The sequence below is a fragment of the Pecten maximus genome, chromosome 4 (genome assembly GCF_902652985.1).
Source record: "Pecten maximus chromosome 4, xPecMax1.1, whole genome shotgun sequence".
In the NCBI taxonomy this organism is placed as follows: domain Eukaryota; kingdom Metazoa; phylum Mollusca; class Bivalvia; order Pectinida; family Pectinidae; genus Pecten; species Pecten maximus.
Genome location: NC_047018.1, coordinates 10,844,790 through 10,987,587, shown reverse-complemented (window position 1 = coordinate 10,987,587; position 142,798 = coordinate 10,844,790). Strand labels below are relative to the sequence as shown.

At 36.3% G+C, this 142,798-nt stretch overlaps 1 protein-coding gene across 6 annotated transcripts; it reads right to left on the bottom strand.

The window, feature by feature from the left end:
• Nucleotides 1–57,325: 57,325 nt before the first annotated feature.
• LOC117325217 (regulator of G-protein signaling 17-like) lies at nucleotides 57,326–133,822 on the bottom strand. Of its 6 annotated transcripts, none has more exons than XR_004532218.1 (8): nucleotides 133,530–133,822; nucleotides 108,958–109,050; nucleotides 80,439–80,620; nucleotides 72,380–72,475; nucleotides 71,130–71,191; nucleotides 66,712–66,878; nucleotides 64,996–66,501; nucleotides 57,326–64,901 (listed from the first exon to the last, which is right to left on the bottom strand). XR_004532218.1 is itself a non-coding variant. In XM_033881303.1 (7 exons), the coding sequence occupies exons 2-7, from the start codon at nucleotides 109,009–109,011 to the stop codon at nucleotides 66,331–66,333; spliced, it is 732 nt and encodes a 243-aa protein (XP_033737194.1). In that variant the 5' UTR covers nucleotides 109,012–109,050; nucleotides 133,530–133,822; the 3' UTR covers nucleotides 57,326–66,330. The 6 variants fall into 6 exon arrangements, 4 of the variants coding, with proteins under 4 accessions (XP_033737194.1, XP_033737195.1, XP_033737196.1 ...); XR_004532219.1 differs by having other exon boundaries at nucleotides 65,043–66,501; XM_033881303.1 differs by having other exon boundaries at nucleotides 57,326–66,501.
• Nucleotides 133,823–142,798: the final 8,976 nt, after the last annotated feature.

The window sequence follows — 142,798 nt, the reverse complement described above, 5'->3', positions numbered from 1 at the left end:
CACTAGTGTTACTGCCGTAGTGAGGTGACGTGGCGGTCCGAATCACTAGTGTTACTGCCGTAGTGAGTTAACGTGGCGGTCCGAATCACTAGTGTTACTGCCGTAGTGAGGTGACGTGGCGGTCCGAATCACTAGTGTTACTGCCGTAGTGAGGTAACGTGGCGGTCCGAATCACTAGTGTTACTGCCGTAGTGAGGTAACGTGGCGGTCCGAATCACTAGTGTTACTGCCGTAGTGAGGTAACGTGGCGGTCCGAATCACTAGTGTTACTGCCGTAGTGAGTTAACGTGGCGGTCCGAATCACTAGTGTTACTGCCGTAGTGAGGTAACGTGGCGGTCCGAATCACTAGTGTTACTGCCGTAGTGAGGTAACGTGGCGGTCCGAATCACTAGTGTTACTGCCGTAGTGAGGTAACGTGGCGGTCCGAATCATTAGTGTTACTGCCGTAGTGAGTTAACGTGGCGGTCCGAATCACTAGTGTTACTGCCGTAGTGAGGTAACGTGGCGGTCCGAATCACTAGTGTTACTGCCGTAGTGAGGTGACGTGGCGGTCCGAATCATTAGTGTTACTGCCGTAGTGAGGTGACGTGGCGGTCCGAATCACTAGTGTTACTGCCGTAGTAAGGTGACGTGGCGGTCCGAATCACTAGTGTTACTGCCGTAGTGAGGTGACATGGCGATCCGAATCACTAGTGTTACATGTACTGCCGTAGTGAGTTAACGTGGCGGTCCGAATCACTAGTGTTACTGCCGTAGTGAGGTGACGTGGCGGTCCGAATCACTAGTATTACTGCCGTAGTGAGTTAACGTGGCGGTCCGAGTCATTAGTGTTACTGCCGTAGTGAGGTAACGTGGCGGTCCGAATCACTAGTGTTACTGCCGTAGTGAGGTAACGTGGCGGTCCAAATCACTAGTGTTACTGCCGTAGTGAGGTAACGTGGCGGTCCGAATCACTAGTGTTACTGCCGTAGTAAGATAAGGTGGCGGTCCGAATCACTAGTGTTACTGCCGTAGTGAGTTAACGTGGCGGTCCGAGTCACTAGTGTTACTGCCGTAGTGAGGTGACGTGGCGGTCCGAATCATTAGTGTTACTGCCGTAGTGAGGTGACGTGGCGGTCCGAATCACTAGTGTTTCTGTCCGTAGTGAGGTAACGTGGCGGTCCGAATCACTAGTGTTACTGCCGTAGTGAGGTAACGTGGCGGTCCAAATCACTAGTGTTACTGCCGTAGTGAGTTAACGCGGCGGTCCGAGTCACTAGTGTTACTGCCAGTAGTGAGGTGACGTGGCGGTCCGAATCACTAGTGTTACTGCCGTAGTGAGGTAACGTGGCGGTCCGAATCACTAGTGTTACTGCCGTAGTGAGGTAACGTGGCGGTCCGAATCACTAGTGTTACTGCCGTAGTGAGATAAAATGGTGGTCCGAATCACTAGTGTTACTGCCGTAGTGAGGTAACGTGGCGGTCCGAATCACTAGTGTTACTGCCGTAGTGAGGTGACGTGGCGGTCCGAATCACTAGTGTTACTGCCGTAGTGAGGTGACGTGGCGGTCCGAATCACTAGTGTTACTGCCGTAGTGAGGTAACGTGGCGGTCCGAATCACTAGTGTTACTGCCGTAGTGAGGTGACGTGGCGGTCCGAATCACTAGTGTTACTGCCGTAGTGAGGTAACGTGGCGGTCCGAATCACTAGTGTTACTGCCGTAGTGAGGTAACGTGGCGGTCCGAATCACTAGTGTTACTGCCGTAGTGAGGTGACGTGGCGGTCCGAGTCACTAGTGTTACTGCCGTAGTAAGGTAACGCCGCGGTCCGAGTCACTAGTGTTACTGCCGTAGTGAGGTAACGAGGCGGTCCGAATCACTAGTGTTACTGCCGTAGTGAGGTGACGTGGCGGTCCCAATCACTAGTGTTACTGCCGTAGTGAGGTAACGTGGCGGTCCAAATCACTAGTGTTACTGCCGTAGTGAGGTGACGTGGCGGTCCGAATCACTAGTGTTACTGCCGTAGTGAGGTGACGTGGCGGTCCGAATCACTAGTGTTACTGCCGTAGTGAGTTAACGTGGCGGTCCGAATCACTAGTGTTTCTGTCGTAGTGAGGTGACGTGGCGGTCCGAATCATTAGTGTTACTGCCGTAGTGAGGTGACGTGGCGGTCCGAATCACTATTGTTACTGCCGTAGTGAGGTAACGTGGCGGTCCGAGTCACTAGTGTTACTGCCGTAGTGAGTTAACGTGGCGGTCCGAGTCACTAGTGTTACTGCCGTAGTGAGGTAACGTGGCGGTCCAAATCACTAGTGTTACTGCCGTAGTGAGGTGACGTGGCGGTCCGAGTCACTAGTGTTACTGCCGTAGTGAGGTAACGCCGCGGTCCGAGTCACTAGTGTTACTGCCGTAGTGAGGTAACGAGGCGGTCCGAATCACTAGTGTTACTGCCGTAGTGAGGTGACGTGGCGGTCCGAATCACTAGTACTAGTGTTACTGCCGTAGTGAGGTGACGTGGCGGTCCGAGTCACTAGTGTTACTGTCGTAGTGAGTTAACGTGGCGGTCCGAATCACTAGTGTTTCTGTCGTTGTGAGGTGACGTGGCGGTCCGAATCACTAGTGTTACTGCCGTAGTGAGTTAACGTGGCGGTCCGAATCACTAGTGTTTCTGTCGTAGTGAGGTGACGTGGCTGTCCGAATCACTAGTGTTACTGCCGTAGTGAGGTAACGTGCCGGTCCGAATCATTAGTGTTACTGCCGTAGTGAGGTAACGTGGCGGTCCGAATCACTAGTGTTACTGTCGTAGTGAGGTGACGTGGCGGTCCGAATCACTAGTGTTACTGCCGTAGTGAGGTAACGTGGCGGTCCGAATCATTAGTGTAACTGCCGTAGTGAGTTAACGTGGCGGTCCGAATCACTAGTGTTACTGCCGTAGTGAGGTGACGTGGCGGTCCGAGTCACTAGTGTTACTGCCGTAGTGAGGTGACGTGGCGGTCCGAATCATTAGTGTTACTGCCGTAGTGAGTTAACGTGGCGGTCCGAATCACTAGTGTTACTGTCGTAGTGAGGTGACGTGGCGGTCCGAATCATTAGTGTTACTGCCGTAGTGAGGTAACATTGTGGTCCTAGTCGAGCGGTACCGTCGCAGTTTCCTAACACTGCGGCCTGGGTCACGAGCGTTACCGCCGTAGTAAACTAGGACTTTGGCTAGAGTCAAGAACGCTTCCGCTGTAGTAAACTACATATAGAACCACGGCCCGAATCGTAAACGTTATCGCCGTAGTAAACGTGAACCACGGACCCGAATCGCAAGCGTTACCGCTGTAGTAAAGTACATGTAGTACTGTGGTCCGAATTACGAGCGTTGCCGCCGTTGTAAATTCAGTTAGACATACGTGTAGTCTTATTTCATCACTACAGCGTGTTGGATAACTGTTCAACAAGGCATGTGGCATGCTTGCTATGTAATGATGTAGAGGCAAATGGAAGGATCAAAGTATACTCGATGAGGCATATGAAGTCAGAAATTACACAAATCACTCGCAGTTTTATTCGATGTAGTTGAGTGTAGCTAGATAAAATGTTGATATCAACAGGTAAGGAAAGGTATCCCCTTAAACCCGAATAGCTAAATCCCCATTACACTTATTCATGTTGCCACTACGTCCGACCAAATCCTGTAAAAATGAAGGATGTACAATTAAAAATGTAGTGTAAACGTAGTAAGAACGCAATAGGTACAGACATGAGGGGCGTGGACGAACTTTGGACATGTTAAAAAAGGTTACTTGGACATGGTGGAATCAGGACAAAAACCTAATAAGGTCGACGCAGTAAGGACGACATTGGCGTATTGATGACGTAGTCAAATTAGGTTGTCTTTCGACGTTTATGACACGCCCACAGCTGGTTCTCATTGGTTCTATGACAGTGTATATACTCAACGGGTTCTTTATATATTCAAAACGCACTTTTCTTGATGATGAGAGGAAAAGAGAATAGAAGACGATATTGTCTTTTAAATTCACCCTTGATTTTTCGTTGAAAGAAGACAAACATTTGGTCATTATGATCGACTGATGACAGAAAATAGCAACAAGTGAAAACATACTGATTTGTTAGGGGACGAACACAGTGTGAACTTTGAAGACGTGTAGTACACGTGCGGTTCGCGCGCAGAAAGATATGTTTGGTCGTAGAAAGAACGAAGTAAGAATGCATTACGCGCGGCGCATGCTTGATCATGAAAAGGAATTAGTGGAGACGTGTTGACGCAGTAAGAACGCGGTAGGGACGTACTGAGGACGTAATATGAACGTGAAAACTGCATAATTATCCATTATGACCACATCCCCGCTGCGTTTCTCGAAGTTTTCAAGACACAGTACACTCTTTATATCCTTTATCTGAGTCACGGAATCCTGATTAAGGTTAATATGTAGATAAGTTAACACTAAGGTTATCTACATGCTGCCATATGGAAAAGATGCATTCACTAAAATAAACAACGCAAATAATAGTCACTTTGTGAACACTTTACCATTTTAAACCCGGTTGTACTGGTCCACTGTTGACATTTCTATTGAATCACAAAACAATTGGCCTTGTCCTGCTCTAGAAGGTGGCACACATATAAATTTAACAGCTAAATAATTATATCTGGAGGTACATTATTTAGACGTTTTAGTATATATTAGCGAGAACGTGCCCGATACTAATGACCTTGGTCTTACGGACAACATTAAAATAAAAACCTTCTCTGTATTTTTATTAGGTACTACTGTAGTTCTTTCAACATGTGGATCGTAACAGAAAACCCTATATACGTAATGTCAAATTGATAATTAAACCCCGCACCTCCTTAAGAATGCAGTGTCAGCGATAATAATAAAGTGTCGTTATCGGGGGAATGGTATAGCAGTATCAATATTACGTAGGCCTGATCACAAACCCGCGGTAAGTTACGTATTAATGTTTTATACCAACAATAAACACAATCATAGCAACTTCGACTGAAATACCAAAACAGTATTTCCTCGAAAACATTGATACCACTTTCCGACCTATATTGTCATGGTGATTGAAATAGTTTATCATTACACGGATTATAATGCAGCTTACTATTAATACGATCCTATTTCATGTTAATTTTCATAGAGTGATAAGGTTTGGTTGGTATAAAACGCAGAAGAAACCATAATAAGAAGCGAAGAATAATGTGAAAACAAATTGATTTAGCAGGATACATGATACATGAATACGTTCTTTAGGAAATTCATGATGTGTGTATACTAACATATATGCCTGCTTCAAGGCAGTACTTCAATTATTAAACATTTTGATATAGAAGTGTAACCTAATTTGTACAACAGGTTCGGGTGGAGGATTTTCCCCTGTCAGGGTACTAGGCAGAAGCTAAATTTAACCTTGGCAATTTTGTTTTATAAATACATTGCAGCGTTGTGAGCAGGATCATAAATATGCAGAACTTTCCCATAAGGTGCATAATACAATGTACATGTACATGTATGTTTGAAATTTCAGAACGGAACTTTATAAACATGTTTAAAAACTGTATTTTGCAAGCTAAATAAAACAAAACTACCAACATAGTCAGCTTTTGCCGATATACAATGTATGTCAAATGATCGTGAATATAATTATTACGTACTATGTAACATGAAATGTGTGTTGTATATAAATGTTAAGCGCATGTTTAACCCCGAAGGTCAAGTCGATCAAACGCTTCTTTGTGTTTATTGATAATTCATGGACAAACATTATGCAATACAGTAAATACTACACCATAAAAATGATCTAAATTGAAGAATGGTAATAGACATTGTGTTTACTTACTACCATCATTATGAAACGTGAGGAAATAACATTTTCGCTCCATTTCACTTACATGTATAACAAGCAAAGTATTCTAACGGCCGTCTTTATAGGAGAATAATGTGAAATTTAAGACACGAATAAAAGAGCTACTACACTAAAATAATCTCCCAGATTGTTTGTTTCGACATGTAGTTTCTTAAAATCACCAAACATGGGTAGATGCTAACAGTTTCGTGTATAGAGTTACTTTGTGGTAAGAAGTAGCATGGAGTAATTCTAAGTCACGCAAATAACCAAACCTGACAGGAGCATTTATTTGAACGTATTTGACATTATGTAAGTATATACGTTTATTTTTGTTTAGATTTTGAAATGCAAATAATGTTTATGAATAATAAATACTACTCAGATATGGCATAAAGGGAGGTATTTCAATAAATAAAGATGCCCCTATGTCATACTTTCTAATATCTAATCATAGCGAGAAGGACACTTTTAAGACAAATTGTTAAACTAGGAGTTTGGGGCCTTTCTCATAAATATGCATAGTTTACCCTAAACCCAGCAGTTGAACATTTTCCAAAAAAAACAGTCTTTTTGTAATGCCTAGAAATCTTGATAATGCTTAAAAAGAACATTTACAACCGCCATTTGCATTTTTAGGTCGAAATGGAATCAGTGTTTAGGTCAAATCTGGCCAAACCAAGGTTCCTATTGTGTGCTTTGGACACTTGTGAGATAAACAGCATAGCTATTTTGTGCAATATATGTGATACAAATGAGCTAGTCAACATCAAGGTCCATGGTATGCCATGATACATACAAAAAGATGATTAAGTTACTTCTGGTAAATTGCACGATAGTAGAATGTATAGGCTTGTGAAATATCACTGTTTTTACAGGGTTTGCTGTTTAGATACCCCTTAAGCATTAACAATGAATACACATTTACAATGATTACACATTTACAATGATTACACATTTACAATGATTACACATTAACAATGAATACACATTTACAATGAATACACATTTACAATGATTACACATTTACAATGATTACACATTTACAATGAATACACATTTACAGTGAATACACATTTACAATGATTACACATTTACAATGATTACACATTTACAATGAATACACATTTACAATGCTTACACATTTACAATGATTACACATTTACAATGAATACACATTTACAGTGAATACACATTTACAATGATTACACATTTACAATGATTACACATTTACAATGAATACACATTTACAATGATTACACATTTACAATGATTACACATTTACAGTGAATACACATTTACAATGAATACACATTTGCAGTGAAAATACATTTACAGTGATTACACATTTACAATGAATACACATTTACAATGATTATACATTTACAATGAATACACATTTACAATGATTACACATTTGCAATGATTACACATTTACAATGAATACACATTTGCAATGAATACACATATGCAATGAAAATACATTCAGCAGAATAAAGCTATCAATAAAATTGATTATCCTTAATATAAAATACATGCATACACATACACATACACATACACATACACATACACATATACATACACATACACATACACATACACATATACATACCTGAACAACGGGTGTCAACGATCAATCATTAATTCTATTTTATAACCAATTTTACACAGTTACATAAACGAAACCATCATATAAATTGAAACTTAAAAAAAATAACCAGGACTAAATATAAACAAAAATATAGGTTTGCATGGAGAATCCTGAAAAAATAGAAGAGGGAAAAACCATGTTCAGGAAGAATAATCTCTTTTGCTTCATAACTTCAGGAAATTGTAAGGTCTGTGTTACCAGTTCCGATCAGTCCTTCAATGTAACCAGCTTCGTATCAAAAACAACATTAGTCAGCCAACAGAGGATCCTAGGTTGTTCCCATGAGTATGCAAATAGTATGTTGGACGATCTGGTCACCACACTCAAAATAGATGTTGTCAATCAAATTCCAATCTCAATCATTCTAGCGATTTCATTATCGCTGTATTTTATTAGCCCTACTCGTATGTTTAACGAAATATGCTTCTGTATAGTTCACCACTATGCACTGATATCATCGCTTGTCTTTCGTGGAAAGGAACGCTCTCGTTACAAGAGCACAAACACGATCGTTAAGTTTGACATGGGGAATGGTAGTGTAAAACAAACGTTTCGATGAAGGAAACATTTTTATTATTACCATTAGGGAAAGGTACTTTAAAGAAATTACTAAAATTCGACTGTCAGCTCATGATTTAAATGTAGAAAAAGGTCGTTATCAAAATATCCAGATATCCATACAATTATTTAACGGGCAAAATACCACAGAATTAGAAAAATTGGCCAAATACATAAAAGTGGCAAATGTCAAAAGAGCTTCTTTCACATAGTTATGCTCTCCGAGTACATTGTCTCTGGCACGAATTTATGTTTTTTGTGTGTTTTGTCTGATGTTGGCAATGTTATGTAAAATTTGTATATTACAATGTATGTACATGTATATGATACTGATGAGTCGGAAGACTCAAAGTCAATAAAGAACTTGTAACTATTATAGCGGATGTTCTAGATAAATTAAGAGATACAGTGTATTTGAGTTTTTCTAAATCTAAATTTCATTAATTTCACTTCTGTTGTAAACAACATCCAAATAGGACTCGACCCTGACTTAATTTTACTAAGGATGATAGAAAGAAGATGTACGTAACCGCAAAAGTAAATAAAGCCAAATTATTTTAGTATATAGTGTATGCCATGAAATATCTGAATAACTTTGAAACAGGAAAGCCACTTCCAATGAACTGTTATTGTTGGGTAGTAATAGATGCGACGGTGGTTAGGTATCAATGTATATACACTATTTTAGATACTCCAATTAGTCGCGCATATCTGATATGGTGTTAAATCAGTATTCATATATTTCTCTTAAACCTGCAGATAGTCACATAGACGAGAGTGCTACATGCAGCCACGGAAGAGAACCTCACGGCCGAATCATACATGCTACCCTGAAGTATCGTATAATGGAACACAAACGCGAGCTATGGGCGTACCAATGTAGTAAATGTAGACACGGCAGTTCCATACTCGTCACTAGGGGTTTATTGTGTCGTTTGACGAGTCCTTGAAAGGTTATTATCGATCTGTTTGGTACCTACAGATACCTACAACACCTCCATTCCAAGAACAGACCTCGATAATGGTATACATCTTCTTGATACGAAGTTTACAATTAAAGAATGTTTATTATAGTCGTATATTTTGTTTGTAATTTTAGTTAATTTGCTATGAATTCACCTCAATGCGGAGTGTGGTGTGTGTGTACAATTACATGAACAGTATATCTTCTTGTTTCATCATGTACTTCACACGCTTCGCTAAACAGAGTCCTTTATTTTCTTCATAAAAGAACGATTTGTTCGAAAAAAAAATACCGGAGACATTCCCTTTCTGCTTTAATGTCAACCCTACATTTTCTTACCGCATTTAATAAGGATTTGTATATTTACATCGCTGTAAATTACATTTAAAATATTTACAAACATTTGACAATTTTCTTCCAGGACTACTTAAACAAAGGATGTTTTCACGAATATTGCTTGACCTGAAATAGCAGTCAAAAGAGAGTTCGTATGTATTTCACAGGAGATGGTAACGGAGTCTATATTCAGAAACATATTCTTGTTCGTGTCTTCTCACGATTATAGCACTTTTAGTTGTCGGTATAAGTGGGGAAATGGTCAACTGTCATCAAGAGAAGTATGATCTGTTGTAATTAAGTGTTTTAGGTGTGGATCGTGCGTATGATCAAATCCTAGTACAGCGACCTAACCGACTTACTTTGGACGATATCTCAGCATGCAATTATGATCTATATTGTTACGATGCAGCGAAGCATGCGCACTACAGACACTACACGACAGGGGTGAACAGAATGCTTCATAGTAAAGTCTGTCGCTAGGAATTGAAGCATATTGAGGCACCAATGGTACTCGAGCGTCCGATTCTTTTCCTTATTCATTTTTTTATAGCCATGACCAACATTATGTTATTCTGATCACGCTCCTCGTTAACAGTTCATAGAGCCCATACGGCATTGCTGGCCTTTCATCGTTGAAGAGGCACATGACTAGTTTGTTTCTCCTTTTTTCATTTCAATATGATAATTCTGCTTGAATGGAGAACTTGCCCGGGAATTAATAACCTGTTCCTTTTCAATCTGGCTATGGGTTGTTTTACTGTCCCGAAGTCCACTTATTATAGCAATAATATTCTTCATAGCGAATGCCAATTAAGTTCCCTGTATATGTAAATAAATGGTACCCATGTTGTTTGAATTTTGATGAACACCGGTTAGTTTGAGCGCTTACCTATGGACATTTTCGTCCACTCTACGCAGGCCTGTTAAAGAAACATATTTTTTAGAGAGAATATCATGATCACATTTGGAAATATTCTATTTCCATGCGCGATATGAAGTCAGACGTGTTCGATGATTCGTCTTTTTGTGTTTGCTCACGAAAACTCGAGAGATGTTTTTAAAAAATCCCACATGTAATGAAAATTCATTTAGATCCTACATACACATGCATTTATATGGGAATGACATGATTATATTTCCTGTGAAACGAGAGAGAGAGTACCGCCATTCCGTTTTACTCCCCATTTTGCACTTCAAACGCTTCGCTAAATATACTGTATCCTTTATTTTCTTGATAAAAGCGCGATTTGTTCGGAATAATTTACCGTGTACCAAATGTAGACGGTGCATTTAAACATTAAACTGTTTTCCGTATAGCATATGTCATGGCTTATAATAAGTTAAAGCGCTGTCGTCTTTTGAATGTGCTTGTCTTTAAATGTAGTAAAACATAGGGAATAATTGTCATTGTTACTTAGGAGGCATGTCTGCTGAATTAGAAAACTGGGCAATGCGTTCGCCATGGAAAACATGCATACAACACATGTACGTCCAGTTATTTGTTGAAATAGGAGTGACTGTTATATATTATGTTGTATGAGAACCAACAGGCTTGTGTGATATTGCTGGTCGACTACATAGGGACACGATAGATCTTCCTCCAGATGTGTCGTGGCGTCACGGTGACAATGGCTGCTTCCTTTCAGACGACACTGAAGAGATACTGTCGCAGGGACATTCCGACAATCTCTGCCTATAGCGGACAGTGTGTGTGGACGGTACTTACACTGTAAACATATCCTTCAAGTTTACTTTCCGAGTACAGATGCAAAATAGACGTTCGTACGTTTTATCGTGTATTTAAGCGTCCAAATCAAGGGAATTGTCTAATTCATTACGTAATTACGTAAGTTATCATAATTCAAAGGAAGAGAGTATAAAACTTGAATTATATTTCCAACTCAAAATCGATTAAACTTAAAAAAGAAAAGAATCAAAATCAATGAAGGCATCTCTTATTTAGAAAATAAAATTGGAGTAATATCATCTTCCAGGTGAAGCCTTGTCAGTTTTCAAATTCATAGGACATGCCTCAGCAGTATGACGTAATAAACACACGATGTCATTTATGATATCGACAATAATTCCCAGTGTGGTCGTACAGCACATGCAATATCAATCCAATAGAAGAAAAGGTTTCATCTGATTAACGATCAAGTCCTTTTACATTAGCTGTTTTCCACGTCTGTATGTCAAAGTTCTCCATTCCCGTCCCGGAAAGGGAACGTGCTAAGGGCTTTTCCACCGATTCAACATTCAAGTTTCTCTTTGTGACATATCCTATTTAATTTTTCGTCAGTAATTTTAGCTTAAAATTATAAGAATATTTTTGTTAGGATATCTTACAAACGTATACACATATACCATGAAGATATATATGTAAACATGTATATCGTGTGGGAATACACATGTTTATCGTGTGGGTATGCAAATGAATATCGTGTACACATACACATGTATACAGTGTGAATCGTGTGGGTATACACATGTATACAGTGTGAATCGTGTGGGTATACACATATACATTTTTTATATCGTGTGGGTATACACATGTATATCGTGTGGGTATACACATGTACATTTTATATCGTGTGGGTATACACATGTATATCGTGTGGGTATACACATGTATATCGTATGGGTATACACATGTATATCGTGTGGGTATACACATGTATATCGTATGGGTATACACATGTATATCGTGGGGGTATACACATGTATATCGTGTGGGTATACACATGTATATCGTGTGGGTATACATATGTATGTCGTGTGGGTATACACATGTATATCGTATGGGTATACACATGTATATCGTGTGGGTATACACATGTATGTCGTGTGGGTATACACATGTATATCGTGTGGGTATATACATGTATATCGTGTGGGTATACATATGTATACATAGTGTGGGTATACACATGCATATCGTGTGGGTATACACATGTATATCGTGTGGGTATACACATGTATATATCGTGTGGGTATACACATGTATGTCGTGTGGGTATACACATGTATGTCGTGTGGGTATACACATGTATATCGTGTGGGTATACACGTGTATATCGTGTGGGTATACACGTGTATATCGTGTGGGTATACACATGTATATCGTGTGGGTATACACATGTATATCGTATGGGTATACACATGTATGTCGTGTGGGTATACACATGTATGTCGTGTGGGTATACACATGTATATCGTGTGGGTATACACATGTATATCGTGTGGGTATACACATGTATATCGTGTGGGTATACACGTGTATATCGTGTGGGTATACACGTGTATATCGTGTGGGTATACATATGTATATCGTGTGGGTATACACATGTACACATAGTGTGGGTATACATATGTATACATAGTGTGGGTATACACATGTATATCGTGTGGGTATACACATGTATATCGTGTGGGTATACACATGTATATCGTGTGGGTATACACGTGTATATCGTGTGGGTATACACATGTATATCGTGTGGGTATACACATGTATATCGTGTGGGTATACATATGTATACATAGTGTGGGTATACACATGTATATCGTGTGGGTATACACATGTATATCGTATGGGTATACACATGTATGTCGTGTGGGTATACACATGTATGTCGTGTGGGTATACACATGTATATCGTGTGGGTATACACATGTATATCGTGTGGGTATACACATGTATATCGTGTGGGTATACACGTGTATATCGTGTGGGTATACATATGTATATCGTGTGGGTATACACATGTACACATAGTGTGGGTATACATATGTATACATAGTGTGGGTATACACATGTATATCGTATGGGTATACACATGTATGTCGTGTGGGTATACACATGTATATCGTATGGGTATACACATGTATATCGTGTGGGTATACACATGTATATCGTGTGGGTATACACATGTATATCGTATGGGTATACACATGTTTATCGTGTGGGTATACATATGTATATCGTGTGGGTATACATATGTATATCGTGTGGGTATACACATGTATACAGTGTGGGTATAAACATGAATATCGTGTGGGTATACACATGTATACAGTGTGGGTATACACATGTATACAGTGTGGGTATACACATGTATATCGTGTGGGTATACACATGTATACAGTGTGGGTATACACATGTATATCGTGTGGGTATACACATGTATATCGTATGGGTATACACATGTATATCGTATGGGTATACACATTGTCGTGTGGGTATACACATGTATATCGTGTGGGTATACATATGTATACATAGTGTGGGTATACACATGTATATCGTGTGGGTATACACATGTATATCGTGTGGGTATACATATGTATACATAGTGTGGGTATACACATGTATATCGTGTGGGTATACACATGTATATCGTGTGGGTATACATAGTGTGGGTATACACATGTATATCGTATGGGTATACACATGTATGTCGTGTGGGTATACACATGTATATCGTGTGGGTATACACATGTATATCGTGTGGGTATACACATGTATATCGTGTGGGTATACACGTGTATATCGTGTGGGTATACACATGTATGTCGTGTGGGTATACACATGTATATCGTGTGGGTATACACATGTATATCGTGTGGGTATACACATGTATATCGTGTGGGTATACACATGTATATCGTGTGGGTATACACATGTATGTCGTGTGGGTATACACATGTATATCGTGTGGGTATACACATGTATATCGTGTGGGTATACACATGTATATCGTGTGGGTATACACATGTATGTCGTGTGGGTATACACATGTATATCGTGTGGGTATACACATGTATATCGTGTGGGTATACACATGTATATCGTGTGGGTATACACATGTATATCGTGTGGGTATACACATGTATATCGTGTGGGTATACACATGTATATCGTGTGGGTATACACATGTATATATCGTGTGGGTATACACATGTATATCGTGTGGGTATACACATTGTCGTGTGGGTATACACATGTATATCGTGTGGGTATACACATGTATATCGTGTGGGTATACACATGTATATCGTGTGGGTATACACATGTATGTCGTGTGGGTATACACATGTATATCGTGTGGGTATACACATGTATATCGTGTGGGTATATACATGTGTATATCGTGTGGGTATACACATGTATATCGTGTGGGTATACACATGTATATCGTGTGGGTATACATATGTATATCGTGTGGGTATACACATGTATATCGTGTGGGTATACATATGTATACAGTGTGGATATACACATGTATATCGTATGGGTATAAACATGTATGTCGTGTGGGTATAAACATGTATACATAGTGTGGGTATACATATGTATACATAGTGTGGGTATACACATGTATGTCGTGTGGGTATATACATGTATGTCGTGTGGGTATACACATGTATGTCGTGTGGGTATACACATGTATATAGTGTGAGTATACATATGTATATAGTGTGGGTATACACATGTATATCATGTATTTTATGCAAATTATACTTTGAGTATTCTTTGTCCTTGTGAAATATGAGTTCCGCAAAAAAAAATCTTTTATTTGTATAGCGGAAGTTGCCGATGATGTAGAAGACCCTCTCGCTGCGGAACACGTGGTCTTATCATCATTGTACGTTTCCATAGTTCTCCATGCATATCTGTATTTCAGTCGTAGTTGCCTTCGTTTGATTGAACATTATATACACATCTTAAAACGAGGAGAAGGTCGAATGTATTATTATAAAGGAAGGGAATGATGATCGAACATAAAGTTGGAGAAGTCTAAGAGTAATCCTACAACGCCACACATGAAAAGTAACGACATCCTATTTTGACGTAATTACATTTTTATTGATGATGCTTAAGTTATTGATGAATCCCAGGGTATACACTCCATTTTTATCAAAAGCTTTTCCTTTCTTCCTTTTTGGAAAAAATGTCATTAAACTAGCTTAGACAGAACATTTGGGTCTTATCTGCGTTTGCCCATTCCATAACTCATTACTTCAATACTTCACACAATGTTTTAATCGCTAGCCTGTTCCTCCGCTTCACCAGTTATGTCCCTCGAAGAATTCCCAATTCACCCTTACAGCAACTCCATGTGATATGAATTGCACGTTTCCATTTATGTAGGATTAGCGACGTTTTGAGGATAATAAAGCTAGACTGATTTCACGTCATTATCCCTTATCGTGAGTTAAATGAAAAGGGAAGAACACCTATCATTGTGGCCCTGGGCAATAACAGCTTTAGCTTGGTCTTAAGCCTCCTCGTTCTTTTCATAAGTCGTGTTTACGTCCTGTACTGAAAGTTCATCAATATTGAAGTTGTTTGTAAAAACAGACATGTACACTGTACATCATATAATCAAATCCTAACAATAATGTTAAATCTAAAATGACAATCTATATCTGAACGTTTAAAAAAATGAAAAAATAAAGAAAATAAAAACTGGACTTGTATATATACGAAATTTGTTTTCTAATTACGGTCAATTACCGGGATACTGTACAATAATGACACCCGACCGGGATACTGTACAATTATAACATCAGGACGTGGATACTGTACAATAATAACATCAGGACGTGGATACTGTACAATAACAACATCAGGACCGGGATACTGTACAATAACAACATCAGGACGTGGATACTGTACAGTGTCAACATCAGGACCTGGATACTGTACAATAACAACATCAGGACGTGGATACTGTACAATAACAACATCAGGACCGGGATACTGTACAATAACAACATCAGGACCGGGATATTGTATAAATAACAACATCAGGACCTCGATACTGTACAATAACAACATCAGGACGTGGATACTGTACAATAACAACATCAGGACGGGGATACTGTACAATAACAACATCAGGACCGGGATACTGTACAATAACAACATCAGGACCGGGATACTGTACAATAACAACATCAGGGCCGGGATACTGTACAATAACAACATTAGGACCGATATACTGTACAATAACAACATCAGGACGGGATACTGTACAATAACGCCATCAGGACCGGGATACTGTACAATAATAACATCAGGACCGGGATACTGTACAATAATAACATCAGGACCGGGATACTGTACAATAACGCCATCAGGACCGATATACTGTACAATAATAACATCAGGACCGGGATACTGTACAATAATAACATCAGGACCGGGATACTGTACAATAACAACATCAGGACATGGATACAGTATAATAACAACATCAGGACCGGGATACTGTACAATAACAACATCAGGACCGGGATACTGTACAATAACAACATCAGGACCGGGAGACTGTACAATACCAACATCAGGACCGGGATACTGTACAATAACAACATCAGGACCGGGATACTGTACAATAATAACATCAGGACCGGGATACTGTACAATAATAACATCAGGATGGGGATACTGTACAAAACCAACATCAGGACCGGGATACTGTACAATACTAACATCAGGACTGGGATACTGTACAATAACAACATCGGGACCGGGATACTGTACACTACCAACATCAGGACTGGGATACTGTACAATAACAACATCAGGACCGGGATACTGTACAATAATAGCATCAGGACCTCGATACTGTACAATAACAACATCAGGACCTGGATACTGTACAATAATAACATCAGGACCGGGATACTGTACAATAACAACATCAGGACGGGATACTGTACAATACCAACATCAGGACCGGGATACTGTACAATACTAACATCAGGACCGGGATACTGTACAATAATAACATCAGGACATGGATACAGTATAATAACAACATCAGGACCTGGATACTGTACAATAATAACATCAGGACCGGGATACTGTACAATAACAACATCAGGACATGGATACAGTATAATAACAACATCAGGACCTGGATACTGTACAATAATAACATCAGGACCGGGATACTGTACAATAACAACATCAGGACCGGGATACTGTACAATAACAACATCAGGACCGGGATACTGTACAATAACAACATCAGGACCGGGATACTGTACAATAACTACATCAGGACCTCGATACTGTACAATAACAACATCAGGACCGGGATACTGTACAATAACAACATCAGGACGGGGATACTGTACAATAACACCATCAGGACCAGGATAATGTACAATAACAACATCGGGACCGGGATACTGTACAATAACAACATCAGGACATGGATACAGTATAATAACAACATCAGGACCGGGATACTGTACAATAACAACATCAGGACATGGATACAGTATAATAACAACATCAGGACCGGGATACTGTACAATAACAACATCAGGACCGGGATACTGTATAATAATAACATCAGGGCCGGGATACTATGCAATGTCAACTTCAGGACCGGGATACTGTACAATAACAACATCAGGACCGGGATACTGTACAATAATAACACTCAGGACCAGAATACTGTACATTAACATGATAAGGACATGGATATATATATATTTTCTACTCCCGTTCTTTTTAAATAAACACGATCTATTTAATATTTATGTACATATATCCAATGTTGTCACGGTCTCCTAAATATTCAAAACATAAAATAACTTCCTTTTTTATAATTGTTGTAGATGGAACTTCATTTTGTTTGTCTTGTTGTTATGATGGTAGCGAAGACCGTGCCAAGAACAATATGAAAACCTTCCCGCAGAAACGGCTGTTCTTTCTCCAATGTCACTCCCAGCTAAAAACATAAGAGATCGGGTTTTTTTTATGATGGGGTGCTTTAAAAGATGAAAAAATGATCATTTTGTAAATACAAGGAATAGAATGTATTGGTTTAACATACACTGTATTGGATATGTCCAGAAGCCAATACTTTATAACCTCATAAAGGTTGTAAAAAATCATTCTTTAAGTGTTCTCTAAAATACGATATCATGGTGAGCGTATTTTGACCACTTCACCATAAACTAATGCATAATCAAACTCAAATGCCACATTACATATGAAATAAAATGTGAATTAAGTATGTCACACTTTCTTCAGAAAAAGTCATAACAGATTGTCTATCATACTTAGTCCGGTAATAAGGGAAGTGCGCGCTGGAATCTGTATATAAACGAATATGAAGGAATTTGATGATGTCGGTGTAGATCAATATCAATTGTACGACGTCGAATATGCTGGGATTTAATCACCTGGTAGTTAAATGATAGAGAATGTAATGGAAGTCAACGCTGATAGCTGAACACATTTTCAATATCCAATAAATACAGATCTGATTACAAGTCGAATGACAAAGTACGTGATATCAGATCCGAGACATTATTTGAAATAACGTAATTGTTATAACTATGTAACTTTTATATTTGATGTGACCATTAAATGGCTTGGTTCCGGATAATGCTAGTCTGTTGTGTATGTGTTTGATCAGCACTGAGAATTAAGAAGTTTCGCGCAAGCGAGACCTGATAATCAGTTTTTCTTGTGGTTTTTCCGGAAAAAAAAAGTTCGCACCACAAAGCAAGAGTGATGGTGTCGTGTTGTGATTTCTCTGCCTAATTCCCCAACGCATCCCTCGAATGTAACATAATTGTAACAGTCATGTTTATAAACATCGGGAACGTATATACTGCTCTAGAGATGATATGAAGAACACTACATCGTGTAGGCTATATCCCCAAATTGGCAAGACATGGTATTTCTATTTGCCATCCCGGTTATCTTATAATTGTTAACCGAATTCATATTGTGATTATACCGATATAAAGAAACCTCTATACAAATATAATCCAGGTAACCCTGACAGTCGCCAATAAATGGACCATACAATGATATAATCATCACAAAAATATAACCAGTTTAATTGAACCATTTTTTTAACAATACAAAAACCCATACTTATTAAGAAATGAAAGGATCTTTACGATCTTGTATGCAGAACGAATACATATGCTAAAAGTGTTATACCATCTACACTGAAAGATTATAATGAACTTGCAGCAAGGTTCGATCTAACCAATACCACATCACATCAATATCACAGTATATCAATTCAAGCAACTTTTAAGAAAATCTGTAGGTGACGCTATGCCAGACTCGTATTAAAAAAACACACTATTTTTTACTAATGCAGGTGATAGAAACTCCGATATTTTGATCTGTCAACTGAGAATTCCTCAAGCAATCTTAATTTTGATCTTTATAGAGACCATCTTATTGAATCGCCAGCCCGTATAGCTGTGATGATAATACCAATGAAACAGTTCACCACTTCTTTATGGTCGGTAACAAATATGGCATTCCATGTCAAACTTTAAAAGATAAGTTGTTTGATGTACTTTTATCTGGGTGTGATGATTGTGATCAACAAACCAATATATTATATTTGAATGTAGTTTTGAGTTTGAATATAAGTACAAACAAAGTAAGAGGAAGTGTTCCAGAAAATAAAAGTACAAAGAAAGTAGGAGGACACGAAATCATGATTATTTACAGTTTCCGGTAACAATTCGGATTGAAAATGGCAGCCCAGTAAATACAAAAATGGCATGTACATGTAACTGAGAAACATTCTTCGTACTTTATATTTGTTCCGCTTGATACAAACATGACGTATTTTAACAACTATTGCCGCCATGTTTTCAATGATGTAGCAGATCGTTTTGTGTCCTTAGCATGTGGATTATCAACACAGTGGCGTAGGAAGTCGTCAAAAAGTGGGGGGGGGGGGGGGGGGGGGGGGGGGCAAAATTTTTTTTAACCTTAAATTTTACACACTAAACAAATCGTATGCCATCTCCGCAAAATTAGCCAATAATTATCATTTCAACATCCCATGATAGTTTTGATAATTGATGTAGTACAAAATAAGTTATTTACGCAAATCAGAATATATATATTAAATATAGCAAAACATTAATCACCAGGCACGCCCAGTGCGGGGGGTCCTGTAATTTAGTAATAATGCGAGCGCCGTAGGCGCGAGACGATTTTTTTTTTGCGGGGTCCGAGGGGCCGCCCAGCGGGTCCAGGGCAGCGCCCTGATATGGGGTCAAGGGGGTCTAAGCCCTCCGCGGAAAATGAATATAGTACATTTCCAATAATTCGGGATCAGGCGCGGATCCAGGAGTTTTCGAAAGGGGGGTCCAGTAATTAAGTGATCATGCGAGCGCCGTAGGCGCGAGTTGATTTTTTTTCCTTTTTGCGAGAGGTCTAGGGGCCGCCCAGCGGGTCCCAGGGTGGCGAAGCCCCCCTGTAGATCTGCAATCGAAAGGGGGGCCAGTAATTTAGTGATAAAGCGAGCGCCGTAGGCGCGAACCGATTTTTTTTTTGTATTTCCTCGTACCTGTCGGTAATAAGCATCACTCTATTCACGTTAAAACCGCGCATTCTTCTTCATGTTGTGTTTCTGTCTTTTTTCTCATTATAAACTCAATTAACTTCACAAATTATCATCAACTTATTGAATCTATGTGATGAAGTTGAGCAAAATTTCTTATAAAGATATAAATATTGACTTACCAGGCTGTTGCACAGGTCTGAGGATTGATATACTAGTATAAAAGTCGGAATGTTCCGGATGTACAAGATAAAGTTTTTATCGTTGCCTTCAAGAAAACATTATCGGTTCGGAAATATACAGATATTTATCGAAATGAATATATAAATTCGCGTTTTATCCCCATTTTTTTAGATTTTGGATGTAAAAAAGTGGGGGGGCAAAAAGATATGTTTGCCCCCCCACTGAAAAAAGTGGGGGGGCAATTGCCCCCCTGCCCCCCCCCCCCCGCTTCCTACGCCACTGCAACATGTTATGAATTAGTGATTAAGCTGTTGAAATGAAATATATAATAGCTAGCCTGTAAATACACACCAGTTGCCTACAAGTCTAGACCTATAAAAACTGATGTTATTTGTCTCTTTCTTTCCACCCTGAAATCAAGGCGGAGCATGCGTAGTGTCAAATAGAGTTCGGTCGCTAAAGGTCGTTTGGCGTCAAAACTAAAAAAAAAAAACAGCCAGAGTCCTTTAGCTATCTCAAGTACTAACTCCTCAACACTTGGGTTCACTACAGTGGAGCCTTAAGTTAGTGACGTCGCTCTGTGCATGGTTTCTGTTTTTTGATAGCATTACATACTATTGTTTCGCGGATAAATTGTCTGATTTCTACCTCAGGCGAGCACGTAAATGAACGGTGTCTGCTATATTTAGCAGTTTAAATATTTACGACAGAAAACTAGATTGAAGACTTAAGTTTTGTTTTATGATACCAAATTTGAGTCTGTTTCCAGTCTTTAAGTCTAAAATCTGAAACATAAGATTGATTAAATGAACTCGGAGCCTGAAAATAAACTCAAAGTGCTAAAGAACGAAAAACTTTGTCGTTTATCATTCTTTTTCTATTTATGATATAGGATCTTAAATGAGTTTTCATGCGCTATTTTATGAGTCCAAGATTTTTTTTTATTGTTATCATTATCATCAATGTTATTTTAAGAGCCTTTGTGAGCAAAAATTTAATCTTTCCAAATGAAAAATAAAATTAAGATGTTTCTTGTTACATCAGTTAGAAAACTTGACTTTAAATGCGGAGGGGTGAATCTAACGAATGCAGCCATTTTTTTGTTTGCGTCATTTTCAATTCATGAGGAATGGCGCTGGTAGTATACATGTACATGACGTGAATAAGGAATGGTGATGTTAGTATACATAAAGGGGAAATAAGGAATGGCGCTGGTGGTATACATAACGGGGAAATAAGGAATGGCGCTGGTGGTATACATAACGGGGAAATAAGGAATGGCGCTGGTGGTATACATAACGGGGAAATAAGGAATGGCGCTGGTGGTATACATAACGGGGAAATAAGGAATGGCGCTGGTGGTATACATAACGGGGAAATAAGGAATGGCGCTGGTGGTATACATAACGGGGAAATAAGGAATGGCGCTGGTGGTATACATAACGGGGAAATAAGGAATGGCGCTGGTGGTATACATAACAGAAACAAGGAATGGTGATGGTAGTATACATAACGGAAATAAGGAATGGCGCTGGTGGTATACATAACGGGGAAATAAGGAATGGCGCTGGTGGTATACATAACAGAAGCAAGGAATGGTGATGGTGGTATACATAACGGAAATAAGGAATGGTGATGGTAGTATACATGACGTAAATAAGGAATGGTGATGGTAGTATACATAACGGAAATAAGGAATGGCGCTGGTGGTATACATAACAGAAATAAGGAATGGCGCTGGTAGTATACATGACGTAAATAAGGAATGGTGATGGTAGTATACATAACGGAAATAAGGAATTGCGCTGGTGGTATACATAACAGAAATAAGGAATGGCGCTGGTAGTATACATGACGTAAATAAGGAATTGCGCTGGTGGTATACATAACAGAAATAAGGAATGGCGCTGGTAGTATACATGACGTAAATAAGGAATGGTGATGGTAGTATACATGACGTAAATAAGGAATTGCGCTGGTGGTATACTTAACAGAAATAAGGAATGGTGATTGTAGTATACATGACGTAAATAAGGAATGGTGATTGTAGTATACATAACGGGGAAATAAGGAATGGTGATTGTAGTATACATGACGTAAATAAGGAATGGTGATGGTAGTATACATAACGTAAATAAGGAATGGCGCTGGTGGTATACATAACAGAAATAAGGAATGGCGCTGGTGGTATACATAACAGAAATAAGGAATGGCGCTGGTGGTATACATAACGTAAATAAGGAATGGTGATGGTAGTATACATAACGTAAATAAGGAATGGCGCTGGTGGTATACATAACAGAAATAAGGAATGGCGCTGGTGGTATACTTAACAGAAATAAGGAATGGCGCTGGTGGTATACATAACAGAAATAAGGAATGGCGCTGGTGGTATACTTAACAGAAATAAGGAATGGTGATGGTGGTATACATAACGTAAATAAGGAATGGTGATGGTAGTATACATAACGTAAATAAGGAATGGCGCTGGTAGTATACATAAAAGAGAATAAGGAATGGCGCTGGTAGTATATACATAACGGGGAAATACGATATTTTGATGAATATATGGGTTTATCTCAAGAGCGCCGTTCAAGACTGATGGAAAGCGTTTTTGAGTATTCTATATATCATGAGCTACAGTCCTGAAGTACGCGATGCTACGGTATCTCTCTCTTAATAGCAATACGAATAGTACTTAGACGTTTGGAGAAAGGCTTTCCTCAACTTGCCGAACCGGAAATAAAACGTTTCTATTAAAGGTTTTAGTAAATTTAATTTAAACATAATAATTTCTACGAATGGATAAGTACAAGTTGATTCAACATTATCAAAGCCCTTCCTCCAACACAGATATCAACTTTACAATAAATGGAGTGTCTAGTAACATGATTTTAACATTTATTATTGATGGTATTAATATTTTGTTCACCATTCCATGAAGGAGTCCGATTCTCGAGGCATCGCTTTTCTAATCTCCTAAAGGTGACATATGCTATTTTTTTTTAACAATATCTAGGTTATTCTGGGAACGTAGCGTATAGAATACAGGAAACGTGAATTTGTACAGGAAGGTCTGAATCTAGGTATTATAAAGTCATGACTGTTTTTCATGGGATATTTGACATTTTCATTTATTCTATTAGGTAGAATTCTATTTAGGTAAACCGGGGTAAACCATTTGCATTGTGTACAGTAACTGCAGTCTCCTTTTTTTCTGATCTCAAAATCAAAATAAAGGGCATCAATGCTATCATAGGGTGGATTCTCAGAGATAGTGCGGGTGGTTTTACGTGGACATTCATTCTAGCCGATTATCTAACTTTCGTAAAGTTGTATGCGGGTCCGTCCCATTACTGTTAATTAGTAATTAGTAATATCTGTTTTTGGTTTAAAACAATTAATTACAATTGGCATTTTCTTCATTTGTAAATAGTGCTCGTTGTTATGAACAGTCAATAATCATCACTTTATATTCAACCGGTACAATATACATAGTTACCATTTTAAAAACTCTCTTTTTCTTCATTTAAAAATGGATTATTTTGAAATGTATGGTAAATACAGATAAAACCTTCCTCTAGACATTGTCTGAATTGTGATTTTAAAAAGATTATCACAAACTGACCAAGACATTTCCTCCAAAACAATCTCACAGAGAACCATACTTTTGCTATGCGGCAGTACAGAAGTTGAATGTAAGCACATCTGGAAGTATGTGTCCAATGTATCAACCATCCCTTACAAGTCACTATAACTGATCAAACTAGGTCAGCTATCTGTAGTTAATATATGGAATGATCTTTCAAGATACAAAGAGTCAATCATGTAAAAATATAGCGACGAGACGAATCAATGTTAAATTATTTTCATGCATCATGATGATGGGCAGTGTCCGAAAATAAAACATTTCTGGGATGATAGGCCGGAACTCCAAGTTTTACAACCGTATCAACAGGAAGATTCCTAAGAACAGACAAAGGGCAGACGTCGCACAACAGAGACGCGCTGGGACAGCGTTAATTATCTTGTTTTAAGAACATCTTTTTATTGCGAGATAATTTGTTTGTTAGGTTTCTGAGGCTATTTACCGGCCATATTACCGGCAGTGTTTACGTACTCTATACCAATTAATGTAATTACTGACGTCATCGTGCACCTTGTGTCCAAGGACATTACGTTATCATTACCTAGCATACTATCTTTTTTATATCTGTTATATAGCACCTGGACACCACCATCAAGGACTGCATGAAGTACAGGTGTATTCTGGAAAGTGGGTAGCCTGCTCATTATGTCGATTTGATCTTTATAACAGATAGACGTGGATAAAAAACATATATTAAAAATTTGACATGTCATGAAGATATCGTAACGCTTCAAGACCTCGATTCTGGTTCATATTAATTCATTTGTGACGTTTTTACTAGTTTCATGATTCTATTATTTTCTTTATTCCACATTCTTAGTTTTTACTAGTTTTCATGATTCTATTATTTTCTTTATTCTACATATTTCTTTTAGATTATATATACATTTTTCTGCATCGACATTTCTTTTGGCGTTTCCGTTGTTTAGGCTGATGCTGTGTTATTTAAGATTTTTTGTACAGTTATGACTACATTCACTTTTAACAGCCATATACTATATAGAGGATATCTAACAGTGTCTTCAGTAATACCAATATTTCACGAGTGTGGCTTATATTTTGATATTTTTCACCAGTGCGTACTTAAAATGTAATAAATACAGATGAATACTCGTTTGTAGACTTTTAGTGAATTAATTTGCTTTTTTTTTCATTAGTATTTTGCGTAAAATATAAAATTTTCGAAGAGTTCACATTTTCATTTTGAACCGTCTTGGTTTTCTTTTCAATATACAGATTTTCAATAATTTGTTGTACCTAGACACAGACAGGGAGGTACCGATAATGTTTCAGATACAGACAGGGAAATTGAGCGAAAAAAAAATTGGGAACCCATCTTTAAACGCGACGTGCAAACTAGCGAAAGACAAAACGTCCGTCAGCAGACCCCTCCGCTCAACAATACAAATGACACGAGGTGAACATCACCTTGATATAATCAGTATAGTTACAGTGACTGCTATGGAGTCCTAAAGTCTTAAAAGAGAACTATTAAGGCTGTTGCCAGCGAATAATTTCAAGTGGATCATTTACTTGATTAAATACAGTTTATAGCATCCGATCGCCCTACCATCAGTCATGTGTAAATTTTATTTTAATGGGGTGAAATTGATACCAGTGACACAATGTGGTATTTTATCTATAACCTTTATTACAAATCAATCATTGAATCAATTTCGATACGAAATTACCTGTCGATAGTCACTGAATAATTTATTTGTTTCATTTAACCGAAGAGCATAGATGACATACACTCTGAGTTCCGAACAATACTTTAAATATATCACAATAGCAGTTACATGTAATATTCACTCATCCATATTTATGGGTTTTAATTTCAGTGAATCATATTAATCTACTGAGTAGCATACTGATGCAAGAAGTCTTTAATCAGGATACTGAATAACCGTTAACGTTTTTGGATTAAATGTCATTATTCAACAACAGTTGTCATCGTCCTGTGTCGCTATTATCTCTGTAATGTATTCTGTCATTGTAGTTCTAATCTCGTTTGAAATACCTAGCCTAATGATGAAATTAACTCAATATTGAGGAAATGCATTTTAACATTTCTGTTAACGTCATTTCATTGCTTGTCAATCAATGTTCAAGTGGTCAACTGGGTTGCATTAATCACTAATCAATAGACGATCATTACAAATGACTTTAATCTCTGTAAGGAAGTCTTTTAAACATGAACAATAATTCAAGTTCGAATGAAATTTGCATTCTCATTATTGGATATTTTGATTATAAATGAAAATGTCATCAAACCTTACTGAATACTGACGTAGATGAAATGACCAAAATCAAGAGGTCTCTGCTGATGAGAATGATTTAAATGTTAATTACATGTTATATTAGCATATTAAACACACATACTAACCCTATGTTTACGTGTATTGTCATTACTCGTATGTATCGGCTATCATTTGTACTGGCTCATCCCCCGAAAGGTCGGAATAGCGGACGCTGAACCGTTGATGATAATATATATATATATGTCACTTAAGATTCTTGTAAATAACACATCCATTAATATTCTAGAAGCCTTTAAATCACTTCTTTAGTGCTCAGACGTCTTAATTTTAGCTAATATGGGTATTTTTATTAATTGAAATGCCTACCTATATGCCATATTTGTGTACTATAATTTACAGTTGCCATTTGTATTTAATGCTCTCATAAGGTCAAATCCTGTCAAACAATTGTCCCTACTACCTGTTTTAGACACTTGTGAGCATAACGGCATGGTTATTCTCACATACGTCACAGGGTTATCCGGCGGTTGCTAGGGAAAAGATAAATCGATCTTACACAGGGTGGGTAGAGACAGCCGACTCGCACTATATGACGCTGCTCACAATAACGTTAACCAAGTCGTAATGATGACGTCATAACTTTTGACGCACATTCCAAGGACCATTGAAGATGGCGCGATGACAAACTTGCGTTTGGTTGTAAGTATGTGAGAAAAATAATGAATCATGGATCTGTTCCGCGAACAAGGATACCTCAACCCTCGTGTAAGAGTTTGGCTGGCTAGCACTCGGCCAGCCTCGTGCTGACTGGCCAAACTCTTACATTCGGGTTGATATATCCCTGTCCACGGAACAGACCCATGATAGATTCTATTATTCTCTACTATATACTTACATGATTTACATGATCTAACTCTGTTCCCCTGAAACTTGTATTTTACGCAGGCCGCTTCAAAAAATACGTGTCAACAGCAAGACCCATGGTTAGCCATGGTACATACTAACCATTGACCAAGTTACTTCTGCTCCATTTTACCAGAGTAATGATTTATAGAATTGTATAATATCACTAGACTTACTATTTATATGAACTGTTATTCCTGCGTGATTTTGTCATTATTATATGAACCTGATATAGTCATTTCGACTGAGAAAGCAGTCCTAGAATGATATAACTCTATTGAGTTCATGACTAATGTATACATCGAGAACAAACATCCTAAGATAAATATCGGCGACGCTTTTGAGCTACGCTGTGTCTCGCCACATATAGAATATCAATCATTTAGCATTGCAGATTAAAAATTTAATGCCTTTGTATTCCACGAGCTAATTCATATTCCAAAACTAATGTTTCTTACAGTCTCTAAACTTTTCTCAGACTTATACACATCTGAGACTTATCATTACTGGTTATCCAGTCAGCGTGACGTATCATTACTGGTAATCCTGTCAGCGTGTCTTATCATTACTGGTAATCCTGTCAGCGTGTCTTATCATTACTGGTAATCCTGTCAGCGTGACTCATTACTGGCAATCCAACCAGCATGTCTTATTATTACCGGTAAACTTGCTAGCGTGGCTTATCATTACCGGTTAACCTTATGTGTAAGTCTGCCAGCTTATGTTGTCATAATTGGTAAACCTGACGATGTTTTTCTGTGTGCCCAGTACTAGTCCTCAATCTGTTACACGGGAGCGATGAGGTTATGTGAGATACACCTCAGCTAAGTTCCTTGGACTAATACACGTGTTGCTCACAGACACAAATAATTTCTTAATCAATCAAACATGCTAGTTTTAGTTCATTCGTGTTCCAGTAGCCGAACACTCCCTGGACTTGCTGTTAGCGTAGACGTGGTGCTCCAGTACCTGTCATGGCACACGCAAATTCATCATCTACGTTATCAATATGAATTAAACCGAAGCCTTTTGTTTCCGATTCAATTCTGCGTCCATATGTTTTCATAAAGTACAATTTAAGTTGTATTTCTAGAATAATTATTGCATATTAATGAATGTATAGTGCATTTATCATAGTTAGAACAGTGTGTATGCCGGTTTATAACTTGGTCATAACTAGTTTTGGTCCAACCAATACAGGCCCATTGTAGAGAAATAAATCACAATACCAATACACAAGGCCCATATCAACATTAAAGGACTAAACAAACTAGGATCAGCAGAACATGGACGGAATTTTACCATTGTCAAACACACAATGACTAACCATCAAAGTGTCTTCTGATTACCAGTTAACCTGTCAATACAGACAGATCAGTCTCAATATAAAGGGGCACAATCAAATAATTATGTCTGGAGATATTACCCTGACAGACTTGTCATATTGACCATATCATTTTTATTTTGCATTGCGAAAATACCCATTTCTTTCGCGGTCTTGCTGGATCTGTATCAGATGTGCAATGTATTTCTCATCTTCAGCAGGAATTTCAATTGATGCTCCGTCTGATTCAATTATGATTTAGCATATCCCGTGATATTTATTTACCGTTAATTCAAATTAAGTTTTAAGCTAATGGAAGGTGTTCCATAATACTTTGGAACTGCTAAATAAACCTCCGATCGTTATGTCATTAACAGTGATGGTATGATCAATTATTGTAGAAAAAGATAGAGTGGGATTGTGTACTGCATACTGAAAACGCATAGTTCGGCTAATTGTTTTAATGTCAGTTAGACTATGTTTCTTAACAAGTTTAACTTCAAGTTGCTCTTTCTGGTAGAATAAGTCAATAATCTGGAATTCGTGTGTGTGTTTAACACGCCTGTGATGTAAAGTCAACACGGGCCTTAGTTTATTTCTAAGATTATTTACCATGTATTCTGAACACAGAACCATTGTTTTATATTAAGATTATTTACTATATATTCTGAAAACAGACCCAATTTTTATATACAGATTGTTTACAGTTGATTTGTATCATTGTGATAAACAGGTGATTTGTATCAGTATAATAAACAGGTGATTTGTATCATTGTGATAAACAGGTGATTTGTATCAGTATAATAAACAGGTGATTTGTATCAGAATGATAAACAGTTGATTTGTATCAGTATGATAAACAGTTGATTTGTATCAGTATGATAAACAGTTGATTTGTATCAGTATGATAAACAGTTGATTTGTATCAGTATGATAAACAGGTGATTTGTATCAGTATAATAAACAGGTGATTTGTATCAGTATGATAAACAGGTGATTTGTATCAGTATAATAAACAGGTGATTTGTATTAGTGTGATAAACAGTTGATTTGTATCATTGTGATAAACAGGTTATTTGTATCATTGTGATAAACAGGTGATTTGCATCATCATGATAAACAGTTGATTTGTATCAGTATGATAAACAGGTATTTCCATATCCCCTGTACCATGGGGTAAAAGACTTACTTACTTTAAAAAAAATATTGTATCCAACATTATACATATGTTGTTAGTTTACCTAACTCAGAACGAGTATAAAAAGTAATCATGGCTTAATGGGCTCAGTATCTATTCAGGTCATATATAATACAGATGAACTTGACCAAAACCTTATTGAAATTCTCATATGCGATAAGATATTAATGTCACTAAAGAATACTCCCTCACAATAGTGTTGTACTTAGCTAGGAAAAACTGTGCAGTAAATAAAGCTGTACCTTAAGGAACATGTAAAATTGTCCTGTAATACACGTGCCACATGCTTGATCAGGTTTACATTAATATACACACATGCAGTGCAATGCTCCGAGTATGGAGGTGTACATTAAATGTACAATGACTAGTACTGCTTTTGTGCATCACTGAATATGCAATATTAGTGCACAGTGTTTAGACAAGAAATCACTTTGTTAAGGCTAGTGATGAGAATGTCTAGACTAGTAGTTACAATGTTTAGACTAGTAGTTACAATGATTATACTAGTAGTTACAATGATTAGACTAGTAGTTACAATGATTAGACTAGTTGTCACAACGTTTAGACTGGAAGTCACAATGTTTAGACTAGTAGTTACAATGATTATACTAGTAGTTACAATGATTAGACTAGTAGTTACAATGTTTAGACTAGTAGTTACAATGTTTAGACTAGTAGTTACAATGTTTAGACTAGTAGTTACAATGATTAGACTAGTTGTCACAACGTTTAGACTGGAAGTCGCAATGTTTAGACAAGTAGTCATAATGTTAAAACTAGTAGTCACAATGTTAATATTAAAAGTTACAATGTTTAGACTAGAGGTCGTAATGTTTAGACCAGAATTTGCAATGTTCAGACTAGTATCCACAATGCGTAGACTAGAAGTTTCAGTTATAGCTTTAAGTTAAAAGGATTGACATTGTCAGATGTATACTATCAAGACTGACGTTAGTTTTCCTTTCAGCTACTTTTTCTGGTAGAATAAATTAATAATGTGGGATTCGTCTGTGTGTTTAACACGCCCTGTGATGTAAAGTCAACATGGGCCTGACTTTATTTCTAAGATTTTTTACCATTTATTCTGAACACAGAACTATTGTTTTATATCAAGATTATTTAACGTATATTCTGAAAACAGACCTATTGTTCATATAGATTGTTTACTATATATTCAAAACTATAATTTTATAAATTTATCTACTTTTCCAGAATAAGTCAACTCATGATGAGATGAATATCCAGTATGCAAACTTAAGGTGAACCACCTCATACATGAATGAAATGTAATGGTCGACCAATGATTAATTTATTCTGGAGTACACCTTTTACCGAATCCCATAGTACTAAACAATCCCAAAGTTCTCTATGTTTACCGACAGGAGCAATCGTGTCACTCCACTCCGTAATATCTAGCCAATCGAAGATTCCCAAACACTAACTTTTATACAAGACAGTATTGGCAGTATACTTTTATCGCCATTTCACTAAATGTAGCGTATCACACCTTATCTACATTTAAAATTTGATCGGCCTGGAAGGAGAAATTTATCAAACCAGCAATGAAAAGCAGTCAAAAGAGTCTGTTCTGTATACATGTCTCATGGTGACTTTAACTTTCAGCACATAAACAGGTACTAAAACAAGAACCTTAACACTACCGTGGTGTATACTTAAACTTTAACTTAGTATACAGAAGCAATACTATTATTGTCTGAATATATACCAAATATGATAATGTGTCGGGAAAGATGATAGACGTTATTCAATTCATAAGTGCACAATTAAGAAGATGGCAGACTTATATTGACATACCCGATATACTCTCCAATACCCAATGCTGTTATTATGTAACATTATATGAATCTTTGATGTACTGTGTATTTAATTTTGATTTGCACAGTTATGTTCGGTTAGACCTTCACGGCTGTCTAGAACGTTGTAGCATTTCATTGTGACATCATGTGTTATATTAAATAAGATAGGCCCATTACCCCAATGCACTGTTGTCTAAATCTTTGTTATATTTGAATATTTATATTTCACTCAATTCAGACTCAATGAACCTACCACAGATAACTCAAGACATTTTTCAATGAACTATATCAAGTCCGGCGTAGGAATACATTTGTCGAGCTTGCACTATATTTTTTTAATTCCTTTTCAAAAGTGATCGTATTGATATGAAATCAATTCCTTTAAAACTAATATTTGTTTTAATTCATTATTAAGTTTGTTCACGAAAGAAATCCTGAAAGCATTAACCATATGTAGACGAAGAGTGATGCCGTACATTTCGGTAAGTAATGTGGTAGACTTGAACAAGTCCCTATTTGTCAAAGACAAAATATTGTACAAAATATCAAAAAAAATATAAATATATGGATTGAATAAAGTTATGTTGAGGTGTATGGGGGTATAAACCTTAATAGGTCTTGAGACAAATTTATTATGAACTCATAAAATTTGTCTCAAGCAATCTATTATTTTTGGACTACTCTCTCAAAATTTTAATAACTGTGAAGTTGACAATGAAATTATCCTTGTTATCAAACAATATATTTATAAAATGCGATGTTTTCACAAGTCTTTAAACATCAATGGTCTTATTAGTGCTCTTAAACAATTTGATGAGTGACACAAAATTATTGCAAATACTAATGAGAAGCCTGTAGGGAAAAGTTTGAAAAAGAGTGGAACAATTGGGGGAGAAATCTCGGACTTATAAATTATCATATGTTTTGTATGTTGATGAAATTATGATGAATGTCATGTTAACGAGATTATGATAAATATGATGATGATATTATGACGATGAGATTATGATGATGATTATGAAGATGAGATGATGAGGAGGAGGATGAGATTATGATGATGAGATATCTAGGTTATGTTGCTGATGGTGAAGATGATATTATGATTATGATGATAGTTGTAAACCATACCTATTGGAATTGATGTTTGTGTGTGTGATTTGTATGTATGTATCAAAAATGTCTTTAAAAATAAAAAAAATTGGAAAAAAAAACAATCTTTAAAATTTACCTACAAATTAATTTCTAACGAGCTGTTGTATTGGTACAACAACAAAACATATCCTTGCATGCAGAGCGTACATACACTGCTTGTGTGGTCATTTCGTTATAGTGCCTAGGCGAGTTGATGATGTTTCCGTGCTAGTCAGCTTGATGTCGTTTTGGCATTGGCCCAAAGATCAGAGGCAATAAAGGTCTTGCAAACATTCATAGATGTATGTCAATTTGATGTCATTGGTCCCCCACTTTGTCTTAGTTATAACTTTCTCCATTTAACAATGAATACTTAGCGAATGTCTAGGAAATTAACAGGTCATTCAGGTCTACCTTCATCCCTAGTGTTAACGTTGTGCTCAGTCCAGGACGGATGGACAACAAGTGACGGGAGGTTGTCCCACATAATTTCTCTCTGGTGGATTTCATCTGCGCTTGCTGGTATTACTTTCGTCTTTGTTTATATCCCTGTTTGATCCTCCAGTCACTATAGTGATTGACAACATTTCGCTCACCTACAGCTGCAGTCTTGTGGAGGACAAATATATGAGGAGTGAAATCATTCCATTTTTGCCATGTGACTTTCATGCAATAGAATCAAGCATCATAATGGTACATCCATACTTACACTTTTTTCCCTCGTATTTATCCATTAGGGGATACTTTTCCTGGTATAGCGAGTTCTCGAATCATTGATAAAGGCGATTTACACAGATCTCAATTATAGATGTGATGTTCTACCTAACTTTCGATGAGAACTGCCGACCAAGTCGTTCTCCTTCATGATCTTACACCATATTTTCCTATGTCGTAACCGCTATCATACCAATGACAATACCTACCCCGTGCGATTAGAGCCTCTTTTACTTGTACATGATAAATGTTTGTCACTGTTTGGGCACCAAAAAAACCCGATTCGATTGATAGATAGTCGATTCCATCTTTGTTATTTTAGCTGCTTTAAGATTGGTTTAAAAGTAATCATTTTAATGAGGTTCTTGGCACAGCGGTATGGCGGAGTTTAATTCATTTTTGGTCTCTGCTTTATGTTACTCTCAATTTGTATTAAAGGTTTACTACCAAAATCTTTTCTTTTACTTCGATTGGGCTTTAACTTTCCAGTATAGTCTGTTCTTCCCCTGTATCTCGACTTCTTTTTGTGCACTCCCATGGCGGCACTTTGCTACCATCCTGTCTAGACGTTCAGCATTATTATTAGACGTAATTTCACTCTAAGATAGTTTCTGAGATACCCGATTTTCTTATATGCTCGATGCCTTAAGGAATTTCCCTGCCTGGTCCTGTCGCCCACTGTTGAACCTGTGTCACTCATGCCCCCTTACCGTCACTTGCTGACACAGAAGCAGGGAGGTTCTTCGTACTATCGATTGACTCCCGACTGAGTTCTTAAAATTCCAAAACTTCGTTTCCCGAATTGGTGTCTGATTTTGACGATGATCATGCTCAACCCATACTACTTTGACAACGCGCTGCGAGCTGCAACATGTATTAGGAAAGCAATTTGAATACATTTGCTAGAATTTATGTTTAAAGGCAACTTTATTTATTGAAGTTCAGCCAATGTAATGGAATAATACAGTACTTACAATTTGACCAGGTTAACAATATGCACTGTTTTGTTCACCATACTTGCAGTTAAATGAAGCAAATATTTAGTTGGAATGAGGTTGATTTAACTCAACGACGATTACATTGACGTTGACTGAAAAAATCGAACCCTGGCTATAGATGTTATCGAATTATCTCAAACATATTAAAAGCTATTTGTAATCGATATTTTCATTTTTTTAAAATCGGATTGATATCCATCAATGTTAAAACAATATTGCATCAGGCACGATAGCTATTATACAGGTATTGGATATTTTTCATGACTTTAAACGTTGGGATTTATATATATGGATGGTATTTATAACTAAGGATGAATATGTTTAGTCTGCCATTGGCATTCCATTTCATGCGTAATACAGCGAAGACTGAAGTAGGTGTCAATGAAATCCACACAAAGCTGTCAGTCTATCTACATCTATCTAAACAATGGAACGTTATTGCGATTGGATACCTATCGGGCTTTATCTGATTAGTTTCAAAGCATCACAGTTGGGCGATTAAATGATTATTTGAAACATTGTTTTTAATACGTTATGATTATATATTCAAATATGACATAAACAGTACAAATTATTTCAATAAATATACACCAGTTCGAGGTCTGGACATAATACTCCTAGAGACACGGCGTCGTTATGAGGGTGCACATCAATTACATTTTATATCATCAGCCGTACAAAAGTGGCACGAGAAATGTCACAAAATCAGTTAATACTTCCCAGTGGATAACTGAATTTGACTTCGAAGGCCAATCTAAGATTTTTACTGCTGTAATAAAATCACCGGTGAAGAAGGGGAAGATTATGTGTCATTTAAGATCACCTATAAAGGGTATATCGCAATTTGCCTTCCCTATCTATTCATAACAGTGGCGCACATAACATTGGATTGGGCCATGGCTATATATATATGAGAAGCATCTTACCCGCTGATGTGATTTCACTAGATTAGTAGAGATCACTTCTACAGCTGATGCTGCGATATTGAGCAAATTATACGCTCTCGGAACGAACAGAAATAATATACAATAAACTTTTAACGTTTTAATCATAACGAAAATGCTTTACTTTAATACAAATAATAGATGAAATTCACGACGCTGGAATACAGACGTATTAACCCCTTTAGATAATTCTCTCTGCAAGCTTTGAACTATTTTCTTTTTTTAAGATGATCAGTACGGACGTGGATGCACGTCCACATATTGAAGTAAGTATTGCTTTGTATATGTTTCAGAATGTGTTTGTTGTTGTAGCATGATCTGTGAATGTGTTGTTTTCCCGTGTTTCCCGATTTATTGGTCTGAGACTACATGCATTTTCTTTTCAATCAAAAATGTCTTATGTTTGCTTAAAAACAATCAGAATCCACTTTTAACTTCTTCCATGCAAGTTAGTCTCAGTTCCTGTTTCGAAGTCGTCTCCGCGATAAATCATCATGACGGTCCGGGAAATTGCGTAAGGAATGCCTACTTACTTTTTATTGTTATCTTTTCCGGGACATTCCTTATCTTATTCTATTCTTTGTTTCTATTTTTGCATGGACCAACCCTCTTGATAACCTTATCAGGATATCCACATACGTTGGTTTGATAAAACAAAACGTGAAGAGTTGCTATTGTAGTGCCTTTTGTACTTAAGGATTGAATGTTGCTTAGGGTGATATCTGAGTTACTCTTGAGACAAATTTAACGAACTGCAAAGCAGTTCATGTTGAATTTATCTCAAGAGTAACTCAATATACCACCCCATGAAATTAACCAACGCAACATTCGATCCTTATATGCACGCATTTTTCCTAATAAACAAAAGATATACAAGTCTTCAGTTACTAGAACTTGTGCAAGTCTAATGGTTTGTGCTTAAAGAAATAGTCCGTCATTAGACAGTGACAAATCTGTATTATCAGGACAAAAATACGATTTCAGAACACAATAATCATAAAACAATATCAACAGCATGATTTATTTGAAAAATTATGCTTGTCGTGGAAGCTAAAATTTATTATCAAAACGCTCCACCAGCGGAGCGGAAGAATAATGACAAGAATGTGCTATCGGTTGTCTTCCGCTTCGATACGATCTTTAGCCTACAATTCGAAATATGTTACGGAGTTGGTTGTGCACTTGATACGACTTCTACAACTGATTAAAAGGTGATGCTTCATTGTTTGAATGTTTACTGATAGTTCTTTTTGATCGATTGAACTTACTTGTATACATTAATATGGAGGTGTTATTTCGAACGCCTGACACATAGGGACTTGAAACGAATGTTTCCAATCCAGACGATTTACAGGATCAGCCTGAATCGGATTGGAAATGGACAAATTTGAAGCATTATGAGCTAATCAATAATATATACAACCATCATTCTGGAATGGGAATAAGACATTTTTACCCGTGTTTTTGTTGAAAATTTATTTTTAAAAATACATGTTTTCAGAATAAAGTTTTTTTCATTTCCTCCAAAGCCATGCTACTCTTACATTGTACGTATATGTTATTTCTGACTCAGAACTATTCCTGCAAAGTACATGTAAGTGTACTGAGATTCAGGCACTCTCCTTTTAGTAACTTTCAGGACTGTATGGACATGGCAGGTAAGATGGGGTTGACATATGCTTCATCGGTCGGAGTTAAGAAATAAACTTTATGTAAGCCAGACAACACTTAACTGAAAGACCATTGTGAGACGCAGAAGTCAGGAGGCATCAAATAGTAAGTGACACAGGTGCCCGAGATGATAATGACCCAGCGGTGAGTGACATGACAGCAGACTTAGGAGATTATATTTGACAAATATCTTACTCAGCCAGCATCTAGGGGACATTGGAAAATTTGTAACAAAACAGCATGTCATTTATGCAGAATGCATGTAAGTGACAGATTGAAGGAACGTCAAATTTGTAAAGCAATTATTAAAAGAGCGCATAGATCAGGTTTGTGGAATCAAGAAATCATGAAGATATGAACAAATTAGGGTTGTAGCATCTAATCTCAGAGTAAAACTACGTCGGCTTTGCAACACTGGGCGTCTAATTAAAGAGTAAAATGATGACATGAAGAGAGAAAAGGTTTAGTTTATATCTAAAAGAATCCGCGGTCAGAGAATGCTCGCGTATGCTGTCCTTTTAGTTCAGAACAAGAAGTAAAGATATTGTAAGAAGAAACAAGAGCATTATCGGTGTTAGGTTCATACATTTTCAAGCATGGTCTGCAACAAACGGTCGGCAGGAAATCACACTAGGGTGTAGAATTTCCCTATCCCAAATACTGTACCTAACATATGATGGACTATTTTTCTCACGCCATTTTCGTGAAATGCATGGGGAAATCGATTCAACATGGAAAAACCATATAAAAACTTTGTATTTTTTCTCGGTGACCGACAATAAAACCAATTACATATTGGGAAAGATGAGAAAAAAGTTTGGTGTACCTTCTTGAAAAATAAGCTGAATGTCAAAGTGTTAAGATAACAACAAACATGTTAATGTTTGTCACAGGTGATCGGCGTTCCGGAAACTGCCGACTGATGTGTGACATCACGTCATATTCCTCCACCAATACTTGCTTGCACAACGAACAATATCTAGTCTTCCGGTGTAAAAAACAAATTCTCGAAAAACTGTAACAATATGACTTAATGTATTTTTATCACAATCAATAATTTGTTCAAATGACGCATAGAAAAAAGATGCACTTCGTTTGTGAAACAAACAGAAGGGTGTCACCAGTGTCATTACGTAGTTAAAAAGTATCCCTGGACCTAAGTGGTTTGTAGTTCCTCAAAACGAAATTTGGCCACTAGCAAGTCTACACATTTACAACTTTCGTTGAGAAAACACTACTGCAATGACACTACGGGGACTCGAAGATGAAATAGGGGTACAAACAAATAATGGAAAGATGAAATAGAGGTACAAACAAATAATGGAAAGAAGCGACATAAGACCACCTCAGTAGCAGATAATACGATCCACTTAGATATGTAATCAATCACGTGTTATTTGGAAACGGGACATTGGTTATACAAAGACCTAGCAATGATGGAAGAGCAAAGCAACAGAGAACCATGATTCAGATTAGAACTGTGGAGATACAAAGGTTTGCGTTCGACTCTTTCTCATCACTTATTAATGTATATGTGTGTTCATCTAGATTAAGAAAAAATCCTGCATGATCAATTACACAACACTTTAATCATATAGTTGTGTTCTTGCTGCTTTCAGGAAAGAATACGGATATCAGTCTACCTTGCCGCAGCTCATTGAGGGTTGGCGAAGGGCCTTAGCTAAGAATACGGTTGTAGGTGTTATCTCTCTACAGCCTTCGACTGTATTCCTCATGGGATTACGAAAAACTGGCGTTTTATGGGTAAGACATCGATGAGGCCAATGTCGGTCTCATCAGTAACTATTTTGGGGCAGAATTCTTTTTTTTTTTTTTTTTTTTTTTGTATAACTGAATTTATTACATTTCAGTAAAATACATGTATAAACATGAAAAAGAATAGGATGACCGTGTGCATTATCATTATTACATAGCATGGACACTAACATCAAAATACCTCTAGTATGTATTGTTCATCAAGCAATTTAACATCTTAAATGTGTTCTATTCCATTGTGTAAGGATTAAACAAAATCAATATCATTCAGTCCTTAAATGAATAACAGAAAATGGTTTATATCGTCACAAAGCAGATACAATGTTTATAATTCTATATAAACAGCCGTGCCATCCGCAGTTAATTATTGTCAAACCATAATCAACAATGCCCTGCAACATAAACCGCTTTTCTGTTAGCCTCGTCAATAGCAAGCGTTGTCGACGAGACAACAAGTTTAAAGCAGAGAAAGCCAACACTATATCGAAATGTCATTGTATGCCTTTGTGGCATTTATGCCTTTATAGATACAGACTCACCACTCTAACTTCGCACAGTAAAACGTAAAACATGTCTTGAAGTAACTTTATTCCGGGATATTACGTAATAAATTGTCTCGCACACTACATCGAACCAACTGTTCCCTTTGAGATAAAATAATATTTTTTTTTTTTGAGTAAAATCTTTTTATTCAGGCAAAACATGTTGATATTACAAATATGTCCTCTCACAGGAGGGCTTGCACACGTCATTCTACTTTTTTTCACATTCATTCTACTTGCATATTATGTCTTTAGATATAATTTATAAAGTACTCATTTCGGTAATTCTCTCTCTCTCTCTCTCTCTCTCTCTCTCTCTCTCTCTATGAACCCAATGTGGTTGATGTAAGTATTGCTACTTTATATATATGTATGTGTGTATAGTTATTTGCAGTAAGATAATGTATGTATATGTTTTTAGAATTTTATGTGAGTAAAGTATTTTCTAAGCTAGATGTTTTCAACATTATCACGCTCCTAGACACGTGGTCCGTGTTCGATGATATGTATGTGTATATGCTTTTATAAACATTGTTCTTTTGTACATTGTAGTAATTTGAATGCGTTTTCATCGATTCGTTAAGTTATTTATTTATTTATTGTCATTGTGCTGTCTTCTTGGAACGTTGTTTGTGGTTTTTTTCTGTAGTTTGACCTTACTCCCCTTGCTGGCCTCTAAAGTATGGGTCAAGGTCACGTATCGGTTATTGTGTTTGTGTATGTACTCCTGGATTGTGTCTCTGTTGAAATATTCGAATAAGAGTTTTTACGTTTTATATATTTTAACGACATTTGTTACTTATAATAGTATATATATGCATACATGTTTTGTTTGTTGGTTTGCAGATTCCGTGATTTGGGTGATTTATGAAAAGAAAAAGCCTGTGTTGGGGCAGAATTCAGTGGACAAGACTGGGATCTAAGATATCTGATTTGAAGGACATGGGCATTTCAGGGATCCATTTCAGGACCTCTAATTTCTAATATTGTTATAAACGACATTTATATTGTGTTTTACAACTCTACAGATAGTTACACACTAACATATATAAATGTGAAGATATTTTAAAACGTAGATACTGGTTTTAAAATAAAGTTTGACTTTCATGTCTCTGACATTTAACAGAAAACATTCAAACAGCATTGGCTGTAATCAAAGCAAGGATATTCAAGATTGTTATTGCAATTCAACTTTACAATATTCTTTTTACAACCTCAGGAATCGTACGCAGCTGAAGCTACCAAATTGCTTTTTGCTACAAGGCTGCCTGGGTGTACATAAGTCTGCTAAACCAGTTTAGGAAGGTGCTAGACTGCTGCACACCTTGGATTGCCCTTTATTCACGTGTCGTATCTGTAACAGTTTTAATTTCTTTCAATTTTTAGTCATTATTACTATTTGCACGTGTTTTTTTCCAAGGTTATTATTTATTTAGCTTGCTTTTGTTTTGCATGGCGCTCCTTAATATACCGGTAACTGTCAGCTTAGATTCTAACATTTTCTTCTGATCTCTCACGTATTCAGTCCTGTCGTCTTCTTTCATTCACACAGTATTTGTATATATTGTGTCTTTTGCTATATTAGCATGTTTGTATATTCCATTTGTAGTGATCATGACTAACATGTCTGTTTTATTGCATTCTTCACGATAACGTTATTGTATTTTTTTGCATAGTATTTAAATAAAGTGTCTGTGATATCAAATAATATGCTGCTTCTTGTTATTTTAAATGTATGTCTGATTATGAATTTGCTTTCTGTGATAGTGTACATCGAAATTTGTTCTCATCATTGAAGGAAATTAAACGGTGTACGTTTTAGGCATGTACCGGTATGTTAAGGTAGATGCAAATGTCACTTAGTTTGTATGATTTCTATTGTACTATCGAACAGGGAAATATTCATACTCGAAAGCATACCTCTAATAAGAAAAGATCGAATTTTGTCGTAATGTGTTCTGCTTTCCAACGATTCAAATTCAACATGTTAAAACTCGTTTTCCAACATTTCGTTAAGAGATATGTATTTGCCATAGCGCACTGAAGGCAATATAAACATTACCAGTTCAGCAATTATGGAAAAGATTTTGTCTGCAACTGATGTCTCTGATTAGTTTTAAATCAGATCAAAATAATTGTAAAACACAATTTGGTAACAGATACAGTAGATATCATACAATAAATTGATTCTGTGTCACAGAGACATGACATGTAACAAATTCATAAACACAACAGGCCTCACTAATTCCTGTTTATTGTCAATGACGTCACATTACATGCTTTTCTCGTCAGGAAGTGTTGATCAATACATTTGTGTTTCACGAGCAAAGGGCGACAACCGTGAAATGTGTCAAAAAAAAGGCACACGATTCCTAGCGATATTTCTGATTTTGAACTAAGCAAATGAAAATTGGTCTAATCTACTTTCCTGTCAAAATGTGTGTTGCAACTTCTGTTGCTGTAATATTTGTATCTTTCTTTGGTAAATCAAAAAGAGCAGTTAACCATCTTTCTGTACAAGAGTCAATCACGTGTTTTACGTTTCGATCTTACTCTATCTTACTAATAGGAAAATAAGGAAAACAAGCAATTCAGGTGGTTTCCATTACCAACCTGAAATGTGGAGTCGAGTCGTTTTATGTTTGAAGCATATCCGTATCGTATCTGTCCATCAGAGCTCCAGTCGTCTTTATAGCTCGGAGTATGTGTAGATATAATATTATGCGATTGCTTCTCAATGATATTTTTAAGATCGACGACAGCTTTACAGGACTTATGTTCTTCTTTATATCTGGTCATCTTTCTATTTATCGCCTGACCAAGGTCTTTAGTTGTTTAGAACAGATAACAATCTGTGTGTGTTTCTATTATTTAAAGCATGCAGGGTTTTAACGAAGGAAACATCTTTTAAGGCAGGTAAATGTATTATGATTTCACACATATTCTGTCAATTAAAAAATTGTTGAATTCACCTTATTACTGTATTCAACAAATGACGTTAAGTTGTTCTGATTACGAGTTTTCAAAACATATGAGGATGGAGTCTCATTGCAGTATTTAAGGAAAGGAAAACCAAAATCCATTAGCAGTATTATTTATGATTCCAGCACAGTCTGACATCAGAAAAAACTATCAAAATAATGTTTTTGTTTTTATCAAAGTGCCGATAGCAAGAGCTAACAAGACAGATCACGGATACATCGTATCAATGAGAAAGCATCTTGTTTGTGAAACGCGCCTCACCGTCGTGATAGTTGATGCCAAATCCAGGAACTACATGTCTGTCGTTGTTACTGACTATTACGCTGAGTCGTTCTAGAGTGATAACCTCTAAGAATAATGTGGCGATTGTTTCAAAGCTAGAATAATAAAACAGAGCACTGCATTGTACAAAAAAAGAAAAAGGAATAATAAGGAATCGTGCTGCTTTATCCTGGCACATTTCACGGTTGTCACCCTTTGTTCGCGAAACACCAATGTATTGATCAACAAAATTTCTGACAAGAACAACATGTCACTGTGAAGTAATTACCAACACAGGGGAATGAGTAAGGACTGTGGTGTTTATTGATTTGTTACATGATATGCCTTTTAAAATACGTCTTGATTTTTCAGTCACACATATATTCACCAGCAAGCGTTAATTTATCCTTAACTTTACGCATAAGCAATATTTGGAACTATTGCATGGCTAAAATGGCTATTGCACGGTCATGTGCGGACTATTGAACACTGTGATGGTTTGGAATTTGGTCCTACCATTTCAAGCGTCTAAGTCACTCAGATGTCAACACTGCCAGACGACAGCCAAGGCGGGTTTTAGGCCTACATGAAATAGAACATCGATAGATTACCAGTAGCTTGTGTCAAATATTCTGGATTATCGCACATATACCCATGATATATTTGTATACTAGTAAATCCGCGTTGTTAATATTAGAACTGTTCTAGGAACAGTAAAAGTTTGTTGATGAATTATAAATCAAAAAGCTGTTTCTCCCTGATACATCTGTAATCAACAATTAATAAGCTGGATGCCCTCACACTCGCGAGACATACGAGGGCTGTTTGATACGTTGTGAGCCTCATATTGAAGGATTTAATTTTGCCAAACAAATTGTATTATTTTTCAACATAATGTCCTTCAGTAAAATAGATAAAAAAAAGTCTGATGGGGCGAGATCAAGTGAACAATGAATTTAAAGCCACAATCGTGAATGGCAGCCGTGGCAGCCATGGCAATGACAGACTTGCGAATAGGAGCATTGTCATGATGGAATAACACACCTTTAGTGAGCTTTCCGCGGCGCTTAAGTTTAATATTTTCCTGTAACTGCCTCAGAAGGGAAGCATAGCATGTGCCATTGATTGTCCCCTTTCAAAGAAAACAAACAAATAATCAGACATACATTTTTACAGACAGCGAGTGAAACCTACAATAACAATATAGACGCATATGATTCACAGACGATAAATATAAGATATTATCCAAAAAGGAAGAGAATAATATAGCAAAAGACATTATATATATATAAATTAACGGAAAAACAAGTTTATTTTCGATATTTCATACTTACATGATTCTTTGATGATGTTTTCTTGGTGTGGATTTCTCGATTAATTTCAACATTACTGAATACATTTTGATGATTTTTGTTGTCCTATTATAAACGGTGTTTGCGTGAATACTGTTAAAACATGGATACCCTACGCAGTTTCCTGATCCAAATCAAAAGTTACTGTGTCCACCTCTGGCAGCAGTTGTTGCTCTTATTCCTTAACAATGACCACATCAAGGTATTTATTGGACTGTGGGGGATATTATTCTACTCTTGAATAAGGGCCTGCGTGAGTTGAGCTACGTTATTTTGGACGTTAACGCGTTTCCTAACCCTCCTGTCTAGCTCGGCCAACACAAATGCTCGATTGGGGACATATCTGGATTGTATGGTCGCAAATCAAGAACTGTACCTTTGTTTTTAACAAGAAAGTCACGAAAAAGCCTAACAACATGGGGTCTCACGTTGTCCTGCTGCAACGAAGGATACGTTGAAGGATAAGAGGAAGAACGTGTGGTCTCAAGACCTGATACAGATATCTTACTGCTGTAAGATTACCATGAATAACTACGAGAGGTAATTCACGTCTTGAGATACCCCTGCCTATGAAACTAACAAACCCTTCCCCGAATCTGTCGCTTTCTGTTACGCAAACGACAGAATGTCGCTCATCATGACGTCGATAGACACGTTGTCGTCCATATTGCCTGTAAAGCGAGACTCGTCAGTGGACAAAATGCATCTCCGATGGGCCAAACGAAACCGATTAGGTACAAGCGTATTAAGCAGTCACTGCGTAAGTCGGAGACCAACATAGGGACGTCATGGCCTTAAATGAAACTTACGCAACCGATTCCTATCCGTTCTTGGACACGCTGGCCGACCATGAGTGCCGTATCCGTCGCTGTCTGAAATCGGTTACGGAGGTGCGAAAGACGTATTCCTCTATCTTGACCTTGCGACGTATTGCATGGACGCCCGCTCCTGGGACGGTCACTAACTCTCCCTGTGACTATAAGACGCCCAAATAAACGGGATATTGTTGTATCGTGTATACCATATTGCTGGGCTACATGACAATACGAATGTCCCCAGCATTATCAGAGCAATGACCCTACCCCTATCGACTTCACTAATTCGCGGCATTTTACAATTGCTTCGAAAAGAAATGTTGTGTAACCGATATACAATGTCCTAGTGTTGGATTTGTACTTTCTTGAAAAATCTGCTGAAAGCATTTCGCGTCGAGCGGGATCACGATCAACTGAATTTTAACTTCAGAACATTTTCACAGTGCATGGAAGTAGTTCAGAGTGAAATTTAATTGAATTTAAACCACGTGTCTAAACGTTGTATTAGAAAAACTAAACTTGCGTTGCTTTTTCCGCTAGTATAAAAATAAAGTGTGAATGAAAAGTAGACAAGACTAAATTCGTAATAAGAGGTATAATGATGATTGAAAGAAAGTGTTGGAAACTAAGCTGACAGTTATCGGTATATAAAAATAGCATGCAAAACAAGAGTAAACATTAGAAAAAGAAGTATTACTATTGATAAAGACTAAATAACTAAACTCTAGTCAGATACGATACGTGCATACAGGACAATACAGGTGTGCAGCAATTTTATCCAAATCTTGATAATGAGGTGTTGTTTCTCTAAGCAAAATAGGAAATATGCGATATGTACCCAAGCAAAACATCCTATGAACCAGGAAAATAAACAATAAGATGGGTACTGCAAATGAGAAAAAGAAGAGAATACAATATGGGTTGTATTGATGTGTTGATGATCAATGCATTTAAATGATATCTAGTGTGTAGAAAAGTGCTGTTAAAAAGGGTACGTCAATATCATGATTCTTAATTCAATTCATTTCTGCTGATGAAGGTATAACACTGCATCATAACAAATGCCTTACCTTTCCTAGATACCTGTTGGGCCGACTAGGACGTGTCCTACTGATTAATGCAAGATACGAGATACAAACAACCTTTTTACGTCGAATATACACAGAGTAATATAAGTTCGAAAGAGCTTGTATTTTGACAAACATAAATTAAAACAGATATAGAAACAACAACATAAATAAATCACAGCACAGATACGAGGGATGATGATATGTTGTGAGCCTCGTTTTGAAGGAGGTATTTTTGGAGTTTCTTTTTAAGTCCTACTATTCTCTGACTATATAGGGCCGTGTACCCAAGGACTGGTCTCATTTGGTGAGTTTATATCGACGAGGTAGCACTCTAAAGTAAACAAGACAAGCGGCTTTTGCAAAATGGACAAAATCGGTGAGAGAGCAGTGATCAAATATTTGCATTAAAAAGGTTTAACACCTAAGGATACCCATGACGATATTGTAGCAACACTAGGAAAAGATGCCCCTTCATATGCTACAGTGAAAAGGTGTTTGGCGAAATTTAGGCGCGGCCGACAGGGCCTTGAGAATGACTCCGTCCTGGAAGGCCTGTCAATGTTGTAGCCCGGAAATTGTCAATAAAGATCATATTGTTATTATAACTGATAGACGAGTCACAGAAAGATGTATACAGTGTAGCCCGTAGAGAAGGATCCTGCCAACTTTCTTTAGAGATTTGTCAGTACGGATGAAACATGGGTCCATCATTTTACCTCAGAGGCCAAACAACAATCGAAACAATGGAAGCACCCTGACTCTCCGACAAAGAAGGCAAACACTGTTCCATCAGCGGAGAAGGTTATGGCCTCGGTTTTCTGGGAGGCACATTTTATGCTGTTGATAGATTATCTCCAAAAGGGACAAACAATCAATGGCACATACTATGCTTCTCTTCTGAGGCAGTTACGGGAAAATATTAAACTTAAGCGCCGCGGAAAGCTCACTAAAGGTGTGTTATTCCAATGCTCCTATTAAAAAGTCTGTCATTGCCATGACTGCCATTCACGATTGTGGTTTTAAATTAATTGAGCATTTACCTTATTCACCTAATTTCCAAAACTGAAAACAGCAATTTTAGGCAACCACTTTCAGTCCGATGAAGACGTCATAATGCAGTGTGGATTACATTTTTGAACAGCCAAGAAAAAGAGGCCCTTCAACACTGCTGGCTAAAGTGTTGGATACTGAAGTTATGTTGAAAAATAATACAATATGTCTGGCAAAATCCAAATCCTTCAATATGAGGCTCACACCATATCAATCAGCCCGCGTAGTTACAATCACATAACCAAACAGAATTAACTTACATCACAGATTTATACATCAATACAGAAGAATTAAATCAAAACTGTACACAAAATATACGAGACACAAAGCATAAAATATTCAGAGCAGAACATCACAAGTCACATCTCTGGACGCACACATACAGAATGAATGGAATAAATGAACAATAAGGCTTGTATCACAGGACAAATTTTAAGCTGAAAATATTGTACACTTATAATACGGGCCGTCCCACATACGGAGCAACCTCCGAAATTCTGCATAGTTTTTAACTTTTCAAAGGGGTATTTGGAAGGCTGTTCCATACGTGACACCTCTACCTGAAGGATATTTCGCCAATTATGGTGGTGTTAACCCTGGGAAGGTGTGCTCTGTTTCCTGCCCTCAAATTATGCAAAGTTTCTTGCTAACTAATGAGATTACAATTATAATACGCCGTTACTTTTATTTCAAGTAAATAAAACATTTTCAAATAATTAATTTTACTCTTTAAACACCACATCATCGAAACTATGCGCTACCAGAAGTAGTCAAAGATAGATAACTCTCACTATTTATTTTGTATTTAAAAAAAATCATTTTGGTATTCGGACACTGAATTATGTGTTATGTCACCAGGAATTGCGCCTTGGCTATATGTTATATTAATTCTCGATAACCGTCAATAATAACAGCACGGCTTAGTGTACATGTATCAGCTATCCCGGCGTTAGCACTGTCATTGTTTAGCAACTGAGGTCAAATTCGTATCTGATTAACATTCTTCGAGATATACATGTAATAATGGGAGTTGTAGATGATGGAATATTAATACATGTCACTATAAGCCTCGATACCTTGTGATTTAGGATACCTTTTACTGTTGGTCATATCATTATCAAATTATAAAATGTTCGGAAACGGTTAGGTGTCCATTTTAATTCTTTGTTATTTAATTTTGATTAAATTTATTACCAGTGCAGGACCATCTAAGATCCTCTACACCAATATCACATAATAACAAATCAATGATAAAAATCCATTGCAACTATCAATTGTTACATCAGTTCCAATTCCTATACAATTTCGGCTTTGTAATTATGTAAAAGTTCTTGATCATTCCAATCCTTATCTAATCTGTTTTAAAAGAATTCAATGTAGGTGTTTGAGATAATAAGTTCCGGTAGGTTATTCCGAATTTGTAATTTCTCCCAGACAATAAATTACAGGTTTTTTTCTGATATCTCGTTTACTATACCGATTTTTTCCCCCAACGCCTTCTTGTGTACAGCCTCTTTGTCTGGTCTTGCCAAAACTTAAGGAAATACGCTGACTTGTTATCGGAGATGTCGTTTGTTATTTTGAATACATCTATCACATCTCCTCTTATTCTCCGGAAGGCAAGCGATGGTAAGTTGAGCCTGTTCAGTCTATCTTAGCAGGACATCTCCTTAAACCCAGATAACTGCTTAGTAGCTCTCCATTGAACGAGTTCTATCGTATCTATATCTTTATTCCATATGGGTGTCATGCCGTATTCGCGTATTCAAGGTGGACTCGAACTAGTGTCTTGTACAGTAACGGAAAGTTATGCTCATTTGAAAAAAATAAAAGTTCCCCTTATCACTGCAAACTTGGAATTTGGCTTTTAAATTGGATTCTTACATGTACACCAAAAGATAAAGATTGAGCTGTTATTACTCAAATGCCTTTTTCCTTGACTGCTTCTTGTAATTCATCATCTTTTAAATGATATTTTCGTTCATCATTGTTCCTACCAATTTGCATAAATTTACATTTTTTGGGATGGATTTGCAATAACCATTTATCACTCCAAGCAGGGAGATAGTCCAGGTTATCAGTATTTTTGCATCCTCACTTCTCTGTATACAGTTAAATACTTTGGTCCAAAATATTTAAGCTTCGCACTGTATAGTATCGGGAAGGTTATTTATGCATATGACGAATAATGTTGGTCCTAATACCGAGCCCTTGGGAACTCCGGATGATATATCGCCGCTCCAATCGGAATATTGGTCCTTTAGTGCGATTCTTTGTTTCCTGTTAAAGATAAAACCGGTCGTCCAATTAACGTAAAAGTCTTCTGTGTGGGACTGTGTGAAATGCTTTCTGAAAGTCCATGTTTACAAAGTCAATCGAGTTAACGTTATCCAATAATTTAGTCCATTCATCCTTCAATATTTGTAATGACGTAGGCCTACCAAATATAAATCCATACTGCTTTAAAAAAATGTTTAGCGTCATATATATGTATAAGTTTGACCTCTCATAATTGATGTTAAACTAACTGGTCGGTAATTACCCGATTTGCATAAATGTCATGCAATAAAATATGTTGAAATGAAACGATAAAGAGAACGCAAATATATTAAATTCATATTTTAAAAACGTGTTTGTAACAGAACCAGTGGGGATACAGAAATTCCTACTCTTTGATAGAGAAACAATTTCATTGATGCAACCGATAAAAATAACTTTTAAATTTAAAAGATGACAAATCCTCAAAAATGGATAGATTGTATCCGCTATTTCTCAGAAAAACTGTAGAAATGATAACCTCGCCATTAACTAAGCTATTAGTATTTCCCTCAAAACAAGTACAGTACCGAATGACTGGAAAAAGCTCAGATAACCGCAATTTTCAAAAAGGGGGACGGGTGTGAATGGGTTAGACAGCTTGGCCTATATTAGTCTTCCCTAATATAAACAGAACAATAGTAAAATTATACTATAACAATTAAAAGTGAAGAAGTATAGGAAATATATATATAAATCAAGTCAATGGAGAAGAAATATCTATTGAGATGAAACATCTTTTTATGAATATAATGATTTTTATGATCAAAGGGAGGTAATAAGAACTCACATTTAGTGAATCAAAGTACTGTAAATAATGTAAACGAACATTATTGTTTAATGCAAGATCAGTCATCTTCTAAGTTTAAAGTTGATAAAATGACGGATATTGATTTAGAAATTAATTGCAAATGATTTGAAATGTTTGGAGCTGTTCTGATATTATTGTACACATGTTTCTGTAATGTCCTATTAGAAACTTGAAGTATGTTGATCTATCTTGGATGGATAAAAATAAAATATGTCTTCTTTTTTTCTGGAAGGTATCATCAGTTATAATACAGTCGGGATTATGTGACCTTATTAATTCCAACTTCTAATATGCATTCAATTTAGGCTAGTTTCATCGTTAGTCAGGCATATTTCAACTTAATATGATGAAACAGTTACACGCATAAAGAATTACTGAGAACTAAAGCTAGAGCTGCTAATCAAGGTCTGAATTAAGAATGTATCGTATTGAAACTGTACTCAAGCATGTATGGACTTCAAAATAAAAACTCGAGTCCTTTTGTTCAGGAATCAATTGATGTTAATAAATCTTTATATCAGAAGATATAATCCTGGTATAATTATTGTAAACAATGTGATAAAGGATATCAACCAGATAGAGACTGTATCTTCATTGAATAATTCAACTAATAGGAAAAGAAAACTTCAAGCTTCATTTTCAACTTTAAACCTGATCACAAAGATTACAGAAGTCAATCCGAAGGGACGACACATTCCCTATTTATTGTCCCTTTCCTATGTTGATCATCCAATCATACTGAACCACACAGTTCAGCAATGTAATCGCACAAATCACACGTTTATGTGGAGAGAACATTTCTGGGGGTGTTATAAGATTCTATAACTGTACGCAAATTTGTGAAGCATTCCATATATATTTGGTTTGTTTTTGTTTAACGTCCTATTAACAGCCAGGGTCATTATATCTATATCTATATCTATATATATGTGTGTATACAGAGGAGATTTGCAAGTACAAGTTCGCCTTCGGTCATGGGAGGTTTATGTAAAATGTCATATTTAATTAGTAATTTTGATAATATATTTAAGAAGCTCTATTCTGTACTTTCTACCATGATAATAAAATCAAATTAAAAAAATGAGTTGGGGGAACAGACTTATATTGACTTGGAATTACATAAACGGAGAAAAATAGTGCTTTAATTGGCATTATTTTCAGAGAATGGACACAAGTATATGTTCTCCAATGTCCAAATGTATCATATGTAAAATATTAGGGTTTTATTTGACCGAGAAGTATTTAAAATTAATTTGTAATCATTCGCTATTCGCGGCCTGATTGCCGCCATAGTTGAATTACCAAAATGAATCCCAAAATCGATATTTTAAAAAGAGAATGATTTATGACTTGAATATTTTATAAAAATAATTTAATACATCGTTTATTCGCTTCATTCAGATCTTCAGACACCGCATTATTTGTGAAGTCAAATAGAAATATATGAACCATTTTGTTATTGTTTTATTGTTCACATTAGTAAGTACTAGATGTAGGCAATAAGTATAAGTACCACTATCTACTTTGAGCAAAGTAGACTGCACTCACTTTGTGGATATTGACAGGCTAGCATATATTTACATATTAATTCAATTTTAGAGTTGTAATTGAAATCTTGTGACAGCATGGCACAAATAGTAATCTGAAATCTGTTGTATATTGAAAAATTATTTAAGGAAAATATGAACTCATTGCCTTGACTTCAATTTTCAATTTATCAATTCATTGATTACTCCGTGTATGAAGTATGGAGAAGTAAGAATTTCAAGTTTTGATCATGACTTAATAAAAATTCAAAATTTATAAATTATTAAAATGAATTTGTAAAAAGTTCCACAGCATTATTATAAAGACAATCAATCATAATATTTCAGAAGTTATAAAACTACAAATAACATTAAACCTGAATATCAACTTAAGTGAATATCATATTTATAAGTATTTTTGCATTTGTTGATAGATAATCCGGATTTCCGTTTTCCGGCTCTAATTTTTTACTCACGCCTTACGCGATCAGATTGATGACAATCTGAATGTAAAATAGCGAGGATTTAAAAAATTATTTCAAACACTTCAAGTCATTTAAAATCCTCATCTTTTAGAAGTTTCTAAGTTGTATATCAAATAATGATATTTTGGGTCCATTCTCTTCAAAAACGGACAATTTAAGGGAACTTAACATCGTTTCAGTAGTTCGTCACAATCGAAAATTTGGTCGTGAATTCGGTATTTTGCTAATTATTTCAAAATGCTTCCAGGTAAATGAATAGAAAATATTTTTCATATGACCTCTATACACAACACAGATTACAATATTGGGTTCACTCTCTCGTAAAAATATCGATTTCGGGTCCACTATCGGCCATTTCGGTAATCTAACTCTGACGACAATCGGGCCGCGAATCGCGGATGATTGTAAAACATAATCTAAAATACGTCTCGGTCAGAAATAACCCCTAGTATATTACATATGATACAGTTGGGCATTGAAGAACATATATTTGGGTCAATTCTCTAAAAATAATGCAACTTAAGCCCCATATTTCTTCGTTTCGGTATCGTTTCAGTAAAACATGACAACAACTGTCAACCACACGTATCCATAAATGTTGATATCATCTGAATATTGCCGTAGTTATCTGCCACTACGATTTTAAACCCAATGCCAAAGTCATGCAAAAATCAGCCAATCAAATTTGTTATCTTTTGATTTCCTTAGTCTTGCAATTACCTCCCTTACAACAGTAATACGTTCTAAGTATCGGCTACAACAAGCAACCCCGTGCACATAACAGCAAATTATCATTTGTATTTGATTTATTGGTCGTTTTCGTCAAAGGAAAATGGTATTTGGAAATGGGTGGCAACGTTAACGCTATGACCAGTCACCCTGACCACAAATACCACCTAATTGTAAGCCTGTACACAGTACTATCTCCCGAACACGTAGCCTATGTACATATATGTCATGGTACAATGTATCGTCTCGAATGTCGTTTTTGATATATTTATTTCTCTAAATTACAGAAATACACACCTAGTTGATAGTGATGTAATATTCTAGTAAATATATTTTACACATTTGAGTAAAATTGCGGACATATTTGCAGATCTAGGTTATAATGTTAGCCATTTTGGAATGAACACAGGAAGGCAAAAATATCAAAACAGCCGGAGATGAATGCGCCTGCGTAATCGTTGTTTACCTAAATATATTGACCTGGAGTTGATTCGCAAAGTTCAGGTTCGTTTATTCTTCACATTTCGCTAGCGTTATGCATTTCTCAAATCGTATGCATCTTGAAAACATCTACTGAATATGTTTCAACATTTTCGGTAAAACTACTAAATAAAACGAAGGAGTTTTTGCAAATAAAATATTTGAAGCGTAAGGCCATGGCGGCAGCCATATTTCATTGAATTAGGAAGTAGGTTGTGGTGAATGTGGTTACCAAATATGGTTATATTTCTCAGTCTAGTTCTTGATTGCAATAACCGAACATTAATGTTCGTTTAAAAAGAGAGGTAATCATGTTCTAGTATATCCTTTGTCAAATTCTGATAATGTTGTTTCAGAATTACAAAACCTTTTTGTTCTCCGTTAATAGCTAGTTTTAAGATAACGGATTTGCATCCAGTCTTAAATCCAGCAACACTAGAGTAAATGTTGGTGACTCCTCTTCCTTAAGCCATATACCCAAGTGTGCTAGATTCAGACTGAATGTCCCTTGTACCCCAACAAAGCTTTCATATAACAAACTCTTTGTATTGATACTTATGAATAAAAATATTGTAGTTGAATATACCAGTTTTAAATTAAATCAATCAATCAAGGATGTTCAGGGATCAGCTTATTCGCAGGTTCACCGCATTCCTAAATTAAGAATACGAACAATAGATAATATGTATAACTTCAGGTGATAATCAATACTAATTAAATTAATCTGGGTTTAGAGAATAACGTGCGAATGAACATGGTTAATTTTGAGTTTAACCAAATCGCTTACTATCTTTCATTTAAATTTTGAAGAGCGTTCAGAATGTTGATATTAACATCATCTGGTACCAGGTAATTTCCATGAGTTGATACTATAGTAGTAAGATGGTCTAGTAATTGATATTTTATTTCATCTCTTACCTTTGCTGTTCAATTAAACAGCATTAAAAAGTAATGGTATGAAGATTCGTATCTTTGATTACATCTGCACAATGGTGAATCTATAAGATGATCATTGAAATGATCAAAATTTAAGTTACTTGCAGTATTTCTAAGTTGACATAACATAATATTTTCTTTTTACTTTCCTTTATTTTTTCTCTTTATCGCTGCGTTCCTTGCGTTATTGATTGTTTGCCAGGTTCTGTATATATATCCCCTATTTCCACTTTCGTTTCTTTTTTTTACTTTGATGTCTTCGGATAGTATCTCCAAATTGCTTCTAGATTGCATTTTGCGTCTGTTGATAATCTATTTTCGAAATCTTTCCTCAGTTTTCGTGTTAGTGACCTTATTTCATTTCTCATTTTGCTGTAGTCCCTCCTCCTTCATTGTGTGTCTCCTGAAATTGTCTATATTCCAAGGGAGTGTTGATTTTCTGTCTTATAGGATCTTTAATATCGTTGTTTATGGGGAAATCATGACCTTTGTGTGCCGATTTCGGTATTTTAATGGGGAAATATTTTTCCTCAAGCTCCATAATTTGATAATATTTCCCAACTGATAATTTACATCCTTTGCCCTTGATTGGTTCGTCCAATCGAATTCCTAGATCTCGCTGTTTATGTTTATAGAATCTGCTTCATCATGCTTTCACATTCAAGAAATTTGTATTCCCTTGATTCTGCGCTTTTACGTCTGTTTCCAAGACTGGCCAGTTTATTTAAGGACAATTGAAGCCCCCAAACACTAGAATATGTGAGTAATACTTATTAGATATATCGTGTAAAACGTTGGCTAACTCTTCATTGTTTTCGCTCGATCCAATCTTTGACCTGAAAGTTAAACACAGCAACATTTCATCTGTGTCGTGAATAATTGTACTAACGCAGATGTATTCTCCGTAAGCCATGTTAAAACATGTGCATTTTGGATACGTTTTACATCATGGAATGATTATTTAGATATCCTGTCTGTTAATTTTTTGTTTTGTATTTTTGATAAGATCCCTTATGTTGTATCTAAACGAGACTGTTTTATAATTGTTGCTACATACTTCCCACATCTCACAATGAAAACGTCTGGTTAATAATCAAGTATTACTACTGAATAAATAATTCGATGGCCTCATGACTATGGCAGGGGCTATAGGTAGTGCTAACAAAGAATATAAGAAAGTGGATATAATCAATAAGTAATAATTAAGTCAGGAATACAATGGCAAGGATACACATAAACGACAAATTGATAAATATGACATGTTTATAAGAACAGGAGTATATTTCGTAAAACATACGACTAGACCCAATAGAAATGCACCGAAGATGAAATCAGAATAATAGTATTTCTGATCGACATCATTGTTGACTTTAGTGGCAAGACCTTCCAAAATCTACTGTAATAGCCATCATTCCTTGATTGAGTGAAACAAAGGGAATTAACTCTGATACGTCAGAATGTTTAAACTCGGCTAAAATGTGTTCACCGACTTAGTCTATTTCCTTATGTGATATGAAATCCGACATGTTTGGTGTTTGTTTTTGTGCCAAGTGTTGTCACCGCCCTAATTCTCATTTTGACAATATGCCTTTATATGGCAGGTGTCGTAAACAAAGCAAAAGACGCCTACCACAACGGAACACCTGGTCGTATTCTATTCTCCTTGTTCTTTTTCAAACGTCTCCATCTATAATCTATTATTTTGTTCATGTTTTACCCTCGTTTCATCGATATTGATTCGGAATAATTACACCCAGAATGTAGAACGTTCTCCAGTTTCTAAACAGATCTTTTTGCATCTTTGTCTGAATTATATTCCTATCGTGGAACAAAAATGTATACCTTCTCTTACACTTTAACTTGAATAATACACAATTCACCTTATACCCTCGTTTGAAAACACGCTTGTGCTGTGACTGTTCTGTTGAATCTCTGGTACCGAGAAATACCCACTCATACAGAAACAGGTAAAGTATACATAAACGGTAAAATGATGGGGTGACGGGCTGATATAGGGGAGCTTTTCCACTCACTAGTTCAATTTGTTCAATATAAAACGTATGTTGTCAGTCAGTTATTGCCTGCTTTTTCGTCACTTGGGATGCAAAAAACCAAGCGATAACATATACTTACCGTGCCACTAGATTGTCTATAACCATATCTATGTCTATGTGTTGTTGTTGTTTTTGACAATTAAGTTATCTATAACCATCTCCATATCTACATGTATGTGTTGCTGTTGTGTATAATTGTATCATGAAGTTGTCTATAACCATCTCCATATCCATGTATTGTTATTGTCGATGTTCTTATTGTTGTTGTGGACATTATAATTGTTCAAGTTGGCTATAACCATACATTTCTACTGTGTTGGTTGTTATTATAATTGTACAAATAAGTTATATATAACCATCTCAATGTCTACTGTGTTGTTGTTTTTGTTGTTGCTGTTGTTGTACCACTAAGTTGTCATGGGATGATATTGTCTGGTAAATGTTGCTTTTCCTGAAATAAATACAGATGGAGTGTCATTTGATGCATCATTGTGTTGTTATAAGAGTATAGTCGGTGTAAATAAAATGCCCAATAAAATCGTTTGAAGAATTTGCAAATGCTTAATAAACAAGTATGCTGCTTGTTGTCTTCTGTTTCCAGGTAACCCAGATATCTGCACAAGACATTAGACAATATAGAACAATATAATAGATATTTAATGCCATGAACATCTCCTGAATCGTGCCAAGGTACTTACTTCTCAAAGTTATCAAACAGACATATTATAAAAGAATGTTCTGAATTGGGTAATTTCCACAAAACTACAAGTCAAGCTTACACACATATTCATGGGAAATTTGAGAAGATGGAGATATACACTACGTAGACATGTATCACATGGAAAGTCGATATAAATAAGGTCAAATACCCGGAACCCCCCGGCCAGATACTCTCTGTAACCTCCCGGGAAAACATGAATACCGCGTTATACCAACGACGTCTGACGGACATCCTTGGTCGATAAATAGAACAAGATGTCAATTTATAAAAATTAAATCAATCTGTTGAGATATTTCAGTTGATTATATTTACATCTTAAATTGAATACATGTTCTTTGAAATCAAGATGGATAAGATAATCTATGAACCGTTTTATGAATACTTCCCCCTCGCTCAAAGTCCACAAGGCCCAATCGACGCGTGAATGTTAAGATGCTAATACATACTTTCTGTCAAATCTGGAGCTCAATCCTCCCAAAATTTTATATAGGCCGGGGAGTGCCGAAATGGCATTAAAAGTACTTAAATGATTTCTGTACCAAAACCATTTAAAATCACCCACATACTCGTTCTATCTAAACACATAACATTTCAAGTGGTATCGAAAAAAATAAGTTGGAACAATATTAAAAGTATCAACAATACACCTCGTTCAAAATATCTGTCTTATTATATATCATTACTATGAAAGACAAATATAGCCTACACTTAACATAGATTAGCGAAATCAATTTAGAAAACAAAAAAATCAGTTTCTAACAATGGATATTGTATTCTCATCTAAAATATATTTTAAGACAAAGTCATATGCCATTATATCTGATAAACTTGCCATTAATACAATCTGCCAATATGTCATCGTACGGCGAAGCTATATCATGTACATATTTGAATGGCATTAGGCAATGCATGGCAAATGATAGAAATTACATTAAAAAGATAGCAGTAAAAGTCACATAAAGGAATACCATACGTTTAATTCTACCAACAATATATTACAATAATAAAGCGAGCTAAAATTCGATTCAACCAATCCCTCAAGGTGCGAAGTTTGATATTAGCAATTTTTCTCAAAGTTTTCATCAAAATGCATTTCCCCCAACAAGGTTAACTGAAAAACCCTAAGAATGAAAAAATTAGAGAAAAAATTCTTACAATAAACCATTAGAGAAAAAATCCTAACAATAAACAATTAGAAAAAATAACTAATATTAATAGAGAAATGCTTAAATTTCACTTTGATTACATTTTTCGTAACTGTACTTCATGATATATAAATAGCATGATCACTTACATTGACAAGTGATATTTGATACACCAGAAATAAACACTATCCTTTGGTGCTTCAAACAAAGTACAATGTACAATCGATGCCAATTCAAATGTTCACTTTACACTGTTACAAAACGTAAACTTGGAGCGATGTACTTTGTTACACAAATATGCTTAATAAGTTCAACAAGAGGAACTAGATCATCTATTCGAATATTGAATTTGTTTTATATATCTCATAATCGAGAGCGATACATTCAGCTCATCTAATAACCATGCTGAATTAAAATCTAGATCAAATAAAGTTATAAAATTTCAACAACAAGACGATTCACTTACATTATCTAAAAGTTATTAGGTACAATGTAGCTTCAATGACAATCGACTGATTTACACACCTAATAATGGATATAATGAAGCCTTGTGCGTATTTCGAAAATTAAGAAGGTGACGGCGATTACCGACATGACTCTATAGTATTACATATCCTTTCAAATATTACGTGCTGTTTAGGGATCTTTCGGACTGAATAAATAGGCTCAGTCACCTTAATAATCCGTATATCAACTGTTTCGGGGAAATGCAGTTTGTTGAATGAAAAAAGGACCAGCACATTGTTTTCTTTATCCCAAAACAAAAGTTGAGATTTTTAAATCAAAACATAAAAATATCACTCTGCTATCCCAGTTTGAAAATAACCTGAAGTAGACTTAAATAAAAACAAGCTTATAAAAATACAATATTGGGGATGTTTATGTTAAAGCTTATTTTGTCTCAAACCCTGAGGAGACTAACACAAGCCGAGGATGTCAAGTCAGCACTAACGAAAACTTATAACCGCAACAATAGATTATACATGTAGAAACGTCGGAACGGAATACATTGAGTGAAAACGCACAAAGTGTCGGTAAGAAATACATTATATTTGACTTTAAATGACAATGTAGCACGTGTTTGTAGGGAATACATTGTTCTGTGCTTTAAATGAAAATGCAGCCCGTGTCTGTAGGGGAAATGCAGCACGTGTTTGTAGGGAAACATTGTACTGGACTTTAAATGACAATGTAGCACGTGTTTGTAGGGAATACATTGTTCTGGGCTTTCAATGAAAATGTAGCACGTGTCTAGGGAAAATGCAACACGTGTTTGTAGGGAATACATTGTACTGGACTTTAAATGACAATGTAGCACGTGTCTGTAAGGAGTACATTGTACTGGACTTTAAATGACAATGTAGCACGTGTTTGTAGGGAATACATTGTACTGGACTTTAAATGACAATGTAGCACGTGTTTGTAGGGAATACATTGTTCTGCGCTTTAAATGAAAATGCAGCCCGTGTCAAAGGAAAATGCAACACGTGTTTGTAGGGAATACATTGTACTGGACTTTAAATGACAATGTAGCACGTGTCTGTAAGGAGTACATTGTACTTGACTTTAAATGTCAATGTAGCACGTGTGTGTAGGGAATTCATTGTACTGGACTTTAAATGACAATGTAGCACTCATGTAGGGAGTACATTGTACTGGACTTTAAATAACAAAGTAGCACGTGTCTGTAAGGAATACATTGTACTGGACTTTGAATGGCAATGTAGCACGTGTCTGTAAGGAATACATTGTACTGGACTTTAAATGACAGTGTATCAAATGTGTGTAGGGAATACATTGTACAGGACGTTAAATGACAATTCAGGACGAGACTATAGGGAATACATTGTTCTGGACTTAAAATGAAAATGTACCACGTGTCTGTAAGGAATACATTGTAGTGGTCTTTAAATGGTAATGGTAATCTGTTTAACCTTTACACGTGTACTATGTGTATTTATGTTGATGTAAAAACGATCCATTCAACGGTTTAACGTAAGACTTATTATCATTTCTCTTTATTTATGAAATTGAACTTACCGTAAAAATTACAATTCCGGGGAACTCTCCTCAAAGACCGGATATGTAAACTTAATAAATAACTTCTATAGCTAAAATAAATATTTTCAGCAGATATTTGTATTATTGACATGTGAGTTGTGTGCGTTTGACTTAAATAATAGGACAAAACATGTTTACTGATATTTGTAAAAGCGAATTCTTGAATATCAATAGATGACACAGAACACATATTGTGATGACGTATTGCACATAGCTACGGACACAACAACATATTGAGTATTTTCATAAAGACTTCTTCAGCACATACATGTATACTCGTGAATAAACGTCTAAACTTTCATGAAAAATTCCTTGCCACCGGGGCATACATGCGATGCTAGCTACAATGGCATCAGCTCTAGACATCACACCCATGCAGGAAGAGATATGCAGGTAATTTTCACTCCAATGTCGTACTAGTAAAAATTCGTCTAATATCTACCGAGCTACTTCCAGCATTAATTTTTGGACACAAGAGAAAAGTGATAGAGCATGTAAACACCAAACTAGTTCTTAATGGTTCAAGTTAAAACACCTTTAGAACGTTCTCTTAGTAAGTAAAAAGCTTTACATAGCACTTTCATAATGAATCTAGACACGTTAGTAACGTTCATTGGATGAAACAGATAGATAAAACGTGTGTGTGGTGAAATAGAGACACGTGTAACGATTATGGGGTGAAACAGATACGTGTAACATTTATGGGTTGAAACATAGGACATATGTAACGTTTATTAGTTGAAACAGATACATATATCACGTTTGTTTGGTGAAACACAGACACGTGTCACGTTTGTTGAAACACAGACACATGTCACGTTTGTTTGGTGAAACACAGACATATGTCACGTTTGTTTGGTGAAACAGACACTTGTCACGTTTGTTTGGTGAAACACAGACACATGTCACGTTTGTTTGGTGAAACACAGACATGTGTCACGTTTGTTTGGTGGAACACAGACACGTCACATTTGCTTGGTGAAACACTGACACATGTAATGTTTGGTGAAACACAGACACATTTCACATTTGTTTGGTGAAATACAGACACATGTCACGTTTGATTGGTGAAACACAGACACATGTAATGTTTGGTGAAACACAGACACATTTCACATTTGTTTGGTGAAATACAGACACATGTCACGTTTGATTGGTGAAACACAGATACATGTAACGTTTGTTTGGTAAAAACATACAAACGCCACGTTTGTATGGTGAAACACAGACACATGTTACGTTTGTTTGGTGAAACACAGACACATGTAACATTTGTTTTGGTGAAACACAGACACATGTAACGTTTGTGTAGTGGCACCTTTGTAAAGCTGACACGAGTTTAACGTTAATATGTATATCTCCTTATAATATTGACACAAGTGCGTATATGTAGATGTTTTCTCACAAATAAATGTCTCGTGTGTTCACTATTCTCCCCGTTCTTAAATATGTAAAAACAAGAATTCTTTGTTTGGAGAACATAGATAAACATCATAATAGGGTGTGAACAAATGAGGCAAAACACTTACTTCTGAAGACATCCTTCATACGTTCTGAATATACTGTAAGAGACGACAATAGGAATTACCTTCAACCTGGATTCCACTGACGGTCACTAATTAACACCAAAATATCATTAACAAAAACGAAAATAGATATAACTGCGACATGAATGACAAACCTATTGTGTATCTTATAAAAACTTAATATCATTTACCTAACAAAAACAGTTATTTCACATACGTATAAAATATTGGTCACATATATCAAGTTAGATGTCTTTCAGGAAATGAAGATACTATACTCTGACTTGAATACAGTGTAGGGGACGTTCCTTGATTCGTTGGTTGCCTACTCGGTTGATGTCACAAGGCAGGAAGACCTTTGACCTTATCCACATTACTATCAGTTGGTTACTTGATTTGGTAAGACGTAAACATTGACGACAACAGAACCCGGACCAACACTTAAAAAGTCTTCCCACACGATAAATGCGTGAACAGATACGAATTAAATGTAAGCCGTTGATTTATCTTCAGAAAAAAACGAAGATACAATGTGAGCTTGAGATTCCAGAGGGATTGATACATCCAACTAAATCGTTATCGGTGTATGTTAGATAATTTCTCTTCTCTTAGTTCTCTTTTATGTTGACATGAATCAATTGTGTAAACAGAAGGTGGTATGTAAAACTTATTTATCAATCATGTTCAATATGCTATGAACATCCATGATGCATGCTGACATTTCCTCTAATATATCAATCTGATCACTTGGATAGTTTTTTAATTATTATACAATGTATCTATCTTTTCTTATTTATTTATTCATTTACTTTTTATGTCCGATAAGGTTAACAAGTAGCTTGTACAACTATGACTTACAATGTATACTGAGTATGTTCCATACATTTGAAGACGATCCTCTGTAAAAAACAGCAACAAACTTTCCTCTGACAAAATCCAAAATTACCGCTGAAAAACATTTTGAATATCTAATCAGATTGATATTTGGGATGGACAACTATTTGAACATTTTGAACGTGTCGATTTTTACTTGTTCTGAACATGTCCTCTTTCACATGTTCTGAAACATGTCCACATTACTTGGTACATGCTATTAGATTTATCAGATTGACTGACAGAAGCGATTTGAAACGCACTGATGGTAGTAGTATAAAGTGTTATCCGAAGAATCATTTTGTTCGCAAAAAGCCTCATATCAATTATATTTTACTTAAATGAATTTTACGAACAGAGAAAGAATGATGCAACAAAATTACTAACACAATGTATTAACTGACCAGGATTAAACATTATATTGCCACCATGACTAGGATTTAACATAATACTTCAATCATGACAAGGATTAGACATAACATTACCATACTTGATCAGGATTAGACATTATATTGCCATCATGACCAATATAAGACATTATATTGCCATCATGACCAAGATAAGACAATATATTGCCATCATGACCAGGATTAGACATTGTATTACCATCTTGATCAGGATTAGACATAGCATTGTCATACTGACCAGGATTAAACACTATATTGCCATCATGACCAGGATTAGACATTATATTGCCATCATGACCAGGATTAGACATGATATTGCCACCATGACCAAGATTAGACATTATATTGACACATTGACCAGGATTAAACATTATGTTGCCTCCCTGACCAGGATTTAACAATATATTGACACATTGACCAGAATTAGACATTATATTGTTACCATGATCAGGATTAGACATTATATTGCCATCATGACCATGATTAGACATTATATTGTCACCTTAACCAGAATAAGACATTATATTATCACCATGATCAGAATTAGACATTATATTGTAACCATGATCAGGATTAAACATTATATTGTCACATTGGCCATAAATATTAAATATTAAAATGTCGTAACCTTTCTAGTTTGACATGTTTCACAGAGTGAATAAAAAATGCCTTGGTGGTTTTCATGAAATGAGAATTATCTCCCCTGTATCTAGTATCAACGTTGTTACTAGTGATACATAACAAAAACACAATTTCAATTCGATTTTTCTTACGCCAAAATTTACTAGTGAAAAATTTAAAATAAAACATTATCGTTTAAAACAATACCTTGTGTACTTAAAATGACCTATTTCTAATTAACAATTCGTAGGTGTACTGGCAAAGATTTCCTAGTGTGAAAAAAATACACAAAAGTTTCACTAACAGACCGACCTGTCGGATGTGTATAAACAGCACAGGGGCAACAAAATCATAACGGTTATTGCTATCAACACACCTTACGTCAAGCATCATCAGTAAATAACAGCATTCACTTGGTCTCTTTAAAACTCAACATTATGTCATCGTTCCGTATGTGTCGTACAAAAAGCAGGCCAGGTTTAGCCACATGTAGATATGCAATTGTTGTTCTGGACCCAAAATTGTGAAGCATGGTTAGTTTTACCAATAGTAATTAAATAAATGACACAAAAGAAAAACAAATACACAACGAGTCTCGTAAGAAACATTACTACACTTATTGGTTTGGAAGTTATACATGTCACTGAACAAGGTAAATAAATATTTCTCTTTTTGCGAATTGATCATTATAACTTACGGCACTAGTAATTATCTACCTTAATTTGACACAAACAATTCACATTAAGAACATGATGATACTTTGGATTCTTTGAAATATCGACAGCATAAATATCTTAACCAGAACTAGTGTAACGCGAAAAGTTCTTTGATCCTCCTTCATGCCGACAGGCAGTCCTGAACCTAACGTTGATTGACAGAGTCGTCCATGCCGCGTAACAGTACTGAACTAAACGTTAATTGACAGAGTCGTGCATGCCGCGTAACAGTCCTGAACTTAACGTTGATTGACAGAGTCGTGCATGCCGCGTAACAGTCCTGAACCTAACGTTGATTGACAGAGTCGTGCATGCCGCGTAACAGTCCTGAACTTAACGTTGATTGACAGAGTCGTGCATGCCGCGTAACAGTCCTGAACTTAAAGTTGATTGACAGAGTCGTGCATGCCGCGTAACAGTCCTGAACTTAACGTTGATTGACAGAGTCGTCCATGCCGCGTAACAGTACTGAACTAAACGTTAATTGACAGTCGTGCATGCCGCGTAACAGTACTGAACTAAACGTTAATTGACAGTCGTGCATGCCGCGTTACAGTACTGTGCTAAACGTTACTTGACAAGGTTGTGTTGGCGCGATAACAGCACCGAGCTAAACATTACTTGTCAAGAGTCCTTCATGCCGCGAAACAGTACACCAAACTAAAGGTTAATTGACAAAGTTCAGCATGTGGCGAAACAGTTCCGAGCTAACCATTGACTGACAGGGTCCTGTCCGGCGCGATAACAGTACCGATCTTAATATTACTTGGCAGAGTCTTGCATGTCGCGAAGCAGTACCGAACTAAAGGTTAATTAAATAGTCTTGTATGTCGCGAAACAGTATCGAGATAAATTCATAGAGTTATGCACGGAGCGAATCAGTCTATCCATTGATAAATGCTAATTTTATCATTTTATCATAAGGATCCATGTGTTCTAGTCGATTCTTGCGCTGTGTGACATTGGTCCCCGATAACTGACGTTAACAAGCATGATTCCAGAAGATACAGAATACAAAAACATATGATGGTCTATTAAAGTGAATATCTGCATAATGATTGAGTATCTAAACTAAAGGTTCTCTGCAGATATCACACTTGAGCTAATAAAATCACATTCAAAGATTTAAAACATACAATAACATTTAGTCTCTCACTCTCATTTAAATAAAAACTAGGTTCTTAAAGATCTTCCCGTCATCTGCCTTTCTTATTTCCGTTTGAAGAAACATTGTTACACATGTCTACATTTAATCTCGCCGCTGGCATGCGATCGTGTCCGGATTTCTTGGTAACGAAACAATAGGGCCAACTTTACCAGTAGTGACGATGTCTATTCAGCAGCGACGAACCAATCTTAGGATGATGATATCCGAGGCGGTACGTTAGTTTATCACGCTGCTAATATTGAATGCTGTAGAACAGCTGTAGGTTACGTGATCAACCTCAAATATCACACAATGCGTCATCAAATCCGTCTCTGGAGCACACGCCCTACCATTAATATAAGGCCAGGGCATGTACATAAACCAATATATTATTCCTACATATTGAACAATTAGAAAAAGCTTAGGTTCAAGATGTTTGTTGTAAAAGTCGTTTATATAGTTGAGAATTTAGAAATCGTGGATAGGAGTCTCGATGCATTAATGTATAGATTTGTAACTGTGCCTCATCAAAGGTGTGGGGAGTCGGGTCCACCATGTTCCGGTTGATCACTTCCCGAACTCTGGAATCTAGGCTTACCTGCAATAACGAAATGCGCGAGGTAAAGTTAACGAAACGTATCGAGTATTTTGTGCTTTTGAAAAGGTAAAACCAACGTAATAAAATTCTAAGACGAAATCGTCTGTTTTGAAAAGCACGGGGCCGATTGAAACATCAATGTTTTGATATATTTTATATATATGTACTATACATAAGATATTGTATTAACGGTCGCTATGTAACTCTTACCTCCTTAGGAGAGAGAATTGATATATAATCTTCATTAATTAATCTTGCTTTCTCCTCCACTACCTCTGGATTATCCTCCTTCTTCAGTTCCTCACAAGCTAACCAGAATAACATATTTTCCTCGCTGTATTCTGATCGTAAAAATTCTCTAAAAAATGTTCGTCCACCTGTAAAAAGAGGCGAAACAGGTTAATTCCACCGCTTCCATAGTATTGTGTATCATTTTCTCATCCAAACGCAAATTAGATAAAGCAGAGTCATAGTGATTTACACTTAATTCTTCTTTGTTATAAGGAATATCTATAGTCAACTTAAACAGTACATGTCTGATGAATAGTATACTGAAATAGTGTATGACAATAACTGTATAATGTACAATAATGTGTTCTTGGCTGAAAAACGCATTTCAATTGTTTGTCAACTCAGAGCATATGGTTATATACACTATTGATTTTAAACACCAACTTCCGTCATGCTGTCGTCTTTTAACTTATCGACTAAAAATTTTTTACTCAAAAAACTTTAATCAATGAAAAGTCGTTTAGTGTTACACTTTAGTAGCCATGGCACTATACTCGGAATTCTAGCGGGTAGCGCTCAAAGAAATAGAACAATTATCTAGGATTGGTCATTAGCAACCAACTATTGATATAAGGATATTTCTTATTGTTTCAAATAAAAACATCAACTCGGATACTTTCTATTTGTATAAAAAATTCAGTTTTCACAATTCTCAATTTTTATTTATTCTGTATAGATCAGTATAAAGGATGATAATATACATACATATTATAACATATTTAATTTTACAAGATGGTTTAAATCCAGACGGATTTCATTTCATTGTAAATGTCTTTAATGATCAAGATTTATAGTAAGTGCCATATCATGATATTTACAGTTAGTGTCATATAATGTTATTTACAGTAAGTGTCATATAATGTTATTTACAGTAAGTGCCATATCATGATATTTACAGTAAGTGCCATATCATGATATTTACAGTAGGTGCCATATCATGATATTTACAGTAAGTGTCATATAATGTTATTTACAGTAAGTGCCATATCATGATATTTACAGTAAGTGCCATATCATGATATTTACAGTAGGTGCCATATCATGATATTTACAGTAAGTGTCATATAATGTTATTTACAGTAAGTGCCATATCATGATATTTACAGTAAGTGTCATATAATGTTATTTACAGTAAGTGCCATATCATGATCTTTACAGTAAGTGCCATATCATGATATTTACAGTAGGTGCCATATCATGATATTTACAGTAAGTGTCATATAATGTTATTTACAGTAAGTGCCATATCATGATATTTACAGTAAGTGCCATATCATGATATTTACAGTAGGTGTCATATAATTTTATTTATAGTAAGTGTCATATAATGTTATTTACAGTAGGTGTCATATAATGTTATCCACTGTAAGTGTCATGTTATTTATAGTAAGTGTCACATTGTGTTATTCATAGTAAGTGCCATATAATGATATTTACAGTAAGTGTCATATAATGTTATTTACAGTAGGTGTCATATAATTTTATTTACAGTAAGTGCCATATTATGATATTTACTGTGTCATATAATCATATCTACAGTAAGTTTCGTATAATAATATTTACAGTAAGTGCCATATACATGTAATAATATTGATAGTAAGTGCCATATAATGTTATGCACTGTAAGTGTCATATGTTATTTATAGTAAGTGTCACATATAGTGTTATTTACAGTAAGTATCATATAATGATATTTACAGTAAGTGTCATATAATAATATTTACTGTAATTGTCATATAATGCTATTTTCAGTAAGTGCCATATCATTATATTTACAGTAAGTGTCTTATAATGTTATTTACAGTAAGTGCCATATCATTATATTTACAGTAAGTGCTATATTATGTTATTTACTGTAAGTACTATATAATGTTATTTACAGTAAGTGCCATATAATGTTAGCGTAAACAAAAAAAAAAAAAACACTCACTACATTCAGTTTTACTCTAATTATATTATTGTTATTATTTCATACTAGAGCAATAGTTTAGCTACAAGAATGTATAAACATGTATATGTCATGGGAAGTGTTATCTCTATCATCGATTACTATGATTAAGTTGAAAGCGCCACAAATAATGCGGAAGTAGCCTTTAACTTGGTTGTATGTTTTGTCTCGTATATCATCTGGGTGTATTCGTTAATCTGGCTGCATGTTTATTTGTCTCACCTTTTACCGATATTTATTTGTTTGTCTCACCTTTTACCGAGATTTATTTGTTTGTCTCACCTTTTACCGAGATCTATTTGTCTCACCTTTAACCTGGATTTATTTGTTTGTCTCAACTTTTACCTGGATTTAGTTGTTTGTTTCAACTTTTATCGATAACAATTTGTTTGTCTCAACTTTTACCGAGATTTATTTGTTTGTCTCATCGCTAATCCATGGTTAATTTGTATATTTTAGGTAACCACATTCCAATGAAAGTCGAGATGATATTCTTTGATACAGCTTTAAATTCAAAATAATTAACACTTTGCTGCCATGTGAAAAGTGAAAGTGTGATGATAAAAGATGTAGCTATTTCAATTATATATAAGTCTGAAGAGTTAATCAAATCTATCAAAGTCACACGACAAGACATTTTTAAACGGTCAATGTTTATAAACGTTGCGCGGAGCATAGACTAATCATATATCTATATATATATATATATATGTGTGTGTGTGTGTGTGTGTGTGTGTGTGTGTGTGGGTGTGTATGTGTGTACCTTCAATCCTCGTAATTTTGACATATATCCGATTATTCGCAGTAAATGTGACGAGCCAAAACAATGTAATGATAAAATGGGTAAAGTTTTTCACAAGTATACTTTAATCAATAGTAAAAGCCAACCTAAAAATCTCGGACGCATTTTGACAAGTTCTAAGTTCAACGGGCATACTCAAATCAAAAGAAAAAGAAAATAATCTGAATCAATTAAGATTTTAAAACCAAATTTGAACAACACTTAATTCATTATTCTTTCGTATGAATCCATTTTATGTAGTTATACGTTTTCGGTCTTTGATTAGTGACGTCGTTGTTGTTATGACGTCAAACTAATCATGACGTCATACAAGTCTTAAACAAATTAAACAGTCTGAAGGGCTCCGGTGATGGAGCGAAAGCGCTTATTAATGTCTGTGTGGGTGTTTACTATTTTCAAAGATATTTTCTTCCACGAGGATACTGTAATTTGTTTTACTTTAAATGTATATATATAGGTATACATGGTATTGTATATAATATGTATCTAGGATTGTATTATAATATGTAACTTGAGAGTGTATTTAACATCTAACTGGGATGGTATAAACCTACAGCTAGAGATTGTATATAACATGCAACTTGGTTTGTAATTAACATGTAACTAGATAATGTATATAGCATTACTTTAAGATTATATTGAACAATTACCTGGGAATGTACTAAACATGTAACTAGAGATTGTATCATACGTATAACTAGATATTGTATTATACATGTAATTATAGATTGTTTTATATGTGTAACTAGCGATTGTATTATACATGTAACTAGATATTGTATTATACATATAACTAGCGATTGCATTATACATGTAACTAGATAATGTATATAACATGTAACTAGATATTTATATAACATATATATATATGTGTGTGTATTGAGATTGTAATAAACGTGTGAATGCTGATTGAATTTAAAATGTAAATGGATATTCTATTTCACCTGTAAATGGAGATTGTATTCAACATGTAAATGGAGATTATATACCACATGTTGTTACTAAGGAAAAGACTTAGATAGGCCAGGCTTGATGTCTAACCCTATTGACTTTTCTCTATGTCAATAAAATTTGAGGAGATTGAAATAATGACAGGGGAAATTGAACTAAGTTAACCTCGACTACAGTTAAAACATGTCCAAAGTTATGACAGGGACAATGAGGCCAAGGTAACCCTGACTACACTGAGAACATGTCCCAGGTTATGACAGGGGTAATGAGGCCAAGGTAACCCTGACTACATCGAGAACAAGTCCAAGGTTATGACAGGGACAATGAGGCCAAGGTAACCTTGACTACACTGAGAACAAGTCCCAGGTTATGAAGGGGACAATGAGGCCAAGGTTACCCTGACTACACTGAGAACATGTCCCAGGTTATGACAGGGACAATGAGGCCAATGTAACCCTGACTACACTGAAAACATGTCCTAGGATATGACAGGGATATTTAGGCTAATGTTACCCTGTCTACACTGATAACAAGTCCCAGGTTATGACAGGGGTAATGAGGCCAGGATAACCCTGACTACACTGAGAAAGTTTCACCAAGCAATTTATTACATTTAAAGTATAAAAATATACGTACTGTTACTCCGCATTAGACGGTCAAACGATTCTGACCAAGCTGCTATTTCTTCTACGGATGGTCTGTTGAAGAAAAACAAAGAAATATGATAATGCAGTTCATCAACAACATAAATTATATAATTTGTGTCAAACATGCATTTTATAACGTTTGATTGTCGTCCGATTCTCCGATCGGACGTGAAAATGTATTGGTCAGCTGTGATACTCATATTTAGTTCCATATTAAGATCCCATGTGCTCTTCCAACAAAATCTTTCAAGGTAATGAGGGTAAAGTGTTTGCCAACTGACACAAACATTTCATGAGGTGGCGGACTAACATTCCCAATTGTACAACAATCTGAATCTAGAATTGTCGCCGAGGTGACAACCCCAATTCAACACAGTGCGCTTTTATTAGATGATGCCACCAGTACTCAAGGAATTATGGTAGATCATATTAATCATGTACAAGAGGGATTAGAGCAACTCGTTCACTTTCACTGAAATCAGCCACTTGCCAATAATGAACTGGTCTTCAATCGAAGTAATATAAAATAAAGTCATAAAACTTCAATGGAGAATAAGCTAGCCTAACGAAAGCCACAAGGGTATGACTTGTGTCCTGACTACATCAGTGATTTTCATTACATTTGGATAAAACTTTAGAAGTTGTCTAGAAAGGATTCAGTCTTCAATCAAAGTAAAATGGCCATATGTCAGAATAGACAAACTGAAAGGTAGGCACAAACTCATTGCGTGATGACTGCATCAACGGAGATTCACAAAATTTTGACAAAAACTGTATAACTAACTCATATATCATGTTTACTCCTTAACTTCGTTAATGATGTAGGGATGTGTAAACCTTAAGATAATTCTGACAATGTTACAGAGATGTTTCATTCCACACCATAGATTGTTCATATGACATTGGAAGGTGATCGTTTTTATTCTGGATTTCTCCACTACTGACGTCAATAAAAGAGAATCAATAGGAGTCAAACAGTATCGTTGATAGGCATAATAATGAGAAATGGCCAATTCCAGGATCGCCAGTTACAGGCTTGATTTGTTATACGATAAATATAATCTCTTCCAATGTGACGTTTTAATAATCGTGCTACAACTAACGAAAAAAAGCCTTTCCCAATTGATAACACCCATTACGATTTATAAGGTTAAGAGATAAATGTAGAAAGGAACAGTTAGGAAAAGTCACAGTTATCAAATAACAACTGGTCGGTGATATTGATAACTGCATACTTACGGCTCCTCCTGTACAACGACTCCCGTTAACTTCTTGTCACCAGCGCCAGACTGAGATCCGTTGGAGCCCTTAACAGCTAAACTGTAATTATAAAGCCTGAGATTGTACATTATTGTCAGTGGTGCGCCAAACAGAGCCACACACAAACACATTCTACATGCTACAAATGGGCTTTATCAAAACAAAATTAACACTGTCATGTACACAAGAGTTAGCTTACGTCTTTTCCATGACTGTCAAGGAGTTTGTATCGGTCAGTTACACTGCGGTGTTTTCGAACGTCGCTGAATCTGCGTTTCTCAGAAACACTGTTATGTTGTCAAAATCAACGAGACAGTGCCGGTCCTGTTTGCTTGGTTTTCAACACCACAATGTAGTCAAAGGCCATCTATCTGCTATACATATGGTTGGGTTTGCGAGAGTTACTGAGACTGTACAGGTCAAACGCAGAGTGATGTTTGCAAAATCAGCAGAATTCGATCAGACACAGTGTTAAAATGTTGAGATAAAAGCCACATTTGTAGCTGTATTATGTGATATGATGTGACTGTGATGTATCCTTTATACATTATACAGTCAGATATACTCCTATAGCCTAAATAAAACAACAAATAATGTCGACATTTCAAAACAAAGGTTTTCATCCAGACGCGACTGTTGTAACGGGATCAAGCTGGTATGGAACGATAATGAACATGCAATTTGAGGTACAATACTACATAGATAACCTTGCTAGGGGTAAATAATCCGTATTCGATATCACATCAGAATAAAGGCTGCTGACGATCGAGTATTTTCTCTTAATGTATAGACTAGCATAACTATTTCAGGATAACGATATCACGATAGCTTACATTTGAAATCGAATGAAATGCTATCCCGATCGTTTACATTCAGAATCCTTAGAAATGCTATCCCGATCGTTTACATTCGGAATACTTAGAAATGCTATCCCGATCGTTTACATTCAGAATCCTTAGAAATGCTATCCCGATCATTTACATTCAGAATCCTTAGAAATGCTATCCCGATAGTTTACATTCAGAATCCTTAGAAATGCTATCCCGATCATTTACATTCAGAATCCTTAGAAATGCTATCCCGATCATTTACATTCAGAATCCTTAGAAATGCTATCGCGATCGTTTACATTCAGAATCCTTAGAAATGCTATCCTGATAGGTAACATTCGGAATCCTTAGAAATGCTATCCCGATCGTTTACATTCAGAATCCTTAGAAATGCTGTCCCGATCGTTTACATTCAGAATCCTTAGAAATGCTATCCCGATCGTTTACATTCAGAATCCTTAGAAATGCTATCCCGATCGTTTACATTCAGAATCCTTAGAAATGCTGTCCCGATCGTCTACATTCGGAATCCTTAGAAATGCTATCCGATCGTTTACATTCAGAATCCTTAGAAATGCTATCCCGATCGTTTACATTCGGAATCCTTAGAAATGCTATCCCGATCGTTTACATTCGGAATCCTTAGAAATGCTATCCGATCGTTTACATTCAGAATCCTTAGAAATGCTATCCCGATCGTTTACATTCAGAATCCTTAGAAATGCTATCCCGATCGTTTACATTCGGAATGAAATTAAATGCCATATCGATGGTTCATTTTCATTGAAATAATATCCCAATACTTATCGGTCGGAATCCAGAGAGATAATATCTCCAATGAATTAAATCACACTTGAAATGACATGTTATCCCGATCGGTAATCAGGACACGTGCTCCTTTTGTAATTTGTCATTAGATGTATGCTTACACCGACAGAGCTACCATCACATGAGCAAGGTAGCATTACTTATCGCAGCACTGATATACTCAGAGCAAAGTAGGATTACTTATCTGGCCAGTACTGGTGTATACTGAGCAAGGTCGGATTATTGTACTGATGTACTCAGAGCAAAGGAGGATTACTTATCTGGCCAGTACCGGTGTACTCAGAGCAAAGGAAGATTAAGTATCTGGCCAGTACTGATGTACTCAGAGCAAAAGGAGGATTACTTATCTGGCCAGTACTGGTGTACTCAGAGCAAGGGAAGATTAATTATCTGGCCAGTACTGGTGTACTCAGAGCAAGGTCGGATTATTGTACCGGTGTACTCAGAGCAAAGGAGGATTACTTATCTGGCCAGTACTGGTGTACTCAGAGCAAGGTCGGATTATTGTACTGGTGTACTCAGAGCAAAGGAGGAATACTTATCTGGCCAGTACTGGTGTACTCAGAGCAAGGGAAGATTAATTATCTGGCCAGTACTGGTGTACTCAGAGCAAGGTCGGATTATTGTACTGGTGTACTCAGAGCAAAGGAGGAATACTTATCTGGCCAGTACTGGTGTACTCAGAGCAAAGGAAGATTACTTATCTGGCCAGTACTGGTGTACTCAGAGCAAAGGAAGATTAATTATCTGGCCAGTACCGGTGTATACTGAGCAAGGTCGGATTATTGTTCTGATGTACTCAGAGCAAAGTAGGATTACTTATCTGGCCTGTACCGGTGTACACTGAGCAAGGTCGGATTATTGTTCTGATGTACTCAGAGCAAAGGAGGATTACTTATCTGGCCAGTACTGGTGTACTCAGAGCAAAGGAAGATTACTTATCTGGCCAGTACTGGTGTACTCAGAAAAAGGTAGGATTATTGTTTTGATCTACTCTGACCAAGGAAGGATTACTCATATGACCAGTACTTATGTACCCAAGGTAAGATCACTCATCTAAACAGTATTGATTTGGCATCTGGTCAGAATTGTTGTACTGATGTACTCTGAGTAGGGTATGATTTTTCACCTGAACATAATTTTTGTACTCTGCGCAAGGTAGGACTACTTATTTGGTCAGTACTGATGTCCTCTGCGCAAGGTAGGACTACTTGTTCTGATGTACTCAGAGCAAAGGAGGATTACTTATCTGGCCTGTACCGGTGTACTCAGAGCAAAGGAAGATTACTTATCTGGCCAGTACTGGTGTACTCAGAGCAAAGGAAGATTACTTATCTGGCCAGTACTGGTGTACTCAGAGCAAGGGAAGATTAATTATCTGGCCAGTACTGGTGTACTCAGAGCAAAGGAAGATTACTTATCTGGCCAGTACTGGTGTACTCAGAAAAAGGTAGGATTATTGTTTTGATCTACTCTGACCAAGGAAGGATTACTCATATGACCAGTACTTATGCACCCAAGGTAAGATCACTCATCTAAACAGTATTGATTTGGCATCTGGTCAGAATTGTTGTACTGATGTACTCTGAGTAGGGTATGATTTTTCACCTGACCATAATTTTTGTACTCTGCGCAAGGTAGGACTACTTATTTGGTCAGTACTGATGTCCTCTGCGCAAGGTAGGACTACTTATTTGGTCAGTACTGATGTCCTCTGCGCAAGGTAGGACTACTTATTTGATCAGTACTGATGTACTCTGCGCAAGGTAAGATTACTTATCTGGCCAGTACTGATGTTCTCCGTCAAGGTAGAATTAATGTACAGATAGCATTGTGAGATGACGCAACTATTGGCCAATAATAATATGCTATGAGCAAGGTGGGATAACTTTACTCGGCTTAACATTGTCTTTTTATTGATTTTGTTCAGATTATTAACAGAAATACTTCTATACTAAACACTTATTGAATTATTTGACGCATTCTTAACAGATTTACCCGGCAGAATATGAAAACAAGGACACTAAAGAATCTTCAACATCAGCCGCTTACCTCGATCTTTACTTACAACGTAACCAGCAGGGACAGATTACAACAAGGTATGTTCGATGCTTGTTGATATGACTAGTGGTTCCTTTGTCACCAACGTAATTCTTAGTTTGAGAGTGACAGGGGGTGTTGCTGATGAAGCAGAAGACGCTAACTCCCTCGGAGTACCTGGTCTTGTTTCAAGGGTCTCCATTCAAATCTATTCTTTTTGTTCATATTCTGCCCTCATTTTATCGATCTTGAGCTAGAATAATGGTGTAGTTATAACGTCGATATTAACTGCTATTCTGTCGATTTCTTCTATTAAGGTGTGCGATTTGATAGCACAGATGTGTAATTATGTAAATGTCTCTATCGCAGAACCAAAGTACGACATTGTAATTTGTATCTACAATACACGGATGGGTAACTACGCAAATAATATATCACCGTATTATCCCGAGTAGTATACTTAATATATAATTGAGAATTTGTGGGTTTGTACATTCTGTTGCCTGTATACCCCAGGGCCATAAACCATCTGTGTACAACACCTCGGGTGATCAGTTTTCACATGTTCATTATTTTTCCATTCCATAATGAGCCGGTTGTCGGTGGATTCGTGTATTATATTACTATTCCTGCGAATTTAACAATACACGCCTTAAAATGACAATACTAAACTTTTAATTTAATACTGACTTGTTTAAGTGTTGTAGAGCCCTAGAAATATTACTACTAATATTTCTTTACTTTACTAAATGTAGAGACAATACTAATTAGATATCTCTAACCAAAAATGCACAACTAGATCTATTTTCTAATAAAATCATTTGATAAACCTCTAAATTGACATACTGTAGGAATCATACATTATACAGTGTTGTCTACTAGTCAATTGTAACCTCCATAAGTTTGGACAACCAAAACTACAATTGAAATGTATTAGTTTTGTCTGAATGAGAGAAATGAATGCAATCCACTATGTATTTAGCTGTTTCTTCTCTAAAAGGAAAACTGAGGAGACAGATAGCAAAGGCACTATACTAGACGATGAATCGGTGGTTATCAGTGAACATAGAAAAATGTGTAGTGATAATATGTTGTGGTGTAGTATACCTATGTATGTATAATATGTTGTGGTGTAGTATACCTATGTATGTATAATATGTTGTGGTGTAGTATACCTATGTATGTATAATATGTTGTGGTGTAGTATATCTATGTATGTATAATATGATGTGATGTAGTATATCTATGTATACTATGTTGTGATGTAGTATACCTATGTATGTATAATATGTTGTGATGTAGTATACCTATGTATGTATAATATGTTGTGGTGTAGTATACCTATGTATGTATAATATGTTGTGGTGTAGTATACCTATGTATGTATAATATGTTGTGGTGTAGTATATCTATGTATGTAAAATGTACTCACTATTGTCAAATATTATTATTCTTTTATCGTTCTTTTATCGTTCTTTTCATTCATTTGTTGAATGTTTCTTGCACTAACGGTGTTATTATACTTATAGACATAATCAACCGCTTGACAATATTAATGAATCTTGTTTATCAAACAATGTTAAAATTCAGCTTTCGAAGTTTTCAACACAGAGACAGAAAAAAATCCCGCGCCATATGCTCTTTGGAAATTAGCAGATACATTGTATGTGAAAAACAATGTCAATTTGAGTCAAAAAATCAAAAACAATCCAAATTATTAAATATATACATGTACCAAACATTTGCAATTCTTAATTTCGGGGGTCATGATGACGTCTTTAACTTTACTCCTAACTTTTTATCTCCAAAAAAACTAGCTTGCTCCGATCTGATCTGAAAACTGTTCATAAACACCACCAATTGCCCCATTTACATCGATAAAATTTAGTTTGAAAGTTTATAAAAAGCCGGATAATTTGACATGTATTTAGTGTTGACGGACTACCCTATGTGTTACTACAGGGACAGCATGAGGTTATCAGTGGATTCTCAGGGGAGCACCTTCTAACGTTCTATAGGAAGTCAACAGGAAATGTCGAAAATAAAATGTAATTAGCGTCATTGACGTACGACCTATCGGGGAAGGGACGGCCTAGTATCAGACACGGATAAGATTTCGTCGAATAACCTGACCTTTAAGTACGTAATCACGACAATACATGTTCTCTGTTCACGGGGCCAACACTAAAGGACAGGACACCACCTACTGCCAGTCATACGAAACGTTGCAAATTGTGTAGCGGAGCAAATGCTGCAACTATTTACCCTGATGGACGTTGCCTACGAAACCCATACACTACTTCGTGACGTTTTATAATCCCTACTGAGACGAGAAATAACGCGATTCTTGCTGATGACGAATTAAAACAACGTGGCTTTTCTAAAGGCGACTATACCCGATAGATATCCAATGGAGTAGATGTGCGATACTACATTAATTAAGGCAGAACTCATCCTACAGCAACCTAAATCTCCATTTACGGCGAAATCGCGATCATTTCTATTGTTGCTCTGCATGGTTACATGTACACGGCGTTGTACATTATAATATAATAATAACTTTAAGGAACAGCGTGAGAATTAGTCTTTGTTAGTTTTTCATAATGAAAATTGCTATAAATATCATTTAGTGTTTACTTGCTTTGTGATGTTTCTGTGCTGTGCGTTTTTTCATATACAACTTTAGTTTTAAGCTCATTAGACTAGTGAAACTTGATTATGTGAGTTAAAAGTTTCTATATTCATACCTACAATATAAAAGTGAAAGTTATTTTACCTGTTATGTGTTAGCGAAAGTTATCAAATATTACCTGTAATCTGTAGGCGATAATCCTGCTATTTTACGTTTAATGTGTTTATGAAAGACCTGCAATTTTACATGTTTGCAATGAACCTATGTTTTGTTTAAGATTAATAAGCTGGATATTTGTGTTCGCTGTTTTGTTTCGGACTAATTAGCAAGATATTTGTGTTCGCTGTTTTGTTTCAAAATAATTAGCTTGATGTTTTTGTTCGCTCTTTTGTTTCCGAATAATAAGCGGGATATTTATGTTCGCTGTTTTGTTTCAGACCAATTAGCTGAATATTTGTGTTCGCTGTTTTGTTTCAGACTTATTAGTGTGGTATTGATGTTCGCTGTTTTGCTTCAGACTAATTAGCATGATATTTATGTTCGCTGTTTTGCTGCATACTTATTAGCTGGATATTTATGTTCGCTGCTAGGTTTCAGACTAATAAGCTGGATATTTATGATCGCTGCTAGGTTTCAGACTAATTAGCTGGATATTTATGTTCGCTGCTAGGTTTCAGACTAATTAGCTGGATATCTATGTTCGCTGCTAGGTTTCAGACTAATTAGCTGGATATTTATGTTCGCTGCTAGGTTTCAGACTAATTAGCTGGATATTTATGTTCAATGCTAGGTTTCAGACTAATTAGCTGGATATTTATGTTCGCTGCTAGGTTTCAGACTAATTAGCTGGATATTTATGTTCGCTGCTAGGTTTCAGACTAATTAGCTGGATATTTATGTTCGCTGCTAGGTTTCAGACTAATTAGCTGGATATTTATGTTCGATGCTAGGTTTCAGACTAATTAGCTGGATATTTATGTTCGCTGCTAGGTTTCAGACTAATTAGCTGGATATTTATGTTCGCTGCTAGGTTTCAGACTAATTAGCTGGATATTTATGTTCGCTGCTAGGTTTCAGACTAATTAGCTGGATATTTATGTTCGCTGCTAGGTTTCAGACTAATTAGCTGGATATTTATGTTCGCTGCTTTGTTTTAGACTAATAAGTTACTAAGATTAGATATTAGGATATTTCTGTCTACTGTAACCTAGTGTGTGTTCTGCACTGAACCCATTTATGTTACACTCCTTTAAACAACCTGTTATGTCAAGCGATTGATCCGATCGTGGTCCTACGTAAGCATTGTAGGAATAAAGGTAAGAAAAGGGACAAATAAAGACAGGTGGTCATTATCATAATACAATGGACAGATACACTGAGTGTAACACTTTTTCTTTTTAGCAAAATTCATTAATCATATATCCCATAGGAATTTCAGTATACCTAGTAAGATCTGTTGTCAGTGTAAGAGAGGTTTTCATTTCAAAGAGTAGGACAGACGTTATCTAGTCTGGAACTGATCCAATGTGCTAGGAATTTAAGGTAATGTGTCCACAAAAAATGCCTTGGCAAGGTACATAATTCCCAAATGTGAACAAAATAAAGTAATTCAAATTGATTCCTTTCCTTTTTCATTCATTGACAAACCTGTTCCAGACTAAATACTGGGACTACAATAGAAGGAACGCTAAATGTGTCATGCATTCACCATGAACAAGTACAACAACAGCACCAACAAAAACAGCATGCTCTGCTCCCTCGGTCTCCGGCGGGCGCTGGCGACGATGGTGGCGAATCAGCGGATTGAGCATGCGCACTGGCCCTGCTATTGCGCATCCTCACGTCGTTTTCGTTTGACGTAGAAGATTGCCTTCGCATTACCGAAGTCATCTGAATAAAAAAAGAAAATAGAAAAATAAAATGAGGATGTACATATTGACTTATAAGATGCCAATATTAAAACTATTATATTCAGATGGGCAACCTCTACTAAAAGTGATCGCCTTTCCTATACAGATAAATCGCCAGCACGTATTAGTTTCCTACATTTTACCTTCTTATTGTGGGACATATTAAAGGAAAACATTCTCATTGACAAACTAATATTCGATCATATACATATGGGTTATGTCCCTTCATTGATGTCCACACTCATATTGAAGATATAAACAAGCCAAATAATTGGTGAAATGTCTTAACGTCTGTCCATGTTTCATTTGGGATATGAGATGCTGGATTACAGAAGTGGATGCACGTTACAATTTCCAGTTTTTAATACACAAAATTTTAATCCATTAAGATCAGCATATTAACGAACCAGTGTTGCATGAAAATAAACAACATAAGAAAGTTATGAAGTACCACAATTAATGTTGATATAATTATGTGTGTATTGGGGAAACATGAAAACCGGTGTAATGTGTGTGCCGTTTCGATGACTAGTACGATTGGTACATTACCATCTTTGTCAGTCGTTTAAATGACTAGTACGATTGGTATATTACCATCTTTGTCAGTGGTTTAAATGACTAGTACGATTGGTACATTACCATCTTTGTCAGTCGTTTAAATGACTAGTACGATTGATATATTACCATCTTTGTCAGTCGTTTAAATGTCTAGTACGATTGGTACATTACCATCTTTTTCAGTCGTTTAAATGACTAGTACGATTGGTACATTACCATCTTTGTCAGCAGTTTAAATGACTAGTACGATTGGTACATTACCATCTTTGTCAGCAGTTTAAATGACTAGTACGATTGGTACATTACCATCTTTGTCAGTCGTTTCGATGACTAGTACGATTGGTACATTACCATCTTTGTCAGTCGTTTAAATGACTAGTACGATAGGTACATTACCATCTTTGTCAGTCGTTTCGATGACTAGTACGATTGGTACATTACCATCTTTGTCAGTCGTTTAAATGACTAGTACGATAGGTACATTACCATCTTTGTCAGTCGTTTAGATGACTAGTACGATTGGTACATTACCATCTTTTTCAGTCGTTTAAATGACTAGTACGATTGGTACATTACCATCTTTGTCAGTCGTTTCGATGACTAGTACGATAGGTACGTTACCATCTTTGCCAGTCGTTTCGATGACTAGTACGATAGGTACGTTACCATCTTTGTCAGTCGTTTCGATGACTAGTACGATAGGTACGTTACCATCTTTGTCAGTCGTTTCGATGACTAGTACGATAGGTACATTACCATCTTTGTCAGTCGTTTCGATGACTAGTACGATTGGTACATTACCATCTTTGTCAGTCGTTTAAATGACTAGTACGATTGGTACATTACCATCTTTGTCAGTCGTTTAAATGACTAGTACGATTGGTACATTTACCATCTTTGTCAGTCGTTTCGATGACTAGTACGATTGGTACATTATCATCTTTGTCAGTCGTTTCGATGACTAGTACGATAGGTACGTTACCATCTTTGTCAGTCGTTTCGATGACTAGTACGATAGGTAAGTTACCATCTTTTTCAGTCGTTTCGATGACTAGTACGATAGGTACATTACCATCTTTGTCAGTCGTTTCGATGACTAGTACGATAGGTACGTTACCATCTTTGTCAGTCGTTTCGATGACTAGTACGATTGGTATATTACCATCTTTGTCAGTCGTTTAAATGACTAGTACGATAGGTACATTACCATCTTTGTCAGTCGTTTCGATGACTAGTACGATTGGTACATTACCATCTTTGATAACTCGATGATTAAGGATTATTAAGGGACGCATAAGAAATTTACTTCGACGATAATGGAAGGTACTTTGGTGTCCAAACTGGTGAAGACACCAAATTCCTTGAAGTTAAGAAATGCACCAAAGAGAAATAAGAAAAAGCGAGTTTCAGATGATCTAAAAATTACGATATAAAACTTATCATTACTAGCAAATGGGATGAAACGAGATGAGGAGGTCCATAGCCGCTCTCACATCGATGACAAAACACTAAACACAAAATCTCACATCAATGCACACGCGCTTTACCTCTCTACAACATGATAATTATAAAGGGGTCAATATGGTACTGGGCACACAAAAACGTCAAAATAAACATTTCAGTAGTTTCGTTTTATGATTCCATACTAAGAACGCAGGTTATATTTAACAAAACCTTTGTTAATTGTGTCCAATTATTGTTGCTAAGTGTGTCCAATAAAGTGGTTAAATGTAGTAACAACGATGTTAATGATGTACGACAGCGCAATAAAACATAATGTCCATGATGTCAAATTACGTCGTTAAACCTATCACGTATTGACAATTAAAGTCAGGAGGAGGTACATTGTAGGTACAGCTGTATGTCTGGTGTAATTTGTATCCAAATAGCGCTAAATGTAATGATACTGGCATTAATGACGTCCATTCAATGGGCTACTGTAATTACTGGGGATATTGACGTCGCATGAACGGGGCGACTGTATTTAACGAGGCGATGTATTTATACTTGCGTTCATGACGTCTAATTCATGGGGCGACTGTATTGGTACTGACGTTAATGACGTTCACTTAATTAGGACTGTGTTAACGTTTATACTGCCATTAATGACGTCAAATTCAGGGGGCGACTGCGTTTATACTGCCGTTAATGACGTCCAATTCATGGGGCGACTGTGTTCATACTGCCGTTAATGACGTCCAATGCATGGGGCGACTGAGTTTATACTGCCGTTAATGACGTCCAAATCAGGGGGCGACTGTGTTTATACTGCCGTTAATGACGTCCAATTCATGGGGTGACTGAGTTTATACTGCCGTTAATGACGTCCAAATCAGGGGGCGACTGTGTTTATACTGCCGTTAATGACGTCCAAATCAGGGGGCGACTGTGTACTGGTGTTAATGACGTCCAAATCAGGGGCGACTGTACTTGTACTGGTGTTAATGATGTACACCTAATTGGGCGACTGTATTTATATTGCCAATAATGACGTCCAATTCAGGGGGCGACTGTATTGGTATTGGTGTTATCGACGTCCAAATGGCGGTAAACATAACTGAGGGGGTATTAATGACGACCAATTGATGAGGTAAATCCGGTTTTACTGGTGTTTAAAAATTTGCGATACGGGAAACAAATATAGAGAAAATGTAATAATGTTATATAAGATATGTTTTCTAACACTTGTCAATAGTATGAGACATGGACAACCTAAAAATCACGTGTGTTAAGTATTACTACTCATGGCTAAGTAAAAATAAGGTTACGTCATTGAAGCACAAAACAATCAGCTGTATTCACATAACTCGTTATTACTAGGATTAAAACATCAATGTGTGGTTCGGTTACTGCGAATCCAAATACTGTCTATTAGATATGAATATTTTGTGGTATATATAACAAATGTATATATTTCGAAGTATATGTAAATAGCAAATCTATTAATTCCATAGTATAAATATAACAAATGTTTATATTCCATAGTATACATATATATAACGAATGTATATATCCAATAGTATATATTCATAACAAATGTTTATATTCCATAGTATACATATATATATAACGAATGTATATATCCAATAGTATATATTCATAACAAATGTTAATATTCCATACTATATATATAACAAATGTATATATCTAACAATTTAACAAATATATATATTCTATATAGTTTATATGAAATAAACGTATACATTTCGGAGTACAATGTATATATTGTATACTAATATATAATGTATACACATTTTTTTGTTCTGTATATAGCATTGCCTTTCTCAGAAACTGGTTGGATATGAATCTATATCGGCAATGAATCATACACATTTCTCATATAACAGCTGATAAAGAAACTACTTCCCTATATAAACGGCGATATGAAATAAATTACTTCATGTTAATGGATATTAGACTTTATCATCATATGTATCTCTATACATGTATACACGGCAATAAACCTTTATAAAATATGCATTTCTTAGAACAAATTCATTTTCACGGGGATCAATGTATAAATCGTAAATTTCTTAATATAAACAGAATAACACTCAGAAAACATACATTAATTTATATAGACAGGACAGTGTTAATAAGCGGTATTGATTATGTGTGAAAAGTACACATCTTTATATAAACTTGTACAGATTTTTATAAAATGTTTGATATCATAAAGACATGGTTAAAACAAACATGTGTTAGTATAATCGGAGATACAACTGAAAAGTCTGTTTTTATATAGAATGGTTAAAAGATATAAAGAATGCATTTCTTAAAACAACTAAGGAAACATTAAATAGAGCAATCATTTCTATTTACTGTACAATCTGTGATAGAACAGACAACGCCCTCACGACACCAACCTCCTACTGTCGGTAGGTTAACACACACATGTATACACAGGCGATAAAAACGTATTACAACCATTAATATTATGGTCCAATAAAACATTTCGTTTGGAAAAAAAAAAAAAGAAAAAAAAAATTATGATCAACATTTGTATTTGGGACAGTCTGACTAGTTCCAGCGAGTACATTACATATGATGACTGAATACTGGTTTCTATTTGGGAAAGTCTATAGAGAGAGGCGGAACAATGGTCTGAGCTGCGTTACGAAATGTTCGAAAAATATCGATCAGAGTTACAGTGCATGCTTAAGTTTTGAACTGTTTAAGGTGTAAGTGCGTATAATTCGAGGATGTACAGCCCACTACTTGACGTCAGCTCATTGTGTCGTCGTACGGTTACGTCACTAGAACGCGGTTTTCGTCACATTCTGTCGTATTTTAGGGATGAGTAACGTCAATAAAACACCGGGTATGATATGTGTTTTGTGTGTCGGCACTAATCCAACCGCCTACATAACACGAGAGGTATTCTTTATTTTTTGATGAGCGGGATGTTTTATGTCAAAGCCCGCTGTTTATCGCAGATAAAAAAAAAACGTCAGGAAAGTGCACATTATACCTAGATTCTACTTACTTATATATTCTGTGTTTAAATATTACACGATTGCCCAAACTATATATCCTGTTTTCAGTGGACACACAATATTATGCACAGTATATATTACAACGCAATACATGTCTATATGAGCTTTGTTGATCACACCCTCCGCTTTTACTACTTGTAATCTTGATGATTGACGAAAAGAAAAAAAAATTCTCACACATTTCAAACAATTTCATTTATTTAGTAAAGCATATTTCAAACTTGCTTAAGGCATTTATTACCCAATATTATGTTTACAACATTCTTAACATAACATTACCGCATGTATTTAATAGAGCCAGCTAGGGACCAAGGATAACATACACAATACAAGAGATCCCAGACGGATATCAGCGCCCACCAATGAATGATCTTCATTGGTTATGTATCAGACTATCTTGTTTCTACTTTTCCTTTCTTTTTTCTCTCTTATTAATCTGGTAACATGAACAAGTGGGACCTACTTGTGAGGTTTGAGAAACATCTCTGCAGTACTTTCCGAGAAATAATATTAACAAATTTCAATTTTCAAAGTGAAAGATGGCCGCGTGTCGGCCATTTCGTTTCTCTGATCAAACACTTAAATTTAATTTGCAAAACTAGGGACCAAGGGGAACCTACAGGTGAAGTTTGAGGAATATCTATCAAGAAATTTTCAAGTAATAGCGACAACAAACTTCAGTCTCAAAATCAAAGATGGCTGTCTGTCGGCCAGTTTGTTTTTCTGATAAAAAAAACTGAATTCAAACAGCATATCTAAGGACCAAGGCGAACCAACACGTGAAGTTTGAAGAATATCCCTCAGGTACTTTTCGAGAAAAAACGATAACAAACTTCAATTCTCAAATTCCAAGATGGCCGCCTGTCTGCCATTTTGTTTTATCTGATCGAAAACCTAAATTCAAATTGTACAACTAGGGACCAAGGGGAACCATGCTATTGTCCAAATCTAGTCGGATACCTAACGCGAAATCATTGAATATACGAGTTTTTCATCCAAACTAACATTCTCTGGGGGCCACTTCAACAACCTAAATGCGTCATGAAGTCAATGTTGTTTATTCTGAATACAACAGATCCCAGAGGGATCGCAAAAACCAACATAAATAGTCTGGATTTGGTCATGTGTAAGACTGGTCTTCTTACTGCATTTCGCTTTTACTCTATTCCTATAAATAATTTGTAACAAGGAAAACCTTCATATGAAATCTAAGACATATATTTACTTTCCAAATCAGACTCAAAATTAAGTGATCGCCACTAAGGACCAAGGGGATCCTATATGTGAAATTTAAGAAACATTACTCAAGCACTTTTCAAGAAATAGCAATAACAATGATCGTTTACGAACTAACCATGGACTACGAATGTAGGGCGATTTTAATTGCAAACCCTTTGATGATGGTGGGCGAAAATTAAGAATGAAGAATAATAACCGCTGTAAGTTTAGACGAACAATAGTATCTGGTATATGATACAAATGTGACTGATGCTAGAAAAACAATTCCCTAATACAGTCAAACCTCGATGATTCGAACTTCGTTGATTCGAATTTCTCGCTGTATCGAACTTTTTGCTTGGTCCCGAATTGTCTCACTATATAACACTACTAACGAACCTATGTATGATTCGAATTTTTATAAATCGAAGTTTTCGATGTATCGAACTTTTTTCATGACCCGTTAGCTATGATATTATAGGTAATTGACATCTCATGATTCGAACAAAAAATTTACCTGTACTGACCACTGGACAGGTGTTTGTCGTGTCCCTGCGGCAAGATTTCACGCCTCTCCCCCAAATGCCCTGACTGACGATAGGGATAACGATAGCATGTGTTGTCACTCCCGATCATGGGGTTAATTAATAATCAGACCAAATTGATAGCTAAAAGGTGTATTTAGAAGCCATGACATTTAATCACTCCGGTAAAACATTTCGGTATTCGTCTCTTATAATCTCCGCCGCCATTGAAATCAGCGGCCGGTGAGTAAATTTTCCGGAACTCTAAAACAAGCGGACCAATTTTAAACATAAACAATTAGCGATGTCTTCACTCATATTCAAAGTGTAACGTTTCAAACTTATACATAATTGTCCAAGTAAATCGATTATTTGTCATTCAATCATGCATTCTCCAACCGATCGGCATTCCGTTTTTTATATGCACATAAGGTAAACGCACGTGTCTTTAGCAGAAAAGCCTAACGACTTACGTAAGTGTGCATTGTACTTCTTATGCTTTATCTGTTAAACGTGATATAAATGTTTTGTAACCGATACATAGTTTGTTTAATTAACAAAATGCTTAGGTATAATCAATGAAAAGTATTTTTATTTTGTTGTGTTTGAGGTATAAATTAACTAAACTTTTCGATGTGAGCCTGACAGGCGACGATCAACACGTTAACAGATATGGTCATTATCAAGAAAACATCGATTTATTGTCAACCATGAATAATTCGAAGTCCCGCTGTTTCGAAGTTTTTCTGTTAGTCCCTTGAACTTCGAAACATCGCAGTTTGACTGTATGTGGCTGTTTAAAACTAAACTATCCTCTAACATGTACCAATTTAATGCTAATAACGCCCTGATAACTTAATTATATACCTAGATAAAGCTAACCAACACCCGAATATATATCTAGTATACGCTAAACAATGCCCTGACGTGAACCTAGATAAATAAAAAAAAAATACCCGAATATGTACCTACTATAAGCTAAACAATGTCCTAACGTGAACCTATATAAAGCTAAATATGTACCTAGTTAAAGCTAAACAAAATACCCTAGTATGCACCTAGTTGAATCTAAAAAAATATCCCTATATGTATCTAGTTAAGGCTAAACAATACTCGAATATGAACCTAGTTAAAGATCAACATTATCCTGAAATGTACCTAGTTAACTCTGCCGACTGTCGTTTTGCCGAATATTAATGTACCAAGAGTAAATGACTGTATTGCCCTTCAAAACTAAATTAAACCCGTCAATTATTTAAATGGCACACTAAATATAATTTGTTACAGCGAACAGTCGTATTGATGTACATATATCACTAGTAAATTTCTACTTAATACGTCAAGGTCTTTAACACATTGCTGGGATAATTAACACCATAGGAGAAAATACAATCTACAACAAAATTGGAGAAAATTACATTAACGCCATTTCCTGGAGTTAAATATGTATGTCTGATGTATTGACCAACAGCTGTATTACACACCCGAGCTTACAGTAACACACACCAAACCAGATTACACAGCGCCAATTAATGTTGTTTTCATAATGATGATATAATATTGTCACATCAACAAGCAAACACTGCATTTATGGCGTTACGTGTGCTATTACTACAAAATGTAATTGGCTAGATTTAAATTTTACACACATTTTCTTTCGCATATAAACAATACGTTGATGTTCCCAATTCGCCAACATGGATTTATAACGTAAATGTAGCATACCATCCAATTCAATTGAATCCGGAAGACCGGCATTGTCGATAATCACAATACTTATCACAATACTTGGAATTTATCTGCTAAGTATAAATACATAAGTACACGGACCACGTACTGCGTATGTAGGGGTTTTTTTCGGAGAAAAATTTAGAAATCGGACAGTAACAGATTTAAAAGGACACATATATGAAACCTATAAGGTAAATACATTTTCACATATCTTTGCTGTACTGAATTTGGAAGGCCCAAATAAAACACTGACGACTGAAAATCTGTATAATCAAGGATACAGTAAAGCAATTTCCTACACAGTGTTGCCACAATCACAACGACAAGTCGGTATGATGAGTAATTTGCACATCCCTTAAGAACTTCTGGAAAATGAACCAACTGATTTAAGGAACCATTCACACTAAAATGGATTATATCAGAAACATTCAGTAACAGTCGAACGTTTCTGTTTCTCGACAAATAAACATAAAGTATTACACGGCAGCAACCAAAACCGTGTCCGATAAACACCGATATATTTGTTTTGTAATTGAAAATACATACTCGCATTTCTACTTGGTTATAATCACGTGATAACCGATCATTTATCCTGTTTAAGTTGTAAAATGTATTTGTTCTTTGTATTAGCCACATATATTTAGACTATTCATTAAGCTTGAGAACTCATACACAGTATTAATAAACACACATAGATTTATACTATTTATTTAGCCTGATAACTGATACTGTATTAGCCACACGTAGATTTAGACTATTCATTAAGCCTGGTAACTGATACTGTTTTAGTCACATGCAGATTTAGACTATTCATTAAGCCTGACAAAAGATAATGTATTCTTTGTATTAGCCACGTTAAGAAATGACACAATGCTGTTTTTCGCATCTAAAAAACGTTGTATTTTACATCAAAACAAGGCCATATGAATCGAAGCAAAGACCGTAATGACAGGTAGAAAAACACAATATAGTATAGGAACGTCACATCATAATCCAACCTTCTGAATTTGATAGAAACTTAGATGAAGATCCTACCTCACACAAAGACTATGGTTCATAAGATGATTATCACATTTGTAAACTTCATATATCAGAGAAAATTGTATTTATCCGTTTCATCTTCCTTTAAAAAAAACCTGTATACATGTACACGTACGTAAAATTGGTATGTCTTCTACCAAATTGACATGTCAGTAATTCTATAAAACTTGCGCCCTGATGGAACGTTAGTTTACGGTATAAATAACACTTGTTTGGTAGCATTTGTTACTTCTTATTTGTAATTAACTAAACTTAATATCAATACTATTGTATTATATTATCATAATTATAAATAATAGAATTATTATCATTATTGATATTTCATATCCAGGATTCTAATCACATCCATTATTTTGTGTTTATGTTCTATTGTCTGCAAACTATTTAAAGTCCAATTTTGTAACAACTTATTAGTTATATTTTTGTTCCTTATTATTTATTTGTTAATTCATACTTAAGGGTCATCTGTTGACATGTGATCTGTTAAGCTGTTTGTAAATTGCAATAAAATATGCGAAAAAAGCAGAGGTACGCGATTAACTCATTAGATCAAATGTATTGCACAAACTAGCCATGTCGTTTTTCTCACAAGTGTCTATAGCACACAGTACATCTTACCAAAGAGAAGCTGTTAGTATCAACAGTGACTTAATGATGATTTCGAGAAACTATATATCCACCTTAACATTTTGGTATATTACAACATTATTCTCCAATATAAATGACCCTTAAACAAATATGAAATAACACATACATGGTATTCGATAAGTAATAATGAATAAATGGTAACTAAATATATCCCTCCACGGTTTACATATCTACTTTTGTAATATGAAAATAAACCGGGAAAACGTAATGGCAGACAGCAAGATAATACGGGGATCACCGAAAGGTTGTCCTTAATGGTGATACTAACGTCACAGAAACACACTATAGGACAGAAGTAGGGCATATATCGGCGAGAGTGAAAACGAGGTCAATATAAGTAGACATGTGGTACAGTTGTGTTATCTCGTTAATGAGAGAAGATCCCAATATAATCGATAGATATCGTGACCACTGACTTAATGAACACTGAGCTGTGTGAGATTTAATAACCAGATAGACACGTTTAGGTGTTATTTCAACTCTCCTATCCCTACATTAATGTATTGTGTATATACATCGATGATAGGTATTTGGTCGGATTAGTGTTATGAGTATCAGTACCAGACCTGTATTGTATGTATGAGTCCGAAGTAAGGCAAAATATCTTGAGCATGAACCCTTGGAAAGATGTAATTCCCTTCCTTTGTAAATATGCATTCATGCATGACTTCAAACAAACAGTGTTATCTTGTCAGGAACGTCAAATTACAGTTTATAATTCCAATTGTTTATTAATTTCGTTATAAAGTATCTACCATTATCATGTTTTCAATAAAATAAACATAACTTTAATAAAAAACATGAATGCATAAGTTAATGAAAAACCAATTCGTTACAATACAGGAAAGAAAGTCTGAAACAAACACCAATTCGCTACGATACCAGAAAGCAAGTCTGAAACAACAACAATTCGTCACAGTTAAGGAAGACAAGTCTGAACCATACACCAATTCGTCACAGTAAAGGCAGACAATTCTGAACCATACACCAATTCGTTACTGTAAACGAAGACAAGTCTGAACCATACAACAATTCGCTACTGTAAAGGAAGGCAAGTCTGAACCATACACCAATTCGTTACTGTAAAGGAAGACAAGTCTGAACCATACACCTATTCGTTACTGTAAAGGAAGACAAGTCTGAACCATACATCAATTCGTTACTGTAAAGGAAGACAAGTCTGAACCATACACCAATTCGTTACTGTAAAGGAAGACAAGTCTGAACCATACATCAATTCGTTACTGTAAAGGAAGACAAGTCTGAACCATACACCTATTCGTTACAGTAGAGGAAGACAAGTCTGAACCATACACCAATTCGTTACTGTAAAGGAAGACAAGTCTGAACCATACACCAATTCGTTACAATAAATGAAGACAAGTCTGAACCATACACCAATTCGTCAAGGTAAAGGAAGACAAGTCTGAACCATACACCAATTCGTTACAGTAAAGGCAGACAAGTCTGAACCATACACCAATTCGTTACAGTAAAGGAAGACAAGTCTGAACCATACAACAATTACTTACTATAAAGGAAGACAAGTCTGAACCATACAACAATTCGTTACTGTAAAGGAAGACAAGTCTGAACCATACAACAATTCGTTACAGTAAAGGAAGGCAAGTCTGAACCATACACCAATTCGTTACTATAAAGGAAGACAAGTCTGAACCACGTTACTGTAAATGAAGACAAGTCTGAACCATACAACAATTCGTTACTGTAAAGGAAGGCAAGTCTGAACCATTCACCAATTCGTTACTATAAAGGAAGACAAGTCTGAACCACACACCAATTCGTTACTGTAAATGAAGACAAGTCTGAACCATACACCAATTCATAACTGTAAAGGAAGACAAGTCTGAATCATACACCTATTCGTTACTGTAAAGGAAGACAAGTCTGAACCATACACCAATTAGTTACTGTAAATGATGACACGTCTGAACCATACACCTATTAGTTACAGTAAAGGAAGACAAGTCTGAACCATACATCAATTCGTTACTGTAAAGGCAGACAAGTCTGAACCATACACCTATTAGTTACAGTAAAGGAAGACAAGTCTGAACCATACACCAATTCGTTACTGTAAAGGAAGACACGTCTGAACCATAAACCTATTCGTTACTGTAAAGGAAGACAAGTCTGAACCATACACCTATTCGTTACTGTAAAGGAAGACAAGTCTGAACCATACACCAATTCGTTACTGTAAAGGAAGACACGTCTGAACCATACACCTATTAGTTACAGTAAAGGAAGACAAGTCTGAACCAGATAGTAACTTGTAACAATATAGGAATCAAACCAATTAATCAGCTTTAACGAAACACTTTGTCATTGTGATATCGTGATTTAAAACGTCATTGTAATATCGTGATTTAAAACAATCAGATAAATGGCCTTGAATACACAGCAGACTAAGCATCCTGACGTCAATTACTCTGCAGTTAAGCCAACGCTGAATACAATGGTATTTGTCGTTCCAGGAAAAGACTAGCTCAAATGAATAGGTTCCCTATCCAATGAGAGTCCATAAACCGGACAGGGTCTTCAGAAAACCAAAGTCAATACAACACTTTGTAGATTGTAGACATTGGAATTGCTACTGTATCGACTGGGTCAATCTGAAGGCTGATACAAGACAAATATTGATCTAATTGTATAGGCCTATCACACACTAGCGTGGATCCTATGTGACAGGGTAAAGTGATATTAACATGGGTCGTATGGAAGAGATATTGGCGTGGATCATGGATCATAAGTTAGAGACATTGGCGTGGATCATATGTTAGAGGCATTGGCGTGGATCATATGTAAGCGGTATTGGCGAGGATCATATGTAAGCGGTATTGGCGAGGATCATATGTTGGAGACATTGGCGAGGATCATATGTTAGAGGCATTGGCGTGGATCATATATTAGAGACATTAACATAGGTCGTATGTAAAAGATATTGGCATGGATCATATCTACAATGTTGGTGTGGATTATATGTTACCAGACACCAGATAAAACTGCAAGGTACCAATTTTGGTGGGGACCAACATATTGATGGAAATCATGTAAGCAAGTTTATGGTGATAAGTTGCAGAAAGGAGCCTCACTCTCGACGCCTTGGTATATTACATTCAAATGTATGGCATTGCGTCAACAGAATTTGGTGTGGAAAAAATTCTGTCTCGATGAGGTAAAGAGTGCTGAAGTTAAGCCCAATAGTCAAGTAACTATTAATTGCTACGTAGATTATCAAGTCGAGCATACACCTACGAGTGCTTATCTTACAATATCGAAGGAGTCGACGTTAGTGGATGATTTGGACATATCGCCCAGTCTTATTCAGTACCATTATAGAAGAAATTGTGTTGTTCCTGTGACCATATCTAACATCACAGCCAGGAATATCACCATTCAACCTCGAGCGGTGCCTTGTAAGATTCAGTCAGTGAAAGTCGAAGGATGTTTGCAAGATGTTGACTCACCTGACGATTCTGATGATTTTGTAGACACGGATATGGAAGCCTTGATACAACAGATGAAGTTTGATGACAGATTGTCTGAAGGGAGGTAACCATCAGTAAACAGATGATTTCCAGTTTCCCTGATATATTTTCTAAAGGGGATATGAATCTAGGACACTCTAATGCTGTTCATCACCGTATTGAGCTCACAGACGAAGTGCCATTTAAAGAACGTCATCGTCGTATTCCTCCTGCTATGCTCAATGGAGTGCGTGATCACTCATAGAGAGGTTAGAGTTGGTATTGTGGAAAAATCAGATACCAGAGAAATGCTCTTATTTCAAGAAGAAAGTGAGGTTTCTTGGTTTTGTTATTTTAAAGACGGTATAGAAGCAGCTCCTTATAAGGTGCAAAAGATAGTTTTTTGTGGATTCTGTGGCTATGTGACAGTTCTGACGGACTTTGACGAAGATGTTTGACTGGTTGGACGTTGTTTTCGTATGGTTTTAGTGAATGTTTTTTGTGTTTGGGCAGTTTTGAATTTGCGCTGGTAGACGGTTGTTGACTGGTTTGTCCTGGCTTGCTCGCTATATCAGTTAATTATTGTTTATACAAAAGGCGATGTTTGTGACGGGATATGGAGTGTGTGCCGTTGCGCTAGTCAACATTAATACCTGATACGTGTTATAAGTGTATTGTTATTTTTACTGAACATATGATATATACATTTGTATAAAAAGGTGAAATGATATATAATTTCGCTTGTATTGAATGTAATTTGTCTAATGAAAGCGAGTTTCATGCATGTGATGTGAGAGTAGAGCTTATATATTTTGTATGTTTGTATGTTACAGAATGCTTTATTTATTCATTGAAATCATTTTCAATAAATCTGAAAATATAACTACGAACCCTGCAGTGTTGTCTTTTGTCTGACATCTACATCCGCTACATCTGTGTAATTTTATCATATTTACATTTCCGGTCTATGTTCGTTACACACCTTAAGAACGAAAACATCGTTTACAAGTGTGTAAACATCAAGTTTGACACATAGGGATACATTATTCATAGCCGGACTGCTGCACACATGCGAAATTAGTGTGAATGCGCAATGACTGTTTTCGTTTCTGCTTTGACTTTGTTTTATAAAACATGAATGGAATATGATATAATGAACTAAAATATAACGATAAAAAAAATAAAATGTTTGAAATAACTTTCAGGAATCGAATAAAAAATGTTACTGTGGAACTATATTTTGTTTATTCCTGTAGTTGACAACCTTTCCCGCCAAACTGGAATCAGCTGTTTAGCGATTCAAGTAGTTGTCCGGCTGTTGAGTCTTTTCGTATAACGCCGAAAAAAGAATGCCGATTTGATTTTTCATACCATTAAATAAAAACATAGGTTGAAATGAAAATATAAGGAATATTTTTGTTTTTTATCGTTTACTGGTGTGTAAATTGCATTTTATACAGATATTTCAACCAGTAAAGTACAGTGTATTCCTTAACATAGCCGCAATTTGTATTTCAAGGTCAAAACAAAATAAGAGTTTATACAGTTAATGCCGGTCAAAACAAAAGTGTGCTATAGACACTTGTAAGCATACGAGCATTGCTATTTTATGGGTTTGATAATTTCTCCCTGCTACATCTTAACATATAAAAAATCTCTACAGAAAAATCTGTCAGCATCTACAGCAAATTATTGATTATTTTGAGGAACTTCATGTCCACTTCGGTATGTTACAAGACTAGTGTTGCGTTGTAGATATTTAGTCGTTGTTAAATTCCACAATATTCTCCTATATAGATGACCATCGACAGTATCCATGTGTTATCGGTCGCAGTGAATCTGGAATGCGTATTACCTACATGTAGTATACCACTCAATGTGATATGAGGGAACCACGTGCTATTCAAATAAATAGGACTCAGAAGGGCAATTGTTTGTTGATTGTTTAACCATTTACGGCTTTATTAAGATCATAATTAAGAACCGTGGAATAATATGTCCGACCAATAATTCAGTTCAGACACGAAAGCGGTAAGATAGACTATGTGGACATTGCCAGTTAGATATAAGTATAGTGATTTCTCTGTAGGCCTGCCCTATATCCTTACCGAGCCATAGGGTTTCAGGACTATCTACGGCGGCATTTCTGTACGATCAAGTCAAAATACTATTTAGACGTAGACAGCTAAAACACAACATAATAGTTATAATAATTTCGAAAAACGAAAGAAACCTATATTTGCACATTATTATTGGAGATTTCAAAACACAAATTATTTAATGAAGTTTTGACAATAATTCCTTAAAGTGAAATGGTGCATTCATAGTAGCACTTTACTTATACTTGAGTATGGTATTCAGGGTATGCCGAAAGGGGTCGGTAGTTTTTTTTTCGGAACAACATTCAAAACCTTTGTCGGTTTGCTTTGTTTATCCGGACTTTTTTTATCAAATGAGTACATCGTGATGACATGTCACACGATACAATAGTCAATTGTCATCTAGTTACCAGGAGGAAATTCTGTAATAAAGTCCATACTACAAGCATCTGGTAACATTTCCAGAATAAGTAAGACTTCGTTTAGCGATCAAGTTCCCGTACCAGGTTTAGCTAACACAGCCTTGTAGATTTATCAAATTGTATATACAGAGAGTCTTGGACGATATCCTCTTGTTGTTTATCGCATCTGTTTTATTAACGTAAATAGAGAAGGTGTCTCTGACAGATCATACCTTCATTACTTGATCTAAATTAGAGGTACCAAGAGTGGAATGATTTATAAATATTCCAAAATTATTACAAATAGCTATATGATTTAACATTTACAAACTTAGCAAAAATCATCTCAGTATTCAACAAAACAAATAAACCTAGACCCAATTTAATTTGTTCAATCAATACGATAAACTTTTTGGCACAGGAGTTTTTATTTGATTAATATAAAACATTGGCAATGATCACAGTAATTATCAACTATACTAGCGGTTGGGTTACCTCAAAACAGCACAGGTGAGAGTAACAACCTAATCACTAACGACTACCTAGGGAGACAAAATCGGTGAATGAGGGAAATAAATAAAATTCTAACACGCCTTAACAACCCGTTACTGATACCATTCCAGTGACTCGACAGTACCATTAAAATTGATAGAGTGTGTCGTCTAAGAGCCCTGATGATACACCATACCGTTCATTAATTTCCTTCCTTGAGGTCTGTACTACACTACATTTTGACTCAATCGCCCTTTATGGTAACGCTCACTTTAAATTTCAAAATCATATTGCCCTATGCATTATCGTTTCAACTGTACCTTCTCAGTACCTGTTTGGTACTATTTCATTTCAACATATTTTATTGATAATCAAATGGATTGAACATCAGGCTAAGCCTATATTAAAGTTCTCTCCATAAATTATTAAATTTATTTCAAATAATTAGTATTTGGTTATTAGTCAAGAATGGAAATTACAGTATATATATATATAGAAAGAGTATTTGTGAATAATATATAACGATAATCTATGTATTTTCTTTTTCTTTATGATAATTTTCAAATTATTGTTAAATATTTATGAGAACTCGTTTACTATGCAGGAGAGAGACAAGTGCCTGATCAACAACAGAGTTTCTGACTATAATGTCCATCTGGTAAATACCAGTAGTCTTTTACTCATGTGTTGACCAAACACGCATCTCCCTACCGCATATAAACTGGTACCATATAAGAATTTAAAATAAAACATAAAATTGTATAATTCTGATTATGTCCAAATCGAATAAGATTATCAAATGAGATTGTTCATAGGAAGGAGATAAATCAATTATACATAACTAGCAAGTCACCACATCTCACCCAACTTTACCCTGTAAGGCATGTAATAAATATAATGATGCTTAGTAAGAGGGTTACACTCACATTGACACTATTCACTCTTCATTTCTGTGGGATTCGGAGATAAAGAATACTGAATTTATGTTACATAGTGAAATATATCAGGAAAAGGTAATCATATTGACATGAGGAACAGACTGCATCAATTGACCATAAAGCCATGTGGAGTTCAGTGTTACAAACATTCGATCAAACGGCCTTGGATCCAGATCAGCAACACTATATACCTACACTAGCATAATCCCAGAAGCTTAACCAATACATGGAGATAATAAGGTATGTCACTTCTAGATACATAACGACATAAAATGTAATTTCATATTTTTGAAAGATAATTATGTAATGTATACTATTTACAACAATACTAATTAACAAAACCATCATTTAAGTCGGTTTTCACTCAGTGTAAGGCATTTGTTGTATACATACAAATGTATATATACGTCAGGCACACAATGTAACATGCATTTATACACATGTATCACCTGTACATTATAGTTGTACGTAATTTAAAGAATGTGTTGCAGGTATTGTGGTTTTAGTAAGGAAGTAGTTGGTACTATGATATCATATGTTGCCAAGGACAGTGGCCGAGTCGAAAGCATATCCCGAACTTTCTCAACAAAATGCAGTGATGGGAAAACTTTCTCAACAAAATGCAGTGATGGGAACTTTGTACGATTTCGAATACACACATATATATAATTCGTGCCCATATCCCAATCTGATACTTTAAAACTCAGGGATAGGGTATGTTCCTTCCAAAATAGTCTGTACCTATGAATAATGTGCTAGTCGCCACCTTACGAACAATACAAGCTGACTCGCCATGTATACAGGTTGGCTTTGTCAAAGATAAGAGTGAATTGCACAACGCCGAAGGGCACAACTAGCAGATTCTCAGATTAGTTCTTAGATAATCTCCAAAAGCACAGGTAACTTTGTCAAACAGCATGGTGATTGGTCACTGTTTTATACCATTAACCAATCAACTGTTTATCTTTGATCTTGCCCTGACATATTCTCAGGGTACAGAGGAAGTTATGCTTTTGAGAGTGGACTGTTTGGATTTCTAAGATGCAGTGTCTGTCAGGCGGGAACTATCAAGTGTTCATCCAATCAATATACGGGATTCTTTGTACGATATACTAATGCGCCTTGTCAGAGCCTTAGAAGTCGACGATCGAATGAGCGTTTCACCGAGGAGCCTAGTTGCAAAAAATGTTCCATAATCGCCTTCTCAAACCATTGAATGTAAACAATCAATGCCATTCGAATGCGCCTTCCAAAGAAGAGTCCAGGATGCATAAAGAGCCATTCCGTACGATGTAGGCGCCTTCTCAACCAACTGGCTATAAACAATGCCGTTAGATTGTGGAACGAATGTTGGATGCAGAAAATGCCGTTCGCAAACGTTGAATGTAAACAAAGCTATTTAAATGAGGCTTCCAAAAGCATTGGCAGGTTTTAAGGTCAAATCGTGGGGGGGAAATTCAAATAGTGGAAGCCATTTTTCGAATGCCTTTTTCAATTCATGGGGTAGCGTCATTGTACATATTATGACGTCACAATCGATTTCTGACTGGCACTGCCACCGAAAACCGCTCCAGGGTATAATGCATTAGTGAGACACATGCAAGCCAATTCATAGTTGAATTCACTGTATAACAGAACGATTATGTCATAAAACATAACAGTACCCGGAAAATTAATAAAAACATTACGCTGTCCGGGGAAGTTAAGCATAACAATATGGTTTCAGGGGAAGTTACGTATAGCATTACGGTATCCGGAAAAGTTTAGTAAAACATTACGGTGTCCTGGGTAGTTACGTATAACATTACGGTATCCGGAAAAGTTTAGTAAAAACATTACGGTGTCCTGGGTAGTTAAGTATACCATCACGGTGTCCGGGGAAGATTTGTATAACATTATGGTGTCCGGGGTAGTTAAGTGTAACATTACGGTGTCCGGGGAAATTTAGTATAATATTACGGTGTCCGGGGAAGTTTAGTTTAACATTACGGTGTCTGGGGAAGTTAAGTATAACATTACGGTGTCCGGGGAAGTTTAGTATAGTATTACGGTGTCCGGGGAAGTTAAGTTTAACATCACGGTGTCCGGGGAAATTTAGTATAATATTACGGTGTCCGGGGTAGTTAAGTATAACATTACGGTGTCCGGGGAAGTTTAGTATAACATTACGGTGTCCGGGGTAGTTAAGTATAACATCACGGTGTCCGGGGAAGTTTAGTATAACATCACGGTGTCTGGGGTAGTTAAGTATAACATCACGGTGTCCGGGAAAGTTAAGTATAACATTACGGTGTCCGGAGAAGTTTAGTATAACATTACGGTGTCCGGGGTGGTTAAGTATAACATTACGGTGTCCGGGGAAGTTTAGTATAACATCACGGTGTCCGGGGTAGTTAAGTATAACATTACGGTGTCCGGGGTAGTTAGGTATAACATCACGGTGTCCGGGGAAGTTAAGTACAACATTACGGTGTCTGGGGTAGTTAAGTATAACATTACGGTGTCCGGGGAAGTTTAGTGTAACATTACGGTGTCCGGGGTAGTTAAGTATAACTTCACGGTGTCCCGGGAAGTAAAGTATAACATTACGGTGTCCCGGGAAGTTAAGTATAACATTACGATGTTCGGGGAAGTTAAGTATAACATCACGGTGTCGGGGGAAGTTTATTATAACATCACGGTGTCCGGGGACGTTTAGTATAACATTACGGTGTCTGGGGAAGTTTAGTTTAACATTACGGTGTCCGGGGAAGTTTAGTATATGGTACCCGGAAAAGTTGAGTATAACATTATGGTACCCGGAAAAGTTTCGTAAAACATCACGGAACCGGGGAGTTCAGCATAATATAACGGTGCCAGGGGAAGTAAAGTATAATATCACGGTGTCCGGGGAAGTTTAGTATAACATTACGGTGTCCGGGGTAGTTAAGTATAACATTACGGTGTCCGGGGAAGTTTAGTATAACATTACGGCGTCCGGGGAAGTTTAGTATAACATTACGATGTTTAGTAAAATATCACTGTTACCGGGATTGTCTAATATAACATCACAGTATACGCAGTTTTACAATATATGTGGATATATACCTAGGGACTTGGAATATTGTTGTTATACCTTTAATATCTTACTTGTCAGACATTAACAAAAGATTTAATTACGACGTTAGACTCGAGACAGAGGACTGGCACGCGCCATGAACACGAGCCGAGCTTCAGAACACAATAGAGTTAGTAAGTATTTCATCACTCGGTTGGACTTCGCGTGACTGACTGATTGAAAATGTTTTTGTATTATTTTTTTTTTTTTATTTCTTAAGTAGATAAGTACGACACGTTATGATAAGTACGGACATGCATATGCCGCCCAGCCCTTCCTAGAGGGAAGTGTTCCTCTCACCCGTAGGTGTTATAACTTACAATACTTTGCAAAGGAAACTTATTGTTAATAAACAGAGTTACACGGCCTTAATATAGCAGATCCTATATATCGCTAATCCTTCCCATTCCTGCTTTACTTCTCTCGCTGTTTTAATTCATAATCGAATGAAATGTATTCACTGTTGTCCGTTATAAAACATGATGAATTAATGACGTTAATAAGTCGGCAAAACGTTAACGACAATAAAAATACATTTGAACTCCAAAAGTTCTTGACAGTTCCCAAAACCAACACAACAGGCACTAAATATGTCCAAAACCAACACAGAAGGTACCAAATATACCCAAAACCAACACAGAAAACACTAAATACACCCAAAAACCAACACAGAAGGCACTAAATACACCCAAAAACCAACACAGAAGGCACTAAATTTACACCCAAAAACCAACACAGAAGGTACTAAATACACCCAAAAACCAACAAAGGCACTAATATACCAAAAACTAATAAAAAGACACTAAAAAGACCCAAAACCAACACAGAAGGTACCAAATATACCCATACCAAATACCTACATACAGAGTTCTACTAATTAACACACGCGTTGTAATAACTGAATCAACACGCGGAGATGATGTTCGTATTTACTCTTTGATTAAATATAGGTAATATTTGAATATCGATCAGCGACAAAATTAATGAAACATTAAGGTAGGATTAGAAATTGGTAAAAATTTGGGTAACCCTGACGTTCATAATATACTCAAAACTATCACAAAAAGGACCAAATATACCCAAAACTATCACAGAATGTACCAAATATACCCAAAACTATCACAGAAGGTACCAAATATACCCATAACTATCACAGGAGGTACCAAATATACCCATAACTATCACAGGAGGTACCAAATATACCCAAAACTATCACAGAAGGTACCAAATATACCCATAACTATCACAGGAGGTACCAAATATACCCATAACTATCACAGGAGGTACCAAATATACCCAAAACTATCACAGGAGGTACCAAATATACCCAAAACTATCACAGGAGGTACCAAATATACCCAAAACTATCACAGGAGGTACCAAATATACCGTAAACTATCACAGGAGGTACCAAATATACCCATAACTATCACAGGAGGTACCAAATACACCCACAACTATCACAGGAGGTACCAAATATACCCAAAACTATCACCGAAGGTACCAAATATACCCAAAACTATCACAGAAGGTACCAAATATACCGTAAACTATCACAGGAGGTACCAAATATACCCATACCTATCACAGGAGGTACCAAATATACCCAAAACTATCACAGGAGGTACCAAATATACCGTAAACTATCACAGGAGGTACATATGTACCAAATATACCCATAACTATCACAGAAGGTACCAAATATACCGTAAACTATCACAGGAGGTACCAAATATACCCATACCTATCACAGGAGGTACCAAATATATCCAAAACTATCACAGGAGGTACCAAATATACCGTAAACTATCACAGGAGGTACATATGTACCAAATATACCCAAAACTATCACAGGAGGTACCAAATATACCCAAAACTATCACAGGAGGTACCAAATATATACCCATAACTATCAAAGAAGGTACCAAATATATCCAAAACAAGACACTAGAATATACAAAACTAATCTTTTTCTCTTATTTTCGAGACTTTCTGTTTTCTCAACCGTAGGACAAAACGTCACGTATCTGCTTGAGATTTCCATTGATATTCTCACTCACTGTCTTGTCCGGATATATCTACTGACGTGAATTTAAATAGAATGATGTTGCAACTTCCGGTTGATGAACTTATTACATTCAAAATAGCATTTTACTCCGATTTTTCCGTCCTACCTCAGCATATTATCTAACACGAACATTTACAAGTCGGTTAAGAATTACTAATGCTAAAATATATACGCATAATACAGAAAAGCTTTTTGAATATCAGACTCGCTGTCGGATTCCAGTTCTTCGATTCCTCCCTGTCCGATTCCAGCTCTTCAAATGTCAGGCTCGCTGTCCGATTTGAGCTTTTCCAATGTCTTACTCGCTGCCGAATTGCAGCACCTCGGATGTCAGACTCGATGTCGAATTCAGCTCCTCGAATGCCAGACTCACTGTCGAATTCCAGCACTTCGATTCCTTCTTGACCGATTTCAGCTCTTTGAATGTCGGACTAGCTGTCGGATTCTAGCTCCCCGATTTCGTTTAGTACATTTCTAATAAACTATAAAAATGTCGGCGATATCACGTATGCTGTTACATTGTATCTGGCATTATATACTTTTTGAAACAATTAACAATGATATAAAAACGGAAGTTAGTAGATTCAAGAGTCATAAATTAATCCAGGACGTCGAACCCCCCAAAAAGTTACACTTTTCGAGCATTGTTGCCTTTTAACCTTTACTTTAATTACTGTTTTAGAGAATAAAAGCAATATAACAGAAAACTGGAAAAAATAGTTATATTTGGAAAAATCACGCGACATACGAAAGCATTCTCTTTATGTTTCGTAGCAACTGGTAACGCTGGAAATCTATATTCATCTGGTGCGACTTGCTTTTCTCTCACGTTTTGTACGTAACTTCTAACAGAGAAATGATCGCGCTCACAATCAACCTTGTACTTTTACTCAACTTAAAAATGCGTGAGTGAATGAGTAAATAAATAAATGAAAATCGCAATAGTTCATATAGTACAATTATATATGATATAGGGAATTATAATCTGGATGTTTCATAACGTGTTAAGTACTTCACGTTTCAACGTATTACGTACAAGAGCGCTAAGTTGACATGCAATATATATATCCTTCTCCGAAGTTTGTACCGGATGAACTCTGTAATATAATTGTCAACACGTCACATGGTCAAATTACACTAGTTGAAGAGAGTGACCTTGCGCGTGACAATGCAAACAAAAATCTTTTCCTTCTTACGCGTGTGTCGCCACCAGTACATATAGACAATTGCGAGGCTGTCAGTTGGCAGTCGTGTTAGGCTGAAAGGTCAAGTATCGATCAGAGAATCAATCGATTTCTCATGGCCTACATATAACAACTCTTAGTACATGTATGGAAAACCTTTGAGCGCCGTTAAAAAATCGATGTAGCTTCCACCATACCACTAGTCCCAGCGACAGAATTACATTGAATACACATTGAAGGTAGGAGGGGGCGCATCCAATTAGACCCATACAAACGCTGTATAGATGTAGACTCTGTGACGGGGTAACGTGGACAGCATACGAGTCATTTAATGGGAGTATCAAATCAATTTACATATTGCGCGTGCAACTGTTCAGCTATGAGTTATATATATTATATAATACTTTCTTGAAATTCAATATACCTGAGCTAAGAGCAAGCATGCCAGGACACTCTCATTGTGTTAACGCATTACTCACGCCTGTCGTCGCGCTCAGAAGCCACAGTGCCCTATACCGTACAGTCAGCGGAGGACGTAAGGCATTGCTACTAAATTTGAATCACTCTGTATGCAGTTGACACAATATAAATTTCCATAGTCCTAATGATTTCCAAATCAATTTGATTTATTAAGCGAATACTGTAAACACTGGTAATTTATTTAAAAAGGTATGACATTTAAGAAAAGTAGATTTGTGAATAAAAGGTTATTTAAATTACGAAAATGTAGTAATAGAATGTGTGAAGAGTTTTACGTAATTAGGCAGTGCTCTCCCAAACATGTTCCTTTTGATGATACCAAAAACCATAATAATAAAAATGCCTTCATTCTATGTACGATGTTTAAAGAAAGATAGAAGGATGAACTTGTCTGTCAAATGTAATAAGATCTTTTGGATAAAAAAAAAAGTAACATCTATGTTGTATGGTTGTGAAATATGGGGATTCACGAATATACAGAATATAGAACGTTTTTATTACAAATTGTGTAAGCTATTGCCTGGATTGAGAAAAGTACTATATGATTTATTGGGAACTAGGTATCAGCCAACGTTTAATACAATTAAAAGCTAGAATAATTAGTTACCAGTCAAGAATGTTGTCTCAAGAAAACCATGTTAACTATGTCCTTATAATCGAAAAGGTTCCGTCTTTGAGTTTTTTACGAAATATTCTAATGAGATTCACAGTTCCAGGGGGAAAATGAATTAACAATGAATAAAACTGACTGTCAAACAAAAGTTTTATGATGAACCTAAACTTAAATAGTGTTGCTTTTGTTACTTCAAATTCTGTGTGTTTTATAAAAAAAAATTTGTTTACCCAATCCTTATTCTTTGCAGCAACAAGTATGTCTGATCGACTTTGGACTTCCGACTCGTGGATTTGATCGCAAGTCCGACATTCTCCAAAACAAACCAGTTTGAGCATGCATGCCATATTTTTTGCGGTTCTTTTAAATATAGAGAGGGAAGCATCGCATAAAGGATTCCCTGAAATCAATGGGTAGTTTCCCGGTTTTACTTGCAGTTATAAATAACTACAGTATTAATTCTAACATTATATCTTAATTAGGATATATACATGTATTCTACCATTCAACGTGTTTTTGTAATTTCGTCATAATCCATATGTTACGAAAACACAGAGGCTTTACATATTTTACAAACTTATACAAAATTGGTTACATATGACTTATGACAACACAGTTTCTATATTCGATGATTAACGTCATTACGTTTCTTAAAATAAATATGTTTGACGCACTTTTTGATTTACACTCACTGTCAAATATAAATATGTGTTATGGTATGTGCGAGAAAGCATTTCTTAATCCGGAGCATTGTGATGGGTGATGGACTGGAGGTCTTGTCAGCGATCACATTACTTGGGGTTATACGAATACGTCGTGAGATAATCGTTTGATTGTCAATCATCAGTGTAATCTTACTACAAACGTAACATTCATAATAACACCTCTCAATTGATAATATCATCAGTATGTCATGACGTGTTTGAGTTAAAGGATATTCCTTTGAGTGTTTCGATCACCACCGTTTTGACTTTGTATGTTGAGTTTTAAAACGGTACATATCAAATTTAAACAGACGATAATGACATATCTCATCATGATTCAAATCCAGATCAACTGCTATATTTCAAATAGATTGGGATACTTTACTAAAACCGACCCAAGTACACAATACTAATCCCCTATAGGTGTAGAGCAATCCAAACCAAACACATCCTTCGAGGAAGTACTGGACACCTTTTATCTATTGATAGTAACAGTGATTTTGACCTTTGCCCTCCGGAACTAAAAAGAATCCCAATGAAGCAAGACGCAATGGAGGAGGTAACAGAAGCACTGTTACAACAGAACTATGTTCAACAGTAGGAGCGACGGACAGACAGCTGAGGGCGGTTAAATGGTTCACAATTGGACAAACACATTTTAGGGTGGTGTTTCTTTCTCAAACATGAACAGACACGTGTCTCTCAAAATGACTACTTTATTATATTGCTTCAAATGGAAGCCGCGATATTTCGGGGAAAGGGGAGACGGATTCGATGTGATTGTCATAACATGATTCAAATAAAGAAAGAACATTTCATATCAGAGTTTGGATATGGTTCGTATACGATTTAAAAAAAAAAAAGCATTTTTTTTGTTATTTCATTATACAAATGCCCAGCTGCCAAGGTAAAGGAATTATTGTACCACTTTAAATATGGACATGACTTCAGGACAGAGATCTCTTCAAGATACAAAACACTAAATTGTGTGAAATACGAATGATATCCATATCAACTGAATATCAATTTAAGCTACCGTTCCTAACGATGGTCAAGGGGCTGGCGCTTCTAATTTGTATAACTTCACCGATATAATATAAATCATGTGTGATCATGGTGTGACATGGTGTCAAGTTCTCAAGCAGTGCATACACATGAGACATCTCTCCAAATCCTTTAGGAGCGGCTGTATCAACAACAGCCCTACGACATGCCAGCCAGATACCAATGGCAATCATGCTGTCAGTCTTTATCAGAAATAAGTTATTCAAGTAATACAGTGAAGTTTGTATGATATCAAGACTTGATCAACATCAGAGGATTGTAGGTTCGAACTGCCACTATGTCATTGAAGATAGGCAGTTGTATCGTCCGTCAGGTAACATTAGTAGGAGATAGTTCAATTCATCATCGGTAGTGCAACAATATCCGGAAATACGGAATCGATCAGTTAATTTTCGGTTTGTTGGGAACATTATATACTTGTTATTTAAAAACGCTGAAAATCAAGCAGGTGAAAGAGGGCATGGTAATATATTCTGATATAGTGAACCATACTTAGTGATATACCAGGGAATGTACAAAAAGACCCATATATAGAGGGAGGACTAATAGCCTAACAGGTATTTGCTATATATCACTGGAATTAATTATGACGGATAAAATCATCAATCAAATGAGGAGTACCAAATTCTTCAACAGAAACCATCTTAATGGTACGACTTCATGGATAACATCATCAGATTATTCACTGTCCTTTCCTTCTAAATAGGAAACGACAGTGAAAGAAGAACAAATCAACTAAGTATCAAGACGGAACAGGTTCTTTTCAATGAGGCCACCTCAAGACATTTTTTTTTAAATTACTAAAACAGTATTCTGCATTTAGGAATTTAGCTTTGACCCGAATGAAATAACATGCTGCAGAATGGTCATCTGCTGAAGACCAAGACGGAAAGTTTATCAAGTGAGACCCAAACTACAGGTATCCATTGTATCTGTTGATGGTCAAACAGACACCGTTTTCTACGGGTAACCCTATTGATGGTCAAAAAGAAACCGTCTGCTACAGGTAACCATGTTGATGGTCAAAAAGAAATCGTTTGCTACAGGTTAATCAGTTGATGGTAAAAAACGTCTGCTACAGGGAACCTGTTGATGGTAAAAAAGAAACCGTCTGCTACAGTAAAACTTGTTGCAGGTCAAAAAATAAACCGTCTGCTACATGACAAGCTATTGATGATCAAAACGAAATCGTCTGCTACAGAGAAACCAGTTGACGGTAAAAAAAACCGTCTGCTACAGGGAAACCTATTAATGGTCAAAAAGAATCCCGTCTGTTGCATGGAAACCTGATGAAGGTCAGGAGGAAATAACGCAAAGCTTGGAGACTAAGTGGGCAACTTAAAACCCAGACGGACAGTATATCTGAGCATCACTACTTAGGTGACAGTTCCATAGTCTTTATAAAGTATATAACGTTCTGAGATTACATTATACGGATTAGCTTAAATCATTCCATATCAAATACTTACGTTTAATAAGCCAACATTTTCACTACAGTTTTTGGTCCATTTTCCCTGCTTCATTAACTTCGTCAGACCCAACTCAGATACGCTACTCCAGCTCTAAAACAACAATAAAAGTAGTGTTTAAACCAACCATAAAAATGCTTTTCATGTCTCATAGAAAATAGCAAGATACTGTATCGATATGTGTGAATAAAACCATTTTTCTTATTTATAGTTGATAAAAGGTTGTTACTTTCTAGAAGCGAGAAAAAACAATGGAAATTGAAACCACCAAGCTGTCTGTATAAGCTGCGTGCGTGTGTACTTGAGTATATCCGATCGATATGGTCAAATGTTATGGTACATCTAAAGATAAAAATGACTTTGTAATGACCTTTATATACCTATTCTTATATACTCCTCAATATAATCGGCATTGTGTGAAACAATAAATTTTCAATCTATAGGTCTTTTTACGTACATAAGTTATCATCAAATAATCGTAATGCGTAATACTCAGGCTTTTAACCTACTAAACAAAGCGCACTACAGTATGATATCAAAGTTCATTTCCGCCTTAGCAACACGAACTTTTACTCCTATGTAATTTTTCCATAAGGAAATTTAAGGTGAGAAACATTGCCGATACCGACTGCTCTAATTATCACCGTGACTAAATCAGAAGGTCATACTTGAGGATATGACGACAAAACGTAAAGGTGTGATTACACGTGTATTTCTGTTCAGTATTTTTTTCAATTCTATTTATTCCGGGAACCTTACAGCCAATAGATACACATGAATACCATACATACATAATACATATTGTTATATACATATTTTAGAGAAATATCTTATAACAGGTATGCATAATAAAGAGAGTCACGTGTAAGGCGCACTAGACATATGAAATGCAACCAAACACAAACATAATGAACTAAAACTGACAGGAGTGATCTCCTTGGTAACGTTTACCTGGTTGTAAATATATATCTTGGAATCTATTCTCAATTAATTTGTATTTTATTTTCTGTCAAGACGGCTCTCCATAGATACTGTATCCTAACCCTAAATCGGATCTAGTTCCAATTTGATATTTAAAGTCCACTCATCGTTATCTCACAACTCTGGTTCGTAGCATACTGTATTTCCAACATAACAAAAGTTAGATCTGACAGTAAGTGTGTCCCCACGACATCAGAAATTAGATTTGGCAGTGAATATGTCCATATTACACCACACGTTAGATTTGGCAGTGAATATGTCCATATTACACCATACGTTAGATTTGGCAGTGAGTGACAACGTGAGTTACAGTTGACATTAAGTGTGTCCCTACGACACCAGAAATTAGAGTTAGTAGAAGTGTGTCCCTACGACTCCAGAAATTAGAATTGGACGTGAATATCCCCACGACACCAGACGTTAGGTTTGTCAGTGTGTGCGACGGCACCAGAAGTTAGATTTGTAGTTAGTCACCTAGACACCAAACAAATATATCTGGCAGTGAATATGTTCCACGACACCAGAATTAGGGCTTGTCAGTAAGTGTCTCCCACGACATCAAATATTACTGTTGTTTATAGTGAGTGTGTCAACACGAAGTTGGAGTTACATGTAGCAGTTTGTGTGTCCGCACGACACCAGAAATTAGAGTTAGTAGAAGTGTGTTCCCACGACACCAGAAGTTGGAGTTGGCAGTTGGTGTGTCCCCACGACACCAGAAGTTGGAGTTGGCAGTAAGTGTGTCCCCACGACACCAGATATGCATGTAAGATTATACTATGTTGTCTGTCAATAATGATATTGGAAATTATATTATGTAAACAGTTACTACCGTTTCTACTTTTATTCCGATTTTATTTCCACTGGTTTTATAGGTTTACTAATACAACGCCGCCCCCAACTTTAAACTTCCGGCAGAGTGTACCCACCAATTGCAGGAACCAATCGATAGTACACGACACACATACGTGACAGCGTGCAAGCCAAATATCGATCCTTCAGATTAAATATGTCGTCCCAGCACAGACATAGCAAAGATATATAACACATACAACGTGCAATATAAGGTACAGATAATATACAACTCCGTGGTATATCTGTGATAATATACAACTACATACCGTGATATATATGTGACAACATTTTATACGGCTATCGTGGTATATCTGTGACAACATTATATACGACTAGGTATCGTGGTATACCTGTGACAACATTAATCATGACTAGGTATCGTGGTATATCTGTGACAACATTATACACGACTAGGTATCGTGGTATATCTGTGACAACATTATACACGATTAGGTATCGTGGTCTATCTGTGACAACATTAATTATGACAAGGTATCGTGGTATATCTGTGACAACATTATATACGACTAGGTATCGTGGTATATCTGTGACAACATTATATACGACTAGGTATCGTGGTATATCTGTGACAACATTATACACGACTAGGTATCGTTGTATACATGTGACAACATTATACACGACTAGGTATCGTGGTATATCTGTGACAACATTATACACGGCTAGGTATCGTGGTATACCTGTGACAACATTATATACGGCTAGGTATCGTTGTATACATGTGACAACATTATACACGACTAGGTATCGTGGTATATCCGTGACAACATTATACACGACTAGGTATCGTGATATACATGTGACAACATTGTATACGACTATATATCGTGGTATACCTGTGACAACATTATACACGACTAGGTATCGTGATATACCTGTGACAACATTATACACGACTATATATCGTGGTATACCTGTGACAACATTATACACGACTAGGTATCGTGGTATATCTGTGACAACATTATACACGATTAGGTATCGTGGTATATCTGTGACAACATTATACACGATTAGATATCGTGGTATATCTGTGACGACATTATACACGACTAGGTATCGTGATATACATGTGACAACATTATACACGACTAGATATCGTGATATACATGTATCAAATATACATACATGAATTATTTTATGGTACTGTACGATTACTTATTAATACTACGAAATGAAGAATATACGCGACAAACTCGGATTCGGATTGCTTAGCGCCACACGGACCAATGTCCTCCGGGCAACATGGTATCTATATGCTCAACTATCCATATGTATATGTATACATACAAATGTATCTATAAATAGAGCTGTGTAAGTGACCTACTGAAGAATGGACACTTGACTGACAGTGATGGAGTAGATCTAATCAGAACATGTGCACAATATTGACGACCAACTATAACATCATGGTAAACATCATTTCCAAAGTGACCCCGTCATTACATATTCAAATACTAACTCAACTCAAACAGGAGAGCGGGTTATTTTAAAAACAGATGATTTTGTTATTTTAAATGATACTGATCTCTGGGTTTGGAAATATGTCGGTAAACATATTATAAGCTTGGGGCACTTGCTGGCTGACCAACACTAATTCCTCTAACTGTACTCTCTGTTCGAGTAACGTGCGAGCCTTATCTGGAGAAGACAGCTTGCTAGAATACTGTATACGTGTATCTGTGTGGAGCAAGTTTAACATGGAGCTCCTGTATCCATACAAAATAAATTTTAAAAAAAGTTGGGATTTTTTTTTTTTTTGCAAGGGGAAAAGTCATATCTGCCATCCGGTGAAGGTTAAGTTGTACCAAATAAGGCTCCACCTAGAATCACTTTGTGTATACTCTTCATCATATTGATTTGTGTAAACAATACCTTACATCACTTTATGTATACACTACCTTACATCACTTTGTGTATACTCTACCTTACATCACTTTATGTATACACTACATTACATCACTCTGTGTATACACTACATTACATAACTTACATGTACGTCCCATGTTTTTATTTAGATGTAGACACAATATCGAGTATCTCCTGCCATGTTACGAAATGACAAGGTCAGTGCAAAATATATAGACATGCGAATAGGTTTTAAACCTGAATTTAGTAATGGATTAGTTAATCTCATAATGATACTTTATTAAAAAATTTCTTGTAAAAGTTAATTCCATATCAACATATGTCTCAGTTCGGACGTGTGGTATGAGATGTATCCACTTCTGAGCTCTACCATCAAACAATTTGACAGGTTTGTACAAATCATTTATTTATAATGTCTTTAATATAATGTCTAGTTATACAAACCTGCAACGTTTCGTCCTTCATGGACACCATGGTGGTGCCAGGAGACAATGGGGAAATCCTAAAGGGATTCGAGAGAAATCCCAAACGGCCTAAAATGTTTACCTATTCCAACATCCTCTATCACTGTCAATGATCACCGAACAAATCTGTCTCTCCAATCGCCTGTCGAGGTAATTAGGAATTGACTTATAAACACATTCACCATGTCCAATAAAACGGCGAGAATAATCAATCTTTTTCGTCGTATACAGTTCATTAGTGGTGTAGAGCGTACGCAATGTCAGCCAAAGCCCTTCAATAGTCCTCCGCCTGAACGCTGGCCAACGTTCTTCTGTATATGTCCACCTCCGATTAGGTTTTAAAAGGATTTCGGACGTATAATGTCTTTTAGGAACTAACAGGTAAGAAAGCATCTTACAACAAACTATTAAGGGCACGCATTTGTAATGCAAAAATATTACTGAAGGAAGGACATCTTACATTAAAGATATATCATCACACTGTAGTAGCCGAGGTAAGATAGACTTGATACAATCCTACGTAAGATAGACTTGATACAATCCTACGTAAGATAGACTTGATACAATCCTACGTAAGATAGACTTGATGTCGGCCTACGTAAGATAGACTTGATATAATCCTACGTAAGATAGACTTGATATAATCCTACATAAGATATGATTGATATAATCCTACGTAAGATAGACTTGATACAATCCTACGTAAGATAGACTTGATACAATCCTACGTAAGATAGACTTGATACAATCCTACGTAAGATAGACTTGATATAATCCTACGTAAGATAGACTTGATATAATCCTACATAAGATATGATTGATATAATCCTACGTAAGATAGACTTGATACAATCCTACGTAAGATAGACTTGATATAATCCTACGTAAGATAGACTTGATATAATCCTACGTAAGATAGACTAGATATAATCCTACGTAAGATAGACTTGATATAATCCTACGTAAGATAGACTTGAGATAATCCCATGTAGATAGACTTGATATAATCCTACGTAAGATAGACTTGATATAAGCCTACGTAAGATAGACTTGATATAATCCTACGTAAGATAGACTTGATATAACCATACGTAAGATAGACTTGATATAATTCTACATAAGATAGACTTGATATAATTCTACGTAAGATAGACTTGCTATAATCCTACGTGAGATAGACTTGATATAATCCTACGTAAGATAGACTTGATATAAGCCTACGTAAGATAGACTTGATATAAGCCTACATAAGATATGATTGATATAATCCTACGTAAGATAGACTTGGTATAAGCCTACGTAAGATAGACTTGATATAAGCCTACGTAAGATAGACTTGATATAAGTCTACTTAAGATAGACTTGATATAAGCCTACGTAAGATAGACTTGATGTAATCCTACGTAAGATAGACTTGATATAATCATACGTAAGATAGACTTGATGTAATCCTACGTAAGATAGACTTGATATAATCCTACGTAAGATAGACTTGATATAATCCTACGTAAGATAGACTTGATATAATCCTACGTAAGATATACTTGATATAAGTCTACGTACGATAGACTTGATATAAGCCTATGTAAGATAGACTTGATATAATACTACGTAAGATAGACTTGATATACGCCTACGTAAGATAGACTTGATATAAGTCTACGTACGATAGACTTGCTATAATCCTACGTAAGATAGACTTGATATAAGTCTACGTACGATAGACTTGATATAATCCTACGTAAGATAGACTTGATATAATCCTACGTACGATAGACTTGCTATAATCCTACGTAAGATAGACTTGATATAAGCCTACGTAAGATAGACTTGCTATAATCCTACGTAAGATAGACCTGGTATAAGCCTATGTAAGATAGACTTGATATAATCCTACGTAAGATAGACTTGATATAAGCCTATGTAAGATAGACTTGATATAATCCTACGTAAGATAGACTTGATATACGCCTACGTAAGATTGACTTGATATAAGCCCATGTAAGATAGACTTGATATAATCCTACGTAAGCTAGACTTGATATAAGTCTACGTACGATAGACTTGATATAATCCTACGTAAGATAGACTTGATATAATCCTACGTACGATAGACTTGCTATAATCCTACGTAAGATAGACTTGATATAAGCCTACGTAAGATAGACTTGCTATAATCCTACGTAAGATAGACCTGGTATAATCCTACATAAGATATGTTTGATATAATCCTACGTAAGATAGACTTGATATAATCCTACGTAAGATAGACTTGATATAATCCTACGTAAGATAGACTTGATATAAGCCCATGTAAGATAGACTTGATATAAGCCCATTAAGAAAATTTGCGGATGTCCTTTGCGAAAACGCGACGTCGAGGAAGCGAAATTATGACGGCGAGAGCGCTAGATTAATCTCGCGTTTCGCCGTCACGTTTTCGCGTTCTCGCGTTTTCACTCTTTCGCATTCTCGCGTTTCTGGTTCCTTGCCGTTGCGTTTTCACATTCTCGCGTTTTCGACCGAAGATCAAAAGAGCGAGAATTCGAAATTTGATATTTGACCCTAACGAGCCACCATATACACGTGTTTGGTTGATGGTGTGTGTTCTGACATCATCTTATTAGACGTTATGCAACAAATTTAATAAATCAGTTACGCTTCGCATGACACCAATCAGAAAATAGTATATGTGAACAACTTTAAATCCGATAAAACAGAGTTGAAAAGTATATCTTAAACAGCCAAATATAAGGATAATCTCTGAAACCACCATAATAATGGAGGGGCGAGACTTATCGCGAACTAATGGAGATAGGGATATATTTTCCATTGATTAGTAAATTTCTAGTCATTATTTGCTCTTTATTCTCTACTTATCATTGGTGTCGTTCATTACAGTCTCTCTAAATTCTATCACTAGGGCGTTGGCGATTGGCAGGAACGTTGTATCGCAATCTGTTAACTATATTTCAAAACTGTGAAAGGTTAAAGGTTAATGTTACAAGTACGAAGATGCAACAGTTTTTCATCAACGTTAGAATGTGCCGCCGGACATTGGCTAGGGATCCAAGGTCACAGTATACGTAGTATATACCAGGTAGAGTGGGTAGGCCCTTTGTGTCCTGGTCGCGAGCCTGGGCGTTAAGTGGCCGTGTAACAATACACGGATGGATCATTTAGGTACCAACAACGTGAGGCAGCCTCGTTTGTATACACCTGGCACTAATTAGAGCTAACAAATAACGTAGCTGACCCATTACAGCCCCGATCGATTGTTGTATGGATTCATCCTCTCCACACACACCAGCGTACAGGGCCAACACAGTCATCAGAGTGAGCATAGTCCACACCTTGGATGGACTAGAGAGCAGATAGGTACACACTCTCAGTAACTAAACACTAGATAGGTACACCCCCCCCCCCCCCCCCCCCCCCAGTAACTAAACACTAGTTAAGTACACACTCTCAGTAACTAAACACTAGTTAGGCACACACTCCCAGTAACTAAACACTAGTTAGGCACACACTCCAAGTAACTAAACACTAGATAGGTACACACTTTTAGTAACTAACCACTAGTTAGGTACACACTTTTAGTAACTAACCACTAGATAGGTACACACTTTTAGTAACTAACCACTAGATAGGTACACACTTTTAGTAACTAACCACTAGTTAGGTACACACTTTTAGTAACTAACCACTAGTTAGGTACACACTCTCAGTAACTAAACACTAGTTAGGTACACACTCCCAGTAACTAAACACTAGTTAGGTACACACTCTCTGTAACTAAACACTAGTTAGGTACACACTCCCAGTAACTAAACACTAGTTAGGTACACACTCCCAGTAACTAAACACTAGTTAGGTACACACTCCCAGTAACTAAACACTAGTTAGGTACACACTCTCAGTAACTAAACACTAGTTAGGTACACACTCTCAGTAACTAAACACTAGTTAGGTACACACTCTCAGTAACTAAACACTAGTTAGGTACACACTTTTAGTAACTAACCACTAGTTAGGTACACACTCCCAGTAACTAAACACTAGTTAGGTACACACTCTCTGTAACTAAACACTAGTTAGGTACACACTCTCAGTAACTAAACACTAGTTAGGTACACACTCCCAGTAACTAAACACTAGTTAGGTACACTCTCCAAGTAACTAACCACTAGATAGGTACACACTCTCAGTAACTAAACACTAGATAGGTACACACTCCCAGTAACTAACCACTAGTTAGGTACACACTCCCAGTAACTAAACACTAGTTAGGTACACATTCTCAGTAACTAAACACTAGTTAGGTACACACTCCCAGTAACTAAACACTAATTAGGTACACATTCTCAGTAACTAAACACTAGTTAGGTATACACCCTCAGTAACTAAACACTAGTAAGGTACACACTCTCTGTAGTGAACTTCTTAGTGAACATTGAAGTTATGTACAAATGCATTACCAGTGACTTCCAGAAGAGACTGGGTGACGGCAGGCAAAGAACATGTTGTAGACGCTGGAAAGACAGAGGACGACTAGGATCAGACTAGTACCGCGGTATTGTGGGGTAACGTTCATCGTCATGCTATCCATGAGGATGCAACCTACAATCAGCAAGAGTTCGAGTCTTGCGGATCCACCACGCGAAAACGAAGTGTCAACCAGAGGAGCGACAGCAGAAGAGGATAGACCTATTATTTGTTGAGATGAAGGTTCACACGAAGGAGAGGCACCTTTCAGCTGAGGATTTCTCCACCGCTGTACCACCACAGCGAGACATCACGAGTTTATCTGGGAGTGATGACAAATGAGAGGGGTGGGGTGGACCAACAGCGGAGAGAAGGAAGGAAATGAAGTGGCCACGAATAGGTGACAGGAGCACAAGGAAGTAACTTGATCATTTAGACGACGTATTGGAAATGACACTGCAAGGAGGAGAAGAAAGATCGAATCCCTGTCAACAATCCCATACACCCTGGGTGTGTTAGAGGCTTGGAATAGTGGAACAGAAAAGACTAGACACAGAATTCATACCAAACAGAAGGGAAAGGGAATCATCAGACTGCAAACTGAACAGATGATAGGTCAGACTGCAAACTGAACAGATAACAGGAGATAACTATCACAGAGATAATAAGATAACGGCAGCTGCGAGAGGATATCTGGAAACAACTTAGCACGTCCCAAATCACATCAAAGGCTCATCGGGGGCTACTTCCAAACTATATGATATCGGCAGTACTGGAAGATGCTATTACATGGGCAAGAATGCAGTTGGAAACCATTAAGCCGAGGAGCTTGGTCATCAAAAGAGACAAGGTATCAGGAGAAGTTCACTTAGAAGATCCCGAGGGGCGGCATCTTGCCCATGGTGAACAATCCGATCAAGTGATCAGGGAAGTGGTTTCATGCAATTTGAACGATGCCAACGAAACAAGAAATTGCAAGCACAATTGTAGGAAGGACTGGAGAAAATGGACAAGACTGGACTACCAGGGACAATTCGTGTGTGGATCTACAAACAGAGGCTTCTACCTCGACTGGCATGGCCTCTCACTGGCATGGCCTCTCACTCTGTCGTGTTGGTTATCTCGTTTACAAAATGACTAAAATAAGGTTTCAACAGGGGCCTCGTCACATCAATTACAGGTTGTTGTATTAATGTTTGATATTTCCGATGTGAACATAGCAATTATAAAAATGCACACATACCAATATTTGTAAATTGCAAACAGAAATCCAGACATGGTGTTTGCTTAGGGGGCATATCTATATTCATAGATTCATATTTATGCACAGGTCCATTTACAATAAATTTTAGAATAATGGGAAATAAAACCCTTGGTCTTTAGAGATATAATATCATTGTATTTGATATTTTCAGATGACCTTTGATGCAGGTTTGGCCGTTTTGATCAGCCAAATTAGTGCGGAGAATACACGACAGTAGAGTAAAGAGGAGTGAATATTCGTCCTCATCTGACAAATGCATTTTAAAAATATTAGTAAAATAATATCTAGCCCCAGGGTAAAACAGCTCACAATAGTCCTATCACACGATTCACTGGACATTGCATGTACAGTAACAAAATATTGGTACGGGTACGTCAAAATGTTTAGTTGGCTAATAGCTAATTTTGAACAAGTTCTTACCATTTCTGTTTCTACAAATTTTGTTGAAGATGTAAAAGGATAAGGCGGCATCAGGTAAAGACTACATCAGCCTTCTCCGTATAACTTCGGTATAACAAAGGTCAGGGATATTATCAGACAAATATAAAAACAATACATAGTGTGCATCAGTGTCCCGACCAGACCAGATATACAATACATATAGTGTGTCTCCATGTCCCCACCAAACCAGATATACAATATATATAGTACGTCTTCACGTCCTCACCAAACCAGATATACAATATATAGTACGTCTCCATGTCCCCACCAAACCAGATATACAATATATATAGTACGTCTTCATGTCCCCACCAAACCAGATATATAACGTCTCCATGTCCCCACCAAACCAGATATCCAATATATATAGTACGTCTCCATGTCCCCACCAAACCAGATATACAATATATATAGTACGTCTTCATGTCCCCACCAAACCAGATATATAACGTCTCCATGTCCCCACCAAACCAGATATACAATATATATTGTATGTCTCCATGTCCCCACCAAACCAGATATACATGTACAATATATATAGTACGTCTTCATGTCCACATCAAACCAGATATACAATATATATGGTACGTCTCCATGTCCCCACCAAACCAGATATACAATATATATAGTACGTCTCCGTGTCCCCACCAAACCAGATATACAATATACATAGCACGTCTCCATGTCCCCACCAAACCAGATATACAATATATATAGTACGTCTTCATGTCCCCACCAAACCAGATATATAACGTCTCCATGTCCTCACCAAACCAGATATACAATATATATAGTACGTCTCCATGTCCCCACCAAACCAGATATACAATATATATAGTACGTCTTCATGTCCCCACCAAACCAGATATATAACGTCTCCATGTCCCCACCAAACCAGATATATGGCACATATAGTACGTCTCCACGTCCCCACCAAACCAGATATACAATATATATAGTACGTCTCCATGTCCCCACCAAATCAGATATACAATATATATAGTACGTCTCCATGTCCCCACCAAACCAGATATACAATATATATAGTACGTCTCCATGTCCCCACCAAACCAGATATACATTACATATAGTACGTCTCCATGTCCCCACCAAACCAGATATATAACGTCTCCATGTCCCCATCAAACCAGATATAGTACGTCTCCATGTCCTCACCAAACCAGATATACAATATATATAGTACGTCTCCATGTCCCCACCAAACCAGATATACAATATATACAGTACGTCTCCGTGTTCGACCAGATATACAATATATATTGTATGTCTCCATGTCCCCACCAAATCAGATATACAATATATATAGAACGTCTCCATGTCCCCACCAAACCAGATATACAATATATATAGTACGTTTCTTTGTCCCCACCAGACCAGATATACAATACATATAGTACGTCTCCATGTCCCCACCAAACCAGATATACAATATATATAGTACGTCTCCGTGTCCCCACCAAACCAGATATACAATATATATGTAGTACGTATTCATGTCCCCACCAAACCAGATATATAACGTCTCCATGTCCCCACCAAACCAGATATAGTACGTCTCCATGTCCCCACCAAACCAGATATACAATAGATATAGTACGTCTCCATGTCCTCACCAAACCAGATATACAATATATATAGTACGTCTCCATGTCCCCACCAAACCAGATATACAATATATATAGTACGTCTCCATGTCCCCACCAAACCAGATATAGTACGTCTCCATGTCCCCACCAAACCAGATATAGTACGTCTCCATGTCCCCACCAAACCAGATATACAATATATATAGTACGTCTCCATGTCCCCACCAAACCAGATATATTACACATATACTACGTCCCCACGTCCCCACCAAACCAGATATACAATATATATAGTACATCTCCATGTCCCCACCAAACCAGATATACAATACATATCGTGCGTCTCCGTGTTCGACTGGATATACAATATATATAGTACGTCTCCATGTCCCCACATAACCAGATATAGTTTGTTTCCGTGTCCCCACCAGACCAGGTATTGTGTGTGTCCGTGTCCCCACCAGACCAGGTATTGTGTGTATCCGTGTTCCCACCAGACCAGGTATTGTGTGTGTCCGTGTCCCCACCAGACCAGGTATTGTGTGTGTCCGTGTCCCCACCAGACCAGGTATTGTGTGTGTCCGTGTCCCCACCAGACCAGGTATTGTGTGTGTCCGTGTCCCCACCAGACCAGGTATTGTGTGTGTCCGTGTCCCCACCAGACCATATATATACAAGTCAGTTAAATCAAAGCCTTTAGAGTCAGTAATGTACTATAATCTACATTGTAATAAAAACACAAGTATTTCTCCATCATATTCATAACATCCACAAATTAACGTATTTATATTTAAGAGGTCATTAACAACGTCTTCGTTATTCAACTGATTCCTAAGTAAAAATCTTGAATGTTTCGATAGTGAGCAAATAAAAATAACGTACCGCGCGATCCTCACCGAGGCGACAAGTACATATTGGAGAATCTTTTAAATTATTAAGAAAAGAGATCAGAGCTCAAACTGCGGGTTGTCATACTAAGTTGACACAATTACATTCATATTTCGACTGCCATTTTTGTGCAAATCTTTTTGTTGTAGCAGAGACAGTTTCATCATTTCCGAAAAGTAGGGCTTTACATTGTGTTTTTTTGTGATCGGTTAAAAGATATCAATTTGACTTGATATGTGAATTTAAGTGAATTCTACTGTTTTGACTATTTACAGTACAAATCTTAACAATAACTTCCAAATACATGTATTTTGCGAGACATGTATGGATACTTGCTTAATTGACAAAAATATTATTTTCTCTAATTATGGAAGTTGTAACTTTAAACTGTTCATTTAACTCGGTATAGCCTTCAAATTACCCATAAACTTTTTTGTAATGGCAAATACTCATTTTTTTTTTATCATTTTCTTTAGATTTAACGCTTTAGATAAAAGTTCTGCTTTTAACAAATTTCTTTATATTTAGCAGATCAGAAGAATATAATTTCTTTGTGTTAATCCGCCAAAACCAATGTTAAATGTGTGTGCTTCCCTTTTTGTGACAATATCATGTGTGTTATGTTTTCACGTTTCGGAGCCATAAACCAAAAGTGATGATTTTAGTGATCAATCAATCAAAAAAGGTGAAATTTTGGCTTTTCATGAAGCGCAAGAAATACATATTTTCAAAATAGTTGTTGAATAAGATGTTTTGTAATTCTTGTGAAACGAATTCTTCAAACATCTGTAACACAATTGTTTATTCACAGTATCATTACCAAGTTCTTGTGACAAACACACAGTGATCGATTAGTATCCTCTGTTAATACAATTATCTAATCTGTATCATCGACTGGCCCCGTGATTTCGTTTGTCCGGAGGCACTATGTACCGAGGGGTTCTCCTTCTCTCCCTGCTACTGAAATATCTGCTTCTGCCCTCCAACTATAAAACAAACACTAACTTTTATCCTCTTCATCAACTACATGTATCCAGTAACTTCCTGCCCCGTGTGGCCGATCATCTTGTACTACTGTTACCTAATCATATCGAGATGTTTACTCGAGATCCTTATGTCATACCTCTAATCTGTACGAAGACCGTCTGCCAGACAGTGGGAGATAGCACACCTGTAACGTTAATCCTAACCAGAGATAGCATTGCCCTATTCCGCAAACAAACGTAATAATTACCCATAAGTCAATAAATGAATTATAAGCCCTGGCTTTTCAGATGCATGTTTGCTTTTAAGGTTGACAATGCAAACTTCGCTTAATATAACAAAAAAAAATTAAACAAGATCAAAACGAGACTTGAACGCGGTGGCCACTAAAGAGTACATCCGTAAATTCTCTAAAAGTACTAGGAAAATCGTTACTATACTGGCCGCTCTACATAAACAGTTGCACGGTATCTCTCTCAGATGTTGCAAGGCATACCATGAAGTATTTTAAGCATTGATATTAATTTCTTCCTTAACAAATTCTTTATATGTTTTATGATGGGAGGTACCTCAGCAATCCTGCGTTGACCCCAGTAGTAATGTTCTCATTCCAGTACATATGTACGTAATTCACGTTCAAATATCAATTCCCACGCAGAGAATTACAAAGGTAAACGTTCAATTCAAGCACAATAATTATTAAAATGAATTGACACAAAAAGCTACGTCAAGTGAAAAGTGAAAGTGCGATCTTTAACAAAACAATTTTAAGCTTAGTCTAGGTCAAGCAGACTCTTCTTGACTATGACACACGCCAAACGTTTTATTGAGCGAATCTAACTAGACAGTCGGAACTCATTTGCAGCTTTCCTTTAAAATACACTATCACCACGTGTAATGGAGTTTTAGAGATGCAAAAAGGCACAGGTCACACTCCAGTCGTTATGGTAGAAAAAAGTCGTCTGCAGCATCCGGAGAACGAGGTTTTCAAAATGATGAAGAATAGGAATGTGACCGAGAAACAAACATGTCAGGACAAAATACTAAAAACAAATAATAAAAAGACGACCGACAGTTGGTGGAAGCGGAACAACACAGTATCAAAAACTTTTAAACAAAAATGGTTTTCGGAATTTGAATGACTGAAAAAAATGACGATGCTCATACTGATATTGTACTTTGGTATCTGTACAGTCACGTTGCATTGTAAAACATCGCTATTCAGTGTTTGTAATAATAACCAAATATGTTGACGATAGAATGGTGATTGGGTATTACTCAACAAAAACAGTCTTTGACACAGAAATACACAATATACTTGTGCACAGGTACTTGTGCAGAGGGTATGTGTCAAGTTTTCCAAGTAAAATAACAGTTTTGACAATAGTGAACTTACTGATACAGCGATTAATTAAAAAAACAAAACAATGATCTTGAAAGTTGTTAAGTGTGCTTTTTTTTTTTTTTTTTTTTAATTCTATTTTCGATAAGTTAAATATGAAAAGTATCATATCAGTACTCATATGATACATCATTTTCAGACACAAAATTATTGTACACTCACATTTTAACTTCATATCCCAGTTTTTAACTTCATAAACCCACTTTTGGGACACCTGGGGCACAGAAACCCCTTGTTATCACAAAAACTAAAATGAGTGGAAACACTGAGCAGCTTCTAAATGAACAGACTCAAACAGTTGTTAGATTGTTTCGTTCAGTTTTCCCACATGAGTTTCAATATTCCAATTAAGGTATCATATATGTTTAAAATCTGGAGACTCGTCTTTGATTTAATTTAATACATTTACCCTTTAAAGGCTCTCATATAGATATAGTTTACAAGATGAATCAATTTGCCATGTTTATAAGTAGAAAGAGATTTCACTTGGCTATAACCAATCACGATGGTCGCCTCATTGGTAGACTGATGTCAATATTAACTTGATGGAAATAACAAATTGGCATTGAAGTTAGTATTATAAAGACTTGGGGCTATAGAAACATTCAGAGAGGAATGTACTGTAGATTTTGGGTACAAAACGTATCATGTCTTACTTTTTAAAAGTGTACTGGTCATTATGTTAAAGTACAAAACATCTCATGAAGTTTATGGTTGGGTGCGTAACGTCTCATTTTAACCTTTAAACTTTAGTGAGTTACTGTTTGGGTACACAACATCTCATGTCTACCTCTATAGTCTATACAATAGTAATTCCATATCACTCTATACCAGTTAGTAAGTTAATGTTTCACAATATATATCGACATGTTATACGGCATTTAGAGGACTATATCATTCAGTCACACAGACATGTACATTGTATGTACGTATGTATGCTGTAACATGATAATATTAAGTATTTTCATCTGAATCCCTACATATGTGTAGGCCATGCAAGTTTCCGTTTTAGCGGAAACCGGAAGTAATTGTCATGATCGAACCCCTCAGTTTCATAAAACACACAATGTAGTGTACGGTGTAACTTACAATGTTGTAATAAGTACGACCTTGGTATACTTATGAATCGCCTAAGTAACTGTAAATTTGAGGCTAAAATGTGTCCATGGTCTGGCATATGTATCGCCTATCTAAAACCGAAATTACTATATCACAAATAGGACACAAGTTCGATATCATAATAATCTACTTTCTTTATGATAGTTTATCATTGCGGCTGTTTGAGAGTGAGCTAGACAAGGTAAGTAGAATACTTAGATATCGAATGGACATGTACATCTCAGGACGAGTTTCTTTACTTAGATATCGAATGGACATCTCAGGACAAGTTTCTTTACTTAGATATCGAATGGACATCTCACAACACGTTTCTTTACTTAGACATCGAATTTCCAGTCACTTCGCCCAGCAATTAGTATTGAATCCGATGACAGGTATAAAAGAATTATTGATTTGTTTCCGAAATCGGGACCTTTTTGGTAAACATGGATAACACATGGCCAACGTAACCTCTGACAGCAGTATGTCCGACTTGTCTTATGTTGGTAGCTCGTCTCCACAACGTTACCTCTGACAGCAGTATGTCCGACTTGTCTTATGTTGGTAGCTCGTCTCCACAACGTTACCTCTGACAGCAGTGTGTCCGACTTGTCTTATGTTGGTAGCTCGTCTCCACAACGTAACCTCTGATGTTGGGAGGTTGGTTCTAGGACAAAACTCACTTTGAGTTTGTATTTACTATTTACTACAAAAACACTGAACATGTATTGAAAATCTACCCTAACTTCCGTCATTTTGAGAAATTCATGTCACCAATTAAAATGTTCTCCACTCTTTAAAATTACCCGCACCATTTTATTATTTCCCATATCATACTTCCTCCCATTCCTTGCCGATTCTATCCATCCCTCCTTCCCTTTATACATTTAACGACCCTCCGATTTCTGCCGCCAAGAAAGTACCTCTGGCTTATTTTACAGTCCGTGTCTTCATTCCTTCATGACAATGCCTCCAAAGTATACAGGATTCCTATTGTGTTACCACCCTCCCTTCCCTCTCCAAAGTATACAGGATTCCTATTGTGTTACCATCCTCCCTTCCCTCTCCAAAGTATACAGGATTCCTATTGTGTTACCACCCTCCCGTCCCTCACCAAAGTATACAGGATTCCTATTGTGTTACCACCCTCCCTTCCCTCTCCAAAGTATACATGATTTCTATTGTGTAACCAACCTCCCTTCCCTCTCCAAAGTATACATGATTTCTATTGTGTTACCACCCTCCCTTCCCTCTCCAAAGTATACAGGATTCCTATTGTGTTACCACCCTCCCGTCCCTCTCTAAAGTATACAGGATTTCTATTGTGTAACCACCCTCCCGTCCCTCACCAAAGTTAAAAAGATCCTATTTTTAAAACCACCCCCCTTCCCCTCTCCAAAGTATCAAATTCCTTTTGTGTAAACCCCCCCCCTTCCCCTCTAAGTTCGGCCCCCATTGTTTAAACCCCTCCCTTCCCTCTCCAAAGTATACAGAATTCCTATTGTGTTACCACCCTCCCTTCCCTTTCCAAAGTATACAGGATTTTTTCAGTTTTAAATTTTTTTTATTCATCCTTTTGCATATAACAAGTACATGAAATACATAGAAAAAAAAAACATCAGTTATAGATACAGTTTTGCAGCAGCACAATATCATTTTTGAGAAGAGTATCAAGGTAAAATGAGTGGTATCCCTAATACAACTTTTAAAAAATGTGAAATTGTAATTTTAATTTAAACAATGTTTAAGGTAAAAAATGAAATTTATTGAACAATTTGGATAAAATTTATTTTTTTTAATTAAGTTTTTTTTTTCCCCCCCCTTCCCCCGTAACGGATTCCATACTTACCCCCCCTTTCCCCTCCAAAGAACAAATTTCCCATTCTTCCCCCTCCCCCTTTCCCCCTTCCAAAATTTTTTTTATTCTTCCTCCCCCCCTTAAAAAGGATTTGGGTTCCTTTTTTCCCCTTTCCCCCCCCTTCCCCCTTATAAAAATTCTTTTGTTAAAACCCCCCCCCTTTTCCCCCCAAATTCTTCCTTGTTCCATTTTTACCCCCCCCCCCAAAGTATACAGGATTTTTTGTTTACCACCCTCCGTCCCTCACCAAAAAGTATACAGGATTCCTATTGTGTACCACCCTCCCGTCCCTCTCCAAAGTATACAGGATTCCTATTGTGTTACCACCCTCCCTTCCCTCTCCAAAGTATACAGGATTCCTATTGTGTTACCATCCCTCTCCTTCCCTCTCCAAAGTATACAGGATTCCTATTGTGTTACCACCCTCCCTTCCCTCTCCAAAGTATACAGGATTCCTATTGTGTTACCACCCTCTCTTCCCTCTCCAAAGTATACAGGATTCCTATTGTGTTACCACCCTCCCTTCCCTCTCCAAAGTATACAGGATTCCTATTGTGTTACCAGCCCTCCCTTCCCTCTCCAAAGTATACAGGATTCCTATTGTGTTACCACCCTCCCGTCCCTCTCCAAAGTATACAGGATTCCTATTGTGTTACCACCCTCCCTTCCCTCTCCAAAGTATACAGGATTCCTATTGTGTTACCACCCTCCCGTCCCTCTCCAAAGTATACAGGATTCCTATTGTGTTACCATCCTCCCTTCCCTCTCCAAAGTATACAGGATTCCTATTGTGTTACCACCCTCCCGTCCCTCTCCAAAGTATACAGGATTCCTATTGTGTTACCATCCCTCCCTTCCCCTCTCCAAAGTATACAGGATTCATATTGTGTTACCACCCTCCCTTCCCTCTCCAAAGTTTATACAGGATTCCTATTGTGTTACCACCCTCCCTTCCCTCTCCAAAGTATACAGGATTCCTATTGTGTTACCAACCTCCCTTCCCTCTCCAAAATATACATGATTTCTATTGTGTAACCAACCTCCCGTCCCTCACCAAAGTATACAGGATTCCTACTGTGTTACCACCCTCCCGTCCCTCTCCAAAGTATACATGATTTCTATTGTTTTACCACCCTCCCTTCCCTCTCCAAAGTATACAGGATTCCTATTGTGTAACCAACCCTCCCGTCCCTCACCAAAGTATACATGATTTCTATTGTGTTACCACCCTCCCTTCCCTCTCCAAAGTATACAGGATTCCTATTGTGTTACCATCCTCCCTTCCCTCTCCAAAGTATACATGATTTCTATTGTGTAACCATCCTCCCGTACCTCTCCAAAGTATACAGGATTTCTATTGTTTTACCAACCTCCCTTCCCTCTCCAAAGTATACAGGATTCCTATTGTGTAACCAACCTCCCCCCTCTCCAAAGTATATAGGATTCCTATTGTGTTACCACCCTCCCGTCCCTCACCAATGTATACAGGATTCCTATTGGTTTACCACCCTCCCTTCCCTCTCCAAAGTATACAGGATTTCTATTGTGTTACCAACCTCCCTTCCCTCTCCAAAGTATACATGATTTCTATTGTGTAACCAACCTCCCATCCCTCACCAAAGTATACAGGATTCCTACTGTGTTACCACCCTCCCGTCCCTCTCCAAAGTATACATGATTTCTATTGTTTTACCACCCTCCCGTCCCTCTCCAAAGTATACAGGATTCCTATTGTGTTACATTGTACCATCCTCCGTTCCCTCTCCACAATATACAGGATTCCTATTGTGTTACATTGTACCATCCTCCGTTCCCTCTCCACAATATACAGGATTCCTATTGTGTTACCATCCTCCCTTCCCTCTCCAAAGTATACATGATTTCTATTGTGTAACCAACCTCCCTTCCCTCTCCAAAGTATACAGGATTCCTATTGTGTTACCACCCCCCCGTCCCTCTCCAAAGTATACAGGATTACTATTGTGTTACCACCCTCCCTTCCCTCTCCAAAGTATACAGGATTCCTATTGTGTTACCACCCTCCCTTCCCTCACCAAAGTATACAGGATTCCTATTGTGTTACCACCCTCCCTTCCCTCACCAAAGTATACAGGATTCCTATTGTGTTACCACCCTCTCTTCCCTCTCCAAAGTATCAATGGTTTCTATTGTGTTACCACCCTCCCGTCCCTCTCCAAAGTTTATACAGGATTCCTATTGTGTTACCATCATTCCTTCCCTCTCCAAAGTATACAGGATTCCTAGTGTGTAACCAACCTCCCTTCCCTCTCCAAAGTATACAGGATTCCTATTGTGTTACCACCCTCCCGTCCCTCACCAAAGTATACAGGATTCCTATTGTGTTACCACCCTCCCGTCCCTCTCCAAAGTATACAGGATTCCTATTGTGTTACCACCCTCCCGTCCCTCACCAAAGTATACAGGATTCCTATTGTGTTACCACCCTCCCTTCCCTCTCCAAAGTATACAGGATTCCTATTGTGTTACCATCCTCTCTTCCCTCTCCAAAGTATACAGGATTCTTATTGTGTTACCACCCTGCCTTCCCTCTCCAAAGTTTATACATGATTCCTATTGTGTTACCATCCTTCCCGTCCCTCTCCAAAGTATACAGGATTCCTGTTGTGTTACCACCCTCCCGTCCCTCTCCAAAGTATACAGGATTCCTATTGTGTTACCACCCTCTCTTCCCTCTCCAAAGTATACAGAATTCCTATTGTGTTACCACCCTCTCTTCCCTCTCCAAAGAATACAGGATTCCTATTGTGTTACCAGCCTCCCTTCCCTCTCCAAAGTATACAGGATTCCTATTGTGTTACCACCCTCCCGTCCCTCTCCAAAGTATACAGGATTCATATTGTGTTACCACCCTCTCTTCCCTCTCCAAAGTATACAGGATTCCTATTGTGTTACCACCCTCCCGTCCCTCTCCAAAGTATACAGGATTTCTATTGTGTTACCACCCTCTCTTCCCTCTCCAAAGTATACAGGATTCCTATTGTGTTACCACCCTCCCGTCCCTCTCCAAAGTATACAGACTTCCTATTGTGTTACCATCCCTCCCTTCCCTCTCCAAAGTATACAGGATTCCTATTGTGTTACCACCCTCCCTTCCCTCTCCAAAGTATACATGATTCCTATTGTGTTACCACCCTCCCTTCCCTCTCCAAAGTATACAGGATTCCTATTGTGTTACCACCCTCCCGTCCCTCTCCAAAGTATACAGGATTCCTATTGTGTTACCACCCTCCCGTCCCTCTCCAAGGTGGTATACAGGATTCGTATTGTGTTACCACCCTCCCGTCCCTCTCCAAAGTATACAGGATTCCTATTTTGTTACCACCCTCCCTTCCCTCTCCAAAGTATACAGGATTTCTATTGTGTTACCACCCTCCCGTCCCTCTCCAAAGTATACAGGATTCCTATTGTGTTACCACCCTCCCTTCCCTCACCAAAGTATACAGGATTCCTATTGTGTTACCATCCTCTCTTCCCTCTCCAAAGTATATAGGATTCCTATTGTGTTACGACCCTCCCGTCCCTCACCAAAGTATACAGGATTCCTATTGTGTTACCATCCTCCCGTCCCTCTCCAAAGTATACATGATTTCTATTGTTTTACCACCCTCCCTTCCCCTCTCCAAAGTATACAGGATTCCTATTGTGTTACGACCCTCCCGTCCCTCACCAAAGTATACAGGATTCCTATTGTGTTACCATCCTCCCGTCCCTCTCCAAAGTATACATGATTTCTATTGTTTTACCAGCCTCCATTCCCTCTCCAAAGTATACAGGATTCCTATTGTGTTACCACCCTCCCGTCCCTCTCCAAAGTATACATGATTTCTATTGTTTTACCACCCTCCCTTCCCTCTCCAAAGTATACAGGATTCCTATTGTGTAACCAACCTCCCGTCCCTCACCAAAGTATACATGATTTCTATTGTGTTACCACCCTCCCTTCCCTCTCCAAAGTATACATGATTTCTATTGTGTAACCAACCTCCCTTCCCTCTCCAAAATATACAGGATTTTTATTGTGTTACCACCCTCCCGTCCATCTCCAAAGTATACATGATTTCTATTGTGTAACCAACCTCCCTTCCCTCTCCAAAGTATACAGGATTCCTAGTGTGTAACCAACCTCCCTTCCCTCTCAAAAGTATACAGGATTCCTATTGTGTTACCACCCTCCCGTCCCTCTCCAAAGTATACAGGATTCCTAACGTGTTACCACCCTCCCGTCCCTCTCCAAAGTATACAGGATTCCTATTGTGTTACCACCCTTCCATCCCTCTCCAAAGTATACAGGATTCCTATTGTGTTACCATCCTCCCTTCCCTCTACAAAGTATACAGGATTCCTATTGTGTTACCACCCTCCCATCCCTCTCCAAAGTATACAGGATTCCTATTGTGTTACCACCCTCCCGTCCCTCTCCAAAGTATACAGGATTCCTAACGTGTTGCCACCCTCCCGTCCCTCTCCAAAGTATACAGGATTCCTATTGTGTTACCACCCTCCCATCCCTCTCCAAAGTATACAGGATTCCTATTGTGTTACCATCCTCCCTTCCCTCTCCAAAGTATACAGGATTCCTATTGTGTTACCACCCTCCCATCCCTCTCCAAAGTATACAGGATTCCTATTGTGTTATCACCCTCCCGTCCCTCTCCAAAGTATACAGGATTCCTAACGTGTTACCATCCTCCCTTCCCTCTCCAAAGTATACATGATTCCTATTGTGTTACCACCCTCCCGTTCCTCTCCAAAGTATACAGGATTCCTATTGTGTTACCAGCCTCCCGTTCCTCTCCAAAGTATACAGGATTCCTATTGTGTTACCAGCCTCCCTTTCCCTCTCCAAAGTATATAGGATTCCTATTGTGTTACCACCCTCACTCATCACCAAAGTATACAGGAGTCATCATAGTATCGACTAAATATCGTTCAAAATACACACCACAGCGATAATCCGCTGATCTCGTTATCAGCAGTACCATCCAGGTTTTCTGTGACATCTAAAACCAATTGTGAGAATCGATTGTTGGGATCGATATCATTATGTTTAGTGTGTCCTACAGCCGTCTACCTATAGGCGAGCTGTAAACGCTATTTAATTAGTCCGCAATTCCATACCAACATTGTCATGTATAAGATAATTAGGTATAAGGCACAAGTTGTAGTGTTTCATTAGTCTTCCGTTTGAACCGACTAATCAATATTTGTGAATGTTACATGCAAATAATTCGTCGTCACAGGTCATAAATGTCTGTAACCATCTGACGAGGGCAAATCAAAGTGTGCAGTGGTAATCGTCAATGATCACGTTCGTAAGACCTGGCGAGTTATCTGGACGTGGTATTTACACTAAGACATATAAACAATTGGTTTCCCCGAGGGATGAGATAGCCATGTCTACCTGTACAGGGAGTACACACACACGAGTACACACTCCGCGAGTAGAGGCGAAATTATAATAAACCCAGTTTATGCGATTATCTGCTTTACACACAGCAGTGACACACGTTATCGGCTGAGGTTACATCGTGGTTACTTACGTTATTACAGTAGTGTATCGCCCATCACAGATTAAATAACCAAAACAAGACTGTAAATATGTGTGAAAATACCAGGGTATCGCTACCAGTATGAGGAACAGAGGTATAATGTGGCGTGGTGATAATGTATTATTGTGATTAGCATAATTTGTAGGATTACATTTGATGATGATGCGTGAACTGGTCGTGTTATTTCGGCTCCTGTACATGAAAGTATGCGTGTACCCACGAGTCAATGCCTAATTAGCCGTCGTAAGATTTGAGACTGGAAAACGATGTATACGGGTATCCTCAAATTTGTGTATATTAGTTTACCCCGTAGGCAAGAGGGCCCCTTATGTTGATGGAAAACCCTACTTCCTGTGAAACGTTGGAGGAAGTACACACTCTGAGGCGCACACACACTTTCCTCACACCATGGTGATACCACCGACTCCCCCGTAATAACCGATAATAATCTGGTTCATCACACACATACACACACACCCTATTCAATACCGTGTCACTCTCACACGTGAAATCTAACCCGTCCATAGCTTCTGTTCACTCCATGATAAGAATACTTGATGACAGATGAACATTTCTTCCCAATATATATATATCACCCCTGCTACTAATAATGCGACGCATGCTACAGATACATGCAGCCTCGAGTCGTGCTCTCTATATAAACAAATGCATCACAATTAATAAATAGTCCTCTTCAATTCTGCAGTTTAGCTTGTCGCCAGGCAGATTTGGAGGTGCATACATATGTGTGTAAATGTACTTACCAATAAATCCTGTAGGATTCGCTTTCTCCCTATACATTAGTAATGTTCCATTGGGCTAGCTATACCGGCTAGGATGGTGACGTTATTTACAAACGTACCACACAAATCGCTTGATATCCCACGCATACATCACAGAAATATCACAGTAATTGACACGAAGGTCTTAATTTTTAAATCCATATCATAAAAAACGGGTTACAGATGCAACAACATGGACCTGGACTCGACCACCATTCACTTGAATTCAGCATCCACATCTAAACACATAGACTTATGCATAAATCATCCTCGACATCAAAACGAGGCTTGTCGTCTGCTCAGCGCGTGGATGCTGCTTTGAGGAAGTAGAACGCTAGGCTATTGCAGTCATGAATGAAAAGAATTAGTTTCCGTGGAATATTTATAATTACGATATTTTATAGTTCACAGATGCGACAACAGCTAACATGTTAAGCATGTAGTCGAAAGGGTTACTACCAATCTGACATACGATTCATTATTCATGCTCAGCGTATCTATGATGACACAGAACTCATTATGTTCACGCTACGATCGATAGACTCATGGCAGACTCCCCGTGTATTCCGCCAGATAGTTTAATGTTCAAACGATTGATGGAAATCTCTTCCCTTCCATTCTTTGTCCTTTCGTTCCTTCTAATATCGTTATATACTTCCAATCGCAACATATTTTAATGTATATTTTTGTTTCTAAATAAACCCGTGACGCTTTGTTTCGGGCGACACATCTACATCTATCAATCAATGCTGATCCCATCATTAATTTTGAACCTTTTGTTTTACCGGAGTATCAATTTGGTGTTATTGTATTTAGTCAAACATAAAACTAAAATGATCTAGACCCCAGTTTCCTCAATATTCCTTAGCTTAATGAAAATCCTTAACTGGAAAATTTCCAATGTAAAACGATACAGAAACTAATGGAAAAGTCTTAGTTAAGGAACATTCCTTTAACTATGTAAGCTTTCCTATTGAAAAAAATAAGTTTAAGAATTTCGTGTAATTTTAAGACCACTTGTTCATTTCATCCACGCTTTTTGTATCTCGTGTTAAGCTTGATGTCGTTATTCGGAGACCGCTGTTGATTGATATATATTGGCTATTACCGATTTAACTCCTTAAGTAACCAGATCGTGTTATTATCCTATAATTTTTTCCAGAATTGACTTTTTCAGAAGAATTTAATACTTAACAAGATACCGTTAACATTAAAAATTTGTATAATTTCCCAAAATTGATATATCTTTAACATTCATTATGACTTTCCAGTACTTTTCTCGTCAGAGGGCACGTGGCTTGTGGTGACACATGACCTTGATGACAGCCATGTTTTCTTTAGCTGTTTGTAAAGGTTGTAGGTATTTCAACTGCTGGGTTTTACGTTGTATCCTAACCAACCAGATGGCAGTCAACTGATTAAACATATCGTATCTATGAAGACGTCAGAATGATAGACATCCTGTGATACGCACGACACAAGTGTACAGATTCCACATTTCAAATATAGCTATAACCAGTGGAAATGGGTTTAACTTTATATTTCTTCATTGTGTGTGAAAGACATTGTATACATTTACCTTCATTAATAATACTGTAATATATCAAATCATTGTGTATATCTAAACTGTGGTATATATTATCATTATGTATTGACACTGTGATATATATTATCATTGTGTATTGACACTGTGGTATATATTATCATTATGTATTGACATTGTGGTATATATTATCATTGTGTATTGACATTGTGGTATATGTTATCATTTGTGTATTGACACTGTGTTACATATCATCATTGTGTATTGACACTGTGATATATATTATCATTGTGTATTGACACTGTGATGTATATTATCATTTGTGTATTGACACTGTGGTATATATTCTCATTGTGTATTGACATTGTGGTATATTTTATCATTATGTACTGACAATGTGGTATATATTATCATTGTGTATTGACATTGTGTTCTATATTACCATTTGTGTATTGACAATGTGGTATATATTATCATTGTGTATTGACATTGTGGTATATGTTATCATTTGTGTATTGACACTGTGTTACATATCATCATTGTGTATTGACACTGTGATATATATTATCATTGTGTATTGACACTGTGATGTATATTATCATTTGTGTATTGACACTGTGGTATATATTCTCATTGTGTATTGACATTGTGGTATATTTTATCATTATGTACTGACAATGTGGTATATATTATCATTGTGTATTGACATTGTGTTCTATATTACCATTTGTGTATTGACAATGTGGTATATATTATCATTGTGTATTGACACTGTGGTATATATTATCATTGTGTATTGACACTGGGGTATATATTGTCATTGTGTATTGACACTGTGGTATATATCATCATTGTGTATTGACACTGTGGTATATATTATCATTGTGTATTGACACTGTGATATATATTATCACCGTGTATTGACACTGTGGTATATATTGCCATTGTGTATTGACACTGTGATATATATTATCATTGTGTATTGACACTGTGATACATATTATCATTGTGTATTGACACTGTGGTATATATTATCATTGTGTATTGACACTGTGATATATATTATCATTGTTGTGTATTGACACTGTGATATATATTATCATTGTGTATTGACACTGTGGTATATATTATCATTGTGTATTGAAACTGTGATATATATGATCATTGTGTATTGACACTGGGGTATATATTATCATTGTGTATTGACACTGTGGTATATATCATCATTGTGTATTGACACTGTGGTATATATTATCATTGTTTATTGACACTGTGGTATATATCAGCATTGTGTATTGACACTGTGGTATATATTATCATTGTGTATTGACATTGTGGTACGTATTATCATTTGTGTATTGACACTGTGTTATATATTATCATTGTGTATTGACACTGTGGTATATATTATCATTGTGTATTGACACTGTGGTATATATTACCATTGTGTATTGCCACTGTGATATATATTATCATTGTGTATTGACACTCGGTATATATTATCATTGTGTATTGACACTGTGATATATATTATCATTGTGTATTGACACTGTGGTATATATTGTCATTGTGTATTGACACTGTGGTATATATTATCGTTGTGTATTGACACTGTGGTATATATTATCATTGTGTATTGACATTGTGGTATATATTATCATTGTGTATTGACATTGTGGTATATATTATCATTGTGTATTGACACTGTGGTATATATTATCATTGTGTATTGACACTGTGGTATATATTGTCATTGTGTATTGACACTGTGGTATATATTATCATTGTGTATTGACACTGTGGTATATATTATCATTGTGTATTGACATTGTGGTATATATTATCATTGTGTATTGATATTGTGGTATATATTATCATTGTGTATTGACACTGTGGTATATATTATCATTGTGTATTGACACTGTGGTATATATTGTCATTGTGTATTGACACTGTGGTATATATTATCATTGTGTATTGACACTGTGGTATATATTATCATTGTTTATTGACACTGTGATATATATATTATCATTGTGTATTGACACTGTGATGTATATTATCATTGTGTATTGACACTGTGATATATATTATCATTGTGTATTGACACTGGGGTATATATTATAATTGTGTATTGACACTGTGGGATATATTATCATTGTGTATTGACACTGTGGTATATATTAAAATTGTGTATTGACACTGTGGTATATATTATCATTGTGTATTGACACTGTGGTATATATTATTAGTATGTATTGATATTGTGGTATATATTATCATTGTGTATTGGCACTGTGGTATATATTATCACTGTGTATTGACACTGTGATATATATTATCATTGTGTATTGACACTGTGGTATATATTGTCATTGTGTATTGACACTGTGATATATATTATCATTGTGTATTGACATTTTGATGTATATTATCATTGTGTATTGACACTGCGGTATATATTATCATCGTGTATTGACACTGTGATATGTAGTATCATTATTTCTACCACAATACCCTGTGTTATTCAACTCTCAGACCATCAGTTAATCATTACAGCTGTTGATTAACAATATGTTTATAACACACGTGGTATAAACTATGTACGCATTTTGATTGGCTAACACGGTGAACTTTGACCCAAGCTGCAATTGTTATTGACGTCATCAATAATCTAATGACGTCACATCACCGGGTCTCGCACGTCACCGGTACAGTTTATTTGCATACGCGAAATTATACTTGGCCACGTTTACCTTTGATTCAAGCCGATATTATTGTGGTAGAAACAGGTCACACGACTCTAAATTGTTGGATATGGAATGTTTTTCACACTCGTTAGTTATTTTTTTAAAGTTGCAAAAAACACTCGCTAAAGCTCGTGTCTTCTGTAACTTTAAAAAAATAACTTACTCTTGTGAAACAAATTCCATATCCAACAACCACTCGTTGTGTAACCTCTATGTATTGACCCTGTAGTATATATTATCATTGTGTATTGACACTGTGGTATATATTATCATTGTGTATTGACACTGTGGTATATATTATCATTGTGTATTGACACTGTGGTATATATTATCATTGTGTATTGACACTCGGTATATATTATCATTGTGTATTGACACTGTGATATATATTATCATTGTGTATTGACACTGTGGTATATATTGTCATTGTGTTTTGTCACTGTGGTATATATTATCGTTGTGTATTGACACTGTGGTATATATTATCATTGTGTATTGACATTGTGGTATATATTATCATTGTGTATTGACATTGTGGTATATATTATCATTGTGTATTGACACTGTGGTATATATTATCATTGTGTATTGACACTGTGGTATATATTATCATTGTGTATTGACACTGTGGTATATATTATCATTGTGTATTGACACTGTGGTATATATTATCATTGTGTATTGACACTTTGGTATATATTATCATTGTGAATTGACACTGTGGTATATATTATCATTGTGTATTGACACTGTGGTATATCGTATCATTGTGCATTGACACTGTGGTATATATTATCATTGTGTATTGACACTGTGGTATATATTATCACTGTGTATTGACACTGTGGTATATATTATCATTGTGTATTGACACTGTGGTATATATTTTCATTGTGTATTGACACTGTGGTATATATTATCATTGTGTATTGACATTGTGGTATATATTATCATTGTGTATTGACACTGTGGTATATATTATCATTGTGTATTGACATTGTGATATATATTATCATTGTGTATTGACACTGTGGTATATATTATCATTGTGTATTGACATTGTGATATATATTATCATTGTGTATTGACACTGTGGTATATATTATCATCGTGTATTGACACTGTGATATATATTATCATTGTGTATTGACACTGTGGTATATATTATCATTGTGTATTGACACTGTGATATATATTATCATTGTGTATTGACACTGTGATATATATTATCATTGTGTATTGACACTGTGATATATATTATCATCGTGTATTGACACTGTGATATATATTATCATCGTGTATTGACACTGTAATATATATTATCTTTGTGTATTGACACTGTGGTATATATTATCATTGTGTATTGACACTGTGGTATATATTATCATTGTGTATTGACACTGTGGTATATATTATCATTGTGTATTGACACTGTGGTATATATTATCATTGTGTATTGACACTGTGGTATATATTGTCATTGTGTATTGACACTGTGATATATATTATCATTGTGTATTGACATTTTGATGTATATTATCATTGTGTATTGACACTGCGGTATATATCATCATCGTGTATTGACACTGTGATATGTAGTATCATTATTTCTACCACAATACCCTGTGTTATTCAACTCTCAGACCATCAGTTAATCATTACAGCTGTTGATTAACAATATGTTTATAACACACGTGGTATAAACTATGTACGCATTTTGATTGGCTAACACGGTGAACTTTGACCCAAGCTGCAATTGTTATTGACGTCATCAATAATCTAATGACGTCACATCACCGGGTCTCGCACGTCACCGGTACAGTTTATTTGCATACGCGAAATTATACTTGGCCACGTTTACCTTTGATTCAAGCCGATATTATTGTGGTAGAAACAGGTCACACGACTCTAAATTGTTGGATATGGAATGTTTTTCACACTCGTTAGTTATTTTTTTAAAGTTGCAAAAAACACTCGCTAAAGCTCGTGTCTTCTGTAACTTTAAAAAAATAACTTACTCTTGTGAAACAAATTCCATATCCAACAACCACTCGTTGTGTAACCTCTATGTATTGACCCTGTAGTATATATTATCATTGTGTATTGACACTGTGGTATATATTATCATTGTGTATTGACACTGTGGTATATATTATCATTGTGTATTGACACTGTGGTATATATTATCATTGTGTATTGACACTGGTATATATTATCATTGTGTATTGACACTGTGGTATATATTATCATTGTGTATTGACATTGTGGTATATATTATCATTGTGTATTGACATTGTGGTATATATTATCATTGTGTATTGACACTGTGGTATATATTATCATTGTGTATTGACACTGTGGTATATATTATCATTGTGTATTGACACTGTGGTATATATTATCATTGTGTATTGACATTGTGGTATATATTATCATTGTGTATTGACACTGTGGTATATATTATCATTGTGTATTGACACTGTGGTATATATTATCATTGTGTATTGACACTGTGGTATATATTATCATTGTGTATTGACACTTTGGTATATATTATCATTGTGAATTGACACTGTGGTATATATTATCATTGTGTATTGACACTGTGGTATATCGTATCATTGTGCATTGACACTGTGGTATATATTATCATTGTGTATTGACACTGTGGTATATATTATCACTGTGTATTGACACTGTGGTATATATTATCATTGTGTATTGACACTGTGGTATATATTTTCATTGTGTATTGACACTGTGGTATATATTATCATTGTGTATTGACATTGTGGTATATATTATCATTGTGTATTGACACTGTGGTATATATTATCATTGTGTATTGACATTGTGATATATATTATCATTGTGTATTGACACTGTGGTATATATTATCATTGTGTATTGACATTGTGATATATATTATCATTGTGTATTGACACTGTGGTATATATTATCATCGTGTATTGACACTGTGATATATATTATCATTGTGTATTGACACTGTGGTATATATTATCATTGTGTATTGACACTGTGATATATATTATCATTGTGTATTGACACTGTGATATATATTATCATTGTGTATTGACACTGTGATATATATTATCATCGTGTATTGACACTGTGATATATATTATCATCGTGTATTGACACTGTAATATATATTATCTTTGTGTATTGACACTGTGGTATATATTATCATTGTGTATTGACACTGTGGTATATATTATCATTGTGTATTGACACTGTGGTATATATTATCATTGTGTATTGACACTGTGGTATATATTATCATTGTGTATTGACACTGTGGTATATATTATCATTGTGTATTGACACTGTGGTATATATTATCATTGTGTATTGACACTGTGGTATATATTATCATTGTGTATTAACACTGTGGTATATATTGTCATTGTGTATTGACACTGTGATATATATTATCATTGTGCATTGACACTGTGGTATATATTATCATTGTGTATTGACATTGTGATGTATATTATCATTGTGTATTGACATTGTGGTATATATTATCATTGTGTATTGACACTGTGGTATATATTATCATTGTGTATTGACACTGTGATATATATTATCATTGTGTATTGACACTGTGGTATATATTATTAGTGTGTATTGATATTGTGGTATATATTATCATTGTGTATTGGCACTGTGGTATATATTATCACTGTGTATTGACACTGTGGTATATATTATCATTGTGTATTGACATTGTGATGTATATTATCATTGTGTATTGACATTGTGGTATATATTATCATTGTGTATTGACACTGTGGTATATATTATCATTGTGTATTGACACTGTGATATATATTATCATTGTGTATTGACACTGTGGTATATATTATTAGTGTGTATTGATATTGTGGTATATATTATCATTGTGTATTGGCACTGTGGTATATATTATCACTGTGTATTGACATTTTGATGTATATTATCATTGTGTATTGACACTGCGGTATATATTATCATCGTGTATTGACACTGTGATATGTAGTATCATACTTTCTACCACAATACCCTGTGTTATTCAACTCTCAGACCATCAGTTAATCATTACAGCTGTTGATTAACAATATGTTGATAACACACGTGGTATAAACTATGTACGCATTTTGATTGGCTAACACGGTAAACTTTGACCCAAGCTGCAATTGTTATTGACGTCATCAATAATCTAATGACGTCACATCACCGGGTCTCGCACGTCACCGGTACAGTTTATTTGCATACGCGAAATTATACTTGGCCACGTTTACCTTTGATTCAAGCCGATATTATTGTGGTAGAAACAGGTCACACGACTCTAAATTGTTGGATATGGAATGTTTTTCACACTCGTTAGTTATTTTTTTAAAGTTGCAAAAAACACTCGCTAAAGCTCGTGTCTTCTGTAACTTTAAAAAAATAACTTACTCTTGTGAAACAAATTCCATATCCAACAACCACTCGTTGTGTAACCTCTATGTATTGACCCTGTAGTATATATTATCATTGTGTATTGACACTGTGGTATATATTATCATTGTGTATTGACACTGTGGTATATATTATCATTGTGTATTGACACTGTGGTATATATTATCATTGTGTATTGACACTGTGGTATATATTATCATTGTGTATTGACACTGGTATATATTATCATTGTGTATTGACACTGTGGTATATATTATCATTGTGTATTGACATTGTGGTATATATTATCATTGTGTATTGACATTGTGGTATATATTATCATTGTGTATTGACACTGTGGTATATATTATCATTGTGTATTGACACTGTGGTATATATTATCATTGTGTATTGACACTGTGGTATATATTATCATTGTGTATTGACATTGTGGTATATATTATCATTGTGTATTGACACTGTGGTATATATTATCATTGTGTATTGACACTGTG

Coding starts and splice junctions, on each gene's coding strand:
- LOC117325217 (XM_033881303.1), bottom strand. CDS start 109,011: ATGAAGCAGGGAAAATGGACCAAAAACTGTAGTGAAAATGTTGGCTTA. Junction 71,192..72,379: donor GTCGTTGTACAGGAGGAGCC/GTAAGTATGCAG, acceptor TTTCTTCAACAG/ACCATCCGTAGAAGAAATAG. Junction 66,879..71,129: donor CCGTCTAATGCGGAGTAACA/GTACGTATATTT, acceptor CTCTTTTTACAG/GTGGACGAACATTTTTTAGA.